The sequence below is a fragment of the Chenopodium album genome, chromosome 8, assembly GCF_948465745.1.
Source record: "Chenopodium album chromosome 8, dcCheAlbu1.1, whole genome shotgun sequence".
In the NCBI taxonomy this organism is placed as follows: Eukaryota; Viridiplantae; Streptophyta; class Magnoliopsida; order Caryophyllales; family Amaranthaceae; genus Chenopodium; species Chenopodium album.
Window position 1 is genome coordinate 8610015 of NC_137841.1, and position 144179 is coordinate 8754193.

The 144179-nt window shown below is 36.8% G+C and overlaps 5 protein-coding genes, 8 non-coding genes and 3 pseudogenes across 17 annotated transcripts in view; 10 read left to right on the forward strand and 6 right to left on the reverse strand.

Moving 5' to 3' along the window:
* Positions 1-10804, reverse strand: part of LOC145555805 (uncharacterized) — a 12862-nt gene extending 2058 nt beyond the window's left edge. For 2 of the 3 annotated variants that reach the window (XM_081617529.1, XM_081617527.1), the window contains exons 1-5: positions 10611-10804; positions 2682-2981; positions 2372-2608; positions 1959-2258; positions 1463-1869 (exon numbers count right to left, since the gene is read on the reverse strand). In XM_081617529.1, the coding sequence (XP_081473655.1) occupies positions 1651-1869; positions 1959-2258; positions 2372-2608; positions 2682-2957 (1032 nt within the window). In that variant the 5' untranslated portion in view covers positions 2958-2981; positions 10611-10804 and the 3' untranslated portion in view covers positions 1463-1650. Of the gene's footprint in view, positions 1-1462; positions 1870-1958; positions 2259-2371; positions 2609-2681; positions 2982-9865; positions 9927-10610 lie in introns of all 3 variants that reach the window. The other variant, XM_081617528.1, reaches the window with a different exon arrangement.
* A 13623-nt stretch (positions 10805-24427) lies between these two features.
* Positions 24428-25447, forward strand: LOC145555806 (uncharacterized). Its single transcript, XM_081617530.1, has 3 exons — positions 24428-25037; positions 25117-25254; positions 25342-25447. Exons 1-2 carry the CDS (start codon positions 24429-24431, stop codon positions 25159-25161), a joined length of 654 nt encoding a protein of 217 aa, XP_081473656.1. The 5' UTR covers position 24428; the 3' UTR covers positions 25162-25254; positions 25342-25447.
* Positions 25448-27176: 1729 nt separating this feature from the next.
* LOC145555807 (uncharacterized) lies at positions 27177-29673 on the forward strand. 2 transcript variants are annotated; one of them, XM_081617533.1, is made up of 8 exons: positions 27177-27781; positions 27868-27964; positions 28056-28148; positions 28228-28326; positions 28426-28560; positions 29020-29126; positions 29222-29294; positions 29361-29673. In XM_081617533.1, the coding sequence occupies exons 1-8, from the start codon at positions 27225-27227 to the stop codon at positions 29478-29480; spliced, it is 1281 nt and encodes a 426-aa protein (XP_081473659.1). In that variant the 5' UTR covers positions 27177-27224; the 3' UTR covers positions 29481-29673. The 2 variants fall into 2 exon arrangements, with proteins under 2 accessions (XP_081473659.1, XP_081473658.1); XM_081617532.1 differs by having other exon boundaries at positions 29222-29673.
* Positions 29674-37006: 7333 nt separating this feature from the next.
* On the reverse strand, positions 37007-42823 carry LOC145555808 (protein FAR-RED IMPAIRED RESPONSE 1-like; annotated as a pseudogene). Its single transcript, XR_014091563.1, has 6 exons — positions 42534-42823; positions 42352-42447; positions 39006-40299; positions 37672-38847; positions 37415-37501; positions 37007-37327 (listed from the first exon to the last, which is right to left on the reverse strand). The product of XR_014091563.1 is annotated as a protein FAR-RED IMPAIRED RESPONSE 1-like (transcript).
* A 428-nt stretch (positions 42824-43251) lies between these two features.
* Positions 43252-43334, forward strand: LOC145557199 (small nucleolar RNA Z199). Its single transcript, XR_014092249.1, has one exon. It is a non-coding gene; the product is annotated as a small nucleolar RNA Z199 (small nucleolar RNA).
* A 77-nt stretch (positions 43335-43411) lies between these two features.
* On the forward strand, positions 43412-43486 carry LOC145557146 (small nucleolar RNA SNORD18). The gene has a single exon (XR_014092202.1). It is a non-coding gene; the product is annotated as a small nucleolar RNA SNORD18 (small nucleolar RNA).
* A 44-nt stretch (positions 43487-43530) lies between these two features.
* LOC145557200 (small nucleolar RNA U54) lies at positions 43531-43614 on the forward strand. The gene has a single exon (XR_014092250.1). It is a non-coding gene; the product is annotated as a small nucleolar RNA U54 (small nucleolar RNA).
* Positions 43615-43668: 54 nt separating this feature from the next.
* On the forward strand, positions 43669-43762 carry LOC145557201 (small nucleolar RNA R64/Z200 family). Its single transcript, XR_014092251.1, has one exon. It is a non-coding gene; the product is annotated as a small nucleolar RNA R64/Z200 family (small nucleolar RNA).
* Positions 43763-43811: 49 nt separating this feature from the next.
* On the forward strand, positions 43812-43881 carry LOC145557221 (small nucleolar RNA snoR117). Its single transcript, XR_014092270.1, has one exon. It is a non-coding gene; the product is annotated as a small nucleolar RNA snoR117 (small nucleolar RNA).
* Positions 43882-44226: 345 nt separating this feature from the next.
* On the forward strand, positions 44227-44323 carry LOC145557196 (small nucleolar RNA Z103). The gene has a single exon (XR_014092247.1). It is a non-coding gene; the product is annotated as a small nucleolar RNA Z103 (small nucleolar RNA).
* An 86-nt stretch (positions 44324-44409) lies between these two features.
* LOC145557198 (small nucleolar RNA Z103) lies at positions 44410-44506 on the forward strand. Its single transcript, XR_014092248.1, has one exon. It is a non-coding gene; the product is annotated as a small nucleolar RNA Z103 (small nucleolar RNA).
* A 73-nt stretch (positions 44507-44579) lies between these two features.
* On the forward strand, positions 44580-44654 carry LOC145557135 (small nucleolar RNA SNORD18). The gene has a single exon (XR_014092191.1). It is a non-coding gene; the product is annotated as a small nucleolar RNA SNORD18 (small nucleolar RNA).
* A 1580-nt stretch (positions 44655-46234) lies between these two features.
* LOC145641693 (AAA-ATPase At3g28610-like) lies at positions 46235-69713 on the reverse strand (annotated as a pseudogene).
* Positions 69714-71074: 1361 nt separating this feature from the next.
* Positions 71075-73392, reverse strand: LOC145555809 (AAA-ATPase ASD, mitochondrial-like; annotated as a pseudogene).
* An 8151-nt stretch (positions 73393-81543) lies between these two features.
* On the reverse strand, positions 81544-81999 carry LOC145642712 (uncharacterized). Its single transcript, XM_081693886.1, has one exon. It carries the CDS (start codon positions 81997-81999, stop codon positions 81544-81546), a length of 456 nt encoding a protein of 151 aa, XP_081550012.1.
* A 1683-nt stretch (positions 82000-83682) lies between these two features.
* Positions 83683-87638, reverse strand: LOC145641694 (AAA-ATPase ASD, mitochondrial-like). The gene is made up of 2 exons (XM_081692610.1): positions 87099-87638; positions 83683-85107 (listed from the first exon to the last, which is right to left on the reverse strand). The coding sequence occupies exons 1-2, from the start codon at positions 87521-87523 to the stop codon at positions 84054-84056; spliced, it is 1479 nt and encodes a 492-aa protein (XP_081548736.1). The 5' UTR covers positions 87524-87638; the 3' UTR covers positions 83683-84053.
* Between the last annotated feature and the right edge of the window lie 56541 nt (positions 87639-144179).

Consider the following 144179-nt stretch of genomic DNA (forward strand, 5'->3'; position numbering starts at 1 on the left):
ATCTATGTGTCAGGTCCAAATGAAGTATAGTAAGGATGTCAAACATCAAGCACCCAACACCAATATTTGATTAAAATGAGGAAATATGCTCCAAACAATATGAGAACTACAATCTATCTTTCTTAATAATATTGGAGACAAAAATTGACTGTTTGAGGATAGAATGATTAATGCAATATTTTTGTTTCCAGGAAAAAAGGGATGATAGGTTTGGGTGATATACATATAAATATATAATGAGAATCAAAAGTAATGCAGTGCCTCAATTGAAGCGTTTTGCATAAGGGCCAGTGGGCATGTGGGATTATGGTACATACATTTCCCCTGGAAAATAGCAATACCATCATTAGGTTAGACCCTTGATTTAAAGTGCATTGACTAAGAACAACTTCACAGAACTTCATGGAGCATATGATCATGATAAAGTTAACCCAAATGAGGTCTCAGCATTACAATAGATACGAGAAAGACATCAATAATGATAACGCGGCTCGTCTATAATGTATTAGCTGTACCCACAGGGTAAAACTGTAAAAGGGAGAAAAAAATTATATGGTAGGAGTTCAAACTTTCAAACAAAGAAATATGGTAAGGAGTAGCTACGGTTCTCAAAGGAAGTCTATACACTCATATTAGAAACAGTAATTGATAAATATCATGGCCTTCTAAAGGGGCTGCACCTGAGCCCCTTTCATAAACCCTAGACAAAAACACCATGTTTTTGAAACGCGAAGGCACAAATCAGCACACAAATCAGCAATACAGGACAGAGCAGCTATATGACAGCAACAACAAGACAAAAATGAGTGTTATTGTTTCATTGCTTGAGTTGAGGAGTGAGTCTATACCAGGATTCACAGCATATAACTCCACAAACCTAAAATTAAGAGGACTAAACAATACCACTCCAACAGCAAATTCTACAAGCAATACCAACCAACTCCACAAACCTAAAATTAAGAAGACTAAACAACGCTGAACAAACTATCCATCCTAACTCAGTTCTGAATTATGTTCTGATTTTCAGTTCTGAAAGTCAGCTCTGAATTACGTTCTGATTTTCAGTTTTGAATTCAAATCTGATTTTCAGTTCTGAATTCAATTCTGAATTCAGGTCTGATTTTCAGCTCTGAATTCAGGTCTGACTTTTAGCTCTGAATTCAGGTCTGATTTTCAGTTCTGAATTCAGTTCTGATTTTCAGTTCTGAATTCAGGTATGATTTTCAGCTCTGAATTCAGGTCTGATTTTCAGTTCTGAATTCAGTTCTGAAAGTTGGCTCTGAATTCAATTCTGATATTTAGTTCTGAATTCAGTTCTGAAATTCGGCTTTGAATTCCGTTCTGATCATCAATTCTGCATTCAGTTATGAATTTAGACTTTGAATTCATTCTGATTATCAATTTTGCATTCATCTCATGTGATAATAATTAAGAGTTCAATCTCAGTCAAATGAAGGTTTACCTCTAACAAGCGAGGACTTAGCTCCGTTGGATTGGTTGAGTAAGATGGGGAAGGTTGAGCATCATTTACTTACAAATCATCAACAGTCATGTGTGGTATGAAAGCAGAAAGATAAGAATTTACAGCTGCTGCAATGCCTTCCTTTAATTTTTCTTCAAATTCCCGAGTTAAGTTCTCTTTAAATTCATCTAGTTCTTGTAATGAGCAACAACTTTTAGACATGTTTTACCTTTTACCGGGCCAAATGCTTTTCTATAGCCAACACCAATCCCACATCCACCAAGTCCTTTCACAAATCCACGATGGTCCTTTTTCCTAAATGCCAAAGTAAGGGCATCAACGCCTCGCTCTGATTGTTTACACTCTCCTTCCTCAGATTCCTTTGCTTGTTTTTGCAAGTTCTCTTCCTGTTTGACAAAACATAGAAAAAGTTAATTAGATGACCAAAAATCTGTAATGTCAGTAGATTTCTTTGTTTTGATAAACTATGACATACAACTATAATGGCTATTCGAATAGTCTCCGTATCTTTTGGGTCGATGCCCCATGTTCCATCTGGCAACCGCTTTTCATGAGCTAAAACCCACTCAAGAGCTCGACGATAAAAAATAGAACCAGTTGATGTACTGCTCTGGGAAGTGTTGCCAGTAGTTGAAGATTCTGCCAGAACAGGAAATCTATTTTCAAGTCTCTTTTGCTTATTCCAAATTATCCGAGCTCTTTGAAAACTGTTTCGACCCAAGTGATGGTGACATTTGTGTAGATTTGCATTTTCCTTCCCCTTTTCACTCTTTTCCTGTTTTTTTTTTTAAAAAAAAAAAAGAAAAGAAAAGAGAGTTAAACATTATCATATTCTTCACAATCAGTTTTTGTTTGATTAATTAACAGTGCATGTGAATATGTAGTTACCTTGAATTCTGCTGATTTACTATATATTTCGAATCTCTTCCATTTCTCCTCTGTAAAATAACCTTCATACACTTCCCATGGCTTCATATTTGCTTTAGGAGAAGTGGCCGGGTATGGGTTTTTAAAAGTGATGAATCGTGCCCTTAAATTCGACTTGTGACAGCTGAATCGCGAAGCCACAACACTATGAAACCTTTTTTTCCTTTCTCCACTTGGATCCTCAATGTGGAACATTCGCTGTGGATTAAAAAAAAAGTTAACTAATATTTTGAATAGCAACATGACTAACTAGTAAGTGAATAGTTTATACCTTTGTCTCCTCCCATATATTTTCCCGGTCCACTTTATCTATTTTTGCATACTCATTAACAGTGATGTCTAATCTCTTAGCACATGCACCAATTTGTTTTCCATAAGCGGGTTCCCATTCACCAGTAGGCAAGTCAAAATCATTAAATTCAAGCACCATAGGCTTACTTGATTGTATTGCCTTTGATGGCTCCCTACTCCTCTTCTTAGATGATGTGGCTTGCAAAGCAACATCTTGGCTTGAGGAAGTTTGCTCTTGACTTTGTTGAATGGCCATATATGCTCCTTGATCTAGAAGTGCCTGCATAAAACAAAAGACAGAAACTGATAGAATTAAATATCACATGAACAGATCTATATTTTTACAGATTATAAAAGGTTTCTATCTACAAGTAACAAAGCAAGCAAATATAAATAATAAAAGCAACCTGCAGAGACATTATTTTTCAATTCCTGAAGTTATAATACCAATAAAAACAGTCAAGCTTGTGCCGCATATATAAGAACTATGTAAAATTCCATTTAATCTGTCAAAGCTCAAAAGACTAAAATCCAAATGAAACTGGAGGTTTTATAGTCATCTAACATTATTGTCTAGCATTATAGTTACAAATTAATCGAAGAATTAAAAAGAACTACAGATTGATAAAAAATGAAGCCTAGGTATCAACATATTCTCCCTCCTCATGGGCATACTCTTCATCAGCGACAATGTCTTCCTCCTCTCTTAGGGGTTGAACCCCAATAGATAGAGGCGGTGTATCATCAAATAGGTCATACTCTTCCTCATCGACAACATTTTCGACACCAACAATTCTTCTCTTGCCTTGAACAACAACCTGCCAGTTATGATCAATGTTATCCCTTATATAGAAAATTTGTTTTGCTTGTGAAGCTAAAACAAAGGGCTCCTCCCCATCAACAAATTGACTTGAATCCACTAAAGTAAAACCAAATAGTTCATCTATCTTTTTGCCTCGCCGGTTGTCAGCCCACCTGCATCGGAAAACTAGAACTATAAAATCAACATAATTCAGCTCCCATATCTCTTGAATGACCCCATAATATGACTGTGTTGCATTAATAGGCCTAGCATCCTTAGAGCTGAGTATTCCGTAGAAGATGCGACAACCATGACACCACTCTTTTGATGTACACTCTTATCATCTTGGCGACTAGTGTAGAAACAATACCCATTGATGTCATAGCCTTCATAAGTGTTCACAAACAATTGAGGACCCCGTGAAATTAAGCCATCTGATCGTATCAGATACACTATTATTCGGTTGCCCTAACTCACACTTCACTTGGTTTTGAAACCATTCAACAAAAGAATGATTATGTTTTTGCATCAAAGCATATGTACTTATTCTTCGATTCATTCTTTTCAAATAATTGAGATGAGTTTCTATATAAGGATGGACTTCTGAAAGGTTTTGAAGAACATAACGATGAGCTTTCTGGATTATCTGATGGAGGCTTCTCAAACTGACGATCGATCGTCCCTTGCCCTTGAAGTCTGCCTTCATGACGAGATGTTGGAACTCCAATTTCTTTAGCCTTAGTTAAGAACACAGAACAAAAGTTACTAGCCTCCTCTGCAATAATACCTCCAACAATACTACCTTCTGGATGTGCTTTGTTGGTCGCCTTTTCTTTCGAAGTTCCCATGTGTCTCTCATAAGGGTACATCCATCTCAAAAAAAACCGGGCCACATTCCTTGATTTCTCGTACTAGATGAACAACCAAATGAACCATTATGTCAAAAAATGAAGGAGGAAAATACATCTCAAATTTGCATAATGTTTCTACAACATCAGTTTGCATTTCATCAAGTTTATCTGGGTCAATCACCTTGTTACATATGGCATTAAAAAATAGGCAAAGTTTAACAATAGTGTGCCTAACATGTTTTGGCAAAAGACCTCGAAGTGCAATAGGCAACATCACTTGCATCATGACATGGCAATCATGGGATTTCATACCAATTAATCTCTTATGGGCCATTGAAACTAGACGCTTAATGTTCGACGAATACCCTGTAGGTACTTTGATGCCGTACAAATACTCACAAAATATTTTTTTCTCCTCTCTAGACAATGTGCAGCAAGCTCGAGGCAAAAATGTCTTTTTTGTTTCGTCATTTTCCACGGGCCATAACTTTGGTCGAATATTTGCAAGCTTCATGTCTTTCCGGACATCTTTAGTATCCTTTGTCTTGTTAGGTATATTTAATAATGTCCCGATGATTGAATCGCATACATTTTTTTCAATATGCATAACATCAAGACAATGAATAAGGAAAAGTCCAAAATGTAGACACCTTTTTCCAAAGACCCGTAATAGAGGTAGGTTTACCAACTTTCTCGAAAATTGTCTCAACATCTTTGATTCTCTCCCACAACTCTATACCACTAAGTGGCTCACGCAACCACTGTTTCTCTGGGAACCCATTGAATTCAGCTTTTTTCTTACGATAAGGGTGATCTCGACGAAGCAGTCGTCTAGTATGCATATAAACATCCTTTCCAAAACTCTTGAGGCGTGTTGGTTCCATTTTGTCCTCACAAATGGGGCATGGTTTTTTCCCTATGACTTTGTACCCAGACAAGTTCCCAGAAGCCGGGAAATCACTTACAGTGCAAAAAATCATGGCCCGCAAAGTAAAATTTGTACTTGTATGGGCATCGAACATTGGAACACCTTATCCCATAATAGTCTCAAATCCTCCAAGAGAGGCTCCAAGTAGACATTTATGTCATTACCGGGTTGTTTGGGACCCGATATTAGAAGCGACAACATGATGTACTTACGTTTCATGCATAGCCAAGGAGGCAAGTTATAAATTGACAAAAGCATCGGCCATGTGCTGTGTTGAGAGCTAAGGGTACCGTAAGGATTCATCCCGTCGATACTTAATGCAAGTCTCAGGTTCCTAGCCTCTTTACCAAACTCCGGAAATGTATCATCAATATGTTTCCATTGCTTCGAATCAGCGGGATGCCTAATGTACCCATCTTTCTTCCTCTCTTGTGCATGCCACACCAAGTTTTTTGCATCCTACTTGATAGAAAAAAGTCGTTTAAACCTCGATATTATAGGCAGATACCATAACACCTTAGCTGGTGGCCACTTCTTGCGATTGGGGTTTGAACCCTCGCGCTTGTAGCGATCAACACCGCACTTTGGACAAGCATCAAGGTTTTCATACTCATTTCGAAAAAGTACACAATCATTAGGACATGCATCGATCTTCGTGTATTCGAGACCTAAGGGACACAATAGCTTCTTTGCATAGTAGGTAGACTTAGGAATGTCATTCCCTTCAGGAAGCATGTCTGATAAAGCTTCTAACAACGAATTAAAACTTGTATCGGTCCAACCGTTCTGTGCTTTCAAGTTAAATAATGTTAAAACCCCTTAAAGCTTAGAGTACTTTGCACATCCAGGATATAAAGGTGTCTCGGCGGCCTTTGACACATTTTCAAACATACGAGATTCTTCGTTCACATGATCACCCAAACCATCCATCATCTCAGGAATGCGATCCTCCTCGAAATTTTCATCGGTATCTCTTTCATTATCATCATGTTGTTCTCTATTCTCCATATCAGCGTCATTGATTGATGACCTACCAGTTGTAGGAATTATTTTCTCACCGTGCCAATACCAAATGGTATAATTTGCCATGAACCCACGGCGAAATAAATGGTTTTCAACCACACTAATTTCCTTCCACTTCTTCACATTGTTGCAATCACGACAAGGGCAAAAGATTGTTTCCCCTTTAGTAGTCCTCTGGTGTTCAATAACAGTTCTACAAAATTCCTCAATCCCATTCAAGAACTTGGGTTGAGTTCGATTTTCAACATACATCCAATCACGATTCATTTCTTACTACAAATTATAGAAAAAGCAAGCATATAACTATTAGAACAAGTACATTAGAAACAAACAAAGACAATTACAATAGAACAATAACTAGAGATTATCAATCAACTCCCACAAGATAAAATACCTCAAAAAACAGTCAAACTCACAAGTATGAACAAAATGCAAGCACACTTCATATATGCCTACCAGGCTACCACTAATTCATTTTCTCTCTAGAATTATAGTTCGGTTAAATCAATACAACCAATTGGAATAACCGAATAAAATTGGTGTGTTTATTACTCATTTTCAGCTTTGAATTTCAACTCTGATCATTTTAGTTCTGATTCTCAGTTCAGAATTTCAGCTCTGAAATCAGCTCTGAAATCAGTTCTGAATTTCAACTCTGAAATCAGTTCTGAATTTCAGCTCTGATATCAGTTCTGAATTTCAATTCCTTAAGATGAAAGAGGTATATAACAGATGCTCAGAATGGAAAACAGAGCATGCCGGCAGGGAATATTCCATAATATGTCCAAATATCCATTCACCACAACAAAGGCACATGTAATTCGTTTACATTTCAGGTAGTGCAGGCATCTAGTAGCAACTAAGTCTAATGCATAAGTACAACACAAATGACAAAAACTGATGCAAAGTCATCCAAGAAAACCCATGAAATAGTCTCAGTTGTGTCCTAGATCCTATGTACTTTGATTATGAAGCTTGGTAATTATAAGTTGTTTCTTAATTACAGATCATCATGGTTTTAGCCTCAACGAAATCTTAATATTATCAACCTAATTCTACAATGTTGACCTGTCAAGCCTGAAATCTCCAACCTTGCTCCCTCTCCTTATGGTTTTAGACAGGAAAAACAGACATTAATAAACACACACAAGTTAAGAGCATATATTTCTTCTCGGAATCATTATTAGGCACTAAAGTGCAGGAGTACAACCATAAGGATATAACATCCAACACGACAAACAACAAATTTCGATCTAAAACCTACAGAAATTTCACTCAGAAATGCCAAATCCAAACCTATGGACGTTTAATTAAATTGAAGGACAAAGGACGTACTCTAATAACTACTTAATTAACACATTTTCAAATTGATTGGCTACTGTTTAATGATGAAAACAGATTACAATCCAATAAATCAGGTCTGTAAGTTCAAGTAGTAAGATAAAATCAGATGATGATCACTCATCAAAAGTTCAAAATGATCATTAATTCGTAATAACAATGAAAAGATGTCATCAATCCGATCTGAAAACACCAAAAATTGATCAAATTACAACCCCTAACATCAATCAAACGAGCAGCCTAATTCTTCAATTAGGTCAAAATTATCTTAAAACATATCAAAAATTGAGAATTCACACTATTTTCTTACATAATGAAAGCGCTGAATTCTTCCTAAGTCTATAGGGTTGTAGGATTTTATAGTCAAGCATAACAAATTACACCAAAATCCATATACTAGCAGTCTTAACATCACATGGTCATGTACAATTTCTGGAACAATCAGTAGCATAGGGCACAAACAGAGCACAAGCTAAACAGCCACATGACAGCAGCAACAAGACAAAAAAATGACCACTAAGAATTGTGGGAGGAAGTCTGAAATTCAGTGAAGCCACATAGGCAGTAGATGACAAAACTAGTGATTGTATTAGGGTATTTGGTAAAAGGAATGCTTGGTATAAAAGGAGAGAGTAGGGTATGAGAATGTTATGCCGATTTTGATGTTATCATAGAGTAGTAAGTAGTAGTTGTAGTAGTAGAGTAGTGCAAGATTCAATCTTTAAATTAGCAATCTTTATCTAGCTTAACTTGTAGCCTCCATTACAATATTAATCAAAAGAAAGTCCAAGCTTTTCTCTCTACTTTTTGAGTTACTATTACATTGAGTATCTTGAGCTTCGAGTCTACAGCATAGAGCTTTGGTTTCCCTTGGGTTCCTAAGTCATGAATGCAGGTGCGACCAACCAGTGGTTGCGAATTCAGTTTTGAAAGTCAGTTCTGAAAGCCAGCTCTGATTTTTAGCTCTGAATTCAGTTCGGAAAGTCAGTTCTGAATTCAATTCTGATTTTTCAGTTTTGAATTCAGTTCTGATTTTCAGTTCTGATTATGGTCTGTAATGAGCGATAAGCGCATCCCCACCCCTAGCACAACTTTTCAGGAATAATTTGTCAGAGGCGGTTTTTTTAAAAAAAATGGCAAGAATGGTAATCAGCAAAGCATTATATGAACTCCAAAGTCCAAACAAACAACTACATATTTGAGAGCGACCCTTCTACATGGTTCCTGAGCAACCCTCCACATTTCCCTAGAGCAACTATAGATTGCAATAACACAAAATGATATCTAAAACATTTCCATCTCATCTTTCAATTTCCAAATAGTGAACGTCTCATTAAACCATATCAACTTTGATATCTTAAGGCAATATACAAGGGCAGGCACCAGGGTATATGCCCAATTACAAAGCCAGGAATCGATCACTAAAATTGCATCATCAAGGCCTATCCTCCCTTCCAAAGCTCAGCTAACTTAAAACTTCACTTTGAAACTTTCCAGAAACTGTGAAGCAGTCTAGCCAGAGGCAGACAAGCAGCAAGAAATTAATTGTATCTGGACTTCATAAAATTGGAAATCAAAATATATTACTCGTCTAAAATAGATGGGGCAGCATCAACAAACATAAGAAAGAATCTCCACATCTATTAGACCAACAAACATAAGAAAGAATCTCCACAATCTTGGCCTTTATATTCTGTCAAGAACGAACAACAAAGCAAAAGGATGAAATTCAACCACTTGATACACACATTAGCATGACTATTAGACCAAGATAAGTAACAAGAAACTACAATTACAACACACCAACAACCACAACAGCCTATGCATCTTAAACTGGTCTATGCATCTTAAACTGATCGGCTTAAAGGGACTTGAAATATAATTCATATTAGGCTGGCCTCTTTCTCTATTACTTATAACCGACATAGAAAAGGGGTGAAGTTGCTGTTACTTGTTGTAGTATAATAGTTTATACTGGGCTACTGGCAGCAGCCAATTTTAAAGCTTGGCAGCAGCTAAATACCATGCTAGTATAAAAATGTGCTTTAAAAAAGACAATTTTTAATAGACCATTACTAAACAATTTAGACTATGATACTAGCCTTTTTGTTTGATATGAATGAACTAAAACTCAACCCCTCTAGAACTTCTACATGTAAACTTGATACCTCAATTTTGCTATACCATTGTGATTTTAACCATTGTAAAATCATACTTACCCCTACTACTCTTCAGCTCATTGATAAAACTGAGGATTCTCACATAACTCAACGGCTCAACCTGATTGTAAGATTCATACAAGCAATTAAATCAAACAAACCAACCAAAAAGCCTAAGATCATAATCTAAACGAAGCATAATGCATAATTTTCATGGAATTCATATAAACTTCTTAAGAGTTCTATAACTAAAATCGCTTATAACTTAATTTAAGTGTACTACCACATGCATATATGACTTCAAATAAGAATCAAATTTCCCATCCTAATCCTTTCTTTCTTGAAAATAATAGCGTTCAACACCACAACAACCACAGCATCGTTCAACATAGATGCAATAACAATAATAAAAACAGCAGCATTCTCAATGTAACGGTAATCTCAATTAACTTGCACACACAAATTTACACATGCTTCAAAGAGAAAAACAGAAGCCTGACATACTCGGCTAGTGTACACCAATTAGAACCTTTATCTATTAAACAGCAGCCTGACATACTCGGCTAGTGTACCCCAATTAGACATGCATGTACCCCAATTACACAAAGCAGTTCACAAACAATAATCGTTTCTTAATTTTTTTTGTTCGAAATTATTCATCAAAACCTAATTTCCTTGGTTTTTTAATAATCTAATTTCATTAAAAATTAATCAAGTAATTGAAAACAACAACAATCAATTCGAATTTACATGTAAAAACACTAATTCGAAAGTAAAATAACCCTAATTCAAAAGGAACACATACCTCAAAACTTTGATAAAAATCCCCTAAAGCTGATCCCAAATTCGAACAAACCAAAACAACAATTAATGGAGTGAGATGCAGCGACAGAGAAGGAAGAGAGGTGAAGGAGAAGGAGGAGCAATGAAGGGGTGAAAGAGGAGCAATACGTGAAGGGGGAGCGAAACTACAGCAGTGTTAGTTTTTTTTTTTTTTTTTTTTTTTTTTTGCGAATTCAGAGTATGTAATAGCTACCTTAATTTTTATTTTTTTTTACCTTTAATCAAAATTTAAATGAAAATTACTTTTCAAAAAAAAAAAAATTTAATGAAAAATAAATAAAATTAAGAGAATGTATAAAACTAGAAAACTAGAAACTTTCCTCCAAAAAAAAAAGTAAACTAGAAACTTAATATTTGTTGGTTTAAAAAAAAACAAAAATTATTGTTAGACTTATTATTTATAATAACCAGCGTTTGTAAGTGTAGGGAATAAATTTCAAGCGTTAATCCCCTTAGCTTGAACCCCACTGTGATCATACACTAAAGTACGGTGGCGTCCAAAAGGGAAGAAGATAGAGCAAAAGAGTCGCCAACAAGTTTTAGGAACTTGTAAACCGTTCACAAGGTGAAGGTTACACCCCTTAACGATCCAAAAGATCGTCAACTCCATAAGGTCTTGAACCAAATAAGGGTTCGAGGATGAAGGTACAAATCCAACCTAAAAGAGATTGAACCTGCCCTAATAATAGGTCTCTACTTTATTCTGATCGTATTCATGTGTGATTTTTTACTAACATGCAATCAATAGGATTAACCCTAAACCTGTTTATCTATATTGGTTGAATATTAATGCACAAATAAACTATTATTGACGATCACTTGAAATTATAATCATATTAACCCTAAACAAGATTATTAATTATCTAATTAAGCGTGATTACAAGTACCAATTCCCTTTAAACATGCATAAAAAGTGTGATCAAGCAATAAAAATAAAATAATCAAGCAACATAATAATAATCATCACAATAATTATTAAATTATAATAATTATCATAATAACAATCATAATTAATAATAATAATAATAATCATGGTCATAAATTATAATCATAATCAACATAATCATGTTAAAGCATAATAATAATAGCAAGATCCTAGGCATGATACTAACAAGATTAATAACAAACCCTAGCATGTCACTAAGCAATAAAAATCAAATCTTTAACCCTAACATGATACTAACATGAATAAATATTAGGAAGAACATAAAAGGCATCATACCAATCATACTTGATATTAAAATTACCCTAGACATGATACTAGGAATCAAAATAACAATCTAAGCATGCTTTCTACATCATAACATCAATTAAAACCATTAAAGCACTTACTTTGATGTCTTGTACCTCTTTCTAATAACAAAATACACACGTTAGTAACTTCAAGGAAAATAATAATCAAAATAATTAAATTAAATAATTGAAAGAGAGATTTGGGACCAAACCCTCAGAAATTAAACCTTTCACGTCTAGGGCAAAGGCAACTTCGAATATGGCTAGGTGTTTCTAGATCTAATGAATGCGGAATTTTGTATGAAAAAAGCAAGTTTAGAAAAAGAGAGATGGATTAGAAGAGAATGCGAGAATTGAAAACTGGTTGTAGGTGAATGAAAACGGAGTTTTTAATACGTTATTTATAGAGAAAATCAGCCAAAAAGATAAAAATAAAAAAACAGAGTTTGGCGCACGTAAAACGAGATTGGCGCCAACGCTGGCTGTTGGCGCCAGGCGCCAATGCTAGCGCCAGGCGCTACAACTGGCGTTTGGCGCTGATCTGGAAAATTACGCGTTTTCTTAAAATAAGATAAAAATTGCCGTACAGGAGGATAAAATCGTATTTTTCCTCAAAAATGCTCTTTGATTTTAATTAAAACTCTGAAAAGTCAAACAAAAGTTAATTTATCAATGCTAATTGAATTAGGAATGAAAAGAACCTTCTAGAAGACTAAAACCATTCCTAATTGCATTAGGAATGATAAATCATATTAGGCCGTCCCCTAGATCATTGGGCCGCATATAAGGATCAAACCGGGCCCAGTTTAGTAAATTGGCCATAACTTCCTCAATATTCATCGGAATTGGGCTTATAATATATCGTTGGAAAGCTCTTGTCAAGCCCCATCCAACTACACTACTATTGGACCCATATCATGGACCAACCAAACTGGATTGACTGTTTTCTTAAAATAAGTTTTCAAAAACAGAGAGAAGAGAAAAAAAAATTAAAACTATCCGCAACACTAAACTTTCCACACTTTCACTTCATTCGATTATGATTCGACGTGAAAGGTACTCATCACTGGGTTTGGTTTTGGGGAGACACATTTGGGTGTCTACAGTAAGCTAGTTACAAAATTTTTACTTTGACCTATTATTTGTAACTGGCGTTTTTAAGCTAGTTACAAATGTTTTGGTCAACTTTTCTTTGACTTGTTATTTGTAACTGGCGTTTCTAAGCTAGTTACAAATGTTTTGGTCAACTTTTTTTGACTTAATATTTGTAACTGGCGTTTATAAGCTAGTTACAAACGCTTTGGTCAAACTTTCTTTGACTAAGTATTTGTAACTGGCGTTTGTAAGCTAGTTACAAGTTTTTTAGTCAATTTTTTTGTGACTGAACATTTGTAACTGACATTTATTTAGTCAGTTACTAATAAAACTTCAAATAAAGATACACCACATATTAGTAAATGACATTTACTACGTTGGTTACTAATGTCATGGAATTTGTAACTGGCATTATCTTAGTCGGTTACTACTGATGCTTCTGTAACTAGCATAATATACGCCAGTTACTAATAGGGCGTTACAAATAGCATTTTTTTTACTAGTGGACCTTGGCTATGAAGGTTCGTGGGTTACTTGGGAGAGAGGGAATACTCCGGAAAAGTTGGTTCGAGAACGTCTTGACCGGTTCATAGCTTGTACGGGCTGGTGTTCATGGTTTAAAGAGGCTCATGTGCAACATATGACAAAATACAAATCGGACCATGTGGCGATTTTGCTTGACACAGAGGCTAGAAGGAAGACTCCAAAAAAACCGAGGGAAAGGCGCTTTAAATTTGAAACTTGCTGGTTACTTAAAGATGGGATTGAAGATGTTGTTAAGCACGCTTGGGGGTCCTCTAACCACCTTCATATGGCGCATAGACTTGAAGCAGTTGCAAAGAATCTTACAAAATGGAGTGTTGATGTGTTCGATAATTTGGGGGTCAAAATAGTTGAAGCGAAGGAAGCTCTTAAAACTGCACAAAATAATCAAGGCTCCTATCCTAAATTCTCTGAGTGTTCTCGGCTTGTAAAGTTACTTGATGATTTGCTCGAAAAGAATGAGGCTTATTGGTATCTTCGCTCTCGGGTTTCCGAAATCAAAGATGGGGACAAGAATACCAAGTACTTCCACCATAAAGCGTCGCAACGGAAGAGTAAAAATTATATCAAGGGACTCACTGATGACAATGGAGTGTGGCAGACCGGGGAGAGTGAGATTGAAAAGATTATCATGGGATTTTATGGCTCCTTGTTTTCGGCAGGGGAAGTTGACTCTCAACTTTTGGATGAAGTCCTTGAAAGTGTGCCTCACATGATCACGGAAGGTATGAATTTCTCTTTGTGTCGTACTTTTTCAAAAGATGAGATTTTTATTGCTCTCTCCCAAATGGCACCTTGCAAAGCCCCGGGCCCCGATGGTTTACATGCTATTTTTTACCAGAAATTTTGGCATATTGTTGGTGATGATGTTACTATTTTTGTGAACAATATTATTTCTAGTAGAATCTCTGCTAGAGAGATTAATATGACTAATGTGGCTCTTATTCCGAAAGTGAAGGACCCGTCCACCATTGCTCAATTTCAGCCTATTGCTCTTTGTAATGTATTATATAAATTGGCTTCGAAATCTGTGGCAAATAGACTCAAACCCCTTCTCCAAAATATTGTTACTGAGAACCAGAGTGCCTTTGTCCCAAAAAGGTTGATTACTGATAATGCTTTAATTGCTCTAGAATTATTTCATAATATGAAATATAGGGAAAAAGGGAAGAGAGGTTATGCGGTTATGAAGCTTGATATGAGTAAAGCTTACGACCGAGTGGAATGGGAGTTCTTACGGCGACTGCTCACAAAACTTGGTTTTGCTGGAGCTTGGGTGGACACCATCATGATTTTTGTATCTACAGTAGAGTACTCTTTCATAATAAATGGAGTTCCTTCGAGACCCTTAACTCCGTCGAGGGGACTTTGACAAGGGGACCCTATCTCGCCTTATCTTTTTATTTTGGTTGTCGATGTTTTGTCTAGAATGTTGCAGTTGGCTTCGAAAAGAAATCTTATCCATGGTGTTCGGGCTAGCAGAAATGGTTCGGAGATTTCTCATATGTTCTTTGCGGATGACAGTTTGTTATTTACTAGAGCGACCCAGCAGGAATGTTCGATCATTGTTGATATTCTCAACAAATATGAAGCAACTCCCGGTCAAAAAATTAATTTGGAAAAGTCGGAGGGTCTCTTTTAGTAAAGGTGTAGCTTTCCATTCGAAGGTGTTTCTTAGCTCGGTCCTTGGTATGGAATTGGTTGACAGCCACGTGAAGTATCTTGGGCTTCCAACTGTTGTGGGGAGATAAAAAAAAGTCGTGTTCTCTTTTGTGAAAGATCGAATTTGGAAAAAGATACAAGGTTGGAAGGAGAGATTACTTTCTAGAGCCGGTAAAGAAGTTCTTCTAAAATCGGTTATCCAAGCGATTCCAACTTACCTCATGGGGGTCTATAAGTTTCCTTCTTCTCTGATTTCTGAAATTCATTCAATGATGGCTTGGTTTTGGTGGGGATCGAATTACAAGGAGAGAAAGATGCATTGGAAGAGTTGGGATTTTTTATGTCAACCTAAGTGGCTTGGGGGTTTGGGCTACCGTGACTTGGGGGTTTTTAATGATGCTCTTCTGGGGAAGCAGATTTGGCGACTTGCGTGCAATGAAAACTCTCTTCTTAGCCGTGTTTTCAAGGCTAAGTACTATCCTCACTCCTCTGTCTTTGAAGCGGCTTTGGGCTCTTGCTCAAGTTTCTCATGGCGCAGTATATGGGGCTCGAAGTCTCTGGTTCTTGAAGGTCTTCTTTGGAGAGTTGGTAATGGATAGAAGATAAAAATTTGGGAATACCCTTGGCTCATTGATGATGAGGGGCGATTTGCTATGTCTGAATTTCAGGACCCTGAGTGTGTTATGGTAGCAGATTTATTTTCTGCTCATGAGAGTGGGTGGGATTGTGAGAAGGTGGAGAGAACTTTCAATGAATGAGATAAGCAACTGATTTATGCCATCCCCATCAGTGACAGGTTGCCTGCAGACATTCCCACCTGGGCATGGTCCAAGCATGGTGATTATGAGGTGAAGACAACCTATCTTTTAGGCAAGTCATGCTTGCTTGATAACTTCGAGAAGTTTTGGGTTGAAATTTGGAAGGCCAAAGTCACGCCCAAGGTGAGGCATTTTCTCTGGAGGTGCTGTACTAATACTCTCCCCACTCGTGCTTTGCTGAACTACAGGCATCTCATTGATGACCCAAGATGTCCTTGCTGTGGATTGAGCTGCGAGTCTGCTGCCCATGCCCTTATCTCCTGCCCCTCTATTCTTGCTTTGTGGGAAAAATCTGAGTGTAGTGCTGCGCTAAACATTGGGGAGGTTACTACATTTGGTGAAATTATTTTGTTATGGCAGGACAAGTTGGACGAAGACACTTTCCAGAAAGCTTTGTTCCTAGTCTGGCAGCTTTGGCATAGGCGCAATAAATGGGTATTTAAGAGCACCTGTGAACCTGAGGAGGTTATCCTTCACCGTCATTGCAGACTGGTTGCTGATTTTAATCTTTATAATGAGAAGATTTATGGCGGCTTAAACCAGGTTCGTACTCCCAGCAGAGCTATTTGGATTCCTCCTCCCTTAGGGGTGATTAAAATCAATGTTGATGCCTCAACAAAGGATGATGGGTGGATTAGCTTGGGGGTAGTGGCACGAAACAACTCGGGGCAGGTCTTGTTTGCTGCTGTCAGAAGAATCAAAGCCAAATGGGATCCATTTGTAGCTGAGTGTAAAGCTGCTGTCTTTGGGCTAAGAAAGGCAAGAGAACATGGCTTCATTGATTTGATTTTTGAATCAGATTCACAACTATGGTTTCGAAGCTTGGAAAGAACACTTTCAATATGTCTCCAGTGGACAACATTCTAGAAGACATCATTGCTTCTAGTTCTAGTTTCTCGTCTATTATTTGGTCTCATGTTAAGCGAGATGGTAATTGTGTAGCTCACCATCTTGCAAGATTAGTGCCTGTTGGTGTAGAGTAAAGTTGGGAAAACATGTCCCTAGTGATATTTTCCCGTATGTACTTGTTGATACTCTTACTATTTAAATAAATTGCTCTAACCGGTTTTCAAAAAAAAAAAAAGTCATTGTGAATATTTGTTTTGTGCATTATTATGTGTAATTATGCATAGTTATAAACTGCCGGTTGATTTTACAAAATGCATTTCATTTGGTAGAATATTTAACTACTTGACATCTAATAAAAAAAGTATATCAAACTAGCCAAGTGAAACAACTAAGAACTGAACGCCAATGGCTAATTGCCAAACATGACTATTTGACTAATAGCCAATAACTAAACACTAATATTTGAATTAAATGGCTTTTTTTTTTTAACCTGGTCACAAAATGAAATTTACTCCAAAAATTATTGTTGTACTGTAACGCCCCGACTTTTAATCGGCGTCACCGGACCGTATATAACTCGTCATTCGCAGCGGAATTAATTAACCATAGATAAACCATTCTTTAATCATCATACTAAGCAGAATCAATTATATATAGATAATCTCATAGCCATCTGTGGGTTATGGGCCCACAAATAAACATACTCCTTAATGAGAATATTCAATAAAAAAAAAATACAACTTCAGTCTTCCAAACTGTAATAAAATAATCAATCTATCTCAGCTCTCGATGATCCATAATACATAAGCCTTGATTCCATAATCCCTAAACTAACTAAATTCCTTTAATCCCTTTGCTTTTGATTAATTTCAGCTCTGTCATCATTATCCCTGTAATTATCCATAAAAATAGAAAACAGAGAAAACACAGGAAAATCCAAAAATGAGTTGAAAACTCAGTAACATTACTCTAGCCTGTAAAAACAGTTTTTCTTTCAAAATCATTTGAGCATATATCATACATACATAGTTGTTCAGAAATAATCTAACATCATTAGTTTTAAAAGTTGTGTTGGCAAGGATCATTCCCTTTATGTAAGATCATAGGTAAGTACAGGTTTTGGACATAACATAACTTTCATTCGTGTGGGAATGTTTTCCCCTTTCATTAACATACTTTCCTCCACCTGTAACTCGCCTATTTTCAACGTTCAGTTCACTTTCCAATGCCGACAAAAGTTTCATCTATCGTATCATATTAAATCATTTCAGAACAACTTTACACTTCATAAAAATTCATAGCACATTGACACATATCATAATCATTAATTCGTAACACTTAATTGAATAAAATAATCATTAGCGGTAAACATTTAACAGGGGCTTAACATAACAGCTCACTTATACATAATTTATAAATTAATAAAATAACTAGAAATACATGTCGTTCATAGCATTCTTATCACCTTGTATGATGTTAAGATATCTTTATGCACTATCGTACATATCAGTACATCGTAAAACTCATCAATAGAGTATCCTTGTGAGTTCTCATAAGTCCTTTAATAAAATTCATGTATTCGTAATCTTTTTGGTGGACATGCTAGTCGCTGGACAGTATGACATGGCGAAACGTCTTCCGCGATGGGCCGGTGCCCATAACATAGAGCAGGTGCTCGACATAGTTGGGCTGGTGCCCCATGGGTACATGCATTGCATGACCAAAACATAACATATACTGCCAGACGAACTAGGGCTTTCACTTTCATTTATCATGTTGTGTACCTTTTAACAATTTATTCGTAGATTATTAACATACTTTCGAGAGATCCACAAATCAATAAAACATTGTACATATATAAAATCATTCATATATATCAGAAGACTGAAATACATTAATAAACGTGTTTATCATATTGCAAGTCATTAAGAATATATACAAGGATATAAAAGATCATGTCATGTCATGTGCACATAATACACTTTTAAATCATAAAATACCAAACATATCATATAGGCTTACATGTGATGTAGTAACAGGCCATTTAAGATTACACAAGTGCATTCATGATTACCAGACATAATTGTCACACATACGGGACTAGACACAGTTGCTAAACATAATAGTTACATATACGAGACTAAACACAATTGCTAGACATAATGGTTTCATTCGATCATCCTTAATCATCTCACTTAGCTTGTTCTCCAATAATCATCATTCGAACTCTCAACCTTAGTCATTAATTCCTCATCGTCATGATTTATTCGATCATACCCAAAAATAATAAATACTCATTAATAACTTCTTAATTCAAAGTCTTTGATAAAACAAGTATAAAAATATTTTTAGAAACAAAACAAGTATTACCTCATTTTGAGTAAAATGAGCATTACTTTAAAAATAGATACTACCACTATTTATATTACTAGTAGAAAATAGATTAAAAACATATATACTACTACTATTCATATTAGTAGTGAATAAGATTAAAATTATAAACACTCAAAATCATAAATTATATTTAGTATGAAAACAATAACAAAACTCATTTGAGAAATGAGTATTATTACTACGTAAGTTATCTAAGTATATGATAGTATGACCATTTAAAAGCAAATGCTACCATAATCATTAATTTAAGAAATAAGAGTAGTTTTCCCAAAGTAAAAGTCAAACTTATACCAAAATTACAAGCAAAAAGAGTAACTTACTTTGGGTTTATTGAAAAGTAGCTCAAGAACTTAGTCTTAGGAGACTATTTTTGGAGCAAGAACATAATCATGAATGATGGATAGGGATTAGTGAATGATGAGCGACAGCCATGGTGTCGATAGCTTCTTAAGTCGTTGGAATAAATGTAGGAGTATTAAGTGTTGCTAATAAGCTTTCTAGAAGAAAAATAAGAGATAAAGTTTGGTACGTGATAATCATGGAAATTGTGCAACAAACGATAAAAATTGAAGCAAAGATGAAATAGTCCTCTTTGCCTTAACCGTGAAGAAGTGATAACTATAGTTTGATGAAAATAGAAATTGGATGAGGCAAAACTTGGTCTTATCTAAAGTAATTTCTTAACCATAAAGGAAGAATTAGGAAGAGGTGAGGTGGTAACGTTTAACACTTAAGTGGTATTATTAAAATAACATGAAAGAAAAGGAATGATAAGATCAAATTTCCTATTGTGATAATCATGGATTTGAGCAACCAATAATTATAAAGGAGCAAAAACTAGACTTTGTATCATTAATTCCTTAACCGTGAAGGACAAGGAGAAGGAGAAATAAAGAGGCAGGTTTTGTCTCTTTTGGTGAGCGAGGGAATTTAGTCATTTCACTGTCTCTTTAAAAATATAGATTTTGATGCAAATCTTTAAATAGTTAACGAAACATAAAAATATCATTTGAACGAAATAAATTTAACAATAAATTACTTTCTTTCGTAAAATTTGCTTCTGAAATGATCTATTCTTATAATAAAATTTAAGACTAAAACATTCTTAATGGTTAAAATAGAGATTAAAACTTAATCAAGCTTATAATATAGATTAGAATATAATAAATCATGTTTTAAAATCTCGGGTATTACATGTACATAATTTATACAAACACAACATTAATAACAATAATAAAGCCTTACTCTCAAAATGATTTGGATAAGCCATCATGAATTGTCATACTGAACAATTAGATACAGAAAAAGGGACATAATTAGATAATCAATTAAAAGAGTGTTAAATAAGTTGTAATAAATCCGCCATAAAAAAAATGTTAATAAGGTATATATTAACATATATATAAATCCTTTGGTTTGACCATCTTCCAAGACATTCAGGGTTTGACAATGTTCTATTTTTATTTATTTTTTCTTTAAAAAAAATTGCTTTACCTAATTTTGTTAATCATCTTTTATATAATTTAAAGGATGTTTTCCTAACTTTTCACCACATCACTCCAAAATCCCAATCCTACAATTTGGTGCAATCTTCATCTTCTTTCTTTTTTTTTTTTTTTTTTTTTTTTTTTTTTTTTTTTTTTTTTTTTTGTCTTCAACAACTTCCACTTTTCGTAATTTTAGATAAAATAAATAAATAAATCACTTTTACTTTTACTATTTTACAATACAATATATATCTCCATATATAATTGCACATTTTATAACAACATTCAACTACAAGCATATTTATTATGTTTTTTCATCTTATAAAAAAGTTAATATATAAACTACCCACTTTACTTTTTAATTTTTGAGGGAACTACCTCTTTACTTAATATTACAAATGTACACACTAATTTTTTATAACATAATATTGGAAGGAATTTATATTATAATTGCACGTTCCATTATAGCCCCCCATAAGTATAGGCATTTTATTTATAGGCATTTTATTTATTTATTTATTATAATCTTAAAAGTATAGGCATTTTATTTATTTATTTATTTTTGAAAATAATATAGCCCCCCATAAGTTCACTAACTTTTAGCTGGACACTTTATGAAATTACTCGGTTAGTGTTATAAGGGTTACTCTGTTACGGATATAGAGCTTACTTAATCAATAATATAGGAGTTATGCTTCAGTGTTTTAGGGGTTACTTTGTTAGGGACTGTTCACATTTACTTAATTTTAGTTCAGTTCATCTCTTAATTTTCCTCTCTCATAAAATACATTTCAGCTCAGTTAATTTCAGTTCAGTTCAGCTCCAATCAGTTTAGTTCAGCTCAGCTCAATTTAGTAAATGTGAACATGCCCTTATTTCAGGGTTACTCAAAAAGTATAATAAGGGGTTTACCGTTTCAATATAATACATGTTACTCCATTTTTCTACCAGTGACCATACGGTGTTGCAATGCACAGAAAACATGCTACTCGTAGCATAAGTTCCACTATTTTCCTTTTTAAAAAAAAAAAAACTTCCTACATTGTATTTATTTTAGTATCTTACTATCTGATATATATCCTGTGCATACTCTAGTGTAATCAATTACAATCATTTGTCAAAATTTCTCTAATTCTATCAAGCTCTATTGAATTTTCCTCATCAAATAAAAACATTGCAAAGTTAAATTTTTTTTTTTTTTTTTTGGAAGACAAAGTTAATCTAGGCCTAAGCTAACCCATGATTAAAACGAGTTGTGATGGCCCGCTACCCGGTAGGGACACATGTGTCCCATACCAAGGGCAAAGAAGTCATTTTGCTAAAAAGGCATTGTGGTAAACCAAGATTTTTACTGCTGTCAAAATTTTTTCTCTCTCCTCTCCCATTACTTACTGCTGTCAAAATTGGTGTCCTCTCTCTCTCTAGAAAGCTCGTGGCCGGAAAACTCGTCGGAAAAGGGTGTTCAAAACATTGCCCTAATAACGCGAAAAAGGGTGTTCAAAAGTCGTGATTTTTGGTCTCGATTCAGCACTTGTCTTGCCATGGCAGGTAAACCAAGCTAAGAATTTTAATAGAAAGTTTCAATTTCGAATTTAGGGTTTTGTGTAACAAGTTGTTTTTTTCTTTATAAAGGTGGGAGGAGGGGTGGTAGGGGAGGACGAAGAGGTGGTCGGGGTTCGCAATCTGGTGGCTGTGGCTCGCAATTTGACGAATATACCCCAAATTCTGGCCGTGGTGCTCAATCTGGTGGCCGTGGTGCTCAATCCGGTCGGCATGCAAGAGTAATCTGGTGGGCATGCAAAGTAAAATTGAATTTTGTTGATTGTTAAAATGGAATTTGTGTTTGTGAGTATCCTTGAATTTGTTTGTTATATTTATAATGTGGTGTTAAAATGGAATTTATAATCTTGTATATAATGTGCTGTTAAGAGTAATTTTTCAGATTATAACTTTTTATTCAACTACATTATATAAAGCCAAATTGATTGTTCAAAAATTCCACACACACACATAGTTGGTGGGGGTTAACTATCTGTCTTTTCTATCTTATGATCTGCCATTTAAAAGTTTTTTCAACTCAATTCTCTTTACATGCAAAATATGCATTGCTAATTTATTCTAGTGAGAAATTAGCTAATTATTGTTTAAAAAATATTGGTAACTGTTGAAGAAAATTATTAAATTCATCTCTGTTCCCATGTCATTGAAGGGAGAAAATTATTAAAATTTGTATACTTGGGAGCTCAATATCAATATTAATGCACTTATTACTGTTATTAGTTAATACAATGGTCTAGTAGAATTTCATTTTCTTTTCTTTTTAGGTAAAGAAAACAAGAGATTTGGTTGTTAAAAAAAAAGTGAGAAAATGGGATTTTATATAGGAGTAAGAATTTGTAATGATATGGGACTAAAGGGCGAAGAGAACAAGAGAACTACTAGATGCATTATTTTTCAATACTTAAATGGTACTAAGAAATGCGAAGACGCATAGCTTAGCTTATAGCATAGAAAAGGAAGTACATGGATTATGACTAACTAATCTTAGATAACCCACAATAACCACCAACTGCATGACTTCGAAACAGTCTTCATTAAAAAAATGGACAACACAAGTTATTATTAACTGCATAGCCTCTAAGGCTCTAAAAGAAACATGAAAGAAGTGTGAAGTGTATTTTAAAACTAATATGTATCAGCTATCCTACATTAGCTACTGGCTGTACATTGTAAATTCAAGTAGTATTATTAAGGCCTAGCTATAAACTTAGTATTATAAACTAAAAACACAGTTAGTCAGCTTAAATACTTGTACATTGTAAATTGACGTTTCAATCTTATACCGATACAAGTACTATTTCTTGGTTCCCAAGTTAATAAGTACAGAATAGACGTGTGACCTATATAGTCACTAGCTAAATTTAGAGGCTATATAGACAGGGCTCATCCCTTAAGCTTGTCAGTACCAAATTGAGAGCATTGCATAAATAAGGTTTACAATGAAATGTAGGAAGGATAAAGAATACACTTACAGTAAAGAGGATTTTAGGATTTTCAGTCTTTGAAGAGGAGTTCTCAAAAATTCTTGAACTAAAACTTGTGATGCCAACTCTTCATCAGTCAATTCTCTTCTAGTATAAGATGGAAGCCATTCTTGAAAAGCTTTGCAGCCTTTTGGTGAAAAAACATAGCAGGCTGAGGAGTTTTTAATTTTGAGCCTATATCTTCTACAAAGTTTGCCTTCAATACTTATTGATTATTTCTCAATTTTGAGCTATTATTGTTTGCCTTCAAATTTGTAATATTTAATCCAATATGAATAATTGAAAGGGGTGGTGTATATATTGTTTGATGGCATCTTTGTTTTGTGTTTTACAGGTTTGTCAGAAAGTTGATGATGCTGTGTACAGGGTGAGTTGTTGATTTTGTTGACTGTGATAGTTGTTTGGCTTTTATTGGACTTCTGTTGAATATATTATGAAATGTATTTGTGTAGGACAATACACTTAGTGAGGGTGGTAAGATGAAGCAATTGGGTAAAGTTATCAAAAGAAGCAAGGAGGAGCGGACAAGGGTAAATATCTTATCTTTGTTTGTGGTTGATGTATTGTGGCATGGCTTTGTCATGTTTGTTGTTCTTATTGTTTTACATTGTTTGTGCAGCTTGAAAATGTAAATTGTCGGGTGGAGATGTTTGGTATGATTTTGAATGATTTTTGTGACAAAAAGAGGAAGCTAGTTAAGGAGATGGGATTTGCTGGACTATTTGGTTTGATTGATAGGAGACTTCCTAGGGAGTTGGCTTATTGGCTTGGTACAAGGGTTGATGTACCTAATAATTGCCTTGTTACACTGGATGGGCTAGAGTTTACTTTTGACCCTATTCAAGTACATTGGGTTCTTGGCATTCCAATGGGCAATTTGCCGGTCCCCAAGGATGTAGTTACTGAACAAATGAAAAAATTTGTTAAAGTTGTTGTAACTCAATTCAGCACGACTACACCTAGAAATGTGCAAGGGATACCTAGGAAAAATTTAGTGGAAGCAGTTTCGGGTCCACTTGAAAATGTTGATGAGTTTAAGGTTGCATTCCTGCTTCTGGCCCTGGTGGATGTTCTATGTCCTACAACATCTCATTGGCTTTGTCCTAAGCTTATAATAGCAGCCATTACAACAAATGACCCTGAGGCGTATGATTGGTGCACATTAGTCCTTGATCAACTTATGTATGCTGTTAAAAGCTTTGCCAGGAGGTTTTACCCATTGGGGTATTCCAAATCGCTTGGAGGGTGTACAATTTTTCTTTCAGTAAGTTATATTGTTTTGGTAATGATATCTCCATTTATTTTGCAGACCATGTTACATGATGACACCATTTTGTTTGCAGATAATGTATCTTGATCGGTTGAGACGACCCCCTGTGAAGTGGTGAGATTTTCCTCAGATGACTGTTTGGACAGAAACCGAGATAAGAAAGGCGAAGAAGGCTGATCGTATTCCGAATGGGGATTTTGGAAAATTAGGGGTAAAGTGAACATTAGTATTATGTCTAAAAAACTGAATAATGTTTATATTATAATAAATGAATGATTGAGTTTGGTGTTATTTGTAGTGTGTGAATGCGGCGTACGGTAGGCCACATGAAAGGGCTGCAATGGACGTTATGCCGGTTAAAAGAAGGGTCGGTGCTGTTGCTGCTCAGGTATTACTAAGTCACCCAGAGAGATGGTGCTAGTAGTATAACATACACTAGGATGTCTATATAAAGACTATGATTCCAAATGTTCAAAATGATGTAGTATAAATTATTGCATATCCTTAAAAAAGAGGAAGCATGAACAAAATTATACAAAAAAAGAGGAAGCATGAACAAAATTTAACAAAAAAAGAGGAAGCATGATGTAGTATAAATTATTGCATATCCTTATAAATTATGTTATTCCCTTTTACTCTTGGCACTTTGATTATTAAGGCCCTACTTAATGTCTTTGAAAAGTATGAATTAAACCTTATTTTTCATATTTTGTGCATGTGATTAATTAAAATCTTCCATTCGGAAAAAATTCTCATCATATGCTAAACTTTGACTATTCATCTTTGAAAAGGTATTTGTTAGTTTGAATTCATCACCCTTCCTCCAAATAGCTGCAATTTCAACCCTTTTCCCTACTACTCTCTGTACCTGTCATGTCATTTGTTGCATAATAGTCTTTGGTATCAGCCTTTATCTAGCAACATGCCTGTTATTGCTGCCTGTTATTCAACTTATTTCTTTCAAGTGATAGAAACCTCTGAAACCACCCTTTTTTTTTCTAAAAATTGCTGCATGTTATAAATACAGTAAATCATCTTGCTACCTCTTCATATTTGGCTGAAGAGGGTGCAGTATGTAGGACATCTAACCCAAGTTTTCCTGGACAGGTGGGGGTTTTTATATGCATTGTGGCTAGGGTTAAGGCTTCTGAATAGTTAAGTCAACATTGGGGTTGACTATTAATCTTTCTAAATTCAACTATACCAACTAGCCGTATATCCTGCTGTATATATATACTCTATTATTTTTACTCGTGTGTAGAAACATAAAATTGAAATGCATTATTATCAAAATTCATTAAATTATATGAAACATCGCTTAAGCAAAGGTATACATACCACAATAGATTCAGCCTTGGGATCAAGTTTGTGCAACTGGGAGGGTAAAGGGTCAAGTAACCCAGCCAGCCATGTGAGAATTGAGGTTTTCAATTAGAAGCATAAAGGTTTGTCCAGGGGAATCAAAAGCAACCTTCTAAGTGTTGTAATCAGATTTTCCACCTCTAAAGAACCAAGTAATCACTTCCCTTCATCCCTTGTATCATCTGCCGGTTTGTTTAATTTGTTTGTTGTGTGTGTGTGTGACAAAACAGGTTGCAGAAGCTTTATTGAAAGCTGTTGATGCAGAAGAGGAGGAGGATGTAGAGGATGAGCTTATATCCACACAAGGTGTGAGGAAACGTTCAAGGGAAGGGCCGGGTTATTTCGGGTGGAATAAGTCTTCAGGTATGCAAATCTTGAGTCATAAAGTGCAGTGTTTTTGAATTATATAGTGTTGATTAATAAATGACATTGATGTACATGACATGTTCTGGTATGCAAGGTTCTTCATCTGCTGTCCATGATATTGATGTAAATGATTACATCTCAAGTGGCTTAATGTGTAGCACACCTGTGCTAAACAATCAGTGGGAGGAAACCCAAAGAAGGGAGAGGCAGGAGAAGGAAATGCAGGAGGTAGAAGAGAGACAAAGAAAGGAGTGGGAGGAACGGGAGAGGATAAAGGAGGAGAAGGAGAGGCAGCTGGAAATTGAGAGACAAAGAATGGAGCTGGAGGAGCGGGAGAGGATACAGAAGGAGAAGGAGAGGCAGCTGGAAATTGAGAGACAAATAATGGAGCTGGAGGAGCGGGAGAGGATACAGAAGGAGAAGGAGAGGCAGCTGGAAATTGAGAGACAAAGAATGGAGCTGGAGGAGCGGGAGAGGATACAGAAGGAGAAGGAGAGGCTTGAAAGGCTAGAAATTGAGAGACAAAGAATCGAGATGGAGCAGGCACGGCTAGAAATGGAGGCTAAGGAGAAACATGAGAGGGAAGAAAAGGAGAGGCTTGAAATGGAGGAAAGACATAGGATGGATAAGGAGCAACAAGAATTGGACAAGCTTGAGGCAGAGCGAGAGGAAACAGAAAGGTTGGAGAGGGAGAGGTTGGAGAGAGAGAGGTTGGATAGGGAGGAAAAACAGAAAACATGCCTAATACGTGGGCCGGAAAGCCCGGAAATAAGTGATGTTGAGGTTAGTTTCAGTTCTGAAGAGGAAGGGGATGATGAATGTGGTTCACCGTCGACCTTGGTTGAAAGAAGTCGGCGGAAACGGAAGACAACGACAACACCCTGTCGAATAGTTCAAGGGTATGTAATCACATGGCGGCCTAGGAAGCATCGAAGGCTCCGCCAACCATTGTTTGATTATGTTAGAGTGAACACAAATTTCTCCCCAAGGAGGAGGCAGCACAATAACATGTAAGTGTTCTGTCCATAGTGCCCATAGTCTGATAGTTTGATAAAATTTATTTTTGTTTGGATACTTTGATAAACTTTATTTTTAGTGAAGAAGATCCGGTCATGTTAAGGTGCGATGGAGAGGTAGCAACTCTTAGTAGATGTTCTGGTGTAGCGTTGAGTAGGGGCCAAGTTTGTGATCAGGTAATGTAGTGTACGGTAACAAAGTTATGTTTTTTCAACTGGTTATCAAGTGAAAATCTTATCTGATTCGATATCACCATGATGTGTATAGTATGTTAGGGTTGCTGGTAAATTGTATGAAAAGGTTTGGGCTCATCGCTTTGAAGGTCGTAGTCGACGGTTCATGTTGGATCCTGCATTTGCGGTATATCTTGTCTTAAAATAATTTAGAGTTCATATGAGTTGGTAATTATTGTATAGTAAAGTGTGCTTTGTTTTTCCAGATTCATGTTTTGAAAATGGAGAATTCAACAGAGTTGGACCGGGTCACACGTGTGTTTAGTAGTCAGATGTCTGGTTTAACACCGAACCAGATTAATGTGGTACGGAATGTTTTCAGTTAATTCTGTTGTAAATACAAAGAGGTGGTTATCAGGAGTTTATTCATTAGTAACGTGGTTTAAAACATGGATTTTATATAGGTCTTTGTCCCTGTGGTTTTAAACAATCATTGGTGGTGTGTGGCCTTTTCGCTTAATCGGGAAGAAATTCTAGTGCTGGACTCCATCGAAACATCCACTGCTGCAGATCTCCACTCCATACATGTGAAGCAACTGGTAAAAAAAATTTTAAGTCGATGCTTACCATTTTTTTTATTTTTTTTTGTCCATACTTAACCATATTTTCAACATTAAGCTTGATTCTTTTGAAACTTCATATTAAGCTTGATTCCTAATACGTGGCCAGAAAGTCCGGAGATAAGTGACCGATTATTTTAATTCTTTAACAAACCCAATTCTATGACTAAATTAATTCTAAAAAAACTAGTGGTAAACATGCAAAATAAGAGACTAACAAGAAACTTCAACCCTTTTGTTGATGTCAAATCTAACGAGTTTTCATGGAGGTAATTTATCTCACGAAGAGTAGATACCCACTTACTTTCATGGAGGTAATTTATCTCATGAAGAGTAGATACCTCATCAAGAATTGAATCGTTTGTACATAGAGTCACACTTAAATAAATTTTTTTTTTTTTTTGCTTTCATTACTACAATAATTTTTTTTTTGGAAAGGCATACGCGATGGACTTGGTCTTCCAGTTACTACAAGAAGACTGGCCCCTTGGTACTGTTGGCAGTTGGACGAAGACATCGCTTACAATGGATCAACAAGGAGACTTGTATGTATACCATTTAGTTTTGTAACCATTTTGATGCTAAGTATTATAGATTCAACCTTACATGTCTTGAATGCGTCTAATGCTTAAAAAAACAGGCACAGTTGCAGAGTTCATATGCTAGCAGCAATTAAGCGGAATGCTGACAGACTTCTAACTAATTTGAGAATGGTTAGTGTGTATCTTCTTATTTATCACATTTTATTTAAATTAATTGTTGTATCACCACTTGTACAGGATCCTGATATAAATGTGGAACGGTCGTGGCTGTTGTTCGAGGACTTACTGTCTGATTTCAACGAGGCTCGCGATACGGTGTTGGATGCGGTTTCCAAAAAAAGAAGTTTCCCGTTTTAAATGTATGATCTATGTGTATATGGATGAGACTCTAACTAGGTGATGAAGATTTATGGTTGGGATGTGGACTATTATTTTGGGTACGGTGTAAGAAGGTATTTTGTATCCAAAATATTGTCCTACCTGTATTTTGTATAATTGGCAGGTATTAGACAATATTTAGGGAAAAAAAGATCCAACAAATATTTATTTAGGCAGGAAAAAAACTTGAAACAAAATACTTCGTATGTTTTGGCAGTAATTTTGGAAGTAAATTTCGGCCTCAGAAATCATATTGTGGTCTGACTCGTTTTCTGATTGAACTAATTATGACATAGTATCTTTTATATAAATATGACGTAAATTCTTTTATATAAATGACACGTGTATGATGTCTAATTACTTATATTTGGCTACTTTAAAATTAATTTAAGTAATTTATGAGATAGTAACTTGTATAAAGTCTTTGTTAAATAACATCATAGTAAGTTAATAATACTAAAGTTCAAGTTCAAAGTACTTCATTTTTCAAGCTCCACAAGCTAATTTAATACTAAGATAATATAATAGTAATGACATTCATAGTAATATAAATAATTACACTAACTAACTATTAACAAGACTATTAACAAGCACACCATTCCAGTGATTTGTCTCCTTCATCAGATTCTTGAATGAGCATTGCTTATTGAAGTTAAGTATTGCCATGCCTCCGCAAACACCTTCTGGCTGAGCCATAGATATGTTGTACGGTTTTAATACGCCTGTTACCCATCGCACAAGGACATTAGACACCCGTGTTTCCGCAACAATTAAGATATCAGGGTTAATGACTTCTATGAATTGGGAAGCTCGAGTTGGAAAATACTTGTTAGACATACCCTTACAATTCCATGTCAGAATTTTGTATTCTCCACATAATTTTGCCTCCTCTCCCACTAACAATGGTGGAACGACGTTAACCTTCATAGTGATCTGACGTCCATCCCTTGCATCAGAAGTGGCATTCACTGTCTTCAACGACAAATGTATGTTTCTTCGTTGAGTGACCACCAAATTCAGTTCATCAGAACAACTATGAAACGAAGTACAGTACTCTCCACATACTATGGTAGTAGATTTAAGCATCCTTGGCATTGGACTAGTGAATGCTAACACTTCATCTAATGAAGTTAATAGGTTCCCAACTGTTGATTTTTCAATTAGCCTCCAAAAGTACACCTTCAATGGTTTTGGTAGTAATGAAAGGTCGGTTAAATCGGGTATGTGGAAAGGAGATATAAAACCATTGTTTGTAACTTGAACGATGTTCATTGGGTGATCGGTTTTTTCAGGTTGTAGCATCAAATTTAGTAGCTCCGTTTTTGTAAGGAACTGAATTTTGACGAGGTTTTTACATGAGCTTGGGCATAATAGATTGCCAATTGATTTAGATTTCTTGTTTGTAGGTTTCATGTTTGTAGGTTGGAGGCAATTTTTTTTAATCTTGTGAGTTTTCATCATCAAAGAACTTATTAGGATTTCCTTCATGGTTTCAGATTGGGTAATAAGAAAGTTTGGGGCTCGCACATTTATATGTCTTGAATTGACTGCGTAGGTTTTGTAAAATCAACTTTTACTGTGTTTATATATAAACTTTTACAGTTTTTTTATATATAATAACAGTATACCTATAGGTTTTTATTGTTTTTTTTATATATAATACCAATATACCTATAGGTTTTTATATACTTTAAAATTTGGTTTGGCGCCAAAATGAAAATAAATCTTTCCCTCCCAAAAAAATTTGTTACTCTAGTATCTTTAAAAAAAGGTAACTCCATAATATAACTGTAGACACCCATTTGTATCTCCCCAAAACCAAACCCGGTGATGAGTGCCTTTCACGTCAAATCATAATCGAATGAAACGAAAGTGTGGAAAGGTCTAGTGTTGCGGAAAGTTTTATTTCTTTTCTCTTCTCTCTGTTTTTGAAAACTTTATTTTAAGAAAACAGCCAATCCAGTTTGGTTGGTCCATGATATGGGCCCAATAATGGTATAGTTGGATGGGGCTTGCAAAGACCTTTCCAACGATATATTATAAGCCCAATTCCGATGAATATTGAGGAAGTTATGGCCAATTTACTAAACTGGGCCCGGTTTGAGCTTTAAGTACGGCCTAATGATCTAGGGGAGGGCCTAATATAATTTATCATTCCTAATGCAATTAGGAATGGTTTTAGTCTTCTAGAACATTCTAGAAGGTTCTTTTCATTCCTAATTCAATTAGGACTCTTCAGAGTTTTAATTAGATCAAATAGCATTTTCGATGGGAATTATATTATTTTATCTTCCAGTACGGAAATTTATCAGATTTTGGAAAACGTGTTAAAAGTCAGTTTGGCGTCCAACCCCAGGCCTTGGCGCCTGGAATCGGGATTGGCGCCAGACGCCAGCATTGGCGCCTGGCGCTAGCCACTGGTTCTGGCGCCAATTAGCCAGGGCTGGCGCCAAGGTGTTTTTGTGGTCTTCAGACTCTGTTTTGATAAATTATCTTTTTTTGATGATTTGTCTCTATAAATATCGTATCAAAAACTCCGTTTTCATTCACGAATTCTCTTTATTCTTAAGTTTTAATAAATTCTGTTTTAATCAACTTTCTTCATTCACGAGTTCTCATCAACAATTAGTTTTAATTAGCATTCATCGATTCTCTTCATTCATCAAGCTTTCATTCTTTAGCATTCCATTCTTTTCTTTTCTTTTCTAAACTTTGTTTTCACATACAAAATTCCGCATTCGCAAGATCTAGAACACCTAGCCATATTCGAAGTTGCCTTCGCCCTAGACGTGAAAGGTTTAATTTCTGAGGGTTTGGTCCCAAATCTCTATTTCAATTATTTAATTTAATTGTTTGTTTATTATTTTCCTTGAAGTTACTAACACGTGTATTTTGTTATTAGAAAGAGGTACGAGGCATCCAAGTAAGTACTTTAATGGTTTAATTGATATTATGATGTAGAATTCATGCTTAGATTGTTATTTTAATTCCTAGTATCATGTCTAGGGTAACTTTAATATCAAGTATGATTAAAAGTACGATGCTTCCTATATTCTTCCTAATATTAATTCATGTTAGTATCATGTTAGGGCTAAAGATTTGATTTTTATTGCTTAGTGACATGCTATGGTTTGTTATTAATCTTGTTAGTATCATGCCTAGGATCTTGCTATTTTTATTATGCTTTAATATTAACATGAACATGATTATGATTATAATTGTTATAATTTATTATTATTTTGATGATGATTATTTTATTTATGATTATTATTATTCTTCATGATTATTATTGTTGCTTGATACATATTATATTTATTTTTATTGCTTGATCACCTTTTATTGCATGCTTAAAGGGAATTGGTACTTGTAATCACGCTTAATAAGATAATTAATAATCTTGTTAGGGTTAATTTGATTATAATTCAAGTGATCGCCAATAATAGTTTATTTGTGCATTAATATTCAACCAACATAGATAAACAGGTTTAGGGTTAATCTATTGATTGTATGTTAATCAGAAAGCGCACATGAATACGAGCAGAATAAAGTAGAGGCCTATTATTAGGGCAGGTTTAATCTCTTTTAGGTTGGATTTGTACCATCATCCCCGAACCCTTATTTGGTTCATGACCTTATGGAGTTGACGATCTCTTGGATCGTTAAGGGGTGTAACTTTCACCTCGTGAACGGTTTACAAGTTCCTTAAAAACTTGTTGGCGACTCTTTTGCTCTATCTTCTTCCCTTTTGGACGCCACCGTACTTTAGTGTATGATCACAGTGGGGTTCGAGCTAGTGGGATTTTAAAGGCTTGAAACTATTCCCTACAATAACAGTATTTAATTTAATAATAACGAGACTATTGTATATTAAAACTGTATAATATTATGAAAAATATGTAAAAAATCTTTCACCTAGCTATACAAGTAAAATATCTATAAAAATGAGTGTACTAAATTAGAACAGTATTTTATTAGATATTAAAAATCTTTCCCCTCCCAAAAAATTTGTTGCTAAAAAGTAACTCTATTATCTTTTAAAAAAAGGTAAATCCATAATATAACAGTATTTAATTTAATAATAACGATAATATTATGAAAAATATGTACTTAAATCTATCACCTATACAAGTAAAAGATCTATAAAAATAAGTGTACTAAATTATAACAGTATTTTATTAGATATTAACTGCATAAAATAATATTATAACTGTATTTTATAAAGACCTAGTATGAAGCCATTACATCATCATATACGACCTTTTTTTAAAGATAATAGAGTTACTTTTTAATATAAGCAGTATAAATTTTAATATGATGGATAATGTACTAAATTTTAATATGATGGACAAATTAAATATGATGGTATTGTTATTATTATATGAAGTAATACCTTCAAAAACTTAGATGGTACTTAGATGGTAGAAAATAGCTATGAAGGAAAATGTACGGATAAATTGGACATGTAGAAAATGGTAGGCCAACTAAATGGTGGAACATTATTGACTGTAATTTCCCAAGTTCAATGGTCTATCTCATTTTGCGCAAAGATAAGCATTGACCACCATTAATGACGATCGATCTCCCATATACAACTATAAATAGGCCATTCACAAGAATTACGTTATTAATTTCATGTTTTCTCTATTCTTCAAAAATTAGTATCCAAAAATGGAGTATGAAAATCTTCCATGCACAACAATATTATTCAAAAATTTTATGAACGACAAACTGGTAAGCATTTATACAATATTTCGTTCACTAAAATACTTTACTTCATTTCTGTAACGTTATTTTAGGCTCATGTAATTGATCGACTTTGTTGTAGCCTCTTCCGGCCGCTTGGAGACCCTGGCTACATCGACCTACAGACTCTGTAAGAGTTATGCGTGGAAATAACGGTCGAGCGTGGGATGTAACTCTTTCCGGGACAGAAGTTAATTCTCATAGACCAGTTTTCCTCCACTTAGGATGGGATACATTTGTCACTGATAATGCCATTGTTGCTGGTGAGACACTAAAGGTTTATTATGCTACAGGTGCGTTATTATACGTTTTACACCAGACAATGAGGAAAGACTTCCAAATGCGGTTCACCAGTAGACGTAATTCCTATCGCTTCTTTTCCAAATAAAATAACGGTATCAAATAATGTTTTATTTTACGCTGTTGTTACTGTTGTTGGGTTTTTTCTTTGATCAATATGATACCACCTACCCCAATTGTTGTATAATCGGGATGATACCTTAAACCCCGTATATTTTCTTAACCTTTACCACCATAAACAGCAAGTTGAAATGGCAGAAGTTGATTCTTTGACCGATTCCACAATTGCACCTATGGAATCTTTCACATCCCTTACATATCACCTATACTAGTATAAAATAATATTATAATTAGTATTTTATTAGATATTAACTGTATAAAATATATATAAATGTATGTGCAAATAAAACTATAACAGTACTAAAATACAAAATATACATAATAATTGTACTAATTAATATAATAACAGTACTAATTTAAATAATAACAGTACTAAATTAACCAATAATTGTATGCAAATACTAAGAAAATCCGATAATAAGCCATCTATATAAAATACACCTTAATTACTTTTTTCCAAAAGTTGTAAAATTCCACTTTGACACATGACGAACTCACCTAATTAGTTTAATTCCACAAATTAGGGTAATCAATTTGAGAAATTATATTCCACAAATTTGACAAATTGGGATATATTCGTTTTTGGTAATTGGAGTCCTTTTTTAATTGTTTTGGTTAATGGTAACAAATTAGGGTTCATTGGTCATTCATTCAATCTTAAATTGCTTTGGGGTAATCAATTTGAGAAATTGGGGTATATAATTAATAATAATTGTATTTATTTCAATATATTCTACCTATATTACCACAATATTGTACTTATTATAATAACTGTATATATTAATGAATAATAATTGTACTTATTATAATAACTGTATATATTAATGAATAATAATAGTACTTATTATAATAACTGTATATATTTATATATTCTAACTATATTACCCACAATATTGTACTAACTATATTACCACAATATTGTACTAGTGTACATATAGTAGTATTATAAAGTAAAAAAGATGTATTAGTTTATATATTAACTGTATTGAATGATTGGATTGGATCGGATCAAATCCTAATTCAAATTTCGGTTTGGATTGAATTGGATTGGATTGAATCATAATTCGGATTGAGATTTCCGAAACAGAATGAATTCATGATCGGATTGAATTCATGATCGGATTGAATCAAGTCCAGGTCGGGTCATTTCTAATTCGGGTCATTCTCACGGTCATTTCTAGTTCCTTCAACTCAATAATTTCAAACTAAAATGAACTACGATACAAACCTAAATAAGAAGAATTATTTTTTGCCACGGGTACTTATTTTCCCGTGGCAAATATCACACTTGTGCCACGAATAGCGCTTTTTTCCCGTGGCTTACAACAAACTTTTATCTGTATGTATAATAGGATAAAAATTGTTTAAGTCTAAATTATAGTGTTAGAATTTTTGTTTTCTTAAGAATTGTTTGCAATTGTTATTTGACTATCTTTTATTATGAAATCTTTTTTCACCTGTAAATAAAAATAAAATAAAAGTAACTACACAATAATCATAAATTGGATTCCATTAGGATTTAATATATTTCTCTGTTAATTTTATCTTCTATCAATATACATAAAGATAAAAACTAAATTTTTTTGTATAACTTAATCTATTTATAGAATTGATTTTTTTTTTTTTTTTCCAAAAAGATTAGACTTATTAGTAAATTAAAAGTACGCCACCTATGAGTTGTAGCATATATATGGACAGCTATACCTGTTTAATTATACGATTATGAGGCTGTTTAAATTTATACCAAAATGAAGCTTCTTGCATACGCTTCCAATACACCAAGCACACACGTGTCTCTTTTTGGAAGGCCACCAATTAAATCAGTCAAAAAAATGCTTTTAGGGGTCTAAGTTTTATAGGGGACTAAGTTTTTTTTTTCCTACCAACTTTCTAATTGACTAAGTTCTTAACTAAGGGACTAAGTTATTTAACTCAACCTAGTTAAATGTACACCGGAAATTGCACATGAGGTCCCAAACGGTTGGATACTCCGCACACCAGCAGCAATGAAATCAATTTCAGCACAACAGATTATGTTAAGTTAAAGAGTTCACGAACATAGTTGTAGATTGTAATAATCTAATTTTTAGTGTGTTACAAACACAAATTACATATTTTTGTAACTTTTGTGTATATGTATGTGTTATTGTGTTTCTGCACTAAGTTAAATTAATACAAATTCAATTTTTTTTTTAAAAAAATTATTGTAAGCCTTATTGGCCACAATAATATATATGGCAAAAGTTCACTACCCACAGTAAAATTTGAGAAAAGAATCTTATTAGCTAGAATGTGTGGCAAATAATTAACAGTTTTGATTTTAAAATAACTTAATTAGTGAATGACATAACTTGATTTCATTTTCATTGCTTAAATGTCATACGAGACATAAGTGATTTCATTTTCATACGAGACAGTACTACATCAAACACTTTGTTTCCTAACTTTCGATGCCCAAAAAACACAGAAACACTTTTACACTTTTAGTTATTGTACGACGGCCCACTAAAGCTTCCTGAGAACGGCAAAACATCATGAGAAACCCATTCGGGACAGGACTGAATAGACCTCGTAAAGTACCCAACTTCACCATATGCAGGGCCATACCCTATTCCACCTACCCACATTGTCGGAACTGCAGCTTCAGAAGCCTGAAAATGCCCCTGTGATGAGTAAAACACCCTTCAGATGACAAAACCATTAACAAATAATGCCGTATTTCACAAATCAACCATTAACAAAACTATTACATGCATAATAGTTGCGGGTTCCTGATCTTTGGCCTTCCTTCCTCTTTTTCTTTTTGGCTTAGGAGCGTTACATTGAGGCTGAACAACCTGAGTTATCAAAAAAAAAAAAAAACACAAAAAAAAAGATAAAAAAAAAAATTTGAACATATTAAGCATAATGCCATAAACCTACATATTTTAATCAACATCAAAACATTTTAGTGACTTCGTATCTCATAGCGCATATAAAACATAAACAAAAAAGTTAACGCATATACCCCATTGTTTGGCACACTATGTGTGGGCAATGAATTCTTGGCACATTTCTCAGCAAATGAAAGGAAACGCTTAGCCCTCGGTCGGTGTGCTTTTTTCCTAGAGATTGGATCGCCAACAGACAATGGCTTCTGCACTGATGCTGGGGTCAGGTTGTCATTCACAGAAGAATCATCATTTGCAACAACTATAGCTTGAGTTGGATTGTTAATTACAGGGTCAATGGATACATCGTCTAACCCCAAAGCAGAACTGACCATACATGATCCCGCAAAATCAGAGGGCGGCGCGGTACCTATCCCTTCTAAATCCATATTCACCGAAGGGGAAGATTCCATAGTGGCAGGTTCACTACCAACACTTTCAGCACCCTTATCACTTTCCTTTAGGATGGCAGCATCCAAGGATTTTTCCAGCTTTCATATAGCTTCAAACGCCATTTTAGCATACTCTGGACGAGTTGCTGCCTTAAGACAAACACTGTCAAACTGCACCATTATTCTATCATACCTCTTCACTTCTTCCGTTTTCGTGGGATCATGGTATGCCACCTTAACCCGCGTGTGACGCCTATGGACATCTTTACGCCACCGCCTCAATATATATTTTGAAGGGACTTCCTTAACCCCATTATTGTCAAACACCTTAAACTGATGCCTACACATGATTCCATGAGATTCGAAAAGCTTGCATTCACAAGAAGCGTCACTTGTTTCACAGTTGAATGTTACAGTGTACACTCTCTTCCTATCCATAGGAATTTCCTTTTTTTGTTGTTTATCGTAGAACCAAACCCTATCTTGAACCAAATGTTCAGCAACATTGTTAGACACCTCCTTTTTCCCAACAATGCTCAAGTACATTAGCCTGGTGCATTGCTCCTGTATCTCCACGAATTTTGCATCTGTGTACACCTTCTGAAAGGCTTTCTCAAATGCAAAACCAGTTATCACATGCCTCAATCTCATTGCACTGTTCGCATCAGCTTCTTTCTCCGCATTGGACCTGTTTTCCATGGCATCACAGTACCTCTCCACAAACTGGTACAACCGCATGTCACTCTTCACGTACTTGTCAAAGAAGCTGTTAATGCATTGAACGCTGAGTGGTTTTCATCCCTGCCCAAAATAGGTGTTTCATGTAGGCAGGGATCCACATATGCCTCTCTTCATACAGACCTATGACAAAAACAATAAAATAACAAGCCTTAGCTTGTTTACCAGTCTGCCAAAATTAATTTTTAACATACATATCATTCCTCCCCGTAAAAAAAAAAATTAAAAATAAAATAAAACCATACATATCATTATTAACAGAAAAGAGGATTTAAGATCACCTGAAAGCCACTCATCTGAACCGAGACCATAAGACTCCATTGCTAAGGTCCAGTTAAGCTCAAACTCATCTTCGCTCAAACTGTCATATATAACATTAAGCAACACATCATGAAATTCCTGGTAGTTCGCATAGCTCCCGAGCTTCGTACCAAACTTATTGACAATATGCCACAAGCACCACCTATGCCTAGAATTAGGCATAACATTCCTCAAAGCTTTCCGCATTGCTGCACATTGATCTGTCAAGAAACCACCGGGTTCTTTTCCACCCATGCAATCAAGCCAATTGCCAAACACCCACTCAAAAGTATCGGTGTTCTCATGGGATACTAGAGCACATCCCAAAAGAATAGTCTGTCCGTGATGATTTACACCTACAAAGTTGGCAAAAGGTAGCGCATATTCATTGGTAACATATGTAGAGTCAAAACACACAACATCCCCAAACTCTGCATACGCTACCCTACTACGAGCATCCACCCACATCACATCGGTTAACCGACCATCATCATCTAATCGGTACTTGTGGAAAAAATTCTGGTTATCCGAACACATCTTGTCAAAATAGGCAAGCATGGCATTTGCATCACCACCCTCTAACTTCAACTTCTTGTCACGAGCCAATACATTCCTCAAGTCCCTCTCCGTAAGGGCCATGTTCTCTACCCCACCCCGCTCCTTTGCTAAACTGCGATGAAGTTGAGTAACCTGAGTCCCAGCACTACAGTCATTGAACAACCTCCTCCTAACTGCATTTGTTAGTTCATCCTGTCGATACATAGCTATATATCAAGACTTTCGAGGAGTTGGATTGTGAAATTTATGTTCTATGATTGCCTTCCGCACTTCCCATGAACCATCAGCTTTACAAGCAGCCCTCATTTCCACAGGACAGCCACATTTCTTAGTCTTCCTCCTGTTTAGATCCAATGATAAACCACCGCCATAGACCCTTATCCCATTTACCCTTCTTCGTAAGTCTGGCTTACCCGCACATTCACACCGCCAAATGTAGCTCCTTCTCTTATTCTTGTCTGTTTTACCATTCTCAATCTTATAATTCCCAGCTGCCCGGTATACACCAAATCCCCTTTGTTTACCGTATTTCCTAAAGAATTTATCAGCATTCTCCCAGGTACTAAAAACCATACCCACTTCTGGATGGTCCAGTAACTCTTCATAATCCCCTTCATCACACTCCACAACACACCGAGTCGGGGTTGCTTCATTTGGACCAGCCACAAATACAGCAGACCCTAGCACATCATTAACTGGGGTCCCCATGATCCCAACCTGTCATGTTTAACACAAATTAATTATTTCACAAAAACTCCACCATTAAGTAAAAATTCTCAAATTTCACAAATTTCACAAAGCAAAAATAATTCATTTCAGCAGGGAGGAAGCCTAAATTTCAGAAAAAGTCCACCATTAAGTAAAAATTTACTTGAGCAAGAAGCTAAAGAGGGTAAGGCTGGTGAGAATTTCACCTTTACTAGCTCAGGTAAGTTGAGTTTGTTAAGGTGGAAATGACAGAGAGGACACCAGACTCAGAAGGGGAAAAAAAACAAAAAGGATGGCCAACCTTTACAGACAGAACACAACATTCAAGTTACACAACAGACTTAAAAATACAGAAGGAAACCATCCTCAAATCTCTTGTAAATGATTAATTAAACCTCTATTTGCCTAATTAAACCTCTATTAAGAGAGGTTGCAGAAACAACATCAAACTATCCATGATAAAACAATGAAATGTAAATGATTTGGTATGACAATTTTACTTGCTACCCTCTGGAAGGATATCTTGACATTAATAAGGATAAAATGTGGCAGGAAAGATTACTTACAATACTCTCATTATCTCCCAAAATAAGCAGAATTTTAACTAAGAGAAGGTAAATATAAAATAAAGTGTTGTGATTATTTGTTGAAATTGTCTCAATTATTAATTAATATTTAATTGTTTTATTTTTTTTGGTGTTTTTTATTTTATTTTTGTTTAAGTAATAATGTGACATTTGATACTCTATATTAGCAGTAATTGCTTCCAGTAAGTTTATGTTCATCACTTGATCAATGCTTCTGGATATTTTTTATATTTCATTTTGTCCATGTTCGATATATCATCTTCTACATCCTCATCATCAGAGTCATCGACTATGAAACTACTTAAGTGATCACTACCTTCTAACTCATCTTCTGATGACTCATGATCTGCAACATTTTCAGATATTAAGGTATCAGGGTGATTTTCAGTATTCTGAGTTTTATCTCTCAGTTCACCTTGTCCTGACCAGACGTCTCTTTGGACGAGTTGGATTCAAGGGGAGAGCAGGTTGACTGCCTTGAGCACGATTCCATCAATTCCAGCAGAACAAACCAGACAAAAGTACTCTCCTTCATTTCCATTCCCTTCCTTTTCCTGCTCTAGGTTCCGAATGCTAGCCTATACAACTAATGAACCAAATCCATGATTCAATTCCAAGACATTACTAGCTAGCTATTTCCACAATGGAGTCAAACAACCCTCGCACATAAAATATTCACAAACATTCTCACACAAATGATGTAATAAGTCCGGTAGGTCTTGTATATAACGGATATATTGTCTACAATAGACTTGGCAAAATTGACTTATTCCGTGATTCCGGGTGACTAAACATGTTGTATCACACAAAAAGTAACCTCATTGTCACTCATTCAAAAACACAAAACAACACAACAACTAACTACTTCATAAAAATATATTCCCATTACGCACAAATAACAATCATTTACAACCTTTATACAATGATAACCGTCACTCATTTACAACCTAGAGGAGAAAAGACTAACTATTATTGCAATCATTGCTTATTGAGCTTTGTTTGTTAAGTTATTAAATAATAAATGAATTTCCTTTGCTCATTCAGATCTTAGTCATCTAGTCTGTAGTTCAGGTCTTCAGGATGCACAATAGTGTTTTTCATGGCATGATACCACAATAATCCCATGACTCTTCCCTAACAAAGCTTCGTGAATTGGGTTTTTAGTTCTCTTCCGCACTCTCCCAACTCTTCCCTAATATACGGTAGTACTTATTTTACTGACCTATAATGGCTAAGAGCTCAACCAAACAATTACACTGATTTATGCAAGATATTACAACCAAAAAACACAAAATACAACAACATTACTTGATTAAGGTGGGTTTCCAAATTAATTACAAAGATATTACAACCAAAAAACACAAAATACAACAACATTACTTGATTAAGGTGGGTTTCCAAATTAATTACAAAAACTAAAACATCATTCAAAAGTTTGCACTCCAATATATAAATCCAAACAGGAATAACATACCTCATCCGATTCAACCGGATCCAACTCTAACACTTCTACTTGATGGTGGTCACCATTTCCACATGAAGCTTCACCAACTTCCATTTACAATTCTCCCTGAACAAAACACAATAGTTGATTAACTAACAACCTAAATTTCACAAAAAAATAACAACAATACCAAAATACAGCAAGGATCTTACTAGATTAAGCTGGATTTGCCAAATTTTGGTAGAATTTCAGCCAAAATTCAACACTTTAAGGTGGAAGTTTTGGTGGATAATTTGCAGATTTTTAGTGGAATTTCAGCACAAAAACGTCACTTTAGGATAGAATTTTAGGTGGATTTGCAGAATTTTGGTGGAATTTAACACCAAATTTGCAAAATTTTGGTGGATTTAACCCCAAAAATCGCCAAACACCGGCGCCGGAGTCCTTTTTCGCGGGAAGCTTCAGCAGTGCAGTGAGTTACTTCTCTCTCCTCCTTTTTCTTTTTTACCCACCCCATTCTAATTTTACCCCCCTATTTTATTTTGCCTTTTTTTAATTACAAAATATTAATTTTTTATTCAGGTATTGGGCAAGGGGGCCCAATACCTGGTAAGGGGCAATAGTTTCTCTGATTAAAACCGGACCATAACAAAATGGGCCTTACCCAACCCACACATCTCACCACTCATTCACCAACTTTCCCCAAAATTAATAGCCGTTAAACCCCATTTTCACACATAACGGCCGTTCGATCTAGGGTTTAGCAGCTCTACACTCACCCCAAACTCATATAACTACACTCCTCAAACCCTCATTCTCCATCATCAATCGCTGCTTTCGCCGCCCATTTCACCGTCTCCTGGTAAACAATTCTTCTCTCAATTTCTCCTTCATTCTTGTTAATAGTTGTTGAATCTCCAAGTTCTTTGCAATCATCTGATGAGAAAAATACTGCAACAATATGACATTGATTTTCAATCTTCATGATTTTTGTATTTAAGTCTCTGATGATTGCTCTTTTCTCCAAATAAATTGCATTTTCATCTTTAAAATTCCTAATTTTTTCAAAGTTTTTTTTTTTTAGATGTATGAGAAATGATGAATAACTTTTGGTCCGTGTTTCTGAATTTACCGTGACCGATACCAATTAACCAACTCTGATCTCAATTTGTTTTTTTTTTTAAAAATAAATTTTCTTAATTTTATTGCGGCTCAATGATTTTTCAGCCTTTTAGGCAATATACGCTATTCTGAATCATTTATGTTGTCATTCATAAATCTTTTATGAGAGTTGCTGTACATTAAATTAATTTTTTTAATTAGTAATTTCATTAATTGAATTTTTTTTTTTTGCGATGATGATTTATGGAATTATTCACATGTCAGACTTCGGAGGTTGCTTGCAACCTATGAGATAAAAATCCTTAATTCTGAGTAAATTAAATTCCTTCATTAATTTTTCAAATTTCATTTTATTTTTTCCAATTTTTGGCCAAGGATTTATCAAATTGTCCGTACCATCTGAAATTGATGATATTTTTAACAAATTTTCTGAGGCCAATCAAAAGATCAAATGTATTTTTGTTTTTATTTATTTTAAAATAATTGGCTGTGATGTTTATGTAATACCATCAAACTCTGAAAGCTTAAAGCTTAATTTGATGACATCACTAATTACGCTGAAGCCTTTTTAATCATTTTCTTATAAAAATAAAATAAAAAATGCGGCAATAAATTAGAGTCTCTGATGCGCTTAGTTACAATAGCGTTTTTAGCGCTGTACGTTGCCAATAATAATTTGGGAATGAAAGATTCTGGCATTTTCCATTGATATTAATGGTTTATGCATTCAGACGTTCCTATAATTAATTATAATTTACTCAAATTAATTCATTTACAAGGAGATTGGAAGTGATGATTATTTCCCCAGATGATCGACGTTGAAATAACTGAGCTATTTTAATTCTCTTTATTGAGAATTCAAGCCAGATTTCTGATCCGTCTCTTTGTTACTCGAAACCTGATTCTATCTGAACCCGAGCTAATTGTTAATTAGATTAGGTTTTAATGTAAATTGAAAAATTGGAGTTGGAAGTGATGATTATTTCCCCAGATGATCGAAGTTGAAATTACTGAGCTATTTTTATTCTCTTTATTGAGAATTCAAGCCAATTTTCTGATCCTTCTTCCATTAATCAATTTGAAAACGTCTAGTTTTTTTTTACTGATTGATTCAAAATTTTTAGTATGGGATTAGTGAGAAATGATGAATACTAATTGGTCCGTGTTTCTGAATTTACCGTGACTGATACCAATTAACCAATTCTGATCGCACTCAATTTATTACAGAGTACTCCGTTTCTAAGAGCTAAAAAAAAGCTTGAGTTTGCAAACATTTACTTTGTTGCAAAAATAATAGTTAGCGGAGGAAGTACTATGGACTTGGACTTACAGAGTACTCCCAATAGAGAACGGAAGTAAAGATTTTTTCCCCAGATGACTCTTGTTGAAATAAGTGAACTGTGCTCTATTTTAATTCTCTTCATATGGTCTTTATTGATTTAGAGAAGGCATATGACAAGGTGCCAAGAGAGGTACTTTGGTGGGCAATGTTGAAGAAAGGTATCCCACGAAGGTATGTAGACCTAGTTAAGGATATGTATCGGGATGTGTCAACAAATGTGAGGACATGCGGAGGGTTGACAAAAGATTTCCCTATTACAATCGGATTGCATCAAGGGTCTGCATTAAGCCCTTTTCTTTTTGCAACGGTTCTAGATGAATTAACTAGACCAATTCAAGATGAGGTTCCATGGTGTATGCTGTTCGCAGATGATATCGTTTTGGTGGATGAGACTAAGGATGGGGTTAATGTCAAGTTGGAGCAATGGAGGCAAAGGTTGGAATCTAGAGGGTTTAAGCTAAGTCGGAGTAAGACTGAATATTTGGTATGTCGTTTTGGCACTCAGAGGGGGACAAGCAATGAAGTGGTGAGTTTGGATGGAAAGGATTTGACCATGAGTGAATGTTTTAAGTACCTAGGGTCGATCATCCAGAAGAATGGTGACATTGATCAAGACGTGACCCACAGGATTAAGTCAGGGTGGCTTAAATGGAGAGCGGCCACGGGAGTGTTATGCGACCGCAGCATTCCCTTAAAGTTGAAGGGAAAATTCTACAGGACTGCCATAAGTCCAGTGTTGCTCTATGGTACAGAATGTTGGGCTTCTAAGAAAGAGCATATTAAAAAGATGGAGGTTACGGAAATGCGCATGTTAAGGTGGATGTGTGGAAACACTTTAAGAGATAGAATCAGAAATGAGGTTATTCGCAAGAAAGTAGGTGTGGCGGGCATTGTAGATAAATTAAGGGAAAATCGTCTGCGTTGGTTTGGACATGTAAGACGGAGACCCGAGGGTGCACCGGTGCGAAGAGTGGAAGAGTGGGACCATGGAGGGATTAAACGAGGAAGAGGGAGACCAAAGATGACTTGGTTGGAAGGAGTGAGGAAGGATATGAAGTGCATGGATTTACGTGAGGATGAAGTTTTGGATCGTAAGGGATGGAGGAGAAAGATTTATGTTGATGACTACACGGAATAATCAAATTTGGTTCATGTTAGCCGACCCCACTTTTGGGATTAAGGCTTTGATTGATTGATTGATTGAGTGGGAAGAGAAGAATTCAAGCCAATTTTCTGATTTCTATTTGCGACTCAAACTAGATTTTACATGAACCTGAACAAATTTAGAGACCTTTCAGCACGGTATTAAAAAGTACTCGTAAAAAGTAGGATTAATGAAGCCTAGATTTTATATGAACCTGAACAATTTGGAGAAAACAATACTATTAATACAATAATAAAAGATTTACTAATTGACATTGATTACATGACTTTGTTGTTAACTACTAGTTAAAAGTAACTTAAATAAGCTAAAATCGATTGATTTAATCATCATCACTTGATGTTGATTCCTCAGATGATGACTCCTCAACACCATCCAACACAAGCTCTTGTTCGGATTTCAACTTGTTTTCTTGCCTTTTCTTCTCAAGGTAAACAACTAATTTCCTTAAACATTCCTCAGCAGTAGTAGTCCTAAGTAGGGGTGTTCAAAAATACCCGACCCGATTGACCCGACCTGTTGACCCGACTGATTTATCCGGGTATTTTTTATATTTTTCTTGAAATTCGCGGGTCGAGTACCCGACTCGATAAAATAGCATGTTTTCGGGTCGGGTCATGGGCCGACCTGTGAGGGTGACGGGTACCTGCTGACCCGTGAGTTAATATTTTGTTTAAAAAAATAAATAAATAAAAAAATTAATTATTTTTTCGGATTTTACCTTAACAACCTTATCTTAATTGTTTTCTCATGAATTATAACTAATCTTAGTTTTGATATTATCTATATTTTATATAATAACTTGATTGAATTATCAAATTCAATTATTATATTTATTATTTATGATTTTCGTTTTTTTTTACACACACACACACAAAAAAATGGCCGTGAGTTTGTTGAGGCCTAGTTGTTTTTATCATGGCTTAGCTTTATCCCATTTAACTTTAAGCATTTAATCTTTTAATTTATCTTACTTTACCTTCTACCTTCCTTAACCAAATTAGCATCTATCTTAATTCCATCTCTAATTTTTTTCATTGGATTTTTTTACATGAATTAACCTAGACTAAATTTCACTCATATTCATTTAACAAACTTACATTTATCATGTTCCCATGTTAATCTCAATCCTCCTTAACTCTATCTTACTACTAGGGATGGCAATTCTAAATGGATATCCGCAAACCCGATCCACCCGATATAAATAAATGGACGAAAATCCGCATTAAATGGATGAAGGGCGGGTGACGGATGAAGCGGGTGACGGATCGGGTCGGATTCGGGTGGGGCTCCGTTTCATCCGTCACCCGATCCGTCATCCGTTTATCACCCGATCCGCAGCCCATCCGTATTTAAATAAATTTTTTTTTTCCAATTTTCATATATACTACACTATGTATGTACTGTATATTTCTAAAAAAATAAATATTTCTAAAAATTCTTTAATTTTATTTTACAAAATATAAAACCTCCCTCAATTCCCAATTATGTAGTACAGAAATAAGTTCATGATTCCGTTCAAAAAAAAAAGTAAGTTCATGATTATTATTTTATTATTATTATTGCTATAATTTGGAATAAAAATTTAATTAATGGTTTACTTTTTAAGTTTAAAATTGGCTAAAAGTGTTTTTTTATAATAACATATTAGATTTTATAGTTAGAGTAGGATTATAATTATCATCCGCTAAGCATCCGATCCACCCGTTTCATCCGCGGATGACGGATGGATCGGATACGGGTGATGGGTTTTGCGGGTGACGGGTGGATCGGGTGGAGCGGATGGTTAATTCGGGTGGATGCGGGTGGAGCTCCATCCGACCCGAATCCGATCCGTTGCCATTCCTACTTACTACCCCTTAAACACTATAAATAGACCCTTAATTCTTCCCACTTATTCACACCAAATAAGAAATTCTCTACTCTCTATCTCACCAAATAAGAAATTCTCTACTCTCTATCTCATCACCCCTTCTTCTTACTCTATCTAGCTTAAATAACTCTATCTTACTACCTCTTAAACACTATAAATAGACCCTTAATTCTTCCCACTTATTCACACCAAATCAGAAATTTTCTTCTCTACTCTCTATCTCATCACCCCTTCTTTTTACTCTATCTAGCTTAAATAAACTCTGCAACCCATAACCAAGTTGTTGCCACCGAACAACTGCCTCTTCCGCCACCAACGACCACCCAACTATACTAATAGCATTATTTTGATAAAGGTTGATATTTAGGTATTTCATGCACAATAGAATGACGTTTTTGGTTTTGTGTTATTTTGTTAACCTTATATTAATTAAGGTTATTTTATTTGTGTAGGAGGAGTCTCTCGATCGTGGTCAAGTTTAGTAGTCGTACCTTTTTGTTCTCGTGATCAAGGTACGTATAGGTGGCTAGGTCCTTGATACAATTTTTGAATGCGTGTTTTGTATGATGTTTGTTTTAACAATTGGTTGAATACAATTATTCAAACAATCATTAAAACAAACATTATACCAAAACACGCATTCAAAAAAAATTATGTAAAGGACCTAGATACCTATACGTACCTTGATAACGAGAACAAAAAGGTACGACTACTAAACTTGACCACGATCGAGAGACTCCTCCTACACAAATAAAATAACCTTAATTAATATAAGGTTAACAAAATAACACAAAACCAAAAACGCCATTCTATTGTGCATGAACTACCTAAATATTAACCTTTATCAAAATAGTGCTATTAGTATAGTTGGGTGGTCGTTGGTGGCGGAAGAGGTAGTTGTTTGGTGGCAACAACTTGGTTATGGGTTGCAGAGTTTATTTAAGCTAGATAGAGTAAGAAGAAGGGGTGATGAGATAGAGAGTAGAGAAGATAATTTCTTATTTGGTGTGAATAAGTGGGAAGAATTAAGGGTCTATTTATAGTGTTTAAGGGGTAGTAAGATAGAGTTAAAGGAGGATTGAGATTAACATGGGAACATGATAAATGTAAGTTTGTTAAATGAATGTGAGTGAAATTTAGTCTAGGTTAATTCATGTAAAAAAAAATCCAATGAAAAAGATTAGAGATGGAATTAAGATAGATGCTAATTTGGTTAAGGAAGGTAGACGGTAAAGTAAGATAAATTAAAAGATTAAATGCTTAAAGTTAAATAGGATAAAGCTAAGCCATGATAAAAACAACTAGGCCTTAACAACTCACGACCATTTTGTGGTTTTTTTTTAATAAAAAAAAAACGAAAATCATAAATAATAATTGAATTTGATGATTAAATCAAGTTATTATATAAAATATAGATAATATCAAAACTAAGATTAGTTATAATTCATGAGATAATAATTAATATAAGGTTGTTAAGTATTGTTAAGGTAAAATCTGGAAAAATAATTTTTTTTTTTTAAAATAAATAAATAGCGTACAACGTTAACTAACAAATTATGGACCGACCAAGATCATAATTTATTTAATTATTCCAAATAATTAGAGAAATTACTAAAATAATTAAGAAAATCATTCGAAAAAATTAGGGGTATTACAGTCTACCCCCCTTAAAAGAAGTTTCATCCCAAAACTTAAAATTATTCAATAACTCGAATTAATACTCCAAATTATCTTAAATTGGTTAAAATTTAGTAAGTTCATGCACAACCTAAAGACTCGACTCAAAAGACTCATAAAAAGATATAAAAAGAAAAGTGCGAAACTCTATTGCATTCTACCCCCCTTAAAAGAGAGTTACGTCCCCGTAACTTAACCACTCACCATGAAAAGGTTAGGGTACTTTTTACGCATTTCTGCCTTAGCCTCCCAAGTTGCTTCCTCAACCTTATGGTTCGACCATAGAACCTTGACAATCTTCACATCCTTGTTTCTGGTGCTTCTAACTTTACTATCTAAAATTCTCACCGGTCTTTCTTCATAGGTCAAACTCTCATCTAGCTCAATTGTCTCTGGTTCTAGCACATGTGCAACATCAGGAATGTACTTGCGAATCTGACTTACATGAAAAACATTGTGCACCCTTTCCAACTCGTTGGGTATCAAGAATCGAGTACATTATTATTTTCGAAAACCAAATGAATTGAAACTATTTGATTTTGTAAACACCTAATGTGCATTAGTCTAAGTATAATTAGGGTCGTTATGGAATTTTGGTTCCATTGGTATTCATTTTGAATTTATCCTTGAGGAAATTTGAATTGCTTACTTAAATAGTTTGTGTTATCACAGATGATGGAAACTGTTAGAAGACATTTCTTTGATCAAAGGCTAGTAAAATCGGATGCTATATCTGTGCGTGACTTTATAACAGACATTGTTTGGCATGCTACTGATATAAAAATACATAGGAATATGAAATTTATGATCGAGGAACCATGGATCATCCTACTGGCCTTCACTTACCCAACACACCTAAATATAATACATTAATCCGAAAGTATAGAAATGTAATTAAACCTAATGGGTTGTGGAATATTGAAGCCTATATGCATGAAGGAAAATGGCTAGAAACCTTAACCAATTTTAAAGCAGGCCTACATTTCGCCGAAGTTGACTGAAGCCGAATCCCAAGACCAATAGTTGCTGAAATTCCTCTTGGGCTTACACCTCAAGAAGTCCAAAAGTTAAATAATCTAAACTATGATATGCCACCCTTACCACCTCCACGTTTTCATCTTGACTATACATCATCCGACGACTTAGAAATCCCTCACCCAAATGACTTTGAATCACCACTTCTTACTCTTGAACCCCTTGTCTCAAGGGGTCGAGTATCAAGTCCAAAACACAGTACAAACCGTAACCCTAGCCCCTATGTTAGCCCAAACCGCAACTCTAGCTATGGCCGTGAGTTGGAAAGGGTGCACAATGATTTTCATGTAAGTCAGATTCGCAAGTACAGTCCCGATGTTGCACATGTGCTAGAACCAGAGACAATTGAGCTAGATGAGAGTTTGACCTATGAAGAAAGACCGGTGAGAATTTTAGATAGTAAAGTTAGAAGCACCAGAAACAAGGATGTGAAGATTGTCAAGGTTCTATGGTCGAACCATAAGGTTGAGAAAGCAACTTGGGAGGCTAAGGCAAAAATGCGTAAAAATTACCCTAACCTTTTCATGGTGAGTGGTTAAGTTACGGGGACGTAAATCTCTTTTAAGGGGGGTAAAATGCAATAGAGTTTCGCACTTTTCTTTTTATATCTTTATATGAGTCTTTTGAGTCGAGTCTTTAGGTTGTGCATGAACTTACTAAATTTTAACTAATTTAAGATAATTTGGAGTATTAATTCGAGTTATTTAAAAAAAAAAAAAACACAAAATGGCCGTGAGTTGTCGAGGCGTAGTTATTTTTTTCATGGCTTAGCTTTATCCTATTTAACTTTAAGCATTTAATCTTTTAATTTATATTACTTTACCTTCTACCTTCCTTAACCAAATTAGCATCTATCTTAATTCCATCTCTAATCTTTTCCATTGGATTTTTTTTACATGAATTAACCTAGACTAAATTTCACTCATATTCATAACTTACATTTATCATGTTCCCACGTTAATCTCAATCCTCCTTTAACTCTATCTTACTACCCCTTAAACACTATAAATAGACCCTTAATTCTTCCCACTTATTCACACCAAATCAGAAATTCTCTTCTCTACTCTCTATCTCATCACCCCTTCTTCTTACTTTATCTAGCTTAAATAAACTCTGCAACCCATAACCAAGTTGTTGCCACCGAACAACTACCTCTTCCGCCACCAACGACCACCCAACTATACTAATAGCACTATTTTGATAAAGGTTAATATTTAGGTAGTTCATGCACAATAGAATGGTGTTTTTGGTTTTGTGTTATTTTGTTAACCTTATATTAATTAAGGTTATTTTATTTGTGTAGGAGGAGTCTCTCGATCGTGGTCAAGTTTAGTAGTCGTACCTTTTTGTTCTCGTGATCAAGGTATGTATAGGTGGCTAGGTCCTTTACATAATTTTTTTTGAATGCGTGTTTTGGTATAATGTTTGTTTTAATGATTGTTTGAATAAATGTATGAATATTTAAGTTAACGATTTTCAAGATGAGTTAAAATATATAATTTTACGATTAAAGGATTGATCTTCAAAAGGTGTTGCTTGATTTAATAAAAGATGTTTAATTTATAAATCACTTGGTTTAATTAATTTGTAGCTCATTATGAGCCTGATTATTTGATATTTTAATTGTCCCTCTACCCGGGACTGGTTATGTAAGACCATGAGCTTTGTATGATCTGGTCTTTCCTCGAGTATAGTATAATTTGCTTGGGGGTGTGCACACTTAGGTGAGGAAAATTGGTTTAGAAATATATCAAAAATTGAGAAGTTTATAAATTGGAAATCTATTGGTTTGGAAAGCTTTTATTGATGGATATTACTACCCTTGGAAGGTTTAATTATTTTTGGAAAGTTTAATTTTGGAAAATGACTCGTGTCAAGTTTAAATTTAAATGGTTATTTTGAAAGCATGTTTGCCTAATAAAAGTATTTACATGCCTTGCACTTATACGTACTTAGCGTTTTTGCTAATCTGTTTTCCTTTTTGTTTTGGTTCGCCCTGTTTACCATTTTGGTAAGCAGTCTTGATTTCAAGTGTGAAGTTGTTCGTGCGCATACTAGAGTCGGGATTGGGATCACATAGTTAGGAATTACTTTTATTTATGTATGGACAAGTTTTTATTGGTTTATTTTGAAACAGTTATTATGGTTATTCATATTATTAATAAAAGTTAGTTATTTTTCCGCTGCAATTTGAGTAATTAATTAAGCCTTACATTTTCACGTGGCGGTAATACGCCCAAGTCTATCTCTACGGTATTTCTATACGTATAAATATAGTATTTACGTAGGGGGAGATTTTGGGGTGTTAAAGTTAAGGGTTTATTACCAACCACCCACCCACCATATTCTTTCTCCTCTATGGTAGCCGACAAGACATTCATCCTCAATTGTCAAATCCTCATCTCTTTCTCTCTCCCTTTTGTTATTTCAAGTACTATATTTCAATTCTCCTTCTTCTTCTGAATTTCAATTCTTCTTCATCTTGAATTTCAATTCTCCTTCTTCTTCTGAATTTCAATTCACCCATCCACCATACCACCACTCCACTCTCTTCTCATAGTTAGATCTATGAATTTCTCTACATCTTTACTCCAATGCATGCAAGTAACAAGCGACGACAACAACGCAACAATCGGCACCTTACCATTCATTAATTGCAATTTCTTCTCACGGATCGAAGTGTGTTCAATTGAGTTGGAGGTTGATTTTGTGGTGGCTTAATGAGGAATGAAAGTAGCTATTTCTGCTAGTGGAGTTTATTTTACTTTCATAATTGATTTCTGATTTTATGTTTTAATTCGTAAAATGAATTATTGAGGTCTTTTTTGTGACCTTGCTATGAGATTTGAATTATACAAAACTTTAACTTAGAAATTTGGATTGTTTTGTATGAATTGGAGCTACTGAATTGCTTTATGAGTATTTTATTTATGCTTGATTTACCCAAAAAAAAAGAAAAAAAAATAAAAAAAATAACCGGGTAACCTCTGTCCCGACCCGGGAAATTCGGGTACCCGATATCCGGGTACCCGATTTTCCCGGGTCGGGACATGGGCCGAGCTTTATACTACCCAAAGATCCAGGTACCCGCTTTTTCGGGTACCTGAAAACCCGGGTACCCGGATCTGAACACCCCTAGTCCTAAGTGATCTAGGCATAATGTTTTCGGCTACATCAGCTGGTGTAACATCTATTTCCTCCAGCAACCTTCCAATGGTTTCGAACAAAGGATGTGATTCAAGCTGTAAATAATTCTTGGCCAATATCTTAAATGCTTCATATCGACAGTAAGACAACTCGATATGCAAGTCCATTCTACCAGGCCGAATTAGAGCAGGATCGAGTTTGTCCACATGATTAGTCGTAAACACGATGATCCTCTCTTCTCCACAAGCTGACCAAATTCCATCAATGAAGTTTAGTAAACCATACAAAGTTACATCACTTCCTCTCTTCTTTTTGTCTTTCGCTTCCTTTTCTCCTGCAGGTTTATTCTTCAAAGGGTCTTTTTCGTTGGTCTTTTGGCTCTTTTCTTTATCTGTTTTTTCTCTGTTCTTTGTCCTGTCAACTCCAATGAACAATCTATATCTTCAATCAGAATGATGGACTTACATGTCGTATCGATTAGTAGCCTTCTCAATTGCTTGTTATTCCTAACCGCTGTCAATTCAAGATCGTAGATGTCGTAGTCTAGGAGATTAGCCATGGCCGCTACTAGTGTTGATTTTCCTGTTCCTGGGGGACCGTAAAGAAGGTAACCCCGCTTCCATGGCTTTCCAATTTGCGCGTAATAGTCTTTCGCGCTCTTAAACCATTGTAAGTCCTCGAGGATCATCAATTTCTTTGCTACCTCCATCGCCAACATCTCGAATCTTGCAGGGTGTTTGAAATCGATGTAGTGTTGCCATATATCTCCTTCATCTCCATTCATGAACAATTGTCGCTTCTTGTTTCGATTTGTAATTGCTTCACCTTCCTCGAAAACATAGGGTAAATATTCTTCCATTATAAACTTTCTGTGTTTAGCATGAAATGCCAATCTATAGCTTCTGTTTAATGACACAAAATTGTTAGTAAAATAATTAAGTCATTTATATTAGTGTGAACAATAAAAGGCAGATCTATATTAATGTATCTAATGTTCATATTTATATACAACTATCGCTTGCAATTAAAAAAAAAATGGAAATTTAATTACAACTTCATCCGTTTAACAGTGAGAGCTTTTTGGTTAATAAGAACTTAGACTAAAAACAGAGGATTATTGCATATTCTTAAAGATCAAAAAAAGAAATGTGAAATTGTTAGTTTAGATGAACTACTACAAGAGGGGGGGGGGGGGGTGAATAGTAGTAGGTTCCAATCGCGGAACTTAAGCGGAAATAAACAAACAATTAAAACGTAAAGGAACTTAAAGCACACAGCAAGTTTTACGAGGAAACCATCTAGTGCCTAACTGGAAGTAAAACCTCGGCCCTATTGGGACTTATAAACAAATTCCACTATAATAGGCAAATCTCCTAGTACAACCTATTACACAGACCTTTGCTTTGCAAGTTCCACCACGGACACTTGACTATATGATAGGACACCTCCTACCAGACCTAAGACACCTCCTAGGACCCTTTTCTCCCTTTACCCAGGACACTTCCTAGGTGACCCAAGACACCTCTCAGGTTCCTTTCACTCACTGTGCACTCACAGCTACCACTCGAATTTTAGAGAATTCAAACTCATACACAAGCATGAATTTAAGAGAATTCACAATCTCACCCCAAAACCAATTACAACACAAAGACACACTCTAACACATAAATGGAAAGCTACACATGAAACCCGAAATCAAAATGATAACTGAAATCTAATCTTATCTTGTTCAAACCGAAACCAAACAGATTTAATTTCGTTCTTTATGAAAACCAGATTTTATCAAATTCGTTTTTGTTAAAAGATAGAATTTTATGAAAAAGATAAAACCGAGTTGAAACAGATTTTAAAAGATAAAATCATATAAATACTTTTTCATAAAACTTATAATTATCTTTTATGAATTGATTAGTTTGCCAAGCCTTATCTGATTTCTAATAAGTTCCATGCATAACAACCATTAACATGTTTACATCTACCTACAAAACAAACTTATCTTTTATACAACTATAAGTTATGAAGTTCATCTTTTTCGGTTGATATCTCGTTCTTTGCACTGATCCTTGGTTGTTGAAGCTTGCCCCAACATTACACCGGAACCAGGTCGTTACAACCCATTTTGAAGTTCCCGTTAAGAAACTTCGGGAAGTTCCATTGCTGGAACTCTTCATCTGTCTTTACTTGTCCTCATGGATCTTCTAAAGTTCCTTTGTCTCAGTTCCTACTTCAGCCACTGCTTACTGAACCTGCAAACATCACAACACTAGAAAATCCTTATTAGAAGGAAGTTTGCTCAACTCTTAACATCATCATCAAAACCTCATAAGGGTTAACAATTTCCCCCTTTTTAATGATGACAAACTGAGTAAACCCCTGAGGATAACAAGTAAAGAAACAGAAGGTTGATTTTTCATTTTTCAAAATTTTTTTTTATTGTATATATAAGCAAAAACAAAACAGGAAGAAATGACATAATAAAACCAGAACTTTGTAAAACAAAACAGAAAGCATTAAAAGATGAGAAGAGAACAACCTTTGTTACTTACTTAACTGGAACTAGAACAACTTCAGCTTCCAAGTTTGCTCCTGCTTTTCCCCCTTTTGGCATTATCAAAAACCTGACTTTTCAAAGTTTTATTCATCTACTCACAGCCCCACAGGCAATTCATCGAATGTGGGAAGCTGGAAGCAGCGCTGGCTAGCTATGTTAAGCTAGTACTTTCACACAAATTAACCTGTATTTTCTCAACAAGCAATGCATGCATATAAATAGACAAAGTTCCAGTTTTAACATAACAAAAACCAACCATCCAGAGCTATTGAAAATATTACAAACCTAGTTTAAAACACTTTAAAACTAAGTTCAAAACACTAAAAAATAAATTGCCTTAAAAAAACATAACAAAGTTCCTTAAACAGAAGTAGGGGATGCAAAATAGGCATAGGGATAGGTTGGGAAGAGAGCATAAGCTGATCAGTCATCAAAGGTCTTGAGAATATGCTCAAGAGTTGACTTGTTGTCATCTTCCATCTTCAACAGCTTTGCTTCCATGGTGGAGAGCTTCTTCTGGAACTCCTTCTCCTGATTTTGAAGAGCTCTCTCCAGGGACCTCACCTTTCCTGTCATCTCCATCAGCTGTCCTTCAACCTGCATAACCCTGTTAGACAACTCAGAAACCAATTCATCAGTGCCCTCCTCCTTGTCACTGAGTTCCAGCGGTTCACTTAAACTAGTCTTGGCCTGAGTTCCTGCAGTGAGTCTTCTGCTCTTCCTGACAGATTCTGTTGGTTGAGGACTTTCTTTATTTGCCTTAGACTTCTTAGCATTATATTTTTCACACCTTCCCTTCACAACTTCAAGACTCAGTCCCCTCAAGGTATCCCCATTGATTACATTCTCTCCTTTCTCCCTCATCCTACCATAGAAATCCACTAACTTCACTCCTAATTCCTCAAACACCGTAGACAAGATGGCTCCATATCCAACTTTTATCTCTTTCTCAATACAGTGTTCTAGGTGTTGCATCATTAAAGAAGGAAAGTTGATTTTGATTTTCGTAGACATGCAAAAGATCAAAGCCATGTCTAGGTAGCAGAGTTCGTTTTTCTTTTGAGTTCTTGGGATCAAGGATTTTTTGACAAGATTAAATAAAAGTTTATGCAGGGGAGACAAGTCATTAAGGTTCATAACACTTACACCTCTTTTTCCTCCTAAGAAGGTTACTATTTCAGTTTTTGTGTGACCTTCCACCTTCACATTTACAGCTCCTTTCATATAGGTTTCAAATCCCTCACATGGAACTTTTAGCAGAGTTCCTAATCTAGCAGCATCAAATTCTACTTCAATTTCATTAATTCTACTAAAGCATACTCCATTTTCAAATTCACATTCTTTTATAAACTCATCCATGGCCACAGGGTACAAGTAATTCTTAGCCTTAGTCAAAAATAAAACATCCCAACCTTGAAAAGCAATCAATTCCAGAAATTCAGAAAATTCCACCTTCTTACACCAATCATAATCAATTCTATATCCTACCACATACCTCTCAGCTTGTTTTGCCAACATCTTTTGATCTTCTTCCCCTTCGGAGTCACCTTTGTTGACAGTGTCTTCCCCCTTAGAAGGTCCATCAGCTTCCTCCATCTCTTCTTCAAGATTCTTCTCTATTTTCTCAGCCTTTCTCTTCTTCCATGCTGTTATTTTGTCAATAACAGATGGTGCAATTGGAAGACTTGCAGTTGAGGAGGTTGCAATTTCTTCTCAAGGTTTCGATTTAGTGCTTTTAGCCTATGAGGTGACGGATGTTGGAAATTCAATGTTAATTGGAGGTATCAAGGTTGGATCAAGCTCTTTGATGGGTGAATTTTGATTTTCATTTGGGTTAGGGTTTTGGTTTTCGTCTTTCATGGGTGCGTCTTGGTTAAGCTGTAGAATTTTTGTGGTTGAGAGGGTTTGAGTAATTAGTTGATTTGACTGAGAGCAACTTAGGTGGTTGAAGTATTTATAGGGGGTAATTTGGTGAAGCGGTGTATAGGAGATTAAAAGATATGCTTCTAGGAACATTGCATTTATCCAATTAAAACCAACTGGATGGATTTTTATGTTCAAAGTTTATCTTTCTCATAAATTAAAAAAACTTATCATTTTTCAAAGATAAATTTTTGAATATCGTAAAAATAATTTTAAAATTATTCAGGAACTTGTCACATATAAGTCTACATACACTTGAAAATTTTGTACAGTCTAATAAGTGTTACTTACACTAACCTCCAAGAGTTTACCAACGGTGACATTCCCGTTATGTTTATCACACCAAGTTTGTGATAGATGTTTTCTTCTTCTAATTGGTCTTGTAATTTACAATGTCATATTTAGGAACTTCAGTTGCAATCAATTCAGCTTGATCATCCCAAGTTCCAGTCTCATGTTCTCAAAGCGTTCTCTACTCAAAGGCTTTGTTAGAATGTCAACAATTTGATTATTAGTAGGACAAAATTCTAACTTAATATAGCCTTTTACCACATTATCTTTTAGAAAGTGGTGTCTAATGTGGATATGCTTAACCAAAATCATATACTGGATCTTTTGATATACAGATAGCACTAGTATTATCACAATAAATTGGAACACATTCAAATTTTAAACCAAAATCATATACTTGTTGTTTTATCCACAACATTTGTGAACAACAAGCTGCAGCAGCTACATATTCAACTTCTGCTGTGGACAAAGCAACCGTGTTCTGTTTCTTGGAACCCCAAGAAACTAAGCATGGTCCAAGAAATTGAGTCATACCTGATGTGCTTTTTCTATTCACCAGATCACCTGCATAGTCAACATCTGTGTATCCAACTAAATCGATTGATTCATTTCTTGGATAGTAGAGACATAAATTATTAGTTCCTTTGAGGTACCTAAGTATCCTCTTAACTGCCTTAAGATGAGATTCCTTTGGATTGGCTTGGAACCTCGCACATAAGCCTACACTGAACGATATGTCAGGTCTACTAGCAGTTAAATATAATAAGGAACCTATCATACCTCTATACATCTTCTGATCAATACAAGTTCCAGCTGTGTCTTCATCCAGTCTGATGTTAGTTCCCATAGGTGTTCTTATAGTTTTGGAACTTTCCATCTTATATTTCTTTATGAGTTCCTTCACATACTTTTGCTGGTGAATCATTATTCCTTTCTCAGTTTGCTTAATTTGCAATCCAAGGAAGAAGTTTAGCTCACCCATCATGCTCATTTCGAACTCACTACTCATAAGGTCAGCAAAATACTTCACCAAAGATTTGTTAGTTGCACCAAAAATAATATCATCTACATATATTTGTACAACTAAAATGCCAGTTCCTTTAGATTTCAGAAACAATGTTTTTTCTATTTTTCCTCTTTTAAAATCATTATCTAATAGGAACTTAGACAACCTCTCATACCATGCTCTAGGTGCTTGTTTCAGCCCATAGAGAGCTTTATCAAGTTTATAGACATGATTTGAGAATCCTGGATCTTCAAATCCAGGGGGTTGTTCCACATAGACGTCCTCTTTTAATAAGCCATTTAGGAAGGCACATTTGACGTCCATCTGGAACAACTTAATATCCATAAAAACTGCAAAAGCAATAAGAATGCGTATAGCTTCTAACCTGGCAACTGGTGCAAATGTCTCATCAAAGTCTATGCCTTCTTGTTGATTGTACCTCTTGACAACCATCCTAGCCTTATTTCTCACAATGATTCCATGTTCATCAAGCTTGTTTCTGTACACCCACTTTAGTCCAATGACTTTCTGGTGTTCCGGTCTAGGAACTAAGTGCCAGACTTTGTTTCTTTCAAACTCACTTAATTCAGCTTGCATTGCTATTATCCATTCTGCATCTTGTAAGGCTTCATCACAGTTCTTTGGCTCCATGGTAGATAGGAATGAGTAAAATACACAGAAGTTCCTCAGTTGGGACCGAGTCTGAGTTCCTTTGGTTATGTCACTCATAATCATGTCCACTGGGTGAGACTTTCACTGGGTGATACTTTTGATGTTTCCAACGTTTAGGGGTAAAATCTTTGATTGGATATAATCTTTTTGGTTCAGTACCATTGTCTTCTGTCTCTTGATTCAGTAGTTCTGGATTCTCAAGCTCTGGGTGTTCCTCTTGAGGAACTTCTGTTTCTGTTGCTGTTTGATTTTTAGCTACAGGATTCTTGTCTTGCTGCTTCATGGATACAGTTGATTCCTCATCAGGGTCATGTATTCTTACCAACCCTATTTCGAAATCATCATCATCATCCTGTACATCAATCACATAGTCAGTTTCATAAAAAATTATATGTACAGACTCTTCAACACACATTGTTATTTTATTGTAAACTCTATAAGCTTTACTATTTGAGGCATATCCTAAGAATACAACCTCATCACTCCTTTCATCAAATTTTCCCAAGTTTCTCTTTCCATTATTGTGTACAAAGCACCTGCAACCAAAAGATCTAAAGTAAGAGATATTTGGTTTTCTTCCTTTCATTAGCTCATAAGGTGTTTTGTTTGTTATTTCTCGAATAGAGACTCTATTCAATATGTAACAAGCTGTGTTTACTGCTTCTTCCCAGAAGTTCCTAGGTAGTGCACTGGAAATCAGCATTGTTCTTGCCATGTCTTCCAAGCTTCTATTTTTCCGTTCAACAACACCATTTTGTTGTGGAGTCCTGGGGGATGAGAAGTTATGGTCCATTCCATGTTCATCACAGAACTCATCAAATTTTGAGTTTTCGAACTCAGTTCCATGGTCTGACCTCAGGTGGACTAGCTGATGACCTGTTCTCCTCTGTTCTTTCTTCACAAAAGCAACAAACTGATCAAATGTATCATCCTTGCTTACAAGAAAGAAAACCCAGGTATATCTGGAAAAATCATCTACAATAACCATCACATACCTTTTGCCACTTCTGCTTTGTATCCTCATGGGACCACACAAATCCATATGGATAAGTTCCAATGGTTTTGTGGTGCTTACCATATTCTTAGATTTGAAAGATATTCGCGTCTGCTTACCTTTAACACATGCACTGCAGACTTTATCTTTTAGGAAGTTGATGGATGGAAGTCCTTCCACAAGTTCTTTTGACATAAGTTTATCAAGTAAAGAAAAACTAGCATGGCCAAATCGTTTGTGCCATAATAGGGGATCATTCTCAATGACACTAAGACATGTCAAACTACTACTTGGAACTTCATTGAGATCCACAATATATGTGTTCCCTTTTCTAGTTCCTTCAAGAATAATATTATTAGTGTCATTGTTAATGATTCTACAAAGATTAAAAATAAAGCTAAATGAGTTACCTTTATCACAAAATTGAGAAATACTTAACAAGTTGTGTTCAAGACCCTCGACTAAAAAGACATTTTCTATAGCATGGGAACTTGACCTTCCTACTTTACCAATAGCAATAATTTCACCTTTCTTATTATCACCAAAGGTCACAGTTCCTCCATAGTAGGCATTCAGTGAGAGAAATTTAGATTTATCTCCAGTCATGTGCTTAGAACAACCACTGTCGAGGTACCATGTGTTGTTCCCCCTCACTGGAACCTGCATGAAAACTAAGCGTTAGTTTCTGGAACCCAGGTTTCCTTGGGTTCCACTGTTTCGGAAGAAGAGTCAGATTTCTTCATCCAGACCTGTTCAATATGCTCAGTATTCTTAAGAATATCTTTACTTCTTTTAAGACATGCAGCTTGAAGATTTCCTGTACTACCACAATAGTAACATAGTTTTTGACTGGGTAGATCCACATACTTCTTATTTATCCTAGACTTTTTCTTATATCCTAGTCCTTCTTTATCCTTGTTTTGAGAGTTAGCTATCCAAGATGGAATTCCATTATTAACCACTTCTTTGCTTTTCCTAGCTCTAGCAAGTTCCTCCTCCAAGGTTTGATTTTTTATTTTAACTTCTTCCAAATCCGATTTCAATTTTTCAAAATTTGGAAGTTGACTAGTAATAGGAACTTCAGAGTCGGGAAAGTTTATTCCAAGTTTCAGTTGAGCTAGCTCTACATTTAACAATATATTATCATGTTTCAGTTTTTCAACTTGTTCTTTTAGAAGGACATTTTTATCATATAAGTCAAAGAATCTAGTTCGTATATCAGTTTTCATATTATCTACCCATTCACTATGTTCTTTGTGGATTTTTAAAGCTTGATCAGTTTGGAACTTCGACCTGTTTAGTTCTTTACAGTCATCCTGAAGTTCCAGAATGATGTCCATAAGATTTTCTTTGTTTAAATGTTTGAGTTGTCGATAGTCATACCATACCTCAGATTCAAGTTCCTTCAGCCGTGCTTCATCATCAGTTTTAGCCATTAAGCATAGGTTGGCTGTTTCTTCCAAGGATTCTCCTTCTCCTTCATCTTCTGAGTCAGAGTTTCCCCATGCAGCCATCATGGCTTTCCCGACGTCCTCTTTGGAGAAAGATGATTTGTAATATTTGTTTGGCTCCTTCCCTTTATACTTTGGTTTCTCATCCTCCTTAAGTTGAGGACAATCTCTGATGAGATTGATGCGGTTCCAAGGCATTAATATTGTTATTATAATTATTTTTATTGTTATTTTTAGTTTATTATTAGATGACCGAATTTATTAGGATATTTTTGTTAGTTTAATTCGGTTAGTATAAGATAAGCTTAACTTTAAAGATCATATTTGCAAAATATTATCTTTACAAGTTAGAGTTAGTTTCCTAGTTAGATTAGAATTTGTTTTACCGATTTTTAGGCTAATTATTTAGCTTATAAATATGTGATGGTGTTTAACGAAAAGTATGATTGATTGATTTGAAATTTATAAAGTTTTACGTAAGCTTGTGCTTGTGTATTCTTGGCCTAGTTTAGGTTTTAAGCTCGTGTTGCTTAGCGTTTCTTGACCGAGACTCAAGATTCCAAACCTTTCAACTGCGATTGAAGGTTATATCCATCAAAATTCATATCAAATTGGTGTGGCTGTTGTTTGACGAGGGACGAGTTTGACAATTTGTGTCACAAAACTCAGTTTCGAATGTCATATTGATCGACTTGGTTCTCCTTCGTTTCTAAAGATTTTGAGGTGATTCTTTTTTTCAAATTGGTTAATTTTTTGTCTAGTTTTCACCTGCAAAATTTGAGAATTTTTCGAGAATCATAGCTATTAAACTGGGTTCGTTCTTTACACCTGGTCAAAAATCAAATTAATCTGCCATTGTTGAGAAAAAAATAAACTGCGATTACTTGGCTGGGAATTTTTTTCTGAATTTTTGGTGGAGTATTTTAGACTGATAGGGCTAGAAGTATACAAAATTTCAGAATTTTTCGAGGTGTTTTCATTGGGTTTTGGTCCTCGTACTTTCGATTAATTTCTGGACTGGTTTTGTGTGTTTTCTCATCCACATAAACATGGAAAATAAAAGTTGGTTTGAAGCATTTATGATGGAAATCAAGAAAATGAATGAATGTTTGGATAGAATTGATGCTCGTTTTCAAATTCGTTACGTGAGATGTGGTGTACAAGATATGTCTTATGAGAAAGAGAAACTAGAGCAACCAATTGTTGAGGCTATATACGAGGAAAAGATTGTATCTTTACTGAGTGATAATCTTACAAATCCAATTTTAGAGCAATCTCATGAACAACTAGTAGAAGAAAAAGAAATTATGGAGCACAAAAGTGTATATTTGTCTAGTTTTGTTGACGAGGAGGTTACATTTGAACTATCTAAGTTGGTAGCAAAAAGTCAAATTTCTACAACTTCCTTTTATGGTGATAATTGGGATACAAATATTTTCACGTATTATTTCCATTATATTGATTGCATTGACAAAGGTGTGTCATCAATTAAAATTTTGGAGCATTCAATTGAAGTTTGTGGTGCATTCATTGGTGTAAAATATAAGCATGACGTGGTTGGATGGAGACATATTCTTTTAGCTCATGTTCGATTAATTTGGATGATATCTTGGTTCCATGATTTGCTAAAACTTGGGACAAGTTTTTTTCAATAGGGGGAGTATGATGCGGTTCCAAGGCATCAATATTGTTATTATAATTATTTTTATTGTTATTTTTAGTTTATTATTAGATGACCGAATTTATTAGGATATTTTTGTTAGTTTAATTCGGTTAGTATAAGATAAGCTTAACTTTAAAGATCATATTTACAAAATATTATCTTTACAAGTTAGAGTTAGTTTCCTAGTTAGATTAGAATTTGTTTTACCGATTTTTAGGCTAATTATTTAGCTTATAAATACGTGATGGTGTTTAACGAAAAGTATGATTGATTGATTTGAAATTTATAAAGTTTTACGTAAGCTTGTGCTTGTGTATTCTTGGCCTAGTTTAGGTTTTAAGCTCGTGTTGCTTAGCGTTTCTTGATCGAGACTCAAGATTCCAAACCTTTCAACTGCGATTGAAGGTTATATTCATCAAAATTCATATCAGAGATGGTCCTTGGAACCACATTCGAAGCACTTGATTTCCTTGGAACTTGGCTGTCCTCTTTTGTTCGTTTCTCCTCTCTTTCCCAGCATCCTCCTGAATCTTCTTACCAGCATGGCTGTCTCCATGTCATCATCTTCAGAGTCACTTGATTCATAAGCCTTTAGAGCAAGGCTCTTGTTCTTGGAACTTTCAGTGTTAGCTCCAAGATGAAGTTCATGAGTGAGCAGGGATCCATTGAGCTGTTCGAGGTTGAACTTGGTGAAATCTTTGGATTCCTGTAGGGCAGTAACCTTGGATCTCCACCTCTCATCTTGAGGAAGACTTCTAAGAAATTTTCTTACATGTTCATCAATGGATATGGACCTGCCTAAAGATTCTAACTCATTGACAATGTTAGTAAATCTAGTGAACCTATCCTGAATGGATTCTTTGTGTAGCATTTCGAATCTTTCATATTTTGACATTAGCAAATCAATTTTGGAACGTTTAACTTCATTTGTTCCTTCATGTGTTACTTGTAATAAATCCCAAATTTGCTTTGCAGACTTACAACCCATGATTCTATTGTGCTCATGAGGTCCTAGTCCACAATGCAAGATTTTCACTGCTTGAGCATTTAACTCATATTTTTCATAATCTTCTTTATCAAATTCATTCAGTGGTTTGGGGATTACCTCTTTGTTTGCATTAGTTTTTGTTCCCTCGAAGTCACCACTTTCAATGACTCTCCATACTTGATAATTTTCAGCTTTGATGAATATCTCCATTCTATTTTTCCAGTATGAATAAAACTTGTCATTGAACATTGGTGGTCTTTTGGTAGAATACCCTTCTTCAAGTTTCTCGTGTGCATTCATCTCTTCAGGAACTTTTCTCTACAAGGTTGCTTGTAAATTCGTGAGAACCTGCTCTGATACCAATTGTTAGTTTAGATGAACTACTACAAGAGGGGGGGTGAATAGTAGTAGGTTCCTGTGGTGAATAAATTTCAAGCGTTTAACCTCTAGCTTGAACCCCACTGTGATCATACACTAAAGTACGGTGGCGTCCAAAAGGGAAGAAGATAGAGCAAAAGAGTCGCCAATTAGTTTTAGGAACTTGGAAACCGTTCATAGGATGAAGGTTACACCCCTTAACGATCCAAGAGATCGTCAACTCCATAAGGTCTAGAACCAAATAAGGGTTCGGGGATGAAGGTACAAATCCAACCTAAAAGAGATTGAACCTACCCTAATAATAGGCCTCTACTTTATTCTGATTGTATTCATGTGCGCTTTTTAATTAACATGCAATCATTAGGATTAACCCTAAACCTGTTTAATCTATGTTGGTTGAATTTAATGCACAAACAAATCTATTATTGGCGATCACTTGAATTTATAATCATATTAACCCTAAACAAGATTATTAATTATCTTATTAAGCGTGATTACAAGTACAAATTCCCTTTAAACATGCATACAAGCCGTGATCAAGCAATAAAAAATAAATAATGTATCAAGCAACATAATAATAATAATAACGATAATAATAATTAATAATCACAATAATAATAATATCATCATAAATAAAATAACCATCATCAAAATAATAATATTCATAATCATCATAAATCATAATAATTATAATTATAATTATAATCATAATCATGTTCATGTTAATATTAAAGCATAATAAAAATAGCAAGATCCTAGGCATGATACTAACAAGATTAATAACAAACCCTAGCATGTCACTAAACAATAAAAATCAAATCTTTAACCCTAACATGATACTAACATAAATAAATATTAGGAAGAACATAGGAAGCATCGTAACAATCATATTTAATATATTTGATATTATAACCTTTTCCCTAAACATGATACTAGGAATATCATAATAACAATATAAACATGATTCCTACATCATAATATCAATTAAAACCATTAAAGCACTTACTTTGATGCCTCGTACCTCTTTCTAATAACAAAATACACACGTTAGTAACTTCAAGGAAAATAATAATCAAAACAATTAAATTAAATAATTGAAATAGAGATTTGGGACCAAACCCTCAGAAATTAAAACCTTTCACGTCTAGGGCGAAAGGCAACTTCGAATATGGCTAGGTGTATCTAAGTCTTACGAATGCGGAATTTTATATTTGAGAAAATGCTAGTTTAGAAAAAGAGAGAGAGAGAGAATAATCAAGAAAATCTTGATGAGAGTTGGTGAATGATTAAGAGAGAATTAGAGAATTAATGATTGCGAATGAAAACTGATTGTAGGTGAATGAAAACGGAGTTTTTAATACGTTATTTATAGAGAAAATCAGCCAAAAAGATAAAATATCAAAACAGAGCACTTGGCGCACGAAAAACGAGATTGGCGCACATAAAACAGAGCTGGCGCCAGCACCAGCTAATTGGCGCCAGGCGCCAGGCCTGGTTTCAGGCGCTGATTTCAGAAATTCACGCGTTTTTGTTTTTATCATATCTTTTGATCCGGAAATCCAAATAAGGCATATAATATATCGTTGGAAAGCTCTTAAAGTCTAATTTCCAACCCAATTAGAATCAGATTAAAATATTTTGTAGATAAAAAGATATGGCCAAAATAGTGGAAGGGTGTCAGTTTTGGATAAAGTTTCATGTCTCATTCATATCTTTTTTGTTATAACTCGGATTTAATATTATAATATATCATTGGAAAGATAATTTCAAGATCTATCCAACCATATAAAATTTGGATAAATATTATGAGGCACGAAAATAAAATCTGAATATATTCCACTTCGTACAAAACAAGGATTCTTAAAAGGAGTAGTTTTATTCAATTTCAAACTCTTTAAAACATAATTATCAATCCTAACTCCATTAGGATTTAAAAGAACCTTCTAGAGTATTCTAAAAGACTATAATCAATCCTAATAGCTTTAGGAATGATAATTAATAATAGGCCCTCCTCTAGATCATTGGGCCGCATATAAAAACCAAATCGAGCCCAGTTTAGTATTTTGGCCATAACTTCCTCGATATTCATCGGAATTGGGCTTATAATATATCGTTGGAAAGGTCTTTTCAAACCCCATCCAACTACAGAATTATTGACCCATATCATGGACCAACCAAACTGGATTGACTATTTTCTTAAAATAAGTTTTCAAAAACAGAGAGAAGAGAAAAGAATTAAAACTATCCGCAACGCTAGACTTTCCACACTTTCACTTCATTCGATTATGATTCGACGTGAAAGGTACTCATCACTGGGTTTGGTTTTGGGGAGACACAAATGGATGTCTACAGTTCTAATCGCGGAACTTAAGCGGAAATAAACAAACAATTAAACCGTAAAGGAACTTAAAGCACACAGCAAGTTTTACGAGGAAACCATCTAGTGCCTAACTGGAAGTAAAACCTCGGCCTTATTGGGACTTATAAACAAATTCCACTATAATAGGCAACTCTCCTAGTACAACCTATTACATAGACCTTTGCTTTGCAAGTTCCACCACGGACACTTGACTATATGATAGGAAACCTCCTACCAGACCTAAGACACCTCCTAGGACCCTTTTCTCCCTTTACCCAGGACACTTCCTAGGTGACCCAAGACACCTCTCAGGTTCCTTTCACCCACTGTGCACTCACAGCTACCACTCGAATTTTAGAGAATTTAAACTCATACACAAGCGTGAATTTAAGAGAATTCACAAACTCACCCCAAAACCAATTACAACACAAAGACACACTCTAACACATAAATGGAAAGCTACACATGAAACCCGAAATCAAAATGATAAAGCTTTAACCTTTGGCAAACTTACTCTTAAGCACTAAGTTGTTTTCACGCTTAAAACTCTCTCTTTGCTATGCTGAATTACTTCTATATTTATAGAGGTTCCTCAGCTCACAAAGTAAGGTTTTCGTAAATAAGATAAGTTAAACTGAAATCTAATCTTATCTTGTTCAAACCGAAACCAAACAGATTTAATTTCGTTCTTTATGAAAACCAGATTTTATCAAATTCGTTTTTGTTAAAAGATAGAATTTTATGAAAAAGATAAAACCGAGTTGAAACAGATTTTAAAAGATAAAATCAAATAAATACTTTTTCATAAAACTTATAATTATCTTTTACGAATTGATTAGTTTGCCAAACCTTATCTGATTTCTAATAAGTTCCATGCATAACAACCATTAACATGTTTACATCTACCTACAAAACAAACTTATCTTTTATACAACTATAAATTATGAAGTTCATCTTTTTCGGTTGATATCTCGTTCTTTGCACTGATCCTTGGTTGTTGAGGCTTGCCCCAGCATTACGCCGGAACCAGGTCGTTACAACCCGTTTTGAAGTTCCTGTTAAGAAACTTCGGGAAGTTCCATTGCTGGAACTCTTCATCTGTCTTTACTTGTCCTCATGGATCTTCTAAAGTTTCTTTGTCTCAGTTCCTACTTCAGCCACTGCTTACTGAACCTGCAAACATCACAACACTAGAAAATCCTTATTAGAAGGAAGTTTGCTCAACTCTTAACATATCATCAAAACCTCATAAGGGTCAACGGAAATAATTAATAAATACGGAGTAAACCATAAATTGTTTGACTAATTAAATTCGAACCTAAAAGAAAGGAAGGATGTGAACCTTAATACATTGTAGTTTCGGTAAAAAGATTGTTCAAGGCGTGTTTTGATGAAAAACCACCAGACTTGAACACCTTTGTATTCATCCATGATTTCTTCATTATATCCCAATTTTATCAACAAATTCTTGGGAGCTTCATCATAATTAGCGTTCATGCTTAAAGCTTTTGTTGAAGATTTATCGCCAAGGTAGCTTTGGATAGCGTCATAGGCCTCGTTTCGAGTGTATTGATTCGAGTACTCATCGAAGGTGATATCGATGTAAGGGGAGAAATAATTAGCCAATTTATTAGTGTAACGAGAAGTGAAATACTCAATGGCTTCATGTAACTTAGGAGGGAGGTAATGCCGGTAGATTTTCCATAAAAACATTAAACCTGCGAGGCCGGAGCCAAACAGTGATGAAAACATCTCCATCTCTAATTACGAGTCAAGCAAGTCTTGTATGAGATGTTCTCACAATTCTTAAGTCATATGTATAGAGGTTTTAGCGCGATGAGCTAAACATATAGAGTTTCTATATTGCAGTAGGATTGTGAAGGGGCAACTTTTGTTTCTTTGTTTTTGAAAGAAACAACTTATTTCCTAATTTGAATGATAGAGAACGAACATAGAAAGTTCTTTGTTCATGCTTAGGATATATTTTGTTAAATCTTATCATATCTTGAGGTTTCTAAATCCTAAAACAATTAATAGGGGTGTAAATGAGCCGAGCCGAGCCAAGTATTACCATGTTTAAGTTCATTCAACTTAGGCGAGTTCGAGCACGATCCCGAGCTTTCAAGCGAGCTCAAATTTTTGTTCAAGCTCGGCTCATTTAGTACAATATATGTTCACGAAGGGTTCGTGAACTACTCGTTTATTTAACGAGTCTTTCATGAACGAAGTTAATAATAATCGAGCTTCTCTAATAAATGAGCTTTGTACTTTTGATATTTGAAAATTTCAAAATAAGCATAATAATTGAATCTTAATTATAAATTTAATAACTAAATTAACAATTGTAAGTAAATCAATAATCCATGAACATAAATAAATGAGTAGTTCATGAACATAAATAAACGAGTTGTTCATGAATCTATCAGAACGAGCATATCTATGTTTGTGGTCAAGCTCATTTATTAAACGAGCTTCAAATTTTGTTATAGCTCGGCTCATTTATTAAATAAACGTACCTAAACGAGCTTCAACCGAGCCTAAACACGAGTAGTTTATTGATCGGCTTGGGTCATTTACACCCTAACAATTAAGACCGTACAAAACAAACCATAAATTTAAATTTTTGTAACTATGTTGTATAGTGTTTTTTATACGAAGTATATTGACACAATAATATTGTAGTTTGTTTTATTTGAAGAACAAAAAAAATTACTTCGTATTATTTAACTATGACGATAGGATATTCAACCATTTTGACACATACATATTGTAAATCAGTATAAATGAATGACTAACTAGTCGGTTTTCGGATTTGTACTATTGAGCTTGGGGCTTAAGGCAATAAGGCATGTTACAACTAAGTTATGAAACTTGGGGATTAAGGCATAAACACGTACATGTAAGTTACGAGACTTATGGAATAAACTGGAAAGTTACGAGGCTTAAGGCATAAACAGGAAAGTTATGAAGCTTGGGCTTAAAGAAGCCTAAAAGGCTAAAAGCATAAACAAGTAAAGAAGCAACAATATAATGAACAGTGTCCATAAAACATTAAAATAAAATAGATAAACTAATATTTCTATAATTGACTAGTGTTTACAAGTAGCTAATGGCTTCTCATTACGGTGTATTATATCATAAAAATATTCCTCTTTCTTCTCTTAAAAGTAACTAAAATTCTTAACAATATTTAGAAAATGACGAGTTTCATTGGTTGTTTATTTCTAAGATGTTCTTTTCACCAGTCCACCAGATATTTCCCCCAATGCTAACTTCTCTCCACCTTCTAACAAAAGTTCTTGCTCAGCTTTCAACTTCTTTTCTTTCTTTGACTTCTCAAGGTAAACAACTAATTTCTTCAAACAATCCTCGGCAGTAGTAGCTTTGACTGATCTAGGCATAATATTTTCGGCTATATCAGCTGGTGTAACATCTATTTCCTCCAGCAACGTCCCAATGGTTTCGAACAAAGGATGTGATTCAAGCCGTAGATAGTTCTTAGCCAACATCTTGAATGCTTCATATCGACAGTAAGACAACTCGATATGCAAGTCCATTCTTCCAGGCCGAATTAGAGCAGGATCGAGTTTGTCCACATGATTAGTCGTAAACACAATGATCCTCTCTTCCCCACAAGCTGACCAAATTCCATCAATAAAGTTCAATAAACCGGACAAAGTCACATCACTTCCTTTCTTCTTTTTGTCTTTCGCTTCTTTTTCTCCTACAGTTTTATCCTTCAAAGGGTCTTTTTCGCCGGCCTTTTCATCATCCCCTTCTTTTTTCTCTGTTCTTTGTCCTGTCAAGTCCAATGAGCAATCTATGTCTTCAATCAAAATGATGGACTTACAAGTCGTTTCGATTAGTAGCCTTCTTAGTTGCTTGTTATTTTTAACCGCTGTCAATTCAAGATCGTAGATGTCGTAGTCTAGGAGATTAGCCATGGCTGCCACTAAGGTTGATTTTCCTGTCCCAGGGGGACCATATAGAAGGTAACCCCGTTTCCATGGCTTTCCAATTTGTGCGTAGTAGTCTTTCGCGCCCTTAAACCATTGTAAGTCCTCAAGGATCATCTGTTTCTTAGCCTCCTCCATTGCCAACATCCCAAATCTTGCAGGGTGTTTGAAATCAATGCAATTATCCCACATTTCTCCATCATCTCCATTTGTGTATAGTTTTCGTTTCTTGTTTCGATTTGTAATTGCTTCACCCTCATCGAAAACATATGGTAAATACTTGTCTAGAATAAATTTTCTGTGTTTGGCATGAAACACAAATGTGTAGTGTCTGTTTGAATGAACAAGTAACACAACATTGTTAGTAAAACAATCTATCAAGTCATAAACTTTGTTTGAAAGTTTTAATCACTAAAATGATATACTATAATTATGAGAGTTCTTATCACTGTGATAAGTGGAAAAAAAAAAAAAAAAAAAAAAAAAAAAAAAAAAAAAAAAAAACCTTATTCTTCTAGTTGATTAGATTACTCACATGTATTGACAAAAACTTCCATGTTCTCAAGACTAAGTTAGTTGATCATCCGTTTATATTATGAACATTGACCAAACAAGTAAACAACTAATCTAACAAGATCCTGTTTTCTATAGTATTTATCCTGCTAATTTTGGCCAAATTGACACACCAATAAATTTTTTATATTTTCGTCAACCATTGATAGAACAGGATGCTAAAGAACAGTATAAATTATCAGTTGCAATAGAAATCCACAAAATAAACCACAACTCGATCTGTTTCATTTTACACCAGATTTAACCAATTTTTGTCAGAACTTTTTTTGTTACAGAGTAAAAAGAAAGAAAGTAAAATGAAACAGAGCAATATTGCATAAGAAGAGTATATTCTTAAGAATTTATACGCAGTATATCATAAAATTTTGACTAATAATTAAATTAGAACTTAAAATGAAATGAAAGAAGTGATTGGAGTTTCGGTAGTAAGAGATGACTGGTTATTCAACATGTTGTTTGACAAAAGACCACCAAACTTGAACACCATCATACTCATCCATGATCTCCTCATTATCTCCCAATTTTATCAACAAACTCTTGGCACCTTCATCATAATTAGCGTTCATGCTTTTAGCTTCTGTTGAAGATTTCTCACCGAGGTAGCTTTGGATCGCGTCGTAGGCCTCGTTTCGATTGAATCGATTCGAGTACTCATCGAAGGTGATATCGAGGTAAGGGGAGAAGAAACTAGCCAATTTTTGAGTATAACGAGAAGTGAAATACTCAATTGCTTCATGTATTTTGGGAGGCAGGTAGTGCCGGTAGATTGTCCAAATGAACATTAGACCAGCTATGTTGGAGCCAAACTGTGATGAAAACATTTCCATCTTTGATTATGAGTCGAGAGTAAGTCTTGTATGGGACGTTCTCACTATTCTAAAATGATTTTTATAGAGGCGTTAGTGTGATGGAGCTAAATATATATGTTGAGTATGAATGTGGAAGGGTCAAGTTCATATTTTTCTAATTTGGAAGGAGAATGTTTAGAAAAAGACCGTGTGGGGCGGACTTTTTAAGGGGTTTATCCCTTTTATATCATTATACATTAACCCTCATTAGACCTATTTTCATAGTTTTTTGGTCTAGTATTTACGGATCACATACCTGAAATTGAAGGATAAGATTAATAATTTGTTATTACTTTAAAGTATCACAGTTGGAAGGATTTGACCTTGAGACATCTAGGTTACAAGGTGAATTTCTAACCAACTACACTAACTAAGGGCTTGTTCTCATTGACTGAACTCAGTTGAACTGAACTGAACTGAGCTGAACTGAGTTGAACTAAACTGAAATTAAATGAATATTTTATAAGAGAAGGAAATTAGGAGCTGAACTGAACTTAACTGAACTGAGCTGAGCTGAACTGAACTGAATTGAATTTCAACGTATGTGAACAGGCCATAAATCAAAAAGTTAAACTTAGCTACAAAAAATTAAGAACCTCTAATTATAAATCTCATTAATTTACACATAATGATATGAGTAAAAGGCAAATCAGTATTACACGATCATATATTTTGTTACTAAGGGCCTAACTCATACGTTGAAATTCAGTTCAGTTCAGTTCAGTTCAGTTTAGTTTAGTTCAGCTCAGTTCAGTTCACTTCAGTTCAGTTCAGCTCCTAATTTCCTTCTCTTATAAAATATTCATTTTAGTTCAGTTCAGTTCAGCTCCTAATTTCCGTATCTTATAAAATATTCATTTCAGTTCATTTCAGTTCAGTCAATGAGAACAGGCCCTAAGATGTTATTTATATATTTGTACAATTGTACAATGATTCAAAATTACACAATATGAGTATAATTTTGATAATTTATTTATTTGAATATAGTAAGATAAACGAAAATATAACAATGAGTATTAAAAAAAATAAAAATAAATAAATAAAAAATATATATATAACAATGACGGTTGGATGGATATCAACAATTTTCTGTTTATCTCTGTGATGGCTTTAAAATGTCAATCTAGGGATACCCTAGGTATTTCCATCATTAAAATTGGGAATTCGTTGGTAAATTTACCTATGTGACATGTTCATACGCCCAAGTTGATGGTGACTTGGCTGAACACGTAAGGCACGAAGTTAACGACTTTACCTCTCCTCAAAGCTTGCTACCTTCATTCAACAATGGCATCTGCTTAGAAACACCACCTCCACCTTTCTATCTCGACCATTCTCCACCCACTACTCACCCACACCATATTTTTGGTCACCCGTACCATTTGGGGTTAACCATGCCCTTAATTTCACCTTTTATTCCTAGGGTTTTTGTTTAATTCGGCGGCTTGTAGTGGTGTTGGTGGATGGTATAACGGCGGAAGATAGTAGTGTCGGTGGTAGCTTCAATGTAAGAAATAAGTGTCGGGTGGTAGCTTCAATGGAGGAAATAAGTGTCGGTGGTAGCTTCAATGGAGGAAATATGCGGCGTTTACAAATCACTTGCCTACGTGTCTATATGCGCCACAGAGTCATCACAATCTAACTCCAAAAGCTGAGTTGGCAAAATAGATTGACACACTAAAGCAATCAAAGAGATTAACTGGGCATCCCCCAATGGATATTTACATTTTTGTTTTGAAAGATTTTTTTTTTTTTTTTTTTTTTTTTTTTTTTTTTTTTTTTTTTTTTTTTTTTTAATCACGAAAATATGTTGTTGTGTGAATATAGTCTATCTATGACACCAATTAGGGTTTGTTCATTTCAGCTTAATTTCAGTTCAGTTCAGCTCTAATCAGTTCAGTTCAGTTCATCTCCTAATTTCCCTCTCTCATAATATTCATTTCAGTTCAGTTCAGTTCAACTCAACTCAGTTTAGTTCAACTCAGTTCAATAAATATGAACAGACCCTTAGGGTAAGTTTATCCCCAGATCGAGATTCTTAATTCAGACTCTACCATGTCAGCTTTCCACTAAGGTTAAATTATTTTTTATTTATAAGACTCATACCAGACTTTCTCCACTTTTAACACATTATCCCAAGACTCACTCCAGATTCACTATTTATATATCTATTTCTTTTATAAAAATCAACAACTTTTTTGAGCTGATGAGTTGGCAGCTCTTTATTGGCCAACAAAAAAAAACAGATTGCTTTTTGTAAATTTGTAGAGTCTTAAGATGAGTTTTAAAATCCAAAACTCGTCTCAAGACTCCCCATAATCTTGCACTACTTTATTGCAAAAATTATATAGTCTTGTATGTGAGTCTTGAGTTAAGACTCCACTCAAGACTCACAAATAAAGTCACCCTTAGTCGATGTTTGGATTTGTACTATAAAGCTTGGGGCTTAAGGCATAAACAGGCATGTAAAGAAGCAACAACGAAACGTCCAAAAAAAAATTAAAAATAGTTAAACTAATATTTTTATAATTGACTAAAATTGACTAGTGTTAAGTATTTGTCTTTATGCAAACGACGTGTGAAAAACGAATATAAAGCAATAACTAACGAAGTATCGTTGGTGCTTCCTCACGGAAATCTATCACGAGTTATTATTATCAAAAGGTAAGTGCGTTACATGTGGCTTCATTACAATGACCAAGATATTAGCATGTGCTATAGAAATTTTAAAATGTTGATAAAGGGGTGTGTCTGTGTAAGTGTGGTTAATAGGCTTGTACAAAACTATCCGAGAATCCGAAAATCCGATAATCCGAGCAATCGATCCGAATTTTTGGATATCCGATCCGACTTTTCATTTCGGATCGGATATCCGATCCGAAAAAGCAGATATCGAATGCGGATTTGGATATTAATTTTCAGAATTTCGGATATCCGATATCCGAAAGATATCCGAAATATAAAGCATAAAATAATATAATTTTTAAATTGTTCATATAAAACTAATCATTTATTATTAACTTATTGTAATATTCTTAATATATTTGATGATAATATTAATTACAAAAGGACTACTATTTTTGTTAAAATATTTTGTACAACTTAGCGATAAAAAAACGGTAAAATTAGTGAAATTTAGAAAGTAATCATAACAATTTTACTTAATATTGGATAATGGATATCCGAAGCATCCGATCCGAAAATTTTGGATATCCGAATATCGGATATCCGAATTTTTCAAATCGGATTTGGATATCAATTTTTGATATCCGAGTCTTTGGATATCCTATCCGTGAACAGGCCTAGTGGTTAGCTATTAGCAATTTGCAGTAATGTCCGAGCTACACACTAATTTAATATTAGATGTATGATGATTTCATTCCTAACAAAAAATATGCAAACTAGGGGATAGAGGGAGGCTACTAACCCTTCCCTCACCTCACAGTAATATAGCTAGCTTCTTAATTAAGATTGAGTTCACCCGTACGTGAAGGCTGAGATTCAAATATGATAGGACCCTTCATATTTTTTTTTTTTTTTTTTTTGAGGGAAATGCATCGAGCAATTTTATTAATCAAGGGACAACATGTCCGAGAGTACATAAGGGGCGACCTCGTTTGGACAGTGGTTAATCCAAACTTGTTCAATCCCGAAGGGCAAAAGCTTAGCTAATTCATGAGCAACAATATTACCGGAGCGCTTGACATGTGACCATGTAAAAGAATTAAAAGCACAGCTCAAAGATAGGATATCTTCGGTCAAGATCAGAATAGTAGATTGCAGCCTTCGATAATCGATTTATAAGAACTTGACAATCCGACTCTAGCACCACATCAGCATACCCGTAAGCTCTAGCCAGTTTCACTGCCATGGCTAAAGCCTTTGCTTCAGCGATCTCAGGGGGCCACCTCGCACGAACCCTTTGCACTGGAGACAGCAAAACGTCACCTTTGCTATCTCTAGCCACCACACCTAGGCCTACCCATCCTTCCTCTGTTAAGCTAGCATCTGCATTAAGCTTTGTTACACCAGCTGCTGGCGCTGACCATCTGTTTGGGCCGCGACAACCCTTACGGCTTGCTGTCCCAAAAATCTTTTTGCTGTAAGTACCATACTCGTCTGCTAATCTTCTCATCCTATCAAGTAGGATGCTGTTTGATGTAATCTGGCCATCAAAAACCTTTCGGTTTCTCTCTAACCACATGATCCATGCCAAATATGCTGCTCTCTGAACTAACCGAACCTCTTTACTCTTCCACCGTTCCAACAGGTCACAGAAGGTGCCACTTCTGTCAAGCAGAAGAGCTCCACATCCACTGTCCTCCCACAGTTCCTGTACTCTAATGCAGTCAAAGATCGCGTGAGCACTTGTCTCGTCCTCTTGCCCACACCAAGGATAGTCACCCACATCAAGCAAATGACGTTGCTTCAGTAAAGCCTTAGTTGGCAGAGTTTGATTACATAACCTCCAGAAAAAATGTGTCACCTTCGGGAAAGCCTCCATCCTCCAAATCTCCACCCATGCTTGGTGGAAATTGTCAAAGTTGCATCCCTTCCCCAACATGTAGGTTGTCTTCGTCGAATACAAACCATCTTTAGAGAAAGCCCAAGTGAGAACGTCTCGAGGTGCTCTTACACTTAGCGGAATTGACAAAATGCAGTTTTGGTCACCATCATTGAAATTAGCAACAAGAACCTCCATTCTCCATTCCATACGCTGCATATCAATCAGTTCACTAACTTGAGAAATCCCTTCCACCGGAGTACTAGTTATAAAGCGCCATTCTTCATCCGCTAGCCATGGGTCCTTCCATATATTGATATTCGTACCATTTCCCACGCGCCAGATTACTCCTTCCTTAACTAAAGCCTTGCTACTCCACACACTCCTCCAGGAAAAACTCCCACCAAAACCCAAAGAAGCTTCTAAAAAGGACGTTTTTGGATAGTATTTGGCTTTCATAACTTTGCTCAAAAGAGAATCCTCCCTGTGAACTAATCTCCATGCTTGCTTTCCGAGAAGTGCATCATTAAAGATTTCGAGGTCCTTAAACCCCATTCCTCCTAAACATTTAGGAGTGCACATTGAGTCCCAAGATTTCCAATGCACCTTTCGTTGAGCTCCTTTTTGTCCCCAATAAAACCGAGCCATAACTGATCGGATGTTTTGTATTACAGAGCTAGGAAATTTATACACCCCCATCAGATAAGTCGGGATTGCTTGGATAACCGCTTTTAGGAGAACTTCTTTTCCAGCTCGAGAAAGCAAATTTTCCTTCCACCCCTGCAATTTCTTCTAGATTCTATCAGAAAGTGCTGCAAAAATGGCCTTTTTTGATCTTCCTGCAACCGTTGGAATCCCCAAGTACTTCTCATGCCTATCCACCTGTCTCATATTCAGAGTACTCATTAAAAAACCCTTTTGCTCGACGCTAACACCTTTGCTAAAAGAGACCTCCGATTTTTCATAGTTAATTTTTTGCCCTGATGCTACTTCATATCTGTTGAGAATATCAACTATAACTTTGCACTCACGTCGGTTGGCTCTAGCAAATAGTAAACTTTCATCAGTGAACAAAAGGTGGGAAATAACAGGCCCACTCCTACTAGCTCGTGCACCATGAATCTCCTTTCTCTGTACTGTATTGTTAAGCATATGAGAGAAAGCATCTGCAACCAGAATAAAAAGATACGGGGAAAAGGGATCCCCCTGTCTCAAACCCCGGCTCGGAACAATCGACCCACACACACTACCGTTAACAATAAAAGAGTAGGAGACAGTCGTCACACAGTCCATGACCAAATTCACCCATCTACCGCCAAAACCCATAGTAAGAAGAAGCTTTCGCAGAAAACCCCACTCCACTCGATCATATGCCTTACTCATATCAAGTTTTAAGGCAATGGTGCCCCGTCTACTCCGACTCATCTGCTTCATAGTATGAAAATTTTCCAGAGCTATGAGAGCATTATCTGTAATTAGCCTTCCCGGAACAAATGCACTCTGATTCTCAGAAACAACTTCAGGGAGGATTTGCTTCAGCCGTATCACAATTGCCTTTGATACTAGCTTATACAACACATTGCATAGACTAATAGGGCGAAATTCAAACATAAGAGTAGGATCATTCACTTTCGGGATCAGAGCTATGTTAGTATGATTCACATAACTAGGGGAGCAAAAGCCATGCAAAATACTACTCACAAAACCAAACACATCGTCACCAACAATATGCCAAAATTTTTGATAAAATATTGCGTGCATACCGTCAGGCCCCGGGGCTTTGCATGGGTGCATTTTTTGCAAGGCAAAGAAAATCTCATCCTTTGTATAAGGGCGTAGCAGCTCCCTGTTGCTATCACTAGAAATGACAGCCTCCACATGTTGAAGCACTTCATGAATATTAGTCTCATCAGGTTCCGAGGAAGAAAACAGATTCGAGTAGTATTGCGATACTACCTTTTCGAGCTCCTCCTCTTCTTTCCTCCATACACCCCCTTCATCAAACAACCCTTTAATTCTATTTTTTTTCTTTCTTTGTGAAGCCTTATGGTGAAAATAAGAAGTATTGCAGTCCCCATCCCTTACTTCTAGCACACGGGAGCGAAGATACCAATATGCTTCATGCTTAGCGTGGAGATCATCTAGTGTTTTCTCCAACTCTGAGCATTTCATACAATTTTCGTGAGTTATAGGCTTCCCCTGCACTTCCCGTAAGATATTTTCAGCCTTCACAATTTTTTCCCCAAGATCGTCAAACTTCTTCTTGCTCCACTCCATCAAATCTCTCCCCACCACACCCAACTTTCCCATCATATCAAGAGTACTAGCTGCTGCCCATGCCTTCTTAATTACTGCCTCACAAGACACATCAAGAAGCCATGCCGTTTCGAACTTAAAATTTCTTCGATGTTTACTCTTTCTTTTTGCCGGCTAATGAAATCGAACCACAATTGGTGTGTGATCGGATGTGTATCGCAACAAGTGTTCTACATTTGCTTGAGGGTACAACTGCAACCATGATTGAGAAGCTAAAAACCTGTCCAACCTCTCTCTAGCACAAGTTTGCATCGTATTACCTCGCTCCCAAGTCCACCACTTGCCTTCAAAGCCTAAGTCTCGCAACTCACAAACATCAAGGGTCTCTCTAAATTTGGCAATTTCACGCCTTTCACGGGCAGCTCCCCCTTGTATTTCTTCATAGGAGAGCAGCTCATTGAAGTCACCGCCAAAAATAATCGGACCCGGAGCTTCCCTACATAACTTCTCAATGAGCTCCCAAGTGCGGTGCTTGTTAGCTTCTTCAGGCCATCCGTACATACCTACAAATCTCCACACCACATCCCCCTTCTTTACATCCCCTCAAATATGATTTTGAGAGTATGCAATTAATGAAAAATCAATACTCTCTTGTCTCCAAAAAACACAAAGTCCACTAGATTTTCCTCGGCTAGCCACCCCAAATGAGTTCGAGAAACCGATTTTTTCTTTTACTTTTTCCGCCGCATCTTTACTGATCATATTTTCCGAGACAAAAACTAGATTAGGGGCAATCAAATTACTCCATTTGCAGAGTCTACGAACTGTCTTGGGATTGCCCATTCCCCGACAGTTCCAGCATAAAATGCTCATAATGCCTGACGGGGTTGGTCATTGCCAACCGCCGTCAATAAAATATTAGTCTTCGAATCCTGCATATTGTTCTTACTCCGTTTACAGGCTTCTCCAATTACAAGTTCCTCATCACTGTCCCCTTCACCATCACACGTGCTCTTTCTTTTCTGTCCACATGTTTCAGAGACCTCAAGGCTCCCTCCTCCGACTTTAGGAGCTATGAGAGATTGTTTTATCTTTTTTCTCACCTTCCTGCCATGTACTAGATTCTTTTGTGACACACCTATATTAAAAGGTGCAACACTGAAACTATTTTCATTACTGTCATCATCACAGTCCATCCCTGATGAGTCCTCTTGCACAACATTATCCTTAGAAGGCAATATCATACTCACCCCCTTATTCCTTCCCTCTTGAGAAATATCCTTCCCTCACTTTGTACGCTCCAAGGAGAGTTCATTCACCTCCTCCTCCATATTATTATCCCCATCCTCCTTCTCTTGGGATCTCAACAAAGGTACAAATTCAGACTTTGGTATAAAAACTAGCTTCTTTGACACACTCCAGTCCTTCACTTCTTCAACCTCTGTCTTTCTTCATCTTCTAGGAGAGGCCTTAAGCCATGTCCCCCACCCAAACCCATGACTCTGCATCTCCTCTGGGACATTCACGCAGTCCTTCTCACTGTGTCCCATGATTCCACACATAAAGCAAAAGAAAGGAAGCCGCTCATATTTCAGTTTAATCTTAACAATAGCGCCTTCCTTGTTCTTAACATTCTGAAATCTTCTCAAAGGTTTATTAACGTCCAACATGACTTTCACCCTTCGATTCTTCCCAATGCCCAACAAATCATTTTCAATTTCAATTACATCGCCAATTCTCGAAGCAATAGTTCTCACATGGTCATCAGATCGGCAATTGAAGGGGAGATCCTCCAATCTAATCCAGAAAGGGGAATGGGTAAGAGTCACATCATTAGGTTGTTCATCTCCATTGATACTGTTAAGGATTAACAAGCTCTGTTCGAAACACCAAGGTCTACCCGACATAACCTTCTCTTTGTCTCGCCAATGGAAAAATTAAAACACAAAGGTATTCGCTCCAATTGGTCAAATTGCTACCTTCCCCACCATCCCCCAAGATTGGGTTATTGTTCACCTGAACGCCTCTAAGTTAACGCCTCTGTTAGTCAAGAGTTTGCCGACTAACATAAGCAAAACCCTAGCCTCCAACTCCTCCGAATTCACAGCACCAACGTCCACAATTTCATTCTCATCGTCTTCATTGTTCAAGTTCAAGTATTTTCAGCTAGTTCGTTAGCCATATTGGCCGGAGAAACACCACAAGCGTGGTGGTAGGTTCGCCTTTCTCTCGAGGTAGGTTCGCCCTTTCTTTCGAGGGAGTTTTCTGAATAGCTAAGTGCAGGTTTATTACCCTTCAATTTATTTAGTATACAACAAAAAAATTATTTTACAAATTCATTAGGTGCAAGATATTAATTCTCAATGAATTTATTTTTTTATAAAGGAAATAGTAAAGGTGAATGAGGGTTCAAGCTTGTTTAATACAATTTAGGAAGGAAGTAAAGGTAGGCATCGTGCCGTGTCTGGGGTGGCTCGTGCCAGGCCGTGCCATGCCAATTTTTGGCACACCCTAGCCCACAACACGGCACAGCCTGCATGCCTGTGCCTATTTTAAAAAGGTTTGTTCACAGCACGACCTATATATACACCGTGGTGGCGTGCCGGCAGGCCTTGCCATGGGCCAACTGACCCAGCATGTCGTGCTCGTGTCGTGCCTGTGCCTATTTTAAAAAGGTTTGTTCACAGCACGGCCCACGGCCCACACCTGGGCCCGGCTGAGTGAAAAAGAAACTCTTCATGTTTGGAAGGGCATTAGTAAATATTGATAGCTTACTTTACAGGGGGTTATGTCACCGACTAACTATATAAGAATAAGGTTCATAGCATATTATAGTTTTTAGTTAGGGTTTAGAGTAATTGACAAACTTCCGAAATTCAAGTGTGATGTCAGGGTGTCTAATCTCACTAGTCTCAATTGTAAAAACCGTATGACTTTAACTAATGAAAATTAGTATCTTCAGGACTTCTTAAAAAAAAAAAAGTTGTTTATGCAAAAGTTTATATACGTAGTACTTAATGCATAAAAATTAATTCCCTGTAATCTGTAAAAAATTAACTAAGGGTCTGTTCACATTTACTGAACTGAACTGATTAAAGCTGAATTAAACTGAACTGATTGGTGCTAAACTGAACTGAATTGAGCTGAAATGAATATTTTATGAGAGAGGAAAATTAAGAGCTGTACTGAACTGAACTGATTGGAGCTGAGCTGAACTGAACTGAACTGATTAGAGCTTAACGGAACTGAACTGAAATTAAGTAAATGTGAGCAGGCTCTAAGTGGTTCAATGGTGTAGATTTGTTTTGTATTTCCTAGAATTTAGTTACATGGTTTCGAAACCTATTGGCTATATTTAGAGTATATATTTTGTAGTATTGTTTGTATGAAATTGATTATTAATTTTTACTTCCTTTATTCTATTTTTGTCACAATATATCGCAACGTCGCAACGTTGGGGGTTTCACGCTTGCCATGCCAATGCACATGTTATAACTTATACGTGGTATTTTATATAAAAGGTTGATACTATGAAAGTATATTTCGAAGAAAATCTGACAAGATGTCACAGGTATATTATAATTTCTCCAACCTATAAATCACAAAAGATGATCAAAGGAGTGTAAGTAAATAAGATTGAATTCTAAAAGTTGGAATAAAAAAAAAAAAAAAAAAATCGTAGGAAATATAACATAAATAGCCTAATAAAAAGTACTCTTCATTTGCAATCACTTTTTAGTGCATATTGCATGATTAAATTCACAAGGCCCCTAATTGTTATTTTGCCCATAGCCTCATAAAAGTCAAAAACGGCCCTGAATACTTGTTACATTTGATTTGATTTCACCGCGTTTATTTTCTGTAGTAATTGATTATCAAATCAACTTGACGATTACATGATTTTTGTTCACTACTTAAATTAATACAAATGATTAACTCATAATAAATTTATGTTAATCTCTCACATGTTTTTCTTTTCACCAGATATTTCCCCCAATGCTAACTTCTCTTCACCTTCCAACACAAGTTCTTGCTCAGATTTCAACTTCTTTGCTTGCTTTGCCTTCTCAAGGTACACAACTAATTTCTTCAAACAATCCTCGGCAGTAGTAGTTTTGATTGATCTAGGCATAATATTTTCGGCTACATCAGCTGGTGTAACATCTATTTCCTCTAGCAACGCCCCAATGGTTTCGAACAAAGGATGTGATTCAAGCCGTAGATAGTTCTTAGCCAACATCTTGAATGCTTCATATCGACAGTAAGACATCTCAATGTGCAAGTCCATTCTACCAGGCCGAATTAGAGCAGGATCGAGTTTGTCCACATGATTAGTCGTAAACACAATAATCCTCTCTTCTCCACAAGCTGACCAAATTCCATCAATAAAGTTTAGTAAACCAGACAAAGTTACCTCACTTCCTTTCTTCTTTTTGTCTTTCACTTCTTTTTCTCCTGCAGGTTTATCCTTCAAAGGGTCTTTTTCGCCAGCCTTTTCTTCACCTCCTTCTTTTTTCTCTGTTCTTTGTCCTGTCAAGTCCAATGAACAATCTATATCTTCAATCAGAATGATGGACTTACAAGTTGTTTCGATTAATAGGCTTCTCAGTTGCTTGTTATTTTTAACTGATGTCAATTCAAGATCGTAGATGTCGTAGTCTAGGAGATTAGCCATGGCTGCTACTAGTGTTGATTTTCCTGTTCCAGGGGGACCATATAGAAGGTAACCCCGCTTCCATGGCTTTCCAATTTGCGCGTAGTAGTCTTTCGCGCCCTTGAACCATTGTAAGTCCTCGAGGATCATCTGTTTCTTATCCTCCTCCATTGCCAACATCCCGAATTTTGCAGGGTGTTTGAAATCAATGTAGTTAAGCCACATGTCATCATCATCATTTGTATACAGCTTTCGCCTCCTGTTTCGATTTGTTATGGCCTCGCCTTCCTCTAGAACATATGGTAGATACTTGTCCATTATAAACTTTCTGTGCTTGGCATGAAACACCAATGTGTAGTGTCTGTTTGAATTCAACATTTGTTAGTAAAATAATGAAGTCATTCAAGAGATAAAAATGACTTGATAATTTTTTTTACAAATTTTAAATCTTACTACGCTAGTGATTAGAATATTATATCACTATGTTTCAAGAATAAATTAAAAAAAAAAAAAAAGAATATTAGATCACTCATATGACTTGATAAATAATTTTAGGACAGATTTATATTACTCTATCAAATATATTTCGTATATGTTTTGTACAAACTTTAAAAAAAATCGGGTGTACAATAATTATTGTACATCAACTATAAAGATAGACTAGATTGATCAAAAGTTACCCCTAAAATAAATAAAAGTTACCCCAATATGCATAAAAGTAATCTAATACAAATAAAAATTATTAGTAAAGAATCACATTTTAAATGACTAAAAATCAATTATTTGTGATAAAATGTAATTAAATTACCATTATAAAACTTTTCATATTGTTTATTTATATAAAAATTGTATTATGTTAAAAGTTACTAAAAAAAAAGGCAAAACGTTACCCTAAAATTAGGTAAAAGTTACCCTTATACTGCTCGATGTACAGTAAAATTAGTGTAAACCGGGTGTATACAAAATTTTTTGTATGTTTTGACGACTAGTATATAAAGGTTTTTTTTTTTTTTTTTTTTTTTTTTTTTTTTTTGAGAATATAAAGTTAATAATAAAAAAATTAGAGAATTATAAATTTCTGATATTGTGAAAGTTAACCAAACAAATAATATACTTGCATTAGTTTTGCTGTTAGAAATTTGTCACTCGAACAAACCGAAACAATGACATAGATGTTGCTTTTAAACACTGCCAACAAAAATGATCATCCCCGCAAACATTGGTATGAATGGACAATCGTACCCTTACTAGTTCACCCACCCCTTTATTCTCCCGGCGACCCACAAGTCCACAACCCCTTCCGACTAGCGATGACCACCACCACCTTCCCACGCCAAAGGGGGGAGGTGGTGGTTTTTTTTGGCAATCGCGGTAACTAGAGTCCAAATCAATTACCGTGCGTGGTAACTGGAGCTCAAAACCGATTACCGTGCATGGTAACCGGTACGGTAATCGGTTTTGGGCTTTGGTTACCACGCATGGTAATTGGTTTTGGGCTCCAGTTACCGGGCATGATAACCAGAGCTGACCTTAACCGATTTCATGGTAACTGGAGCCCAAAATCGTTACCATACTCGGTAACCGATTTTAGGTTTCGATTGGTACGGTTGCTAGAAAAAAAAAAGCACCACTTTCCCGCAAAGAGGGAAGGTGGTGGGTTGTCTTTGAGGGGGATGTGGTGGGTCGTTGGTCAGAGTGGTGGTCATCACTGGTCATGGTGGTGGTCGTCATCGCCGTTCATTGTGGTGGTGGTGTTAGTTGTCAATGAGGGTGGTGATGTCGAGGTGTTAATAATTGGTGGCAAGAGGGAAGATAGTGGTGAAATACTAAGGCCATAATTGTCCATTTACACTAAATAATGGCGGTTTAAATCATTTTAAACTGTGGTATCTAACATTCCCTTTAAGGTCGGTTTTAATTTCACTTAAAGGACGAAAATATTTTACCATTTTCCCCCAATTTCCCAAAGTGTTTAACCAATCAACTCAAGCCGAAATGGCAACTGTGGGGGGTATTGGTCGTGTAAAGCAACTTTTCATAAAATAAAACCAAAACTTTTCGACATACTTCAACCATTGGATAGAAATGGGATGACAAAGAAGATATTAAAATGATTGGTTCATTGGTTTGGTTGCAATCAAAAAGCAACAAAATAAACTAATCCCTCAACTTTTCGATCAAAATAGGAAGCAAAATGAAACAGAGAAATGTTGCTAAAAAAAAGGTATATTCTTAACTCTTTAAGACACAAATTAAATAAAACAGAGATGTTAATTAATTTAATTAATGTATATATCATGAATTCTTGAATGACTAATTAAAAATAAACTTGAAAAATGGAGAGATTTGAACCTTTTTTCATTGGAGTTTCTGAAGTAAGAGATAGCTGCTTGTTCAACATGTTGTTTGACAAAAGACCACCAAACTTGAACACCTTTATACTCATCCATGATCTCCTCATTATTTCCCAATTTTATCAACAAACTCTTGGCACCTTCATCATAATCAGCGTTCATACTTTTAGCTTCCGTTGAAGATTTGTCGCCGAGGTAGCTTTGGATCGCGTCGTAGGCCTCGTTTCGATTGAATCGATTCGAGTACTCATCGAAGGTGATATCGAGGTAAGGGGAGAAATAACTAGCCAATTTGTGAGTATAACGAGAAGTGAAATACTCAATAGCTTCATGTAATTTGGGAGGGAGGTAATGCCGGTATATTGTCCAAATGAACATTAGACCGGCAAGGCCAGAGCCAAATTGTGATGAAAACATTTCCATATTTGATTACAAGTCGAGTAAGTCTTGTACGAGAGGATCTCACAAATTTAATTTTTAGAGTGATGGAGCTAGCCAAATACGGAGTACGAAGTATATAAAGAGTTGCGTGTTGCAGTAGGATTATGGAAGAGGCGAGTTCATTTCCCTAATTTAATTGTAAAAAGAATGTTAAGAAAAAGATCATGTGGGGTTTGGATGGACTTTTAAGAGTTTCATTTATTTATTTATTTATTTTGGTAAGGGGCTCATTCAAATAATCTAGTTGATATACATTTGATGATACAAGTACAAAATAAATAAATATTACTCTTATATCTCTAAATTATGAATTTTATAAGTTAAATTTGAAATACATTAATTTAACCTTAAATATACAAAGGACGGTGTATATGATTAGATATTAATACGGAGTAAAAATTGTAAAAAAAATTGATACTCCATATATTATAAAGCTTTGTTTTACAAGTAATACATTTTTAATACTCTTTTTGTCCCTTATTGATAGTTCTTTATGGCTAAATTTTAGTTCCAAAATATTCATCCCATTTGTATTTTCGAACAACTAATAATATTAGTTTTTTACCAAAATTTCCTCTAATTTGCAATAATATTTGGCAAATTTAACTTTTCCATGTAAATTTTGTTTTTTTTCATATACTTTTATTACTTTCTCTCAACTTTTTTGCATATCTAATGTAAATTTATTTTTTCAATTTAATTTTACTACTTATTTATGTTTATTAATTCTGTGAAAATTGTCCATAGAGAACTATCAATAAGGAACGGAGGGAGTATTTATTTAACAATATATTTTATAATAAAGTTTGATTCTAATTTGTTAATAAAAACTAGTATTGACCCAATTACAATAGTTGGGCAGCCATTATATTTCTAAAAAAAACCAATATTGAATTTGTACGGTTTATAAATAGCGAAAAAGTTAAAAAGGTTGACTATTTTAGGATTAAAGGAGTATTAGCTTATTACTCCTCTGTTTTTTTTTTAATGCGTCATTTTAATAATTGTACTATTCACATATCATAGTTGACTTAATTTTTTCACCTCTAAGAAATAAATAGATGTTATTATATAATATATCGTTAGATTTGTCATAATGTCTAGTTTCATAATATTTCCTCCGTCCCCAAAACTTCGACCCTTTTGGGTTGATTGTGCGGTTATTAAGAAACTTGAATAAAAATAAATAAAAACTTATTGAGAAGATAAATTAACATGGAGTTTGTAAAAAAAAAATAGAGAGATAAAATATTAAAAATACATGAAAAAACAAAATTTTATATGGGAAAACTCATTTTAATTTGCACAAATATTATTGTAAATTGGTGGGTATTTTATAGCAAATGGGTTGATCATTTTGGGATTAAAATTAGGCCAAAAGGGTCGAAGTTTTGGAAACGGAGGGATCGGAGTATAATTTTGTTACAATTTTTAATAATACACAAGTAAAAATATTAATGGTCAAAGTAGTGTCTCGACAAATGTACCGATTAAACTAATACATATAAACAAAAAAAGAGGGAGTACTTACAAGTAATAAATATAAACAAAAAACAGAGGGAGTACTTACAAGTATTTTATAACAATGATGTTATGGAGTAGTTCGTATGATATAATTTTTCGACATTGTTTTATTTGAAGAGAGAGTTATAAACATGACGTATTGACGATAAGATTCAGCCAATTCGGACAGGGCTAAAATTTCTACTTTAATTACCGAAATGCATTTATTTAGTTGTTTATGAGTACCGTAAAAGTGTTGGTCAATTACATCGACTAGTCGGATTTTGGATTTGTACAATGAAGCTTGGGGCTTATGACATAAACAGGGAAGTAAGGAACCAACAACGAACCATCTAATAAGTAATAAAATAAGAAAAAGTAACATTTATAAATTGACTGTGTTGACTAATGTTTAGTATTTGTCTTTCATTCTTTGTGCAAACGACGTGTGAAAATAAAAATACAAAACAAGAACGAAGAATCGTGGAGACTTCCTCACGAACATCATGTGGTATCAGTGAATAGGAAAAGTTAAGAGCGGTACATGTGGCTTCTTATTACAATGATTAAGGATCTATTTTTATTTACTAAATTGAGCTGAGCTGAATGAAGTGAACTGATTGGAGCTGAAGTGAACTGATTGGAGCCGAAGTGAAATAAATTGTTTATAAGAGAAGGAAATTAGGAACTAAACTGAACTGAAATAAATAATTTATGAGTAAAGAAAATTAGGAACTGAACTGAATTGAACTAATTGAAGGTGAACTGAACTGAAATTAAACTGAAGAGAATAAACCCTAAAAAAGTAAGAAATAACAGAGTGTTATTGAAATAATTAATTGTGGATTTGTAGGGCATGAACATGGAGGTATATTATGCCACAAAATTGGTCCCATAAAAATGTACACTATAAAGTATAAACTACAAGTAGAGGTGTCCACCATGCAAGTCGGGTTAGGGTTAGGTGGGTCGCGGGTTGGGGTTTCATGACACACGACACGACACACATTAGGTAGGGTGGGCCGGGTCGTGGGTTGGGTCGGAGAAGTTGGACACACCAGAGTTAGGTTCGTGGGTTAGACGGGTCGTGGGTGGGTCGAGGTGGGTTCGTGGGTTAGGGTGGGTCAAAGGGTGGGTCGAGGTGGATTCGTGGGTTAGGTTGGGTCAAAGGGTGGGTCGAGGTGTTTGGGTTGAGCTGGGTTCGTGTGTTAGGGTCGGGTGGGTTCGTGTGTTAGGGTCAGGTGGGCCAAATGGCTAAATGGGTTGTGTGGTGTTTTAATTTTTACAAAATTAACAATTTGAAGGCTTGCTCTTAATTAAGATGCCTATGTATCCTTATATCCAAAATAAGGAATCAAAGCCAACATAGTTCTTATTAGGGATGGCAATGGATCTGGATCCGATCCGGATCCATGGATCCATATCCGTTTTCATGGATATGGATCTTCAAAATCTGAACCCGCGCGGATCCGGATCGGATCAGGATCTTATGAGAAAAAACGGATCTGGGTACGGATCAAAGTGTGATACCCGGATCCAGATCCGTTTACCCGTTTTAAATTTAAAAACCCTAAATATCCTACACATCCCTTAAGGCCTAGCCCACAAATTACCTCACAGACTACAATCCCCTAAGTACACTAACTACATCTCTTAAAAAACGAAATTTAGATCACATACTCTCTCTCTATCCCTAATATTCTCTCTCTACACCTGCGAGAGTTTGGTTTTGTTATTGCTCCCGTCGCTGCCGCACCCGCCACTACTGCTGCTCCCGTTGCCACTGTTGCTCCGTTAGGCTGTCGATGATGGGTGGTGGCGAATCCATCTCTGGCTTTAGAGCTTAGTTTAGATTTGCCCATTAAAAGCTAGATATATATTATGATTTTTACTTGTATAGGTGTAATATAATGTTGATTATTTACTTTTAGATCTGTTTTAAAAAACTACTATGAATTAATGTTTCTTACTTAGTTCACTTGTATAATTTCAAGGTATTTTAGTAATACATTACGAAAATTTGATTTAATTATTGAATTGTACATCTACTCTATAGTATTGTGAAATTACTGAAATATGTAAATTAAATTTGTTTTTGGTTTATTTTATATCTTATTATTGAATTAATTGCTAGCTTTGTTTTAGACCCATTTTGGACCCGGATCCGTAGGATCCAACGGATTTGGATATGGATCCTTATTTTTGATACCCGACGGATCCGGGTCGGATATGGATCTTGATTTGGATCCAGTCGGATCCGGTCCAGATCCGACCCGTTGCCATCTCTAATTCTTGTATTGTACTTATTTTGGAATTTGGGGGGTGGGGGCTTGGACCTATCTTTAGAAAATTAAAATTTAATTTTGCAATTAAATTCTAATTTTCAAAAAATATGTTGCCTACGTATCCCGAAAGAATCAAAGCCCACGTAGTTCTTAGCGTACCTGATTAAGACTTTTCTAGCCACCCATGTTTGTTGCATCATGATCCCCGGAAGCTGCATCATCCGTTGACGACTCCAATATCATCACAAGATCATCTTCATCGTCTTCGTCTTGCTTTAAACCTTGAGTTCTTCTTTCAGCTTAATCCCAATCTTTCTTACAAACACAAATTTGAATGCTTTCCGGAGTTAAGCGAGATCTTTTTTCATCTAACACTCTTCGTCTACCTGCACTAAAAGCAGACTCGGAAGCAACAAATGAAGCGGGAACTGCAAGTATATCTTTTGCTAATATAGGAAAGCTTTTTTGATGTTTTTGCCACCATTTTATGATTTGAAAGCTGTTGTTGGTCTCATGTTGATATGACAAATAATCATTTATAGCAAGTGTTGAAGAAGATGATGATGAGAATGATGTAGATGCTTTGTGTTTATTTTTTCATAACTTTATCAAGAAAACCAAATCTAGAATCGGAAGTACTAGTATTAGTTGGTGTTGCTAAATCAAAACCATAAATAGATGCATAATGATCATAAAGGTCTCCCAAAACAGATTTGCATTTGTTAATATATTCACTAACATCATAATCAATACCTAAACTTGTATAATTAAATTCTAAAAGATTTTCCAAACCTTCAGCTTTGACACTGGGGTCAAGAATAGCAGCAATTCCGTAAATAATTGGAAATTCACTAAAATAAGCATGCCACTTACGTTTCATGCTATCAAGAACGGGACGAAGTTCATCAATATTCGTATTAGGGCTGGAGATCCCTTACCCGACCTGATAACCCGAACGAACCCGACCCGAAGTTACTAAGAGAAACCCGAACCCGACCCGATCCAAACCCGAATTCGACCAACATTAAATTTTAAGTTTTACACTATTTTTAATTATTTCTAAGCATAACCCGAAATCTGACCCGAAACTGACCCACTGACCCAAATTGCCACTCCTACTTTGTATGCTCTTCGATGGTGTGAACAAGTTTAACACACTCAATTACAACTAAATGAGTGTTAGGATCATAGATATAGAGAAAATATGAGTTGCACTATCAAAAGCATTTAAAACATCGCGAACAAAAGAAGCATTAGTCCATTGACTTTCGGGTTGGGCGGGTTATGCGGGTTGGTAGGTCGGGTGGGCTGGTGGGTTATGCGGGTTAGTGGGTCGGGTGGGTTATGCGAGTTGGTGGGTTGTGTGGGCTGGTGGGTTGTGCGGGTTGGTGGGTTGGGTGGGCCGTGCATGATGGGTCGAATTGGGTGGGTTCGTGGGTTAGGTGGGTCGATTCATGTGGGTCAAAGTGGGTTGAACGGGTTGGGCCAAATCACTTGGGTCGAAATGGGCTGGGTCAAAATGGGTTGGGCTACAATTTTTAGACCCACAACACAACCACCTTTGCAGACGGGTTGTGCTGGGTCGGATCAGGGTTGGGCCCATTTGACCCACAAGCTGTGCGGGTCAGCGTGGGCTGGGTCGAACCCGGCTGACTAGCCACCTCTAACTACAAGTAGTTTCCTATCATAGGGTCTATTCTCTTCAGCTTAATTTCAGTTTAATTTAGTTCAGTTTAGTTTCCAATTTCTTTCTCTCATAAACAATTCAGTTCAGCTAAGCTTAGTTCAATAAACCAGAACAAACCCTTAGTTGGCTCATTTTTTTAAGGATCGAGAGAAATAGTAGATGTGATAGGCTATTTGATACAAAGTAAAGACTGATATAAAATAGAGTAGAAAATATCATTGTTAAGAAGAGGTATTGTAAATATCTCATTTATCTGATATGGAATAAAAGTTTTGTTACTTTTAAAAGTTTGGTTGATGTGTGAAGTGTTTTTTTTTAAAAAAAAAAAAAAAATAATTGGGAAATTTTGTTAACAACTATTAATTTAAACATCTGCTTTGAAAACAACTACCTTTTACTTTTTTTTTAAAAAACGATTATCACAAACTTGTAAAAAGTTAGAATAGCACTACCACTATTAGATTTCCGGCTAGAATCTCCGGGGAGTGGGGCTGACTTTATATTTTTCCCTCCAATATTTATTTCTTTGACAACAGAGCTCCCATCCAAAAACTTTTTATTGAGCAAATCTCTTCCTTATTAATTTCACTAATTGAGCAAGAGGAATCATTTTTAGAACACTACTTTAGGTTATTGTATTTAGATTTAAGTCAATTTAAGAATATACTATGTGAATTAGGGTTCTTAGTGACTTGAAACTGGGGAAAATGGGGAAATTAGGGTTTCACAATTTTGTGTGTTTGGGGTAAATTGAATTAATTTATCCAAATTAGGGCTAATTAACTGGTTGTTATCCAAGTATTTCTAGGATTTTTGCGAATAGAATCATGTCCAATTCATCTTATGAATCCGCTCATCTTTTTCCTCTTAAGTGCTATTGTGGGATCCCCTAAATTGGAGACTTCTTGGACCAACACCAATTCTGGAAGAAGTTAATGAAGGTAAAAAGTTGCTTGTGTTGAATGGCAAAGGGTCATAACTAACTAGCTTGTGTTGGAGAAGAAGTTAATGAAGGCAGAAGTTACTAACTTGAATCGAGCAAGAGGTTTGTTTGCTGCAAGGTCAAAGCAAGATTAATTGAGCAGAATGAGAAATTTAGCAAGAAATAGCAGAGGTAATTGATAATGGAGATGAGGGAGAGCACAAAGGGATTAGGTGGGAAATTAATGAAGAGAAGGGAAAATAATTGGGTCTGGATAATATGAGGGGTAATTATGTAATTTCATATGGTAATAATTGGAGGGAAATGTATAAATTAGGACCTACTCTCCGAAGATTCTAGTCGGATTTCTAAGAGTGGTAGTGCTACTTTTACTTTTTATAAGTTTGTGGTAGTTGTTTTATAATTTTTTTTTAAAGGTAGTTGTTTTCAAAATGGAGGCTTAAATTGGTAGTTGATAACAAAATTTCCTTTATTTTCTTTTAAATGATTGGGCTTATACTGTAAAAATAAAAGAAAAGAAAATTTTACTCAAAAAGAATAAAATAATTATTTTTTTTATATACGACTCAAAATGAAATAGTATTGCTCTGTTCTTTGATTGCTTGAGAACTACTGTAACAATTATTCAGCTAAGAAAATGTGAAAATTATTGGAACTAGGCTAAGAAAACGTGACAACATGCTTGAGAACTACTGTGACAATTACTAAGCTGAGAAAACGTGAAAATTATTGGAACTAGGAAAAATGGTTGGGTTTTATAAACATGAATTCACCATGCATTTTTTTTGGACTACTCCTTTCGTTCATGAAAGAGGGTTATATTTTGCCTTTTTGACTTTTCTCTTTGATGGTCAGAAGTATTCTCGTTTTTGAAAATTATTATTATTATTATTATTATTATTATTATTATTATTATTATTTGTAACATTTTCTCATATTTACCTATTTTCATGTAATTATTTTTATTTATCAAAATATTTGCATATTCACAATGCAACTATTTATATTTACAAAAATATTTACGTACTTCCGATGCAAATATTCCTATTTTCAAAGTTAATTTAATGCTTTAATATTTGATATATGTATGCAACTATTCCTATTTATAAAAGATTAACCTACTTCCACTATAAATATTCCTATTTCAAATTTAATTTAACGCCTTAAAATTATTTTTAACACCAATTTAATGCCTTAACTAGTGTTTATTACCTCGGGCGATGTCCCGGAATTTCCGACATAATTCTTTACTCGGGGTGAATTTTCCGGCACCGAAAAAATCCGTCGAAAATCTCTGACGGACACAATTCCGTCGGAGATTTTCGAGGGATACGCTGCACCACCACCAGCGCGGCGTATCACCACCAACAACCCCTAACTCCAACATCAGACCACTACCGCCACTACCACCCACATCATACCACCACCACTCCACCAGCCCCTAACTAACCATATCCCTAACCCTAAACCAAGACCATTAAACCACCACTCTCCCCACCCGAACCCTAAACCCATCTAAGCCCATAGGCACCACAAACACAACACCACCCACTGTCACCACAAAACCCATACCTAGATCCATAAATTAAATACCCTGACCAAACTGTTGTTTCAATGAATATTACAAGACGGGGGGAGGGGGGGGAGGGGGGTTGAATTAGTAAGACAAATTAGTCAAACTTTTTGCGGAAATAAAAATAAGTAAGCTAAAGGAACTGAAAGTGCAAGAAAGATCTTATGTGGAAAACTCCTTGACCCTAATCAAGGAGAAAAACCACGACCACTTGGGATTTTAGGAAAAGAATCTTCACTAGAATTTTGAGTTCCTGAATGAACCCAAAGCCTCGAGGAACAAATCACCTAACTTGTTACTCTTTTCTTCTCTTTCTCTTTTCCTTTTCTCTTCTCACTTCTCTTTCTCACTTCTCACTTCTCAATTCTCTTTCTCACTTCTCACTTCTCAATTCTCTTTCTCAATTCACTTTCTTTCTTCTCTTTCTCACAAACAAAAGTTCACTTAAACTTCCCAATTCACCAAAATACAACTCAAAGAGATTAACTCTAGTATAAGGACATTAGAACACTCTTTTTCAAAAGTGTGGAATTGACTCTTGACTCGATTAAATAAAACAAAGATTGAAATCTATTTGAGCAAGGGTGAGTTTTTCCAACTGAAATCAATGACTATTTATTGTGCAAAAGTCGCTCTAGAAAAACCTCTTTGTGCAGCAAATCCATAATGCCACTACTTCAACCCACTAAGAAGATCATGTCCTAAATTCAAGGGATATGAACTCCTCAATGTGCAAGACCATGATATGGGAAAGATCGGCCTCAAATTTCGGAAACAAAAGACCATATTTTATTCGTAAAAAGATATTTCGAAAATAAAACAAAATAAAATCCTTTTTGTTAAAAATAGATAAACGTTAGAGATCAACTGTTTTCCTAAAAACATGCTTGCACAATATTATCTTTTTAGACCAATTCCACACAGATACGTGTAATCATATCCATAACATAAATCCTAAAATATAAATATATATTAGTCTTCATGTTTCTTTGCTGAAGCTTCTACTTTGAGGCTTCTGTTCCTTGGAAGGAACTTCTCTTTTCTAGTGAAGCTTCTACTCTGAAGCTTCTGTTCCATGAGAGGAAACTTCTCTTCTCAAGTCTTCGTTTCCGAAGCACCAGTTCATGTGAGGGAACATTTCTCTTTTGGATTGCTTTGTTCATGGCTTTCTTGTTCCTCATGGAATCTTCGTAAGACACTCAATTCTCCTAGTCATTGTAATTGATCACACACGTACTCAAACAATTAAGCTCTTATTAGTTTGTAAATAAGTTAGGTTGTGTCATCATCAAAATCATTAAGTCCAACAATATTCCCCCTTTATTATGGTGAAAAACAATCCAAACTTATATACAAGGAAACAAAAATAATCCAACCTAAACTAAAAGAAAAAAAAAAAAGCAAAAACAGAATACAATGTAGAAAGGGAACTAATACTAAGAAAGAAAAACAATACCAAAACGAAAAACTTGTATTTATATTATACTTGCTTGTAGAGAGTAGGCAGACTTGTGAAGAACTCGAACAGAGACCATAGAATGATTAAGTTTTCTTGATAGTTTGCATCTTTTCCCCCTATTCGCATTATCAAAAACAAACACACAAGCAATAGTGTACCATAACACATTACCAATCAAAGTGGTTTGGTGTTAAGACAGGAAGCATGCATAGAGAACAAATATTCACAAAGCGTATAAGCAGAGCAAACATAGATACTAATAATCCAAGACCGATTTAAAACAATGGCCAAATGTACCAAATTCACAAGTTTAACAAAAGAAACAAAAGTACCCATTAATTACAAACCAAAAGAAATTGTTCCCAAAAGCATATAAAATTAGAGTTTCATCAAAATAAGGAAATGGCAGGTCAAGATAAGCTAAGAAGCAGCACTCTGGTCATCATCAACAGCAAGATCCTCTAGCTTTTTGCTGATCTAGGACACAATATCCTTGACAGTGGATACTTTGCCCTTCTCTATGCTTGTGATTAGCTTCTTCATATTTGCATCTAGAGTGAGACCTGAGACTTCTCATATTCCTTGAGCACTTTCTAGAGAAGTCCCTTCACCTCCTTCAAGCTTTCCTCAGCTGCAAACCCTACAGATGCATGTCTGATAGAAGTAGGAGTACTAGGAAGCTTTTGTAAATCTTCAAGGGCACCAGAAAGATCAATGAAGACTGAAGATGGATTTTCCATCTTTTTTGGCAACCTCAAGCTCTTCCTTTTCTTCCTTCCCCCAGTTTCCAGCACTTCCCCTACATCCTTCTTTTCCTCTTCCTCCTACTTCCCCTCATCTTGAATATCGTGGACAACCTTCTCAATCACCTCTACTGCCTTATCACCATTGACTTCCCCCTAAACTACATTACTTACTTCTTTTGGCCTCTTTTCTTTTTATTCTTGCACTACTTCAAAACATCCACCCACAACCTTCAATTTATGATTTTCAAGGAAAATAGGCTACATGTATTCGGTGTTTTTAAGAGGTAGGGGCTCTTTCTTAGCAAAAGAAATGCCAAAGCTTTCAAAGACATAATTGAGTATGTTTCCATGTCCAATCTTCCATCCTTTTTGAACACAATGGGTAAGGTGTTGGATCATGATAAAGGGGAAATTGATAGGTATTTTTGGGCTAGGCAGTAGATCAGGGTTGCATCAAGTTTGTTGGCACTATCTCTCTTTTGAAAGCAAGGGATTAAGTCATTAAACAAAAATTTAATAGGATTTTGTCAAGAGGGGTAAGGTCATTGCGATTTATGTAGGTTTCATCAGGGTCACCTCCAAGATGCTCCACAATTTCATCAATATAGCATCGGAATGGGGGTTTCTAATGACATTGGTTTTGAAATACAAGTCATATCCAAAATTCGGCACATCAAACAACTCAACCAAATGCACCGCATCTAACTCAATTTACTTTCCATACACGAATAGTACCTTTAAAATACTTAAAGCCTTTTCAAAAGTCTTTCATAGCATCAACATACATACTTCGATTAAAACATTCACTCAACAAATTTACCCAATTTTGAAATTCAAGAAAATTAAGCAATTCATACAATTTTACATATCTTCACTAAGGTAAATTGAGTGCCAATCCTGTCACAAAATGCTCAGCTATCTTCTCTTTCCTTTTCATGACAACGGGTTTGTCTCAATAGTTGACACCCGTTTCCGGAACATTTTTCTCTTCTCTTGAAAGGGAATGGTGTCCTTCGAACAAGTGTATTATTCTGATAGTAGGTTAAGAATTATTAGAAAGCTAATATATTCAGTAAGGTCAAGTGATCGAAATGCCTAGGTGCAGGCCGTTTTCGATCAGTAATATTAATGTATAATTAATATTACAGCTTAATCTTGACTGAACCCTTTGGGTCACACCCAAGCAATGAATGAACCGACACGACGAATTAATTCGGAAGAATTAATGAGTCGCCTGAATAATAAATATTTAGACGTCGGAAATTCGAGCTTAGAGCGTCGAAACCGAGCGTCGGAGAATCTCAAATGTCGAGCCAAAATTTAGGATTTGGCGAGACGGGAAAATGCTTCAAGTAACAAGTAAAATCCTAGCCACGCGAAAGGCTAGGAAAGCGCGCCCAATAGGAGCGTGCCACGTGGCAGCACACATGGCAAAACGCCATGTAGCAGCACGTGTGGCAGCGCACGTGGCAGCCGCCACATTGGTAGCCACCAAGTGGCAGCGCGCCACGGTGGTAGCCACCATGCTTGTGCATTATTCCAACGCTCAGTTTCGACGCTCTAGCTCGAATTTCCGACGTCTAAATAAATATTACTCGGATTCCTTCTGAATTAATTCGTCGCTTCGGTTCGTTGACTGATTGGGTTTGACCCGAAGGATTCAGTCAAGATTAAGCTGTAATATTAATTATGCATTAATATTAATGATCGGAAGCGGCCTCCACCCTGGCATTCCGATCACTTGACCTTACGGAATATATATTATCTTTCTAATAATTCTGAACCCACTATCAGAATAATACACTTGTTTGAAGGACACTATTCCTTTCACAAGAGCATTTGTGGTAAATTTTTTCCTTCCCGGGCCTCCGACATGGGGATCCACTCTCCCCTTACCTTTTTATAATCATTGCAGACATTTTCTCTGTAATACCCCGTATTTTTATACGTATTTTCTAATTAATTAATTAATAATTATTTTATAAAAAGGGTATTTAAGTAAATTTATTATTTGGAGCCAAAATAATATTTAAATTTTGGCGCCAAAAGTATTTTGAAAACTAATCATTATTTTGGATAAGATTTATAATCCATTTATCTTATCTTAAAAACCGGATTATTTACATATTTCGGATATTTTAATTAAAGAAAAAAATAATATTTTATTAATTATTTTATTATGGCCGAAATTTTCCAATAATTAGCTAGGATTTTTGGATTTTCCATGAATGGAAAGTCTGATTTTTCTTGGTTATTTATTGGTAAATAATTGGTATTTAATTAATTAATTATTTAATGATTTATTCTATATTTTTATACAATTATTTTATTCCTTAATAACCGAGCAAAATCTTCCTAACTATATCTAGAGGAATCTGAAAATTAGAGCTATGGTAAGCTCAATATTTTCAGCCCTCTTGTATTATTTTGGCGGAAATTATTTTGGTAAATTGTATTTTTAATTATCTCCCAAAATCTCTTATTTTCCTTAATTCTAATTCTCCATCTTTTTAATATCCAATCATCATATTTTCTTGCCATTCATTATTCTTAATTATTCCCCAAGTAATTCTAATTTCCTTATTATTTTTCATGACATACATACCTTCCATATTCAATTATACACAATCACCTTAATATCCAAACTTTCCTTAATTCTTTTACTCACTTCTCCAAGTAATCTCATAAACCCTACTTGCCATAATTCTTCCCACATTCTCTTTCCATAATTATTGCATGAGCTAGACTATAAATACCCCTCCATACCTCTCACATTCTTCACACGAATTCTCTTCTTTTCTTCTCCTCAATTTTACACAAATCATCCCGTTTATCTTTGAAGCCAATTTTCGGGCACTTCTGTCAGTTTTGGGGTATTGACGTTTCATAGAAAATTGTTCCTCTCGAAAAATCTTTGAGTTTTGGCTCAAGAATCACCCAATTCAAAGCTATATTAAAGGAGTTATAGCCTCTACAAGTTCTGCCTACTTTTTTCGACGCAAATCCAATTCTTCTCTTTTCCTTGGTTTCTTATCTTTTCTTATTCTCTTACCTTATTCAATTATTATTATTATTATTATTATTATTATTATTATTATTATTATTATTATTATTATTATTATTATTATTATTATTATTATTATTATTATTATTATTATTATTATTATTATTATTATTATTATTATTATTATTATTATTATTATTATTATTATTATTATTATTATTATTATTATTATTATTATGGGGGATTTATAAATTATTATTATGAGTAGTTTTAATTATATAAAATCAGATTTTTAATGATGTTTATGAGAAATTAATTTAAAAGGTTCATGCATGTACATATAGTTGGGGGGTTTTAATTATTTGTTAATCTTATATTGATTAAGGTTATATTTATTTGTAGGGTGTGTTTGATCAAGGTTCTTGAGGATCTATTTGTGTGGTTTTATTTGTGGGTTCTTGAGGATCAAGGTACGTTTAGGTGGCTAGATACCTTTGAAAGTGATTGGTTTAAATAACATGTTTTACATGATTTGATTGGTGATTGAATTAAATTGATTTGAATTATGATTTTGAAATAAATTATGTTTGAAAGTATTGATTTTAATAAAAGTATTTTGAATGATTGATTTTTAAATCATGTTTTGAATGGTTTGGATTACTTATGATGTTTAAATAAAGGAATTGATTTTAAAAGGTTTGTTGAATTAAATAAAGGTTTTTCAAGGAAGAGTTGTTGATTTTGAAAAGTTATTAATATGAGATTTTATTCTCAAGTATTTATTTAAAAGTTTTTGATTTTGAAAGTATGTGGAATTATTAAAAAGGAGTTTGAATTATATTTGAATTATTGGATATTAAAAGGATTTATTGAACCATTGAGTTATTATTGATAATGCTTTATAAGCATGTTAGTAATCCCAATATGCGGATTTGGTTTATTGATAAGCCTTGGACTTTGTATGACCGGGTATTTCCTCAAGAATAGCCTTGTAATATAAGGAGACTAGCTTGGGGGGTGTGCACACTTGGGTGAGGAATTGGATTAAAAATAATTGGTTCTTAATAAACGAATTGGTTTTATTAACTATTATTTTGAATATTGAATCATTGGAATCGGTTTTGGAATAATGAGTTTGAAATTATTGGATTAATTATTGGAATTGGTTTTAAAAGCATGTTTGCAAATAAATTGAGTTTACATTATCTTGCACTTATCGTACTTTGTATATTTTGCTAATCCGTATTTCTTATTTATTTTGGTTCGCCCTGTTTACCGTAATGGTAAGCAGTGTTGTCTATTTCAGGTGGAATCATGAATAAGCATATGGGAGCCCCGGGATTTGCTTCACCTAGTTTAGGAATGTTGGTCTTGTCTTTATTTTAAGTACTCATAACAATGTTACTATTTTTATAAGTATTAATAAAAGAAAGTTGAGTTTCCGCTACAAGTTTTGTTGTTGAATTAAGTATTTTGAGTAGCCTTGTGTAATCACGCGGCGGTAATACGCCCAAGTCTATCTCTACGGTATAATTATACGTACTATACTAGGATATCCGTAGAGGGAGATTAGGTGGTGTTACATTCTCTGCCTTGATTAAAAAGGCCTCGGATCACAGATTGGTCCATTGAGCGAGTGCTAGCAGGCATGGTCCGAGTATCTCTCACCTGTTCTTTGTAGAAGACAGTCTTCTCTGTGCTAGAGCTAATCGAGAGGAGTGCTCATAGATGGTTAATATACTCAATGTATATGAAGCAGCTTCCGGGCAGAAAATTAACTATGAAAAATCGGAGGTCTCATTTAGCAAAGGTGTGTTTTAGTCAAAGCAGGATGAGTTGATTCAGATGCTGGGAATGTGATTGGTTAACAAACATGATAAATATCTAGGCATATCGACAATTTTGGGGAGATCGAAGAGATTTATTTTTACTGCCTTGAAAGACAGAATTTGGAAAAAGTTGAATGGGTGGAAGGAAAAGCTAATGTCTAGAGCTGCCAAGGAGGTGCTGATTAAATCAGTTATTAAAGCTATACCTAGGGATGTCAGTGGGCGGGTCAAGTAGGAGACCCGCCCAGTCCCCGCCCCAATGGGGCGGGGATGGGTCTAGGTTTGGCGGGTGGCGGGGCGGGGATGGGGATGGGGATAAAAACCATACCCGCCATGGGTGGTGGGGCGGGCGTGGATCTTAAGCCATACCCGCCCCACTTAACCCGCCCCATACCCGCCCAACCAGACTCGTCCCATACCCGCCCCCGCCTCCGCCCCACCTTATACCCAGCCATACATATTTAAAAATTAAATTATAATATAACAATAAAAAAAATACTATATTGTACCATACTGAAGTTTCTAGAGAATGAAGCTAAATTACTTATTGTAAATATTTTCACTCATTCACTTCTCTCTCAAATAAATCCTAAAGCATAACACTACTCTAGCCGGCACAAAACACAAGCAGCAGCTCCTCCATGGCTCCATCAATTCCTCTCTAATGAGAAGATCTGTTTTGAACTCTAAAGCTGCTGCTCCTCATTGTTCTTCTTACTCTTCGGTATGTACTCTCTCTCTTTTCATTTGAGTTTTGATTCAATTTTCCCCAACATTTTTTTCTCCTCTACATTAAAAAAATGACAAATAATTTGACAAATTAACTAAGAAATTAACCAAATTAGACATTGTTTGAAACTATATTGTACATGAATACGAAGTAGTTATATGTTATTAGCTTGAATGTTCTGAACATCCAATTAACTTACTGCCTATATGCCTAAATAATTACTTGTATATGTTGACTATTTGATTAGAGCTATTATTTAATGAATTCGCAGACTTTGGAATAGTGAAAGAGGATAAAGAATTGGAGGAAGAATAGGAATCTTGGGATGTCAAAACTGGATTGGAACAAGTTTGAATATGTACTAACTAATTCATAGAATCATAGCTTCATGGATTTTCTATTATGTAATTTAATATTTAATTTGTTGTAGTTTATTTTATACATATTAATTTTTGGTATTTGGGCTACACTTTTGTAGGGAATATTTCAGGCATTACCTCAAACTTGAACCCCACTGTGATCCTACACTAAAGTATGGTGGCGTCCAAAGGGAAAGAAGATAGAGCAAAAGAGTCAGCAACAAGTTTTAGGAACTTGTAAACCGTTCACGAGGTGAAGGTTACACCCTTTAACAATCCAGGAGATTGTTAACTCCAATAGGTCTGGAACCAAGACTGGAACTTCGGGGATGAAGGTACAAATTCAACCTAAAAGAGATTGAACCTGCCCTAATAATAGGCTCTACTTTATTCTGATCGTATTCATGTGCGCTTTCTGACTAACATGCAATCAATAGGTTTACCCTAAACCTGTTTATCTATGTTGGTTGAATTTTAATGCACAAATAAAATTACTATTGGCGATCACTTGAATTATAATCAAATTAATCCTAAACAAGATTATTAATTATCTTATTAAGCGTGATTACAAGAACCAATTCCCTTTAAACATGCATAAAAGACGTGATCAAGCAATAATAATAAATATCAAGCAACATAATAATAATAATCATAATAATAATAATCATAATCATAATAATTAAAAGAATCATGTTAAAGCATAATAATAGCAAGATCCTAGACATGATACTAACAAGATTAATAACAAATTCTAGCATGTCGCTAAACAATAAAAATCAAAGCTTTAACCCTAACTTGATACTAACATGAATATTAGAAAGAGAATAGAAATCATCATAGGAATCACAATTGTCATATTTGATATTAGAAATTATAGTTGTTACCCTAAACATGATACTAGGAAGATCAAAACGCCCTAACATGATACTAGGAAAATCATAACAACCTAGACATGATTTCTATATCATAATATCAATAAATCAATTAAAGCACTTACTTGGATGCCTTGTATCTCTTTCTAATAACAAAATACATGCGTTAGTCACTTCAAGGAAAATAATAATCAAACAATTAAATCAAATAATTAAATTAAATAATTGAAATAGAGATTTGGGACCAAACCCTCAGAAATATCAAACCTTTCACGTCTAGGGCGAAGGTAACTTCGAACTTGGCTAAGTGTGTCTAGATCTAATGTGTGAGGAATTGTGTTTGTAAAATCCTAGGCTAGAAAGAGGGAGAGAGAATCAAGAAATTCTTGATGAGAGTTGATGAGAAGAATTGATGATAATTGATGATTGAAAACGGAGGTTTTAGGAGGCTAATTATAGAGAAAATCGGCCGGATATGATAAAAAAAAAAACGAATCAGAGTTTCAAAAAGAATAAAATACGATCGCAGCATCAAACACGCGCGTGGCGCCAAATGCTGAGTGCGGCGCCAAACTAAGTCTAGCGCCAGACGCCAGGCTTGGCGTCCGACGCTGTAAAACAGTTTTTACGGATTTTGTTTTTATCATATCTTTTGATCTAGAAGTCCAAATAAGTCATATAATATGTTGTTGGAAAGATCTTGAAGTATACTTTCCAACACAATTAGAATCAGATTAAAATATTTTGTAGATAAAAGATATGGCCGAAATAGTGGAAGGGTGTTAGTTTTGGATAAAGTTTTGTATTCCATTCATATCTTTTTCGTTATAGCTCGGATTTAATATTATAATATATCATTGGAAAGATATTTTCAATATCTATCCAATCATATAAAATTTGGATAAATATTATGAGGCACGAATAATAAAATATGAATATATTCCACTTCGTACAAAACAAGGATTCTAAAAAGGAGTAGTTTTATTCAATTTTAAACTCTTTGAAACATAATTATCAATTCTAACTACATCAGGATTTAAAATAACCTTCTAGATCATTGGGCCGTTGGTAAATACCAAATCAATCCTATAGTCAATCCTAATAGCTTTAGGAATGATAATTAATAATAGGCGCTTCTCTAGATCATTGGGCCGTTGGTAAATACCAAATCGAGCCTAGTTTAGTATTTTGGCCATAACTTCCTCATTACTCATCGGAATTGGGCTTATAATATATCGTTGGAAAGGTCTTTTCAAGCCCTATCAGTTTAGGGTAAAAATAACCCCTAAAATGTGGTCCAATCCCGTAGTGACACGTGGCCCAGTCAAAGGGCGACACGTGTCCCTATGGGAAGATGACGCGTGTTAGATGCCCTAAAGAGCACCTGAAATCAGCAAGAGAAAGGGCCCTTATTACATTAGAGCCCAAATCCCGAGGAAAGTCATTGAAAGTCGCAAAGCGGCGCCCCCATGCGACACGTGGCACTCTCTGATTGCGCAGCCAATCATGTCACGGAATTTTAGGGTACAAACCCTAAAGGGGCACACACTCCCACCCCTATAAATACCCCAATCATTTATGATGGGAGTGGTGGATGATGACATAACCTTAAAAAGAGCATTAAAGATCTCCAACTTCTCTCTACTTTCTCTTTCTAGCCTTTTTCGTTTCAGATCACTAACTAGATCGTCGAAGGCGAATATTTTAGTAAAGGAATATTCGTTCTTTTTGCAGCTGTCCCAGCCTCATTGCCAACAGAGCGTGACCAATATCCGAGGAGATCACAAAAAACCCCAAAACATTTGGCGCTGTCTGTGGGGATACTCGTCCGTTATGGAAATAGACGGTCAGACACTCAATACCGGCCCTCGTTCAGGCGAGGACGACCATGTAGAGGACATAATCTCTATTATCCTTACTAGCGATCCGCTAACCGCCTCATTTCAAGAGGCTGATGACCCTCCTGTTACCGCAACCTCCCTGAAGGCCGCGCTCAACAAGCTCTGGAAGGAGTTTAAGAGCAGTAGAGCCTCTAGGCAGCCGCCCAGGAAGGAGGGGGAGAGGGCTCCAAAGAAAGCTCAAAACAAAGCGACTAATGCAACAGACACTGGGAACACCTCATTTCGCCGGCCGGCTAGAAGATCTCCAAGGCTGCCACGGACAAATTTCTCTGATCTATTGACGAAAACCCAGTCGGCTGGGGGGAGGAGTAGGCAGCCTCGAAGAGAAGAGCCTGAGCCATATAGATTGTGGACGGATGCAAGGGATTATTATCTCCAGCATAAGCAGCGGGAACGTGCCGCTTACTCGGACACGGCCTCAACTCCAACAATGCCGGATGATTTCTCCAATCATTCTTTTTCCCAGCATAGCAATTTGGCCATCTCCAGCAAGAGTCAAGCTGTGCGAACTCAAACCCCCATTCCAGTGCAACCGCCCCAGTATACGCCTCCTCAGGGTCATAACGACATTCTGCAGCCGAGACCCCAAGTCTTCGGACAATATGGGTCTTTCGGTCCGACGTTTGGTCAAATTCCTTATCTGGCCAGACTGCATGTGCAGCCTCAGCCAATTGATTGGCAGATGCGGTTGCTGACTCTTGGAGATAAGCCACCTCCATTTCCGCAAGATATTTTAACTGCTCCTCAGCCGCCGAAGGTGAAGAGTGTACTCGTGGGAGCCTATGATGGCACGAGAAACCCAGAGGAACACATCAACTCATATAAGAACCTTTTTTACTTGCAAAGTGTAGATGATGCTACATGGTGCAAATGCTTCCCGGCCACCTTAAAAGGAGTGGCGCAGGATTGGTTCAACAACCTTCCAGGCGGGTGCATTAATTGTTTTACCACCCTCAGTTTGCTGTTTGTAGGGAATTTCTCTTACAACATTCCACCAAGAAAAACAAGTCTCAACTTGGCAACAATTGTGCAAGGAAAAAATGAAGGACTACGCTCGTACGTCCAAAGATTTAACCAAGAAAAGGCCCAAATCCATAATCTTCCGGACGAAATGACATACTCTGAATTTCTCCGGGGATTAAGGCATACTGGTTTTAAGTTTGATTTGGTAAGAAAAAAGATTTGGTCATACGCAGGTGTTTTGCGGGAAGCCGAAGCTTACATTGAGGCGGCGGACTTTTGTTCACTCACAAAATCCGAAGTGCCGGCCAAGGGGGCTGAGAAGAAACAACCTTCTCAGCAAGACTCGGTCGGCCGGAAGAAAGAAGGAAACAAGAGGAAAGAAGTCTGGGTGGCCGACGACCAGCAGGCTGGGTCAAAGAAAGTAAAGACATACGAGCCCCAGTATGAGTTCAACAAGGAATATTACTCCATCATGATGGAAATCAAAGACGAGTTCGAGTTTGAAAAGCCCCAGCCGCTGAGAGGCCTGGCTCAGTACAGGAACAAGAACAAGTACTTTCACTACCACAAAGATGTGGGTCATGACACGAACGATTGCATCAACCTGAAGAGGTTATTAGACAAGTTGGCCGAGAAGGGCATGCTAAACTCTTATGTGATGAAGTCTAAGTTCACATACACATGGATAGACAACACGTCCGAGAAGAAACAGAAAAATGATAAGATAAAATACAAGAAAGATGATGGGAATAACACTGATTCAGGCTTTGTGGCTGTGATATCAGGAGGTTTTGCTTCAGCGGTCCCACCATGAAAGGAATCAAGCAGGACGCCTGGAACTTGGGAAAGGTGATGCAAACGGATGCAGTAAAGGTCGAATTCTTTCCTGAAGTAACCATCAGTGAGGCTGGCCGAGGGGAGGTCAAGGCCCCGCACAATTATCCTATGGTATTCATTATGAAGATAGCCAACTTGAAGGTCAGACGAATATTGATTGATACGGGTAGCTCGGCCGACATCATCAGCCTGGCCGCCCTGAAGAATCTAAGCTTCCCAGAGGATGCTCTTCAAGACATCACTCATCCGTTGGTAGGATTTGGGGGGAATTGAATGTTATCCACCCAGTTGGGCGGATAGACTTACCCGTCCGCTTTGGGCCAAAAGGGGAAGGAAGAGACATAGTTGTCCGCTTCCTGGTGGTAAAAGAGCTGACTGAGTATAACGTTATCCTCAGCTGTCCCACGCTGAACGCAGCTAAGGCAGTCATTGTACATCATCTAATGCTGCTAAAGTTCGAGAGGACGGACGGTAAAATTGGAACGATCCAAGAAAGTCAGAAAATGGCTAAGGAATCTAATCAGTTGGCTGTTAAGCCTACCACACGCGGACCAAAATCTTTCGAGCCAACAGAAGAAGGAACCTCACTCCCAGCATACCAGGTCGGCCAGAAGCGCAAGGCGGCCAAGATAGAGCAAGCCTAGCAGCTAATGACTGTTGGACGGCTAGAAGAGCTAAGGCCGCAGCCGGCCGGCAGTCACCAAGATATAGTGCTTGACCCCAATCAACCAGGTCGGACGGTTAGTGTAGGCACTATAGCTTTGGGTATGCTTGGGGATGAGTAAGCTCAGCTGCTAAGAGAATTCAAAGATGTATTTGCATTCGAAGTTGGTAAGATGCCGGGAATAAGTCCTGACCTGGCCGTGCATAAGCTTGTCTTGAATCCATTGATAAAACCTGTCCATTAGAAGAAAAGAAATCATGGAGAGGAAAGGAATCAGGCGACCACGGCTGAGGTGAAGAAGCTGTTGGACGCCGGTTTCATTCTGCAATGTTTTTACCCAGACTGGGTAACTAATGTAGTTCTCGTGAAGAAGCCGAATGGGACTTGGAGAATGTGTGTGGATTACACAGATCTGAACAAGGCATGCCCTAAGGATAGTTTTCCCTTGCCCAAATCGACCGCCTAGTTGATTCAACGGCCGGGCATGCCCTGATGAGTTTCATGGATGCATACTCCGTATTCCATCAAATTCCCTCTAGGAAGAAGATCAAGAGAAAACAGCGTTCGTGACTGAGCAGGGGTTGTACTGTTACAAAGTTATGTCATTCGGCCTCAAGAATGCCCCTGCCACCTTTCAGCGACTTGTTAATACAGTCTTTAGAGATCAGCTCGGCCGGAATATGGAAGCGTACATCGATGACATGATTGTGAAGTTGAAGGAGCCGGCCGACCATTTGAAGGATCTGCGAGAAACTTTTACCGAACTTAGGCGGCATAAGATGATGTTAAATCCTAAGAAATGTGTCTTTTGCGTTGAGTCTGGTAAATTTCTCGGATTTTTGATTGATCAATGTGGAATTGAGGCCAACACTGAAAAAATTCAAGCCGTCCTGGACATGAAGTCACCAAGAATAATCAAAGAGGTGCAAAGGCTGATCGGCTGTTTAGCAGCACTTGGTAGATTTCTGTCAAGGTTAGGGGATAAGTGTCGTTATTTATTTTAAACCATCAAGAAGAAAGCCATGTTCGAGTGGACAGAAGAGGCCAAGGAAGCGTTCGTACATCTAAAAAGCCATCTACATACATTGCCTCGGCTCGTCAGTCCACTAAAGAATGAGAAGTTATTCATTTATCTCGCCATCTCCGAAAACTCTCTAAGTGCCGTCCTGCTTACTGTAGGCGTCGTTTGATGTGCGCATACGGTAAAGTATGTTGTGAATATGCTTGGCACTCATAGGAAGTGGGAATTGACATTACAATTAGGGACAAATAAAGTAGGGAGCCGCCAACAAGTTTTTAAGGAACTTGTAAACCGTTCACGGATCATAAAAAGGCAACCACGATAAGGGACAACGATAGGCAACAACGATTGACCCATGAAGGTTACACCCCATTCATAATTCACGAGATTGCTAACTCCATATGGTTCGGAACCACGAAAGGAGGATCGGGGATGATGGTACGAAGTGAGTCATGGAGTCACATTCGCCCGTATTGGCCTCTACTCGATTCTTATAGTGAAAAGCATTCCTGTGATCTCAAAGGCATACAAACAATAATTCAATTCGCCCCAAACTATTATTTAACTAAATTGGTTGAATATTAATGCACACATAATTCTAAAAATTTGGTGATCACTTCAATTAATAATAAGATTAAAAGGAACCTAAACCGGTTGTCCAAATTATCTTATTAGGCGTGATTTTCAATTACATATTCCCTTTAAACATGCAATATGGTGATCAATAAAAAAAATAATAGAATCAATATTAATATAAAAACCAATTTAACCATAATTCCAACAACATAAAAATCGTTAGAAAAATAATAATAATAAAAAGAGCATGATCCTTACTTTGAATCTGTTTGCTTGCAACTATAAAATAATAAACGAGTTAGTAACTTCAAGGAAATAATAAAACAATAACTAAATTAAATTAAATAAAATAAGGTTGATTTTGGGGCCAAACCCTCAAACGATTCTACCTTTCACGCCTTGGCTTAAGGACAGAACCTTGAGTGAAATATGGACTCCTTTGAGTGCTTGAAGAAGGAATTTTGAAGTGAAAAGGGTAGGCTAGTGTTTAGGTTAATAGCATAGAAGAGAGAAAATAAGCATAATAAAATTCTGGTTGCCCCGTTCATCAGAAATGAGGGGGTATTTATAGGGAAAATGTGCTGAGGGAGCACACGGAACCCTAAAATGATAAAAACCCTAAAAAAATATCCCGTGACACGGTCAGACTGTACCATGACACGGTCAGACTGTACAGTCAGACGGTACACTTTCCCGTGACACAGTACAGTTTTGGAGTGACGCGGGAAATTTTCAGAAAACGGAATGAAAAACGCGTTAAGGGTTTACGCGGAAAGGACACGGAACATCCCGTGTCACGGCAGACCTCCCGTGTCACGGGAAGTCCCACCGTCAGACGGGAAGGGTTCCCGTGACACGGTCGGACTGTACCGTGACTGTAGACACCCATTTGTGTCTCCCCAAAACCAAACTCAGTGATGAGTGCCTTTCACGTCGAATCATAATCGAATGAAACGAAAGTGTGGAAAGGTCTAGTGTTGCGGAAAGTTTTATTTCTTTTTCTCTTCTCCCTGATTTTGAAAACTTTATTTTAAAGAAAACAGCCAATCCAGTTTGGTTGGTCCATGATATGGGTCCAATAGTGGTGTAGTTGGATGGGGTTTGCAAAGACCTTTCCAACGATATATTATAAGCCCAATTCCGATGAATATTGAGGAAGTTATGACCAATTTACTAAACTGGGCCCGGTTTGAGCTTTAAGTACGGCCCTATGATCTAGGGGAGGGCCTAATATAATTTATCATTCCTAATGCAATTAGGAATGGTTTTAGTCTTCTAGAATATTTTAGAAGGTTCTTTTCATTTCTAATTCAATTAGGACTCTTCAGAGTTTTAATCAAGATTAAAGAAGCATTTTCGATGGGAATTATATTATTTTATCTTCCAGTACGGAAATTTATCAGATTTTCGAAAACGTGTTAAAAGTCAGTTTGGCGTCCAACCCCAGGCCTTGGCGCCTGGAACCGGGATTGGCGCCAGACGCCAGCATTGGTGCCTGGCGCTAGCCACTGGTCCTGGCGCCAATTAGCCAGGGCTGGCGCCAAGATGGTTTTGCGGTCTTCAGACTCTGTTTTGATAAATTATCTTTTTTGGATGATTTTCTCTATAAATATCGTATCAAAAACTCCGTTTTCAAAAACCAATCACAAAGAATCATCAACTCTCTTCATTCACGAATTCTCATCAACAATTAGTTTTAATTAGCATTCATCAATTCTCTTCATTCATCAAGCTTCCATTCTTTAGCATTCTTTTCTTTTCTTTCTTTTGATTTTTAATACAAAATTCCGCATTCACAAGATCTAGAAACACCTAGCCATATTCGAAGTTGCCTTCGCCCTAGACGTGAAAGGTTTAAATTTCTGAGGGTTTGGTCCCAAATCTCTATTTCAATTATTTAATTTAATTGTTGATTATTATTTTCCTAGAAGTTACTAACGCGTGTATTTTGTTATTAGAAAGAGGTACGAGGCATCCAAGTAAGTATTTTAATGGTTTAATTGATATTATGATGTAGAAATCATGCTTATATTGTTATTTTAATTCCTAGTATCATGTCTAGGGTAACTTTAATATCAAGTATGATTAAAAGTACGATGCTTCCTATGTTCTTCCTAATATTTATGATTGTTAGTATCATGTTAGGGCTAAAGCTTTGATTTTTATTGCTTTGTGACATGCTAGGGTTTGTTATTAATCTTATTAGTATCATGCCTAGGATCTTGCTATGCTTTAACATGATTATTATTATTATTAATGATGTTGATTATTTATTATGTTGCTTGTTATGCATATTATATTTTTTATTGTTATTGCTTAATCACCTTGATTGCATGTTTAAAGGGAATTGTACTTGCAATCACGCTTAATAAGATAAGTAATAATCTTGTGAGGTTAATTGTGATTATAATTCAAGTGATCGCCAATAATAGATTTATTTGTGCATTATATTCAACCAACATAGATTAAACAGGTTTAGGGTTAATCCTATTGATTGTATGTTAGTCAGAAAGCGCACAAGAATACGAGCAGAATAAAGTAGAGGCCTATTATTAGGGCAGGTTCAATCTCTTTTAGGTTGGATTTGTACCATCATCCCCGAACCCTTATTTGGTTCATGACCTTATGGAGTTGACGATCTCTTGGATCGTTAAGGGGTGTAACCTTCACCTCGTGATGGTTTACAAGTTCCTTAAAAACTTGTTGGCGACTCTTTTGCTCTATCTTCTTCCCTTTTGGACGCCACCGTACTTTAGTGTATGATCACAGTGGGGTTCAAGCTAGTGGGATTTTAAAGGCTTGAAATTATTCCCTACAGTGACACAGTCAGTTCCAGTCCATTTTTCCGTCTAAATTCATTTTTAACCCTAATTTCTTTCGGCTTTTTAAGTGCCGATTGATAATTTCAGGCTTTTTTCTGACTTTTATTATTCGGGCTAAAATAAGAAAATAATAAAATAAAAATAAACAAAATGTTTGGGCCAAAAATAAATAATAAAATAAAAAGGTTTGGGCTTAAAATTAATTAACAAACTTAGGTTAAAATTAAAACTATGCTTTTACCAAACATCAAGACTAATCCATAGACCTTTCAAAAATATGAATTTAATAAAATACGATTTTTTAAGCACTCTCGGGATTAAATACTAAACCCGACCAATAGTGGCGGTGAAAGGTTATTTATCATCGGGTTTGGTTTTGGGGAGACATTTTTAGGTGTCTACACTTACTGAAAGGGATGGCCACCAGATCCCAGTCTATTTTATCAGTCATGTACTTCACAACACCAAGCTTAAGTACCCCCCTGTTGAATAATTTGGCCTAGCATTGTATATGGCATCAAAGAAGCCGCGGCCGTATTTCTTGGCACATTCAATTGTGGTCTACACAGACCAACCTCAGAAGAAGTCATTTACAACCTTAGAGGCCAGTGGTCGTATGCTTAAGTGGGCCTTGGAACTGAGAGGCTTTGACATTACGTTCGAGCCAAGAAAAGCAATCAAGGGGCAAGCCTTTGCGGATTTTTTGGCTGAGATGACTCGGCCTGATCTTCAGGCGGCCGGAGACCAGATATGGAAAGTGTTCGTAGATGGTAGCGCAACAGCTACCGGGTGTGGCGCTGGTATCATATGTCACTCTCCTGAAGGAGATAAGTTTGAATATGCAATGAGATTTCAGTTCCAAGCTTCAAACAATGAAGCTGAGTATGAAGTCTTGTTGGCCGACCTAAGAATGTGTAAGGCGGCCGGGGCAACCAAAGTTGAAGTTTGCTCGGACTCCCGGCTAATAGTCAGCCAAGTGAATGGTGGCTTTGAAGCAAGGGAGCCGACCATGATGAAATACATGCAGATGGTTAAGGAAGAGGCCGAGGGCCTAGAATATTTTTCTTAACGACAGGTTCCTCGTTTAGAAAATCATCAAGCGGACGCGCTCTCCAAGTTAGCTTCCTCGGCATCATGTGACACTCCTAGATCAGTATTTTGGGAAGTAAAAGAGAATCGGAGTATTGATGCCGAGCCTGTTTAGATCATAGATAGAAGTTCAACCTGGATGGACGGAATTATTTCCTACTTAAGGAATGGAATTCTTCCGGACGATCCTAAAGAGAGTTGGCTGATGAAGAGGAGAACGGCCTGATTCGAGATGAAGAACGGGGAGTTATTCAAGAAGGCTTTTGTGAAGCCCTATCTTAAGTGTATCACCCCAGATAGGGGGCATGATGTGTTGGATGACCTCCATCAGGGGCACTGTGGTTCCCATATTAGAGGATGAGCCTTGGCAAAAAAAGCCACCCATCTGGGGTACTACTGGCCAAGCTTGAAGTCAGATGCCATGCAAATGGTAAAAAGTGTGACAAGTGCCAGAAGTTTGCGACCTTAATCCATCGGCCGACTAATAGCTTGTCTGCCATAAGCAGTCCCCTCCCCTTTGAAAAATGGGGTATAGACATTTTAGGGCCGTACACTCCAGTGTCCGGCCAAAGACGTTATGTGCTGGTGGCCGTGGACTATTTCACCAAATGGGTCGAAGCCGATGCTGTCAAAGGCATTAAGTGGACGGATGTGTCAGCCTTCATATGGAAGAGTATAATTACTCGTTACTGAGTACCTCAGTCAATGGTGTTCGACAATGGACCTCAGTTTGAAACGCGCTAGCTCAAGGAATGGTTAGGAGACTAAGGCATAACTCATTGTTTTGCTTCAGTTGGCCAACCACAAGCTAACGGCCAAGTTGAGGCTTACAACAAGTTGATCTCAAATGGAATCAAGCGCAAGCTTGAAAAAGCGGGCGGCCGATGAGTTGGCTAATGTATTTCGTACGGACAACAACAAAAATTTCCACAAGAGAAACTCCATTCTTTTTGGTCTATGGGGCCGAACCAGTTCTCCCAATTGAGATGTACGAGCCCACTCTGCGGGTAATTTTATATGATGAGTCGGCCAATTGGGAGGCCATGAAGACCTCCCTGGACTTTATTCCAGAGGCTAGGGGCAATGCGGCGCTCAGACACGAAATTTATCGTATAAGGATGACAAGGGCATATAATCCCCGAGTGTCTAAGCGTCCGCTTAAGATGGGGGATCTTGTGCTCAGAAAAATGGAAGTTGTTGGCCGAGCCAATGAGGATGGAAAATTAACCCCAAACTGGGAAGGGCCGTACCAAATCAGGGAAGAAGTCAGAGATGACACGTACCGTCTTGAAGCCATAGATGGCCGCCAGATCCCACGAACGTGGAACACTGATAATCTGAAGAAGTATTATGTTTAAGTCTTTTCTTAGTAATTAGCCAAAAAGTTGTATATACAGCTAGGTCTATCGATCGAACAATGTAATTAGAGCCGTACGACCACAACAATGTAATATTGACAAATTTATGAAAAGTCAAACATTGTTATCTTATTTTGCTTATGCTTTTTTGCACTTCCATGGTTTGAGCTGAAATGCCGAGTGAAACATGTAACTAGGTTGCTTGCAACATAGCAACCCGGCCTATAAAGGCTAAACAATATTGCTTGCAATAAAGTTACGAGACTGCTTGCAACATAGCAACCCGGTCGCTAAAGCAATCCAAAAAAAAAAAAAAAAAAAAAAAAAAAGAGAAAAACTGACTGACTTTGAGTCACAGATATACGTCCGTCCCTCATTTGGACGGACGGTAAAGGCAAGGTATCCCAAATTAGCCAAACGCAATTACCCCCTTTAATGGGGCAAGGGCATACATAGGCATCCTAGCCCAGCCAAACTTAGAAATTTTAAGTTGAGATAATACTTGAAATTTCTTGAGTATGTCCGAGCGATAGTTTCAACGGACGACTCACATAAAGCCAATTAAACGGCCGCATAATCTATTGATTCGACGTATCACCTAGTCCAAGGGAAATCATTACTATGATTTGATTAACTTGCTAGTATTCATACCCTTTAAGGCATAAATACTACCAAGTCAATCAAACCAATCAGAGTATGGACTAGGCGAACGCCGAATAAAGGGGCATACCCCTAGGCTCGTACGATAGCAATAAAATACGAAAAATTGCAAGAATTTGCTAAGTATGAAACAGATATAAAAACCGCTCAAAAGGAGGAAAAATAAGCATTAAAATAGAACCGCTCATAAGGCGGCATAATACTTTACAAAAGCCGTTAAAAATAGGCGACACCAAGCAGAAATAAAATTGTTCAAAAAAAAACAAAAGAAAATAAGCTAAGGCTTGAATACAGAGATGATGAAGCTTGGCAGCTGCAGTGGGAGGACCTGAGCTCTAGCTAGCCGGATTATCATCCTTGGAAGGCTCCCCCATTGGCCGAGGCAATGACAGACGCCTCATCCTTCGGCTTCTCATCAACATTGTCCTCTTCTTCCTCCTCATTCTCAGCTTCCTCCTCGTCCTCTCCGGACTCAGGGGAAGTGACCACAAGTTCAAGAGAAGGTTGGCCGACCTTATTTGCCTCTTCCTTGAGGCAGACGTACTCAAGACGCTTGGTGAAGCGTTCCTGGTAATAGGCGACATCGCCCTCATCCACCATCAGCTCAAACGCATCGAAGAAGTAGGCCTTTAACCGCTCTTCAGCATTATGCTCAATGCAGACAATGTCTTTAGCACTGGGCGGCCGAGGTGCTTTAAGATTTTTAGTTAAGTCCGAAACGGACTTCTTCAAGGTTTCAACCTTGGCCCTTAGAGCGTCTACATCCCCCAAGGCCGTCTGAAGGTTTGCCTATGCCAAGGCTAAGTCCTCCTTCAGCTTCTCAGAGGCCTCGAAGCCCGCCTTCCATCGCTCCCCCTCCAGGACGACCATGTCCCGCTCTTCTCGCATGGTCTCCCTGGCCACAGTCTCCTGTTCGAGAGCTTTTCCCAGTTTAACAAGGTTTTCTGTTTGTCGTGCCACCTTAGCAGACAGCGCGGAGATCTGAGCGTCCAAATGGACCCTTTGGACTGCTGCCGTCCTAGTGACGGTATCTTAAGCTTTGCAGACCTCTGCCCAAGCTTTCTTCAGCTAGTCATTTTCTTTCTCCTTCCATTCGAGGAAGGCATTAAGGCGAAGGAAGAGCTGCGAACAAGAGCGAATGAAGTCAGTGCAACAATAGAGAAAACATTCTAAGTATGAAATCAGCCAAATTGTGATAAGTTACCTCGGCGCTACAGTTTATCATAGGGCCGAGGAAGCCCTCATTGATCCCCCGCAGTTTGTCTCGTTGCGCTTGGGGGACGGCCTTGGCCATGGCTTCCCGCATGGCCTTCCTGTCTGCGCCAGTTAGAGACTGGTCGGGAAGCTTCATATTCATCTCCTCCGCGATGTCTGTAAACGACCGCACAAAGGTGTCAGATTAAGTAAAAAAGACTTGTGTGCAAAGTGAAAATTTTATGCAAAAGATTATTTAGACTAACCGTCTGAGAAGCTCGGAGGAGAAAAAGGGGTGAAGGTGAATGGAGGAGGCGGTGCAGGCTAATCACCTTCCTCAACCGTGCGGCCAGGTTGGTCACCGGTCGACTAAGAGGCCTCAAGCTAATCATATTTTTGGACTCTTTGGGCGGGCGGAGTCACTTCTGGCTCGGTCGGTTTTGTCGGGGTCAACTTACCCCTATCATCCGATTTCTCGGACTTATCGTGAACCGGCATGGCGGCCGGATCCACAGACTTGGAGGCCTCGCTATCACCCAGCCGGGGTTGTTCTCCTTTGAACTGCTTAGAAGCAGTTCGCGACTGTAGACACCCATTTGTGTCTCCCCAAAACCAAATCCAGTGATAAGTACCTTTCACGTCGAATCATAATCAAATGCAGTGAAAGTGTGGAAAGTTTAGTGTTGCGGATAGTTTTAATTTCTTTTCTCGACTCTCTGTTTTTGAAATCCTATTTTAAGAAAACAGTCAATCCACTTTGGTTGGTCCATGATATGGGTCCAATAATAGTGTAGTTGGATGGGGCTTGAAAAGAGCTTTCCAACGATATATTATAAGCCCAATTCCGATGAATATTGAGGAAGTTACGGCCAAATTACTAAACTGGGCCCGGTTTGAGCCTTATATGCGGCCCAATGATCTAGGGGATGGCGTAATATAGATTTATCATTCCTAATGCAATTAGGAATGGTTTTAGTCTTCTAGATTCCTCTAGAATGTTCTTTTCATTCCTAATTCAATTAGCATTGATAAATTGACTTTTGTTGACTTTTAAGAGTTTTAATAAGAATAAAAGAACGTTTTTGAGGAAAATACGATTTTTATCCTCCTGTACGGCAATTTCTATCTGATTTTAAGAAAACGCGTCAATTTCTTAGTCAGCACCAAACGCCAGCTGTAGCGCCTGACGCTACGCCTTCTCTCAAATATAAAAATTCCGCATTCTCAAGACTTAGATATACCTAGCCAATTTCGAAGTTGCCTTCACCCTAGACGTTAAAGGTTTAATTTATGAGGTTTTGGTCCCAAATCTCTCTTTCAATTATTTAATTTAATTGTTTTGTTTATTATTTTCCTTGAAGTTACTAACGTGTGTATTTTGTTATTAGAAAGAGTTACGAGGCATCCAAGTAAGTAATTTAATGGTTTTTATTGATATTATGATATAGAAATCAAGCTTAGGTTGTTATTATGATATTCCTAGTATCATGTCTAGGGTAAAGAATATAATATCAAATATGATTAAAAGTATGATGCCTTTTATGTTCTTCCCAATATTCATGTTAGTATCATGTTAGGGCTAAATATATGATTTTTATTGTTTAGTGACATGCTAGGGTTTGTTATTAATCTTGTTAGCATCATGCCTAGGGTCTTACTATCCTTATGCTTTAACATGATTATTATAATTTTAATTATTATGATTATACTTTTTATAATTATTTATTATGATGATTATTTATTATGTTGCTTGATATATTTATTGTTATTGCTTGATTACATCTTTTATGCATGTTTAAAGGGAATTTGTACTTATAATCACGCTTAATAAAATAATTAATAATCTTGTTTAAGGTTAATGTGATTATAATTCAAGTGATCGCAAATAATAGATTTATTTGTGCATTAATATTCAACCAACATAGTTAAACAGGTTTAGGGTTAAACCTATTGATTGCATGTTAGTCAAAAAGCGCACATGAATACGATCAAAATAAAGTAAAGGCCTATTATTAGGGCAGGTTCAATCTCTTTTAGGTTGGATTTGTACCTTCATCCCCGAACCCTATTTGGTTCAAGACCTTATGGAGTTGACGATCTCTTGGATCGTTAAGGGGTGTAACATTCACCTCGTGAACGGTTTACAAGTTCCTAAAACTTGTTGGCGACTCTTTTGCTCTATCTTCTTTACCTTTGGACGCCACCGTACTTTAGTGTATGATCACAATGGGGTTCAAGCTAGGGATTAACGACTGAAATATTCCCTATAGAGCTGTCAAAAGTTGACCCGACCTGAAATACCGACCCTAACCCTAACCCGTCTGAACCCGAAAAAAATGGTGACCCGAACCCGACCTGAAACCAACCCTAGACCCGAGTTGACCCGAGTATTTGAGACCCGAACCCGACCATAACCCGACCTAGAGAGGACCCGACCCGAATGTGACCCGTAAATTATTGACCTGAACCGACCTGACTCGAACCCGAGAATGACCCAAACCCGATTTAACACGTCAAAACCCGAATTCAACTCGACCTGTTACTAACCCGACCCGTTCCTAACCCGACTCGAATTTAAACCCGACCTGTTACAAACCCGACCCGAAATCAACCCGACTAGTTATTGATCCGACCGAAATTCAACCCAACTTGTTATTGCCCCGACCCGAATTTAAACTCGACTTATTACTAACCCGAATTTAAACTCGACCTATTACTAACCCGAATTTAAACTCGACCTATTACTAACCCGAATTTAAACGTATTTGAGGCTATATGAGGTGAGTGAGGTGAATCGATGATAGTGATTTTGTCTAATTAAATCAGCCAAATGATTTTTTTTCTTTCTAAATTTATCTTCAAAATAAACTTCCATATAACTACTTATAGTGGTTAGAGCTTCTCTCCCGGTTCCAGGAAGGCTTGGTATCGATTCTCACCCCCCGCCCTTGTGGCTCTCTGTACACCAAAAAAAAAAAAAAAACTTATAATCCTTTTATTAATCCTTTTTTCAAATTTTAGTATTCACTTGTTTATTTTAATATTTTTTTAAATGTTTTAAATTATGCAATTTGATTTTGAGCTTTAAAAAAAAATTATTGACTTGAACCGAACCCGACTAGGAAATGACCTGACGTGATAATAACCCGCATATTATTGACTTGAACCGAACCCGACTCGAACCCGATAATGACCCGACCTGATTATAACCCGCAAATAATTGACTTGAACCGAACCCGACTCGAACCCGAACAGGACCCTAACTCGTTTAAACCCGTAAAAACCCGAATGTAACCCGACCTGTTTTTCACCCGACCCGAATGTAACCCGACCTTTTATTGACCCGAACTAAACCCGATAAGATGTATGACCCGACGTGACCCGACTCAAGCATGACCCAACCCGAACCCGACCCGCATAGGTCCCGACATTAACCCGTACTGACCCGACCCGAGATGACCCGACCCACACTAACCCGACTCAAAACCGACCCATTTACCCGAATTGATAGCTCTAATTCCCTACAGTTTTTGGTGACTCCACTGGGGAGGATTTCTTTTTTAATTCCTGAAATTTATTTCGGCAATGATTTAGAATGAGTGGATGAGACTCGAAACGTTCTAAGTATTTCATGTGCGTAATTTTGATTAACATTATTGTCATATGCATAAAAAAAAAGATCTCATTGGAAAGACCATCCGTAATGAGTTAAAACATAGGATTTTACACGTAGGAAATTTGAGAAATATCTTTCACAACTAGGACCAAAATAACACTGCGCGAAACTGGAAAATTTTATCGGGCACAGAAAGCTGCTGAGGCATGTAGGAATTAGCGTCAGCGAACAGAATATTAGCGCCAGACTTTTAACTGTAGCGCCAGACGACAGTTCTGTCGCCAGGCGCTATAGCTAAAATCGGCGCCAATCTCTGTTTGCTGGCGCCAAATTCTTCTAATACTGAGCCAGAAATATGCGTTCTAATTTCGACCAGTTTTTCGAATTGTTCGCTCGATCCTACTTCCTGATTGAATTTTTCTCACTTTTCTGAAACTCATATGTGTTCTACATATGGACATAACCCTCTGGGAATTCATGCTCTATCTACCTGATTGAACGCTCTGAGCAACAAAGGGTACATCCGAGATTGTTGAATTCACCAAACCATGGAAGCGAGTTTTTCCTAAAACTCGCGGTGTCCCATCCACTCGCACCAACCCTTCACGGTTAGGCTTCCGCGTGGTGCATCCGGACAATTAACTATGGACCCTCTATTGACTAAACCATATCCCGAACTTTAGAGAACTAGAGCCATGGATAGGTTGCAAACTCATTGCATCATATCGTGCCTACTTGACTAATTGTGCATTATTTGTTGTGCATACACTATGTTTTTCTTAACCGTTTGTTTGACTTGTGTTAAGATTAAATAAATTAATGACTAAAAGAACTTTGCTTAATTAATTAATTAATTAATTAATTTGGGTAAATAAAGTCTAATATCTTAACCAGGATTGACCTAGTACGACTTTAGGCATACCCCTGTTGATTAATAACACCGTAAACAGTTTCAGATTGAAGCTCCAGCAATGGCGCTAAAGTCTGAACTATAGCGCCACTCTGTGGAGTATGGCGCCTGGCGACAACTCTGTCGTCTGGCGCTACACTGCAAAGAGAGGCGCCAGTCCTGTCGTTTTGACGACAGTTCGGATTATTGATCGAGTCATCACCTAGTGTCTAATTAACCAGTTTGCTAATTAATTCGGTTAAATTTCGCTGTCAATAATACCTTGTTAAATCATTAATTGAGTCTAGGCACTAAGTCCCATGGTCTTACACAAGAGTCCAAGCATGTCACTTACACTCAACGCACACACCAATACACATACTTTGACCATGTCTAAGAGAGTCTTGTATGCGTGTTTTTTCCGTCATTTTTTTTAGGGGGGTAAGTCGAATATTAATCCTCCAATTTAAATACCATACTTAGTTCCCTAAAAAAATATATACATCATTTTCTACATAAATATGCACCCATTTTTTTCATTTTCCCTCTTTAAAAACCGTAAAGTCAGGTCGATTTGGGTCAAGTAATTAAAACGCAAAATGGTTTAAATTACAGCGCGTGGTCAAGAAAGAAAGGACGGTTAATCAAAGACAACCTTTTCGTACAAGTCCAACTTTTCGACAAACCCATAGCTCGTAAGAGGAAATCTAGGACAGTAATGGCAACACAAGAAGAAGTCAATGAGCTTAGGAATCAACTGGTTACCATGACTGAGGCACTGAAGCTCCTAACACTCAAGATCGATGATCCCGTGAAACAACAGATGGACCTCATGCAAGAGAGTCTAAGCAAGATATCTAGCGACTACAAGTTTCAAGGGATTAGTTCACAAGGGGTCTCGGTGGACAAAGATCTTCTTCCGCAGACGTTCAATGCCAACGACATCCCGAAATTCAAAGCAACCGATAACCCTTATTTTCATTTAAGAGCCTTCGAGACAATAATGAGTATTAAGGGTATCGATAAGAAGGTTTTCCCCTCTCTATTCTCACTATCTCTCGAGACCGTTTGCTAGAAATGGTTCTTTTCTCTCGAGAAAGAAAAGACCTCCACCTGGGAGTCCATAGCAAAAGCTTTCGTTAATAGATATAAATGCAACATTCCAGTTGAGACTGATCATAGGGAGCTTGAAATCCTCAAGCAGAAGGAAAACGAAGGCTTCACCTCCTTCTTTAACAAATGGAGAGAAACCTCAGCTAAGATGATCGAGGTGCCAAGTGAAAAAGAGTCTGTAAGGTTATTCATCAAAAACCTTCAAGAAAAATACTCCAAGCATCTCAAGTATCAAAACAATCTCCATACCTTTAAGGCCGTCTATGACATTGGAATCAATATTGAAGACGACCTGGCTAAGTTAAAAGCTGCCAACAATAACTCCAACAGTGGCTGGAAAGGAAAGAAGAACGACAATCCTTGTTCTTCCAAAACCACCCACGCAAACAACGTTAGCACTTTTAACCTAGGGGAAGTCCTTTCTATGAATAATCAAGGACAAAAGAAACCATTTAGGAGGAACTTTACTCCTATTGGCATGAGTTATGACACCGCATTTGATCGATTAAATGCGAAAGGTCTTATAACTCCTATTGGACCATTTGAGGACCCACCACTCGAAAAGAGGTCGGCTAATTGGAACCCCAATGCACACTGCAAGTATCACCAAGGTAGGGGCCATCTCACCGAGAACTGTTGGAAGCTTAAGGAAGCTATCCAAGACTTAATCGACAACAACAAGCTGCCATTGCCCCCTGCTAGTAAGAAGCCAAGTATTGATAATATACCTCTCGCTCATGCCTTGGCTATCTCTGATGAGGAAAACGAGGTTGACCCTTCGTCTCTCATTAAACCTGTCAAAGAAATCCATGCCATCGAAGAAGAGGAGGAGATCTTCTTCGACGCCATGGATAGCCTTCCAGAACCGGCAAGTAAAGAAGACATACAATCGCTCACACTGTCTATGATGGAAGGATCGCATTTGTTACGTGAAACTCTCAAGGCTATAAAGGAACTTCAGAAGAAATATAACGAGGTTTCACTCCCGAAAGATGAACCTAAGAGGGAATTCACACCCATGGGAACGACTTATGAGGCAAAGCTTTTTCCTCTACAAGTCACCGAAAAGCCCGAGAAGAGTAATAGACTTTACACTCCAATTGGGATCCCATATGTACAAATGTTCGAAATGCTCTCCGAGAGTGGCGAGATCAAACCTCTCGAACCGAGACCATTCGAATCATCGAAAAGGACAGATAGATATTACTGTCAGTATTATCAATCAGGGGGTCACACTATCGAAAACTGTTTTAAATTTAAGGATTTAATTCAGAAAATAATTGATGAAAAGAAACTAGTCCAAGTTCCACAAGAAGAGGATGCAAATATTAATGAAGTTTGGGACAGTGATGAAGAAGACGTCTACTTAAAAGACATGGTAGGACCTCCACCTTCGGTGTCATACGCCATGGACGACTTTTGGGTTGAAGAAGATTCATCAATAGACGTCCTCACAAGATCCGGGAGAATGCAACCTCCTGTTTCAACACAACCATGCCAACCACACAGCAAGTTCCCATACCTATCATTGAAGACAATGATATCGTTAAGAAGTTTAAGAAATCAAAAGTTGAAATGAACGTATGGAAACTTCTGGAGACATACCGAGAACATAGGTTGGCTGTAATGAATGCCTTGGACAAAATAGGGATAGATTCTGACACCACTCCTGAGGGGTTGGGTAACTTCCTCATGAGTGATCTTCCTAGTCCAATCAATTTGATTACCTTTTCTGACAAGGATTTACCCTCATAAGGTGACAAACATTACAAGGCATTAAACCTCACGGTAGTGTGCAAGAGAATGAACGTCCCTATGACTCTTGTAGACAATGGATCAGCCATTAACGTCTGTCCACTTAGAACTGCGAGGATACTAGGCATAAGGGATGAAGATTTAACTCCGTCAACACAAGGAATAAGAGCCTACGACAACACTCGTCGACAAGCTCTTGGTAAAATTACCATGAACATAACGGCGGGAGCAATAGAACATGCTACTACTTTCTAAGTAGTAGACATTAAAGCTTCATTCAATCTACTGTTGGGACGCCCTTGGCTTCATGACCTAAAGGTTGTCCCCTCATCTCTCCACCAACAAGTAAAAGCCATAGTTGGGGGAATTCCTATTACCATCAAATGCTTCACCCATGAGAATCAAGTCTATAGAAAATCCCATAATTAATGTGAAGCACGATGAGGATGATGAAGACTTATGGGGCTTTAACGAAGAGGTATCCTTAATCCAGAAGGATGAAAGGACCCCTCTTTGCCACGTTCCCCATTCTAACATGATTGTAAATGCTATTATGAAGAAACAAGGACATTTTCCTGGGATGACCCTTGGAAAGAAGAAGGGAATAGCAAAACCGCTGGAGGCACCTGGCCTCCCTAAGTTAGACACTTTTGGACTTGATTTCGAACCGACTCGGAAAGATCTCAAGCGAGCCCAGCAAAAATCAAAGGTACGTAGAGACGCTCGCACTTAAAAGAAGGCAATCCCAATGGATCAGTACCCTCTTACACTTAATGGTCAATTTATAAAAGAAGAAGAGGACTATCCATGTCATGAATTTCCCGGGCCATTTGTTGTAAACGGAATAAGGCAATCGGGATTTGAGATTTTCTTGGATTGTTATTTCACAGATGAAATCTCAACTCCTGTCCATAAGGAGAAAGCACCCCCATTCTTTGACTTTAACGTCATGGGATTATTATTTGGGCGAGAAAAGAATGAGCCAACTTGCAAAGAGGATAATTCCTCGCTCATTCAAATAGTCCTGCAAAGTGAAAACTTCGATCTCTCGAAGCTAATCACTCCAGCGGAAGGATCATTACAAGGGTGGCGCAAGACCGTCAAGGTGACTACTCCAAGTGGAAGAAAGATATCTATCACGACAGGGCAAGGACCGATGTTCGAAGAGTCGTCTAAGTCAGAGTCGGAGTCTCTCCCTATAGAGTCATCTAGGTCTTTAGTAATAGCACCTTCCCCCTCTATCTCTTCTCCTAGAATAGTTAGTGATCAAGTCCCTGAGGACATATCACTCTTTGATGTAATGATCTCAGAGTACAATAATATATCTTCTTCTCCTTATTTCTTGTGTTCTTCTCTAACCCAAGATGACGAGCATTGCTTAACTAACAATGAAAAAGACAAAGAACTTATTAAAGCAATGGAAACACTCGAAAAGAAAACACCGGTAATTGATGATTCAACCAATAAAAGAGAAGTTAAAATCGGACTAACACTTAACGAACAAGAAAAAACCGATTTAATTAACTTAAAGAATTTATCGATGTATTTGCTTGGTCATACGAAGATATGCCAGGCATTAATAGAGAAATAGCTCAACACACTATACCACTAATTCCAGGAATGAAACCTGTAAAATAAAAGTTACGTCGAATGAAACCCGACGTAGCTCTTAAAATAAAAGAAAAGGTCCAAAAACAAATAACTGCAGGTTTCATCAAGGTATCTAAATACCCTGAATGGGGTCGCCAACGTCGTCCCAGTTCGGAAAAAAATGGAAGGGTAAGAATGTGTGTCGACTATCAAGATCTAAATAAGGCAAGTCCAAAGGACGACTTCCCTTTACCACACATCGATATTCTGGTAGATAACACGACAAATCACGCACTTCTCTAGTTCATGGACGGATACGCAAGTTACAATCTGATTCTCATGGCAGAAGAAGACATGGAGAAAAAAACCTTTATAACACCATGGGGCACTTACTGCTACACGGTAATGTCATTCGAGTTGAAAAGCGCGGGTGCTACTTACCAACGTGCAGCAACTGTCTTACTCCATGACATGATGCATAAAGAAGTCGAAGTATATGTCGACGACATGATTGTGAAATCAAAAGATCGTCCAGGCCATCATGTAGCCTTAAGGAAATTTTTTGAAAGGCTAAGAAAATACAATATGAGGTTGAACCCATCTAAGTGTGCTTTTGGAGTCACCTCAGGCAAGCTTTTGGGTTATGTCATAAGATTTAGAGGAATAAAGATAGACCCAACAAAGATCAAAGCAATCATGTCAATGCCACCGCCCAAAACCGAGAAACAGATTCTAGGATTTATTGGCCGGTTGCAATACATAAGTAGGTTCATATCAAAATTGACGACGACATGTGAACCAATCTTCAAAAAGCTTAAGAAGAATGTACCAGTAATATGGGATGACGAGTGTCAAAAAGCCTTTGAAAAGATCAAATCCTATCTCGCAAATCCTCCCGTATTAGCACCAGCACTTCCCGGAATACCTCTTAGGTTGTATTTAACAGTTACCAAAGAGACAATGGGAGCTATACTAGCACAAGAAGTAGAAGGCAAAGAAAACGCAATCTACTATTTAAGCAAGAAAATGCTCGAATATGAAACACGTTACACACCACTTGAAAAATTGTGCCTCGCCTTGGTGTGAGCCACAACCAAGTTAAGACATTACATGCTAGTGCATACCGTATTCGTAGTCTCCCGATTAGATCCACTCAAGTATCTATTCGAGAAATCTACACTCAATGGACGCATATCGAGATGGATAGTCAATTTAGCCCAGTTTGATGTAAGGTTTATGCCGCAAAAAGCTATCAAAGGATTTGTGGTGTCAGACTTTCTAGCGGAATTTCCAATAGAAGACTTGACGCCGATACAAGACAATGAATTTTCCAGATGAAGACTTAATGGTCACTGAAGATGATACTTGGACCTTGTACCTCGACGGAGCCTCAAACCAAAAGGGATGTGGCGTTGGAGTATTACTGGTATCACCTAAAGAAGAGCATGTTCCAATCTCCATAAATCTTGACTTCGACGTTACCAACAACGCTGCTGAATACGAAGCATGCGTGGTAGGCCTTGAAACAGCTTTGGCGTTAGGAGTAAAAAAATGTTACGGATATTCGGAGACTCTTCATTAATCATCAATCAAATATCCAAAAGGTGGAAAGTAAAGAGCGAAAGTCTAGCCCCTTACCAAACCTATCTGGAAACTCTTACTAATTAGTTAGAGAAGGTAGAATACACATATCTACCTAGGGAAGAAAATCAATTTGATGATGCCTTGGTAAGACTAGCCTGATGGTTAGGATTCCCACGGAAATCGAGCAAATGCCTCTAACTATAGAAAAAAGGCATAAACCAGCTTACATCAAGGCTATAGAAGATGATGAAGTAGTCCAAGACGAAGAAGAAGAAGAAGAACCGTGGTACACGGATATACTCAATCATGTCACCAAAGGAGAATACCCTCTCCATGCTGACAAAAGAGCAAAACGAGCTTTAAGACTCTTGGCTTCCCAATATGTACTCATAGACAACGAGCTACATAAAAGGGTACCTAAGGGTCGAGCTCTCTTATGTGTAGGAAAAAAGGATACCCAAAGAGCAATGAGGATAGTCCACGAAGGAATTTGTGGCACTCACATAAATGGCAAAATGTTAGTCCAAAAGATAACGCGAGAAGGGTATTATTGGACTACAATGAATAGGGATTGCCATCAATACGTAAAAAGATGCCCTAAGTGCCAAATCTATACCAATTTATAACATGTTCCTCCGTCCTTGCTCTACACCTACACGCCACCATGGCCATTCTCTACATGGGGAATTGACATCATTGGCAAAATCACTCCCCCAGGAATAGGAGGCCACGAATATATCCTATTAGCAGTTGATTACTTCACAAAGTGGGTCGAAGCGCAATCATACGCTAAACTCACTGCAAAACATGTAGCACTCTTTATCGAGAGAAATATTATTTGTCGATACGGAGTCCCACATGAAATGATAAGTGACAATGCAACTCACTTTCAAGCCGAATGTGAAGAATTGTTACAAAAATATGGCATTCAACATCATCATTCTTCCCCTTATAGGCCTCAAGCAAATGGAGCAGTCGAGGCAACTAATAAAAATCTAAAGACTATCATCGAGAAAATGACGAAAAATTATAAGGATTGGCCTGACAAACTTCACTTCGCATTGTGGGGTTACCGCACATCAATTCGCACATCAACATGGAATACGCCATTTTCCTTGGTTTATGGAATGGATGTCGTACAACCTGTCGAACTAGAGATTCCGTCTCTACGCATCGCGTTAGAGAGCAAACTCGATGAAGTTGAATGGACTAGGGCAAGATATGAAGATTTAATTCTACTCGATGAAAAACGACTAGAAGCTCTACATCACACTCAGTGTTACCAAACTCGTATGGCTAGGCATTTTAATAAGAAGGTCAAGACAAGAAACATCAAAGTAGGAGACTTGGTGTTAAAAGCATTAAGGAAAAAAGTTTTAGATCCAAGGGGAAAATTTAGACCTAATTGGTCTGGACCCTACATTGTCAAAACAATCCTGTCAGGAGGTGCAGCAAAATTAACTGATATGGATGGCAATGAGTTCTCGAACATGACAAATCTTGACCAACTTAAGAAATACTACCCATAATTACTTGAGTAGGATACTCAAGAGAGCTACGTTTGGCCTGATTCCTTAAGAAAGGATACGTAGGCAACCCTTTACGGGTGCGGCCACTTTATTTTTTAAAAATCACGCATCCCAGAATTAATAAAAAAATTGGACAGAAGATCGACGGAACATCGGCGTCACAGAAAAAACTCTGGCGCCAGCCGATGAATGTTAGCGCTAGACGACGGCAACTGTCGCCTGACGCCAGACTGCCGCGGCCGGCGCCAGTATCGAAATCGTGGCGCCAATTCACATTTAAATTCTGGGAATATTTCGGTGTTTTTCGGAAAATTTTCGACTTCCGTACTCGAAAAATTTCTGGAAAATTAATTTTTTCGGTTTTCATTGCTTTAATAAAATAAATTTAAAGCAAATAATTTAATTAAAAGATGAAATTTCATTAATAAAATAAATTACATTATTGATGGAATTTAAATAAAGCTTAAATAAATTTACTTAAAATAAAAAAAAAAATAAAAAAAAAAACTAAGACTAATAATTGGAAATTAAGCAATGCTCTTAATCTTCTTTCTCTTTCTTAGCCCTTTTCCAATTTTTGTCTGCTTCCTCCTCCTCATCCATAACCTTAGCTAGTAGGCATCCTTTAGAGGACCTACATTCAATCTTGGAGTAGATAGTTTCCCCTTCAGCTAGAACTCCATGCTTCTTTTCTACCCAAGCTTTCTTTTCTGTGGTGTCGGCTTTCCTTTTTCCCTTATATTTTGCAGTACTTTTCTTCCTAGGCATTGTAGGTGTTTTGAACTCAATTATTTCACCTAATCGTTCCCTAACAGGAACCACCTTGTCACCTAGACGACTCTTCACATCAGTTTTGCTCTGATTTTTCTTCACGTCCTTTGAAGGTTTCTTCAGAAGCCACTTTTTTACATCATTGTGCAAGGAAAGAGGAACTTTTTGGGTAATTACTTCCCATAAAGGTCTGGCACTCCAATAAGCATCAAACTTGTCTACTTCCTGGGAGACAGGGAACTCGTAGGGAGGACGAAGATCTCCAGAAGGAATAGTCTGAAGTAGGTCGTATTGCCTTTTTACCCTGCAGGGATAATAAAAAGTCATACGGGACAAGCTTGGAAGACGGCAGAAAGGTTGCTTGTTGACACCAACCATCCTTTCTATTTTCCACCAAGGGGTATCTACATCCCAATATTCTAGTGCGGTATGAATAAAACATGAGTCAAGATCTACCCCTTTGGTACCATAAATACCCCCCAAGTGAAACACATCTAATTCTTTTCTTTCTTTGGCATTAGGAGACCAATACCATTCATGGGTGTAATTGATAAAATTTTTGGTGACTAGAGACATGATATTATTTTTTCTAAAAGCTAAGAAATATTTTTTATGCTGAGATTATGAAGAGAATCGCCTGGCAGGGGGCTATTTATGCACGAAATCGGAGCAGTTTTAATCTGGGAAGGATTCGGAGTCAGCGCTATTTAGCGCCAGACGCTACTATTGGCGCCTGACGCCAAACGCTAGGTGTAGCGCCAGGCGCTACACCAAAATGCGTGGCGCCAGCTGACGCCAATTTGCCTCATCGTACGCGCTTTCTAGAAATCGCGTTTTTAACTTAATTCGAGTCTGCTAATGACTTTACGGTTTCCTTATCTTTTTCTAAATATTCTTTTATTCCTCTCTTATAATTAATATAACTATTATATTACTAATATTATTTTTTTTGGATTTTATTTAGACTAATTTCCAAGTTTTTATAAATCCAATATTTCATTTGACTTTTCCTTTTTTCATTTTTTCTTCTTTGGGGGAGAAAGTCAGATACCCTACATCAATAATAAAAATGACAGAATTTTTGCGCAAAATTATTTGTCACATTTCCTTGCACACACAAACATGCACATAATAATAATAATAATAATGATAATAATAATAATAATAATAATAATAATAATAATAATAATAATAATAATAATAATAATAATAAATGAAAAAAAAAACATGATAAATAAGGAATAAACTCATAATAGTATGTATATACAAAATAGGTCTAAAATGAGTCTAACTAAAAGGCAAAGTTCTATACAAAGTCAAGATAAAATAATAATAAGCACAGGTATAAGCTACGGCGCCAGGGGACGTAAACCCATCATCGCATAAAACTCCACTGTACGAGGAGTAACCTCTCCACCAGCTCCGGCTCCAGCATCAGCTCCAGTCTCCGCGAGAGGAGGAAAGCTCAACGTAGGACCCGTCCACCCGAGATCAACCTGAGGCTGAGGCTGCGGAGGCTGCTGCGATGACGAGTCAACCCCGTACATTCCACCACCTCTAAGAGCCGAGGTAGCCTCTCCCTGGCCTATCGGTGCAGCATGTGCACCCTTAGAGGAAGAACCTGAGCTCTCTACCGCCTCAGTACGACCGCCCCTACCTCCCGAAATACCGCGGCGACGTCTCGAGCTAGACCTCGCCGGATCCCTCCGTACCTCAGGTCTCATACGGGTACGAGAAGGAATGGGTTGACCCTGCAAAATAAATTAAAATCAGAAACAGGCAAAATCGAAGCGGTAATACAAAAACATATGAAGGCAAGACTACCTCCTGAACGGCGTCGTCCCGACGGCAGGTAGCCACGTTCCTCATCCGGACAAGCTGGCTCCGGAAGGCATCTATACATCGTGCCATCGCCGAAACCACCTCGCGTGAGAACTGTCAAAGAAATAAATCAGTAAACATGCATAACATATATGGACAAAAGTTGCAAATAAACAAGCTTACCCGAGTCTGGTGGCGAGGAATCGACCGCTCCACGAATCACTCGTCCTCGGGAGCCGGAGGAATCATCTCCTCAATCGGCCCATATGTCCCCTGATAATGGATAGACATATGGGGTGGCACGAACTCAGCAGCACCGTCCTGACAAGGCAAAACAAAATCAGTAAAGCATTACTTGGGGGCTATTAACAAAAGGTAAAAGCTGAAAAATCGTACCGCCACATCCTCGGCCGGTACAGGAACTGGAGCTAACAACGGCAGTAACTCCTCAGCATAGCATCGCCCAGGGATCGTGTAAGATCGCCAAGGGGTACCGGCTCCCTCTAACATGCTCACCAACCTCGCGGCGTTAAACATGTGACGTGGTGGAGGAGCAGGAACGACGAAGGTATCGGAGGAATGCTGAATAACATCCCTCTCTCCAAGATACGCGACCGCTCCATAGGTCCCTAAGAAATAGCGACGCTCAGCAGAATACTGCGTAGCTAACCCAGGGACTGCCAGATCGTCCCACGGTCGGTTCAGCACCTCAGGCTTCTGCAAAGAACGTCAATCAGGCAAGAATCTATCTAAAACATCTCAAAATGTCAAAAAGTCTAGAATCATACCGAGATGATCCAATCTCGGACATATGCAGTGGACATCCCCACACGGCGGCTGCACCAGTAAGCACTAACTGGAAACCTGCGCGACGACGGTCTCGCCGGCGCAGCAGAAGGGAAGTACTCATAGAACCAGATCTACAAGAAACTAAAGTTATTAGTAAATGCTAACTAAAATATAGAGCTAAACTTTATAGGGAATATGGTTTACCTCTACGACCCTCCAAAAGCTTGACAAAGCAACATTCGACCCAAAGGACCGATGTCGACACGAGTCCCTCAAGGCTCGAATGAAATCAGCATAGGCCAAGCTGGCCCAGTCATAAGTCCCAATCCGGTGTAGATCGCGGACGGCAGGAAGGTAGTAAAGCAGCGCCCTACTACCCTTATCAGGGGAGAACGTCCCTGACAACAAGATGAGTGCAAAGATGCGCACCCGCTTCTCTCGGGTGGTCGCACCATCGTCCAAAGCCGCTGCTGGAGTCGAGCGGCGAATCCCCCTAGCACTGAACTGAGTCGACTTTACCTCAGCTCGAGCCCGAATAACAATCGGACCCAACAGATTCTCGATCTCAGGGGAAAAGACGTCGATCCCGCTGTCGAACGGCAGTGGCACAAAACTAAACTCCGGTCCTGTGATAAGACTGAATTCGGTTGAAGTGACCATCATCTCACCCCAGGAAAAGTGAAAAGTGTTGGTGGTGTCCCAAAAGAACTCCACCAGAGCACGAACTACATGGTGACCCCCGCTGGAGGCAACCATTGCCTCGGAGGTCTTGTACAGCGCAGTAAGACCGCAAGACTCACATAGAAGTCTCGTCTAATCGTCTCTGGCGATGTACATCTTGTACAGATCGCCCAAGTCGTCACAGCCGGAACCATGACAGCGCGTCCTCCCAACAGTGATGCCCCGTCTCACCCTCTCAAAAATGTGGTGGATGGGGGAAAAGTACAAGGTCCGCTCTTCCCACTCAAGGAGTCGACCAAGCGAAGTGGACGGCTCGACATCGTCCTCTACGGGCTCATGCTCCCGTCGAACGTCTCGGGACCGTGAAACGGAACCTCACTGTCTAGCCATGCTACATTGTGCAGAATTATCATAAATTAAGGTTCTATAGTATCTAAGATTCGCCTAGCCGCATGATAATAGGTTCGCAAGAAACAGAGTACGTAGTACTAAAACAGAGCACAAATTCAAATTGAGCATAACGACATTTTTCAAGCAATCAAACAATTTCTTGCAATACTACAGTAATTATTGTTACAAATTGGACAAGCATTGCTAGCAAAACATCAAGAACGAGCCACATTGCATTCCCGACCTTAAGAGGTTCAACAATGGCAATTTGTTCATTTCTTCACCAAATTGAGTCAAACAAGTCTCAAATTACTCCCAAGGCAATATATAAACATAATCAAGCAATTTCATGGCATAAATTTAACAAACAAAGAGAATTAAGCTTTCTAAGTTTCGAATTTTCATGAAATTCGAGAATAAACACATGCAAAATTCATTAAAATCGGTGTGAGTTTGAAGGAAACTTACATAGATCGGGAAAATGGATGGAATAAGCTTTGATTTGCAACAAATTTGAGCGAATTTGGTTGAGAAACGAGCAAGAACGAAGCAAATGAAGTTCTGGAAATTTTCGAAGCCGAAATGCGAAGAGCAGCAGCGAAAATGAAGAAGAGAAGGGTATTTAAGGAAAACCTGACTCTAGCGCCAAGCGTCAGACCTTGGCGTCAGTCGTTGGCTTTAGCGCCTGGCGCCAGCTCCAGCGTCTGGCGCTACAGCCAGTTATGTGGCGCTAATGTTATTTCAGCGGTGCCAGAATGTCCAGCCACTCAGTACGGTTGTTCTAACCTTTTGTAGTATATTTTGGGTTCCTTGGTACGCCAGTTAGACCCTCTAAACAATTTGACAAGATTTTTAGTAATCGGCTTGATTACATAAAGTGATCGACCTGATGAAAGATCGTCTCACTTAGCTTAAAGCGCCTAAGCATTGGCTCGTCGCAAAAGGCACCGACATACTGCAAAGGGCACCAACGTATTGGTTCATTCATTCAGCAAAGGGCACCGACATACAGGTTCAAGCAGCAAAAGTACCGACGTACAGGTATAGCGGAAGCAAAGTTCAAGCGAACTTTTAAAGACCGACAAGCGGAGATCCTCAGTAATTTCCTTTGGAAAATTATCGCAACAAGTGAGGATACCTTCAAGCGAGGATATCTTCGACAGCGTCCCCTAGATTGTGGAGAGTTGTCAAAAACAACTGAAGGTGATTTCAAGCGAAGTTGTCTTCGATCATGTTCCCTTAGACGTGGAAGATGGTCACAAAGCGGAAGAGGATCGTTTCAAGCGAAGCAATCTTCAATACTGGAAGCAGTTACAAGCGTAGCGATTTTCAAGTGGGATGGCATTCTCTTGGCAGGAGGTCATCAAAACAGTAATACAACAACAAATTGGTTACTTTCAGAGACGTGTGCTCGACGGTGCAAGATACGCGTTTCTTAACTCTTTTATCTGTTTAACTAACGCTAGTTTGCAGGTATCGGCGTTACAAGAGTGATTTAGGATCGCAGAACGTTCTGAATCATTCTCCGTCCCTATCGATACTTTGAATTTTGTTTTCGAAACTTGCGTTTCTCCAAACTCAGTCAAAGTGGGGGATTCTGTAGACACCCATTTGTGTCTCCCCAAAACCAAATCCAGTGATGAGTACCTTTCACGTCGAATCATAATCGAATGAAGTGAAAGTGTGGAAAGTTTAGTGTTGCGGATAGTTTTAATTTCTTTTCTCTTCTCTCTATTTTTGGAAACCTATTTTAAGAAAATATCCAATACAGTTTGGTTGGTCCATGATATGGGTCCAATAATAGTGTAGTTGGATGGGGCTTGAAAAAAGCTTTCCAACGATATATTATAAGCCCAATTCCGATGAATATTGAGGAAGTTATGGCCAAATTACTAAACTGGGCCCGGTTTGAGCCTTATATGCGGCCCAATGATCTAGGGGAGGGCCTAATATAGATTTATCATTCCTAATGCAATTAGGAATGGTTTTAGTCTTCTAGATTCTTCTATAATGTTCTTTTCATTCCTAATTCAATTAGCATTGATAAATTGACTTTTGTTGGCTTTTTAGAGTTTTAATCAGAATAAAAGAACGTTTTTGAGAAAAATACGATTTTATCCTCCTGTACGGCAATTTCTATCTGATTTTAAGAAAACGCGTCGATTTCTTAGTCAGCGCCAAACGCCAGCTGTAGCGCCTGACGCTACGCTAGGCGCCTGGCACTAGCTTTAGCGCCTGGCGCTAAGGTCAGCGTTTGGCGCTAACTTAGTTTTTTGCGTCAGAACTCTGTTTTTGATGTTTTATCTTTTTGGCTGATTTTTTTCTATAAATAGTTTCCTAAAAACTCCGTATTCATTCACTAACTCTCATCAAGATTTTCTTGATTACTCTCTCTTTCTCTCTCTCTTTTCTAAACTAGCCTTCTCTCAAATATTAAAATTCCGCATTCGCAAGACTTAGATACACCTAGTCAAGTTCGAAGTTGCCTTCGCCCTAGACGTGAAAGGTTTAATTTCTGAGGGTTTGGTCCCAAATCTCTCTTTCAATCATTTAATTTAGTTGTTTTGTTTATTATTTTCTTTGAAGTTACTAACGTGTGTATTTTGTTATTAGAAAGAGGTACGAGGCATCCAAGTAAGTACTTTAATGGTTTTTATTGATATTATGATATAGAAATCATGCTTAGGTTGTTATTATAATATTCCTAGCTAGTATCATGTCTAGGGTAAAGAATATAATATCAAATATGATTAAAAGTATGATGCCTTTAATGTTCTTCCTAATATTCATGTTAGTATCATGTTAGGGCTAAAATATGATTTTTATTGTTTAGTGACATACTAGGGTTTGTTATTAATCTTGTTAGTATCATGCCTAGGTTCTTACTATCATTATGCTTTAACATGATTATTATAATTTTAATTGTTATGATTATAATTTTTATAATTATTTATTATGATGATTATTTATTATGTTTCTTGATATATTTATTGTTATTGCTTGATCACATCTTTTATGCATGTTTAAAGGGAATTTGTACTTCTAATCACGCTTAATAAAATAATTAAAAATCTTGTTTAGGTTTAATTTGATTATAATTCAAGTGATCGCCAATAATAGATTTATTTGTGCATTAATATTCAACCAACATAGTTAAACAGGTTTAGGGTTAAACCTATTGATTGCATGTTAGTCAGAAAGCGCACATGAATACGGTCAGAATAAAGTAGAGGCCTATTATTAAGGCAGGTTCAATCTCTTTTAGTTTGGATTTGTACCTTCGTCCCCGAACCCTATTTGGTTCAAGACCTTATGGAGTTGACGATCTCTTGGATCGTTAAGGGGTGTAACCTTCACCTCGTGAACGGTTTACAAGTTCCTAAAACATGTTGGCGACTTTTTTTCTCTATCTTCTTTCCCTTTGGACGCCACCGTACTTTAGTGTATGATCACAATGGGGTTCAAGCTAGGGATTAACGCTAGAAATATCCCTACAGCGACGTAGTCTTGGCCGCGATGGTGGAAGTGGTCTTAGAAGCGACCATCTTCCTTTGCTTGGACGCCTTCCCGTCCTTGTCAGTTTTTGTAGCCGAGGACGACTGCTTTCTGTAGGGAATATTTCAAGCATTACCCCTAGCTTGAACCCCACTATGATCATACACTAAAGTACGGTGGCGTACAAAGGGAAAGAAGATAGAGCAAAAGAGTCGCCAACAAGTTTTTTAGGAACTTGTAAACCGTTCACGAGGTGAAGGTTACAAATCCAACCTAAAAGAGATTGAACCTGCCCTAATAACAGGCCTCTACTTTATTCTGATCATATTCATGTGCGCTTTCTGACTAACATACAATCAATAGGTTTACCCTAAACCTGTTTATCTATGTTGGTTGAATATTAATGCACAAATAAAACTATTATTGGCGATCGCTTGAATTGTAATCATATTAACCCTAAAAAGATTATTAATTATCTTATATAAGCGTGATTACAAGTACCAATTCCCTTTAAACATGCGCAAAAGGTGTGATCAAGCAATAATAATGAATATCAAGCAACATAATAATAATCATAACAATAATCATAATTAAAATAATCACGTTAATAATTATAATCATAACAATCATAATTAAAAAAAATCATCATAGCAATAATTATAAAAATTATAATCATAAATCATAAAAATAATCATAATAATGTTAAAGCATAATAATAGAAAGATCCTAGGCATGATACTAACAAGATTAATAACAAACTCTAGCATGTCACTAAATAATAAAAATCAAAGTTTTAACCTTAACATGATACTATTAGGAAAGAAAATAGGAAGCATCGCAGGAATCACAATTGTCATATTTGATATTAGAAATTATAGTTATTACCCTAAACATGATACTAGGAAGATCAAAACACCCTAACATGACACTAGGAATCATAATAACAACCTAAGCATGATTTCTACATCATAACATCAATAAAAACTATTAAAGTACTTACTTAGATCCCTCGTACCTCTTTCTAATAACAAAATACACACGTTAGTAACTTCAAGGAAAATAATAAACAACAATTAAATTAAATAATTGAAAGAGAGATTTGAGACCAAACCCTCATAAATTAAAACCTTTCACGTCTAGGGCGAAGGCAACTTCGAATATGGCTAGGTGTATCTACGTCTTGTGAATACGGAATTTCGTATTTGAGAAAAGGCTAGTTTAGAAAAGAGAGAGAGAATAATCAAGAAAATCTTGATGAGAGTTGGTGAAAATTAGAAAGAATAAGAATTGATGATTGAAAACATAATTTTAAGAGGCTATTTATAGAGAAAATAAGTCAAAAAGATAGAAAAACGAACCAGAGTTCTAACGAAAATAAAACTTGATTAGCACCGACGCTGGCAATTAGCGTCAGGCGCTAACGCTAGCGCAAGGCGCCAAGCTTAGCGTCAGGAGCTAATGCTGGCATTTGGCGCTAACTTAATTACTGACGCGTTTTCTAAAATCAGAAAGAAATTGCCGTACAGGAGGATAAAATCATATTTTCCTCAAAAACATTCTTTTATTCTGATTAAAACTCTGAAAAGTCAACAAAAGTCAATTTATCAAGGCTAATTAAATTAGGAATGAAAAGAACCTTCTAGAAGAATCTAGAAGACTAAAACCATTCCTAATTTCATTAGGAATGATAAATCCATAATAGGCCCTCCTCTAGATCATTGGGCTGCATATAAGGCTCAAACCAGGCCCAGTTCAGTAATTTGGCCATAACTTTCTCAATATTCATCGGAATTGGGCTTATAATATATCGTTGGAAAGCTCTTTTCAAGCCCTATCCAACTACACTATTATTGGACCTATATAATGGACCAACCAAACTGGATTGACTGTTTTTATAAAATAGGTTTTCAAAAATAGAGAGAAGAGAAAAGAAATTAAAACTATCCGCAACACTAAGCTTTCCACACATTCACTTCATTCGATTATGATTCAACGTGAAAGGTACTCATCACTGGGTTTGGTTTTGGGGAGACACAAATGGGTGTCTATAGAAGCCCCCAATTTGGCTGAGTTTGGAGAAACGCATGTTTTGAAAACAAAAGATAAAGTATCGATAGGGACGGAGAATGATTCAGAACGTTCTGCGATCCTAAATCACTCTTGTAACGCCGATACCTGCAAACTAGCGTTAGTTAAACAGATAAGAGAGTTAAGAAACGTGTATCTTGCACCGTCGAGCACACGTCTCTAGAGGTAACCGATTTGTTGCATTTTTTGTTGTTGACAACCTTCCACAATCTATGGAACGCCATCTTGCTATTTTAATGTTTACTCGTCTCTGAACAAGGGAGCTTTTTGAATATGTCCACGCGCCTCTGAACAAAGAGCTTCTTTTAATATGTCCACGCGTCTCTGAACAAAGAGCTTTTAAATGATATGTCCACGCATCTTTGAACAGAGAGCTTTGATGATATGTCCACGCGTCTCTAAATAATAGAGCTTTTGAATAATATGCCCACGCGTCTCTTAGCAAAAGAGCTTTGATGATATGTCCACGCGTCTCTGAACAAAAGAGCTTTGATGATATGTCCACGCGTCTCTGAACAAAAGAGCTTCGATGCTTAAATGTTTGTTGCGATAATATTTTGAAGAAAAAACTTCCGAAGACCAACGCTTGTCGATCTCTAAAGCTCGCTTGAACTTTGCTTCCGCTATGCCAGTACGTCGGCGGTTTTGATGCTTGTGAACCATTATGTCGGTGCCTCTACTGTTTATGATCCAGTATGTCGGTGTCTCTGCTGTTTATGAACCAATATGTCGGTGTCTTGCGATGAGCCAACGTTTAGGCGGTTTAGGTTAAGTGAGACGATCTTCCGTCAGGTCGATCACTTATTGCGATTGTAATCAAGCCGACTAATTAATCATGTCAAATTTCTTATAGGGGCTAACTGGCGTACCAAGGAACCCAAAATTGCTGAAAGAGGTTGAAATAACTGCTCTGAGTGGTTGAGCTCTGGCGCCGCGATTTGGCTCTGTCGCCAGACGCTGGGATCTAGCGCCAGGCGCTGAAATCTGTTGCCAGACGCTAGATGTTGTCATCTGGCGCTGGAGTAGGGTCTCCCCTATTTTGCTCTTGCTACCGCTGGGATGCACCTATATTTGTCTTTGACTATAGGACTTTGCAAATCTTTTTTATTTTTTTAGGGTTGACATAAGGCTTAGTGTCGCTTGACTCATTAACTTGACACGACTCAAGGTATAAACTTGACTTGCTGTGATTGACTCGAGGTTGACTCGACTCGAAGTGAAATGACAGGTGTGACTCATGACCCGTGTGTGCATTGTATTATGATTGCGCGACTCAAAAATGCAAAAAAGCAAAAATTTTCCGTCATTTTTGTTGAGGGTGCTGACTTTCTCCCGAAAATGAAAGACGCAAAAGAGAATCGAAGTGAAGTTTTTGAAGGTGCATGTTGAATGAGCTTAGTCAAATGTTCTTTCTCACAGTACAAGGATTGTAATATCTTAGACTATCCTAGTTGACTCGATAATGAAGTATTTAGGTAACTTAGGCGCGGAGGCTAAGCACTTCATACTTCGATGCAATGATGATTATGATTGATGAGTGATTTTGACATGACAAGACATGCTTCAGTGTTATGTTAAGATTTCATGACAAAGGGTTCCTAAGGGAAGTATATTTGGTCATGTATCTGTGCGGTGTGTGAAAGTGATACTAAAGTTAAGCCGCAAAGGCTAAGTGTGTGGAAAATATATTGAAAAGAGTCAAATAATGGTAACTCTTTAGGCTAGGTAAGCTAATGATGTAGGGATCAAGCCCCCAAGTCTAGCTCTAAGTAGATAGGGATGAGCATTGGAGATCCCTTGATATGATCATGATGTGTGAATGTAAATATGAATGCAAGTTTTTAGTACGGCCGCACCTCGATGTGAGGTTGCCTACGTATCCGTTAGGAATCAGGTCGAACGTAGCTCTAGCCGAACCTTGCACAAGTGTGTGTATACCTCAAAGAGGTCTTTTTAAGGGTTGTAAATTGGTTAGGCTAAAGGTTGAAGAAGAAGGGGATAAAAGGCTAAAGACCCTAGATAAGCCCCCAAGGTGTGCAACTTTGCTTTTGGAATCTTTATATTTTTATGCTTGAGGCTTTTGACTCTTTTTTAGCTCTCTTTTTTTCTTTTACTTTAGCATCTATTTTATTTTTATAAGTATGGGCAATTCCGATCATTCGGTCTATCACTCATTTGGCATTCATGTTTCTCAGGCACGGTACCGATCACTCGATAAGAGACGCAATCTGAGACGTGTTCATATCAAAGACATTGGAACACTTGCCCTTTTGTACACTTTTATTATTTTTTTATTGCTTAATTATTTATTTTGATCTTTTGAAATCACTCAAGCTTTTATTCTTTGAAAAATTGCATAAGTTACACACCGTCCCATCCCAAGATTAGGTAGATATGGGTTAAAGAAGAAAGGTCTATCGTTAGATGGGGATCAAAGTTGTTTATCAAAAAGGACTGCATATTTAAAGGGTGAAAGGTGATATGATGGGCTACAAGGGGTGCCTCTAATCATTGGTATACCTTGTGCTTAGTTTGACATGGATTTTTTTTTTTTTAAATGCAATGCAATGCGATGATCATATGCAAGGAAATAAATACTCATTTTATTAAAAGGGAAAAAGAAATAATCTACAAAATTAAGCTAAGGGAAAAGAAAGGTGCCTATGCTAGACTTATTGGGGAGAGGAAAAATGAAAAAGAAATAGAAAAAAGAGGTCATGAAATCTTGTCGTTGCAGCTCGCCTCTTGCCTTGTGTTTATCATCACTTGGTGTCTTGCCGACTGGAGGTATTGGAAGCCCGTTATTGTCGATCAAATATTGGATTGCTTCCTTTAGCTTCCAACAGCTCTTAGTAGTATGACCCCTACCTTGATGGTACTTGCAGCTAGGGTTGTTCATCGGTCCAAGACCAGACCGGACCGGACCAACCCGGATAAGACCGAAGATCGAAAATTAGAATTTTAAGAACCGAAGACCGGACCGATTAAGTTAGGACCGAACCCGGACCGGACCGATTTAAGAATTTTTTAAAAAAGAATATTAATTTTTAATAAAGTCAAGGAAAACACAAAAAAATATTGGAAAAACGATATTGTAACGTCATTTTTGCGTCTTTTTTTGTATGTTTAGTGCAAAAAAACTTATAAAGTTAAAGTATTCTAAGCTTATTAAGGATAATTTTAAACGTTATTTAAGGTTTCACACATATTTTTTATAAAAAAATCGGTCTGGTCCAAAACCGGTTTTTATAGGGTTTTGGACCGGACCGGACCGAAGACCGGAAAAATGAATTTCAAGACCCGAAGACCGGACCGATTAATTCGGTTTGGTCCGGTCCGGGTTCGGTCCGGGGTGGTCCGGTCCATTTTTTCGGTCCGGACCGATTTATGAACACCCCTACTTGCAGCGTACATTTGGGTTCCAACTAGGCAATCTCTTCTCCAGTGGGGGATCTTGAATGGGTCCAATAGGAGTAATGAGTCCCTTTGCATGGAGTCGATTAAAAGCATCATCGTAGTTAATTCCAATAGGGGTGAAATCCTTTCTTAGTTGCTTTCTAAATCCTCGATTATCCATAGCTAATATTTCATTAAGGTCGAAAGTACCAATATTGTTACTAGAGTAGGTGTTTTCGGAAGAAGAAGGATAGTTTTTCTTCTTTCCTTTACAACCACTGTTGTTATTGTTACTAATCTTGGCCTTCTTGTCGCGCGGGGGAACATGAAGGAGATTTGAATCAATGAGATCTTGAACACGATCTTTGAGGGCGAGACATACTTCGGTGGTGTGACCACAAGAATTTGGATCCCAATTGGGAAACCGTTTTTCAGGCGGAGGGTCTTGACTGGGACCAATGGGGTGAATAAGACCTTGATCGTGAAGATAGTCAAAAGCTTCATTGTAAGTCATTCCTATTGGTGTGTATTCTTCAATGGTCCGTTTTTCCCGTGGATTAGGAGCATTGAGTTCTTCATTCAATCCTTGGCGAGAATTTTGTTCGATAACCATCACTCGATTTGCTAGTCCTTCTACCACATTCAAGAGCATGGCAACGACATCTTGCAGTTTTCGAACGTCCTCTTTTAGACTTGACGAGTCTTCCCTGATATTATCTAATAAAAGAATTTCATCCTCCTCAATCATGGCCACTTCATCAAGAGAGGTTATATAAGTTGTCTCGATCATGGGCTCACCTACAGGTGTGATAAGGAGTGAAGGATCGAAGGATGTTTGATTCTCTGCGATGGCTAGAACCTCGGAAGTTTTATTGTCATCAATCAGATCTTGAATCTTTGAGTTTCCAACACTCCTCAGTGTCGTGACCCTTTCCTTGGTGATATTTGCAGTGCTTATTAGGGTCCCACTTGGGTGGCCTGGCTTCTGGAACTGGATCTTTGATGGGCCCTATGGGCATGACTAGTCCTTTGTGATGTAGCTTCTCGAAAGTTGTT

What these genes read in the sequence shown, in the direction of transcription:
- LOC145641694 (XM_081692610.1), bottom strand. Translation starts at nt 87,523, where the DNA reads ATGGAAATGTTTTCATCACAATTTGGCTCTGGCCTTGCCGGTCTAATG. An exon ending in AGAAACTCCAATGAAAAAAG is followed by an intron (nt 85,108 to 87,098) that starts GTTCAAATCTCT and finishes GAATTCAAACAG; the next exon opens with ACACTACACATTGGTGTTTC.
- LOC145555806 (XM_081617530.1), top strand. Translation starts at nt 24,429, where the DNA reads ATGATTTTGAATGATTTTTGTGACAAAAAGAGGAAGCTAGTTAAGGAG. An exon ending in GGTGTACAATTTTTCTTTCA is followed by an intron (nt 25,038 to 25,116) that starts GTAAGTTATATT and finishes TTTTGTTTGCAG; the next exon opens with ATAATGTATCTTGATCGGTT.
- LOC145642712 (XM_081693886.1), bottom strand. Translation starts at nt 81,999, where the DNA reads ATGTCGGGTAGACCTTGGTGTTTCGAACAGAGCTTGTTAATCCTTAAC.
- LOC145555807 (XM_081617532.1), top strand. Translation starts at nt 27,225, where the DNA reads ATGGAGCTGGAGGAGCGGGAGAGGATACAGAAGGAGAAGGAGAGGCTT. An exon ending in TGTTGGATCCTGCATTTGCG is followed by an intron (nt 28,149 to 28,227) that starts GTATATCTTGTC and finishes TTGTTTTTCCAG; the next exon opens with ATTCATGTTTTGAAAATGGA. An exon ending in CACCGAACCAGATTAATGTG is followed by an intron (nt 28,327 to 28,425) that starts GTACGGAATGTT and finishes GATTTTATATAG; the next exon opens with GTCTTTGTCCCTGTGGTTTT.